We start from the raw sequence: 131,204 nt of genomic DNA, 5'->3' as shown, positions 1-131,204 counted from the left end.
ACTTAAGCTTCCTGAGCCCTTTTCATTATCTGTTTAATGAACGGAAGAAACGCTATCATGTACCTTTAGGACCTTCCTCACGTCTCGTGCATTGTTGGTTCTCAGTAAGTTTCTGTAGCCTGAATGAATAGGTCCTTCCTCTAGCTCTCTAAAAGGCAATGGTTGCGCTGCCGGAATAAGTCTTTACTGATGACATTTTAGGCAGTATCTTAAGGGCTTTCTCATACTGGGAAGGCAGACTGTGGGAGGGGAAGGAAAGGAGAGTTTGGGGTGGTAGCCCCACTCCAGTTGGAGTGAAAAGCTCCTCTGTGCAGCAGGAGCAGCCCCGGTGACCACCTTGCTCCCCTGCCAACATCTGGGCGCCTGCGTATCTATCAGCCAGAGGTCTTCAGAGCTCCCAGGTCCAGACATTCTTTGCCGGAAAAGCGGGGGCCCTCGTGAGGGAGAGTCCCATTCCCCTTGGCCCAGTTCCTGCCTCCTCTCCCCCGGTGCTCTGACAAATGGCCCTGTCTGGTTGTTTCAAGTAATACTGATCAAAGCATTTTATGAGAAGTGCTGTTTATGCCCAGCTACACAATGATTATGCATATCATCAAACACACCAGAGTAACATGGTGATAAAGCTGATTTTGGTTGCATTATGAAACTGAGGTCGTGTTTTCTCAGTCTTTATAATGTATATGGCACAAATTTGTTTAAAAAATTAGGTAGTAGGTTATTCTCACAATTCTTTCCTTGGGGGAGAAGCAAGGCAGGGATGGGGTTAAAATATGCTTTTTTCATTAAAAAATATTGCTACAATACACAAAATATGGAAAATAAAGAAAACTCCCATACTTACATCATTCAGTTGCTGTTAATATGTTTCAGTGGGTTTTTAAAACACTTTTTAAATGAGCTTTTTAAAAATTTTTTCTTTAATTTTTTCAATGTTTATTTATTTTTGAGAGAGAGAGAGTGAGAGACAGAGCGCAAGCCGGGGAGGGGCAGTGACAGGGAGACACAGAATTCGAAGCAGGCTCTAGGCTCTGAGCTGTTAGCACAGAGCCCTACGCTGGGGCTCGAACTCAAGAACCATGAGGTCATGACCTGAGCCAAAGTCGGATGCCTAACTGACTGAGCCACTCAGGAACCCCTCAATGTACTTTTTACAACGTTGTAGTCATGGTAACATTTCTGATTTTAAAAATTTGGCCTCCTCCAGAAAAAAAAAGGGGGTGCCTGAGTGGCTCAGTCAGTTAAGCTGCCAACTCTTGATCTCGGCTCTGGTCATGATCTCATGGCTTGTGGGTGCAAGTCCTGCGTCTCTCTCAAAATAAATAAAAATTTGGCCTCCTCCAGAAAAAAAAAGGGGGGTGCCTGAGTGGCTCAGTCAGTTAAGCTGCCAACTCTTGATCTCGGCTCTGGTCATGATCTCATGGCTTGTGGGTTCAAGTCCTGCGTCTCTCTCAAAATAAATAAAAATTTGGCCTCCTCAGTGCCTAGCAGTGATATTCACTCATCAAACATTTCCCAAATGCCTACTCTGTGCCTGGCAGTGGGGCACAAAAATGAATTACACAGGGTCCTTGCTAGGATATTGTTCCATCTCCTCTCACAGTATCTTCAGCTTGTTTATGTATCTGCTAAATGGTCCTATTCATAGAGGGTGGGGACTCTGGGAAGGAGAGCACACTGATGGATTAAAGGCAGGTAGGGGAATGTATGTGGTAATAGCAAGGAACAGCAAAGAGCCTGGTGTGGCCAGAGAAATAGGTGCTCCGGTCAGCACTTGCTAAGTGAAGGACTTATCCCAGCATGCAGTGCACACACTTAAGTTTAGTCCTTGGAGTTCAAAGTGGCTCTCAAATCACAACTCCTTCTGCCTCCTTTATTCCAGGTTTTAAAAAATGTTATCTGTGCAGATGTTATCCTCTTCAAAATAAAACCAGTTTTTTAAGAACTCATTCCTCCCACCGTCCTCTATCCTTGCTTTCCATTTCACTGAGAACCTGTCTATGACCTTGAGTTTTCCTCTTCTGGGTCACTTACATGGGTCTCTTCTTGGTCTCATTTCCCCAGTGCCTAGAATTGTACCTGGTTTAATTCAGTGTTCAATCAAAATCTCTTGAATGAGTGAATGAATGTCCCTTTGTGAGTTTCATCAATCCTTTTGACATCCCCCCCTTCCTTTAGCTTTTCCATCTGTCATACCCATGCCAGTTTTATTTACTTGTTTTTTAAAATTTTATTTATTTTTGAGAGAGACAGAGACAGACAGAATGTGAGCGGGGGAGGGGCAGAGAGAAAGGAGAGAGAAAATCCCAAGCAGACTCCCTGCTGTTAGCGCAGAGCCTGATGTGGGGCTGGAGCAGGTGAACCCGTGAGCTCATGACCTGAGCTGAAACCAAGAGTCAGGCGCTTAACTGACTGAGCCACCCAGGCACCCCCAGTTTCATTTACTTGTGTGGTGTGTGTGTGTGTGTGTGTGTGTGTGTGTGTGTGTGTGTTAACCCACATGAGTTACTGTCAGTTTTTCATTTACTCTGTTCCTTTCCCTGGGAGAGGTGCCAGGTGCTACCTCCCAGGGGTGTCTCATTACACACCAGCCTCCTTTGGACTTTAAGAGGCTGGAGATCTTTTAGGGAAGGAGGGAGAGAATGTCTGCCTGCCTACCTACCACTCAAAAAAGCAAGCTGATCCAGCCAAAACTCTCATGCCTTGGACCTTCCCCAACTTCACCCCAAGATTCCATCTGAGGATGAATCTAGATACCATTTGCATGTCACCAATAGGAATGAGAAGCTGCAAGTCAAGCAAGAAGTAAATAAGGGTTCCAATTTGAGAATAGAACAAGCAAGATTTGTGCCTTCTAGTCAAATCCAGATTTCCAACCACGTGGTGACACCTTCATCATACCACACCAAAATGCCTTTATGAGGCTATTATAGAGAAACAGGATAAAAACCCTGAACTAGGGGTGAGGAGACCTGGGCTCTCCTTCTGATGATTTGATATCCTACACATTGTACACACTCTTGGACTCTTTTTTTTTTTAATTTTTTAACATTTATTTATTTTTGAGACAGAGAGAGACAGAGCATGAACGGGGGAGGGGCAGAGAGAGAGGGAGACACAGAATCGGAAGCAGGCTCCAGGCTCTGGGCCATCAGCCCAGAGCCTGACGCGGGGCTTGAACTCACGGACCGCAAGATCGTGACCTGAGCTGAAGTCGGACGCTCAACCGATTGAGCCACCCAGGCGCCCCAACACACTCTTGGACTCTTTAGGTCTCATTTCCTCATCTGTAAAAGGGTGGGTTGGATTAGATGATTTCCAAAAGTCATTCAGATGTCAAATCCCAGTCCAACATTGTAACTCCAAGGGAAAGGCTGCCACATGACATTCAATTCCTCCAACAATGAGTGTTTTGCAAACTAGTGTCACCACCCCCCCCCCCAATCCCACAACACTGCCCTGTCACAGGGACCTAGATTTTATACAGGCTGGTGGAGGTGGTGCCTGGAAGGAAACAGATCACCTCATTCAAGGGAGCTCAGCCCTGGGAAAAGCTGATGGCCCTGCCCAAATTCTCAGGAGACTGAAATGCATCAGAACGCCCACTTAATGTGTACTGAGAACCACAGCTGCCAAGCAGAGAATATTGCTCTGTTCCCACTCTACCCTTTCCACCCTACACTATACCCTGTCCCCCCATCACCCTTTCCAGGATGCTGCTCTTAGAAACCAGGGTAAGATCAGAAGGCTGTTGGGCAAGGTGAATGTCTCCATGATAGCATAGGCCCTCTGGTACTCTAGAGTCTTGCCCTCCTGGGCCTCTGTTCCCCACACCCCAGTGCCAGGGACACACTGGCCAAGATCCTTTGAAAATGCTCTTTCTCCATGCTCCAAGCTGTCATTCCTATTCTCCAGTTACCCAGGCTCACATGAAGGTATGGAGATGGCTTTGGGACGGGTCTCTTGTAGGTGCTCATGTATCATAAATGAGACTGGAGGGGCTGATTTCCTGGGCAGTGTATGACCTCTTGGGTTGGGAAGGGAGTGGCACACCTCCTCCAGGGCCTGGAGTCAGCTTCAGGCCACAGGCCTTTCTTTAGAATCATTTGGTCTTTGCCATCCCCTCTGTAACCAGACCTAGTTTGCAACCAACTTATCTTTATCTTCCAGTGCAAATATTCTAGTAGCCTTCTTCCCAGATATCCACTCCAGGGGGTCCTTGGCAAAAGTCAGGGCTTGAAAAATGTGCAGAGGATGAAGTTGGTGACTCATGTCAAAGCCGAGGCTCTATCCATCAAGTCGCTGTACTCAAGGGCTAAACATTTATTGAGAACCTACTATATGCAACCCCCCGGGGCCATGATAAATGTGCAGATGAATGAGGAAGGGGTAGTTCTTGCATCCCAGGAATGCAGTTTCTAATTGTGATCTGGGGTGAACGTAAAGGATTCTATTCCAAAGCAGACTGAAATAAGTGAGATCTCTAAAGTACAAGCAGTGTCCATGGGAACTGGATGGAGAGAGATCAATTCACACTGTGTGTGTGAGAGAGGGAGGGGTGGGGGAGGGGAAAAGGGAGAAAGGAAGAAGAGAAGGGACGAGAGAAAGAGAAAAAATACGACTAAGATGGGTACTGGGAAGAATTTTTCTAGAAGATGGGCTTTGTGTTGGGTCTTAGATCTCCCACAGGCTGCAGTAACATGGGCAGAGGAGGCAGCTTGAGTGAGAAGCCAGGGCGAGGGTGCTCAGAATCTCATTAGCAATCAGGCCAGTGTGGGGGTGTAGAGAGAAGCCAGGCAGGTGAATCAGGACCTTGATGCCAGGGGAGGGTCTAGCTTGCTTCTGGGAGCAGTGGGGGAGCTGCTGGAAGCTTCTGACAGAGCACAGGCAGGAAGAGATGACCAAAGTTTGCAGTGAGAACTGACCGTGGGAGGTAGAGATGAGGCCATTGTGGTTCCTCCCTTCTTTGGCCACCGCCTGCTGCTAGGCCGGGCACTCAGTGTGGGGATAGAAAGAGGAGGATTGCTTCCAGCAGTGGGAACTCCCTATCTTAGCACAGGCTGAGCATAAGGCCCCTAAAGGCCTGTGGGAGAGATTCAGAGGAGGAAGTGGCCTGATTTGGGGGCGTGGGGTGGCTGTAGGAAACTCAGAAGGTCCCGAGGCAGGAGGAGATGGTGGACATGGGCAGGGGGAATGGAAAGGAAACACATTCTGGAACATGGTGAAGAAGTCTTTTCAACTCAGCCAAAGCAAAAGAATAGCCTTCACCCCCTACAAAATCAGGCTCATTTCTGGCTTTGAAAATCTTGCTTTTTTAAAAGTTTATTTATTTATTCTGAGAGAGAGAGAACAATCACAAGTGGGGGAGGGGCAGAGAGAGGAGAAGGAGAGAATCCCAAGCAGGATCCGCACTGTCAGCAAAGAACCTGACATGGGGCTGGAACCCTCGAACCTTGAGATTATGACCTGCGCTGAAGTCAGATGTTCAACAGACTGAGCCACCCAGGCGACCCTGAAAATCTTTTTTAAGGAAGTGCAGATGAATTTTTCTTCTAAGTGCAATAAAAACTCAGTGAAATTAAGAACACAATTGCCTGGGGGGCGCCTGGGTGGCTCGGTCGGTTAAGCTCAGGTCACGATCTCGCGGTCCATGAGTTCGAGCCCCGCGTCAGGCTCTGGGCTGATGGCTCAGAGCCTGGAGCCTGCTTCCGATTCTGTGTCTCCCTCTCTCTCTGCCCCTCCCCCGTTCATGCTCTGTCTCTCTCTGTCCCAAAAATAAATAAACGTTAAAAAATTAAAAAAAAAAAAAAAGAACACAATTGCCTGGGTGTTCAATCCACTGAGAGAGAATTATTATTTGATTGAATTATAAGAAAAAGAGGTAAATGACCACAGACAAGTTAATATCAGAATATTAGTCATAAAAACACCTACTATGGATACCGCAAGCAGATGACTCAGCCTGGGGCCCATTTGAAGGGTGTGGGAGAAGCAACCCCACCTAAAAGTTTGCTCCACCCTATTAATGTTTTTAGAGTCCTTAAGTTCTGAAGAACTTCTGGTGTCCTCCTCTATAATGTATAAAAGAGAAAAATTACACATATGCTACAATTTAACTTCATCCTCTGATTGCAAATTTTTTACTTCATTGGAACTGATTTTGTGTGTGTATGTGTGTGTGCATGCATGCACTTTTCTTTTTACCTGCTTTGCTGATTCCTTAACCAGGACCGCCCTTACTAGCCTGTCACCATATCCAACAGCCTACCATTATAAAGACATTTGGGGGGGGCTCTTGAAAATGTTTATATTTTAAGGGTTCCCTATTGAAAATGAGAAGATGGAACATTACAAGGCAGCAGAATGGAGGTGGGAAGAGCCAGGCTGGGGAGGTAGCCTGCCTGGCTGTGAGACTCTGAACAATTTTCTCAGTCCCTCTGGGCCTCAGTTTCTTCATCTATAAGATAAGGATGGGGGTGCCTGGGTGGCTCAGTTGGTTAAGCGTCCGACTTCGGCTCAGCTCATGATCTCACAGTCTGTGAGTTCGAGCCCCATGTCAGGCTCTGTGCTGACAGCTCAGAGCCTGGAGCCTGCTTCAGAGTGTCTCCCTCTCTCTCTGCCCCTCCCCCGCTCATCTTCTGTCTTTCTCTGTCTCTCAAAACTGAATAAATGTTAAAAAAAATTTAAAAAAATATATAAGGAGGAACCAAAGAATAGTAGTATCCCTCAGGGTTGTCCTGAGGGTGAAATGAATCGATACACAGAGAGTAGCTTCAGAAGGGTATCTGGTCTGTGGTGAGGCTCTAGAAGTGTTGATAGGTTATCTCATTTACCTTCACAACAGTCCAGTCGAGGATCATTGTCCTCGTTGTGGTTAGATGAGGCCCAGAGTGAGGCTCAGAGAGGGTAGATAACCTGCTTTAGGATACACAGCTTGGAAGTAGCAGGATTAGCTGACAGTCAAAGCCAAGGTGATTTGACTCCAAAGACCCAGCTCTCCCTCTTATTGTGGTGCATGGTTCTCTGAGTGGGGAATTGCCTTAGCCTTACGTTTTTTTTCTTTAAATGTAACTCACCTTTTTGATAACCAGTAGTACACAACTCAAAAGAAATAAAAGGGTGTACAGTGAAAAAGAAATTTCCCTTTCTCCCTCCTCTTCACTCAGCCTTCCTCTCCAGAGCCAACAGCTGTTACCAATTTCTTGTATGTCTTTCCAGAGTGAGCCTTAGACTGAGCTGCTCACTGCTTAACACACACTTATTTACCAGAGTAATGTAATTCCCTGAGTGCCTCATATGCACCGGGGACTTTTTTCTGGGCTACTGCTGCCTTCAGAGGGCTCACTGGCTTGAGTCTAGAAGTTATTTATGGAGGAACTTGCTGTACTGAGTGCTGCACCCAGTATTTTTCCCTCTCTGGCCATCTTTTTCCCCAGTACAACCAACATCCTGAGCACAGGAAAAGGCCGAAAGAAGTGCACAAAAAAACTCTTCTCTAACTTGGCTTTGCACAGACTCTGGCAAGCGAGGAGCACTCTGGTGTCAGAAGCCAACCAGAGGACTCTGGGGGGTGCTGGACAAATGTGACATCTCTCTGGGACCAGCTTCCTCCTCTGTGAAACTCCTGACCCTTCCAGCTCATTAATCGTTTTGCCCGAAGGACTCTTGAGAAGGGTCATTTTCTGTGAAGCCTGTTGCTTCTGGTCTCACTTCCAGCCCAAAAGGGCCAGCTACTCCACGGGTGACTGAGAATGGCCAAGAGGGCTGGAATGCCTTTTCCCTACTTTCCCACCATTGTTCTGTAGATGATAATAATGTCAAATACCTTTTTTCCCCATGCTTCTGCCAGTTTATAACTGGGTCAGCCACAGCACTGCTTACTATAATGTAATTATAAAATATGTTTATAGATGCGCCTGGATTGCTCAGTCATTTAAGCGTCTGACTTGGGCTCAGGTCATGATCTTGCCATTTGTGATTTCCAGCCCTGCGTCGGGCTCTGTGCTGACAGCTCGGAGCCTGGAACCTGCTTCGGATTCTGTGTGTGTGTCTCTTTCTGCCCCTCCCCTGCTCACACTCTGACTCTCTCTGTCTTTCAATAATAAAATAAACGTTAAAAATAAATTTAAAAATTAAAAAATATATATGCTTGTAACCTTTGAGGTATAATTACATAAATGCAGAAGTTATGGGTGTTGGTGACTTCAGAAAATGGTTCCAATCATGACATGTGAATCCCTGTTCTCTCTTTCCAAATAGTAAGTATATGGCTAAGGGAGAGTGAGCATTAAGTAGGGAAGTCACCATTTTGGAAGCAACTATTATTATTCCCATTTCATAGACAGAGGCTCAGAGAGGTCAGGATGCTGGCCTAAGGTCACACAGCAGGCCAGTGGCAGAAGCAGGATCCTAGTCTGATTGGCACCAAAGCTCCACTTCTTTCCAATGCACCAGGCACCTCACAAAAAGGCCTGGGACTATGTTCTGCATTTTGAGAAATTCATTTTCTGGTGAGCTGAATATTCCAGATAGCTGAATTGTCAGGTCAGGTTAAGGTTAGGAAAGGAAAGGGGAAGGTAGAGATGGAGGTTCTCCAAGCCTAGGATTCTTTCCCCATCAAAATTCCATGAGCCTCTCCTTTTCAGTGGGTTGTAAGCTCCTCCCATCATGACACAGTCAGGACACAGTCTCCCATCACGATTAGGGGTAAAGGGGAGTCACATCTGCATTCTAATCCCTGCCTCTTTGTTTCTAGGTAGGTATACACTGTGGTTTTAGTTTGCATTTTCCAGGTGGCTAATGCAATTCAACATCATATAGGTGTTTAATAATTGTTAGTGCCTTTCTTTACTCTGTCATATCTCTTATTCTTCTGTATCTTTGCACCCTTATCCCCTTTTCCAGGACCTGGCAAAGTGCAACCCCAAAAGATGCCAGAGTCTTGGGGCCCCAGATTTCTCTGTGTTGGCAGTTCTCTGCTTTGGGGAGTCAGTAGTCCTACGTTGTCTGTCTTCTGCCTACCTCCCAGCTCATCTTTCAGCTTTCCATCTCCTTCTACATGACTCTCCAGCCAGACTGGCAGGTTCAGATCCTCTCCAAGCCTCTGAGCATTTGCAGATACAATTCCCTCTGCCTTGGACACTATGTTCCCTTCCCACCACCATACTTTACCTGGCTAACTCTTAGGTATCAATCAAGTCCCACATCATATCTCACTTCCTCCAGGAAGCCCTGCATGATGCTTTCCCTCACCCCCACCCACCAGTTTGGGTTAGTTGCCCCTTATTTGTGGCTAAGCAACATCCTGTACTTCCCCTCCTAGCACTTATCACACTGTGTTGCAATTGCCTGCTTCTCTTGCCCCTTCCTCATCCCTTTGAGATGAGACTTTTTGTATCCCATGAGCCTTGAGCATCTGTGATATTTATTGAATGGTCTGGCCCAGATGCCTTTAAACGAACAAAAATCTAACCTTCTGGGCCAGCTATACTAGAATCAAGGATTTCGAGCCATCATCCTCCATTTCCCACACCAATCCTCCTGTTTGACAAGGTATTGAGAAAACGAACACTTCTTGAGGATTTACTGTATGCCAAGCACCAAGACAGGCCCTTTACATGTAAAGCCATTTTCACAGTTAGAAGGCTGGAAGCTCCACGTCTAGATAGCACTTTGAAACTCAAAGGCTCTGATGTGCAGTCATGCAACGAACAAGGAGAAAGGAGTGATACCACAACACTTTCCATCTTGTTAGTGGCAAAGAGATGTTAGTAGAGGGGGACCCCCACATAGCACCAGGCTCTGAGTCCCTGAATCTTCAGTGCCTCGCATATGGCAGCAGCACAGACAAGATTTGTCAAACAAATGAATGAACGGTTGAAGAGAGAACGCAGAAAGAGCAGATTGGAAGCCTAGGAAACCCATCTTTCTTTCCAGATCTGACCTAAAATATTCCCCCCACTTCCTCCATGTGTTGATACACAAAACTGGACGCTGAAGTATTTTTGTCTTGGGCAGCTGTCCACAGTGCCGGCCAAGGCTGATCCTTGCGATTTCTGCTCAGTCTCTATTGACTAAAAATGGCTACACCTAGTCACAAGGGAAGCTGAGAGATTGCTGGTTGTGAACCCAGGAGGAAAAGAGACAGATTTGGGGTAAACAGCTAACAGTCTCTGCCACAGGACAGAAGGATCATCCTGGCTCTGCCAGTGTCACTGGCTGGCCATGAGTTATCACAGGATCACTGGATGCTCACTCTGGAAAGGCCCTCGGGGATAATTTAATTCCACCCCCTAATTTTACTAATGGGACACTAAGGCCTAGTGAGAGAAGTATTTCCTTCACTGTCAGAGTTGTTTGGTGCTAGGGTCATGCTGTTTTGCTTAATCAGTCAGTGCTTTATCTGCAAAGGGGATCTTTTTAAATTTTAGTTTAGTTTTAGTTTAAGTTTATTTATTTTGAGAGCGAGGGCACGAGCAGGGGAGGGGCAGGGAGAGAGGGAGAGAGAATCCCAAGCAGGCTCTGCACTGTTAGCTAGGAGCCTGATGTGTGGCTCGAACTTAGGAACTGCAAGATCATTACCTGAGCCAAAACCAAGAGTCAGACGTTTAACCTACTGAGCTACTCAGGTGCCCCATTATTATTACTATTATCATTATTATTGTTTATTTATTTATTTTGAGAGAGAGAGAGACAGAGAGCGTAAGCAGGGGAGGGACAGAGAGAGACACACAGAATCCGAAGCAGGCTCCAGGCTCTGAGCTGACAGCACAGAGCCTGATGAGGGATTTGAACCCACCAAGTGGAAGATCATAACCTGAGCCAAAGTTGGACGCTCAACAGACTGAGCCACCCAGGCACTCCTATTATTTTTTTTTTAAGTAGTTTTTACTCCCAGCGAGGAACGTGGAGCCCAACGCAGGGATTGAACTTATGACCCTGAGATCAAGACATGAGCTGAGATCAAGAATTGGAAAGTTGGATGCTTAAATAACTGAACCACCCAAGCGCCCTTGAAAGGTGGGTCTTTAAACAAGAGAACCTTCTCATCTCCTTCCTGAAAGCACTGTGAAGTTTACATTTCAACGATAAAGAAAAAAGCATTAAAAGCAATACAAATTAAGATGTTGATGAAATAATGATTATTACAATGGGAGTAAATGATTCTTTAGTTACTTGGAAGGCTCTTACGTGTCCTGTGGTCCTTAAGAGTCTTCATTATTAGGAACATCAGCTACCCCACAAACACACACACACATAATACTGCAAAATCCTTTAGCTGACCATGTGTATGAGGGGTGAAACTACCACACTGGATAAAATACCAAGTACTAATTGTGTAAATTTGTGCAATTATTTCACCTTTGAGCTTTAGTTCTTTCACCAATAAAATGGAAATGATAATATCTACCTCTCAGGTTTGTTGTGGGGATTAAACAAGAAATGAAAACCACTTGATGTAATATTTGGCACCTAGTTGGGACCCAATAAACGTTAAGTTTCTGTTGTTATATAACTGCAATTCTTTCTGTGAACACCCAGGGGACCATTACATAATGATTGATATAATCACTCTCGAAAGGGGCACTTTCAACATTTAATCAACTAATAGGATGTTTTCTTAATATGTGCAATCGCTGAACTAGGTACCTAATATCCATTGAGAAAAAGATAAGCAACTCTACCCAAGGGAGACTGAACCCTAAACAGAAAGTAACAGCACTATATGACAAGCTTAGGGGACAGAATGGGTGGGGGGGGGGCAGGGGGGGTCTAGGAAGTCTGCTTACCTGAGTGATGGAGGACTTTCTTGAGGAGATTATATGCTTCATGGGGAAGGAGTAGGAGCTGTCAGATAGAAGCGAAACAGGTAGGGGAGGACACAGACGTGTAAGGAAGCACATTTTCTAAAATGAGGGAGCTATTTCAGTACTGCTGGAACAGTAAAATAAATAAATAAAAAGCTTTAGCAAAAGAGAAGGGACAGGTGATTGACAGCAGTGGGTTTCTGATTGATTTTATCTTGCCGGAGATGGGGAGCCACTGGAGAATTGGGGGCAGGGAGATAATGTGAATGGGGTAAATGGAAGAAGTGGGAAAATTACACCGCAGGTAACTATTCGTGACTACGAAAGAGAACGCTGGCTGGCTCAAGGCCACACCCACCTTCCTTCAGTTTTTCAAATAGTTACCCAGGACCTGCAGAGAACCAGGCTCAATTCCAGGAGTTGGAAATCAGGACTGGAAAGGTCTGGAAAGGACTGGAAAGGTCTCTGTTCTCATGGAAGAGACTGATACTAGATAAACAAGTAAACAAGCAAGGAAGTATCAGATAAGAGCCTCTTGGAAAATCAAACCAGGTGATAAAAGAGTCCCGAGGGGCTGTTCCTACCTGCCCCCTCACTTCTGAATCTTCGCCAAGCCTTCTCTAGATCTAAGTTTGGTTTCCCAAGGAGGCTTTGCTCTTAGAAAAAAAAAGTCTCTATGGTAAATAATTAACTCAGCTCTCTGTGCGCTTCCAATAAGCCTGCGTGGAGATAGCTAGTCTTCTCCAGGGCCCGGTCAGTTTGTAATCCTTGCTTCGGGGCCACCCACTTCTGGTACAAATCTCAAGTGTAAGGCTAGGGGAAGGTCACAGCAACCTTGCGACCTTTCCTGATCATTGTTCCCATGGCAACGTATGACGTCCCCTCTCAGCAGGCCCCCTCCTTTATATATATATATATATATATATACACATATATATGTGTATATGTATATGTGTGTGTATATATATATATATATATGTATATATATATATATCCTTTATAAGAGAAACCGTTTGATAGCATGGTTGAAATTGTGTATTCCTGTCCTCTGAAAAGTGCAAACTTTTAAAATACTCCCGCTGCTCCTGGCAGGAGCTCCCCCCACGTCCCTGCCCCGCCCCAGTTCCCCTCTCTAGAGGGCTGGTCGGGGAATCCCCATCGCTGCCTTCCCTACTGCCCGAGCTGGAGGTTGGCTTGTCACCACCAGGGCTCTATGTATGTCAGGGCTCCCAGGAGCCAAAGGGATGTGGGCTAAGAACAAAAAAGCAAACATTGTTATAGGTAGCTGGGAGAGATCAGGAACTGAGAAAGTTGATTTCTCAGTGTGCATGGCCATGGTCTTCCCCCTTTTGACACATTTACTCGTGAAGGTTCCCCCCCCCAAAAAAAATGTGTGTATGTGTATGTGTGTATACACATGCATATGTATGTATGTACATGTATACATATGTATGTATATATGTGCATATATATGTGTGTATGTGTGTGTGTATATATATATATATATATATATATATATATATATATATATAAAATGAAAGCTGAGACACAGGAATGTTCTCTGTGTTTTAGGGAAATTTAGTGAAAGCCCCAGGAGGGCCTTTCTGATTTTGCCCAGCTTCTCTGGACTGTTTGACTGTTGGAAAGTCATAGTTTGCCCTTTGGGAACTTTAGCAGTCAGTGATGACTAAATTAGGGCCCCTACTCACAGGAGTTTTTAATTCTACTTGGGAGGAAGAAGACGCTAATAAAAACCTTCTTTTCCTTTTCTTTCTTCTTCTTCTTCTTCTTCTTCTTCTTCTTCTTCTTCTTCTTCTTCTTCTTCTTCTTCTTCTTCTTTTTTTTTTTTTTTAGCAGTTTACACTTTAGGTGCTTGCACATTCCTAATGTCATTAAAATGATAAACTCAGAGCCCAAAGGAAATTTAGAGATCAACTGGGAGGGGCAGGGGAGTGGCAAATACCTGGCCTAATACCAGCCACTTCCTCAGCTCCTGCCCCTGGTAGACATTGCTAATTGATCATTCATTCATTCATTCATTATTGAACACTTACTTATTGGACATCGTCCATGTTCCATATGTTAGGAATACAGAAGGAAATCAGACAGACTTGCTTGCTACTCTCATGGACCTCCAAGGGGGAGACAGACATTAAATAAATAATTACACGCATGAAGAGTGTTTCGAATAGGCAGAGTATGGGGGCAGACAAGGGCATCACATAGGCATCACCTGGAAATAACCTAGGGGTGGAGAGGGGTCAGGAAAGGCCTTTCTGAGGAAGTAATGTTTAAGTTGAGGTCTAGAGGATGAGGAAACTGAGTCTCTTGGAGGGTGAAAAAAGCAGTACATACTGGAATGAAGAGGACATGGGTCAGCGCCTGCTCCATGGCTAAATGAGAGGGTATGGATACTAAATGGGGGGTAGTTGTTTAGAGAGAAACAGAGGTTGCTCTAGCCAGGCATTGGAAGAAGGACTGGAGAGGACTGGAAGGTCAGATTGAGCAAAGGTCCGATTTATTGTTTATCCGCCCCCTTCCTGGGGAATTATGTCCTCACAGGCTATTAAAAAAAAAAAAAGCTATAAATTATGGGCTATCTACTAAGTAGTGGCAATTCTTATGAAGTCTTCCATCTTCCTTGTGAGATAAGTATTATTTTTCCAGTTTTACAGATTAGAAAAAAAAGGGTTGGGAGGACTAGAGAGACATTTGCTTGCTAAAGTTGGCCATCAAGTAGACAACAGAGCTAGTATTTGAGCAGCTACACTTTCCACACTCCTCACTGCCATAAAATCCCCAGACCGGGGCATGCTCTAAAAGCAATCAAATAAAACTTGGAAAGCAACAGAAGAAATTTAATTCCAAAATATTGCTGGGAGAAAAGGGTCGGCAGAGATGCTCCAGGTGACTGACTAAACATCATGAGGCAGAAGAATGCGAGGAAGAAACCGAGTCCTGGTGGAGGGTGTGGGGGGGGGGGGCGAGAAGGGGGGAGTGGGGCGTAGGAGGGGTAGGAATGGGAAGCCGTGACAAGTGACCGGGAGGGCGTCCTGGGCTGCTTCAGGACTGCGCTGCTGCGGGGAGTTGCCCAGCTCTAACCACTACCCGGCCCTGCCCGGTTAATCATTTCCTGACCTTCCTTCCCCCTTTCGCCCTGCCCGCAGGATTGCCACATCAGCCCCCACCCCCACCCCGCCCCCGCTCGCCTCCTGGCCCTGCAGCTCCTTGGCCGGGTTTTACAAGAAGCTCCAACTTTGAGGCAATATTTGTAATAGCCCCGGACGTCCTCAAGGCCATTCCCCAGAGAGATCGCAGGCTAGCTCGGGTGTAATGACTGCCCAAGCGGCCGGTTGAGGATTGCCCTGGCCCCTTTTTCTACAGAGCGGTCTGAGAGCTAGGGATCCAGTCCTCGCAAGGATTAACCAATTCCCCCAGGCCAAAAAGGGTATGGTAACGGCAGCTAGCAGAGCGGTGCGAGGTTTAAATGAGATATTGTGTGTCAAGTGCCTGGCTAGTAGGTGTCTAACGAAAAAAGTAGTAGGATCTAACCAATGTTAGATCCCTTCCCTTTTTATCACATAGTAATTGAGACCTCGCACGCAGCAAACCCAGGTTACATCTCGCTTAAACCCACACTGGGGGGTTAGGGATGAAAGTCCAACCACGTGTTCCAGGCAAAGCAGATGGTGAGTCACAGTGACAAGATCTGAAGCCAGGTTCGTGGGCGCCCCCGCGGTCCCAGCCACACAGCACCCAGGTGACTGGCTAAAGGCCACGTGTTCAGAACCTGGAACCAGGTCAATATCGAACCTGTCGCAGGGAGCATAACACTAAATCGGGACTGTTCTGGGATGTATGCAGCCCGCTGGGCCACCGGGAGCCAGTACCTAAACCTCTCTGCGCTTGTGTCTTCGTGTGTAAAATGGGAGCTCCGGTCCCCGTCTGCCCAGGTGGTTTTTATTTTCTTCACACTTTTCTGAGTAGCCAGATGTTCTACCACAGAGTAGTCAGACCACCACACAACACGCCGGATCAGTCTTCTCTGTGAGCACTCGCTCCTCCGCGGTAAACGCAGCGGACCTGCCCGGCGTGTGGGGGCTTGGCGCCCCACCCTTACCGGTAAGAGGGGGAAGCCACAGCCGCTCCGCGCTGCAAAGTTGGGAAGTCACTCGCGAACGCAGCGGGATTCTCAGCGCCACCCGCCCGCGCGCTTTGGAACCCCACCCGGAGCGAGAGGACGGGGGCGGGGCCGGGTCTGGGGGCGGGGCCTGACTAGGGGCGGGGCGGGGCCGGCCTGGGAAGACGGAAGCCCTGAGCCTATGGGTGGCGGTAGAACCCGGATCGCGGAATTCCACGTTCTTGGGAGCGGGGCTTCTGGAGACGGCGGGTGGGAAAACCCGGCGCCCGGAAGCCTTTGCTTTCTTTGACGCAAGGGCTCGGGACGCAGCCGCCGTCGGCCGAGCGCCCGGCGAGGAGCGACCCCAGACGGAGCCTTCGCAGCCGCGCCGTCCCCCGCCCCGTCTCCCAGTCTCCGAGCCTTAGTCTTCCTCGCCGCCCTCCTCGTGGCAATGGAGTGTCCACACCTCAGCTCAAGCGTCTGCATCACTCCGGACTCAGCCAAGTTCCCCAACGGCTCCCCGTCGTCTTGGTGTTGCAGCGGTGAGTGCGGCCCCGGGGCGGCCCTGCCGCGCACCCGAGGCCCCGGTCTCGCCCGGCCTGCCGTCTAGGGGCCGCGGGCGGCCGGCGCGCGGACCCAGGGTGGGGTGAGGGCGAGCCGGGCCCGGCGGCTGGGGAGGGGTACTCGGTGAGGCGGGCTCGGGCGGGCGCCGCGGGTGGAGCGGCGGCGGCTCCTTTGTTTCCCGCGGCCCGACGGCCCGGCCCGCTGAGGAGAGGCCCGAGAGGGGCGGGAGCCCGCGGGGGCCACGAGCGCGTGGGGGCAGCGGCGGGCGGGGGCCCGGGCCCGCGCGGCTCGCCCCCCGCCCCGCCCTGCCTGGGGGGCTGTACTCACCCGTGTCGCCGGGTCCGGGGCTGTGGGGGCGGGTGTCCGGCCCCCACGCGGCGGCCGCACGTGTGGTGGGGCCCGGGTTGCGTCCCTCCTCAACCGCACGAGAAAAGCGCCGCTCGCCGGGCGCAGCTTTGTCTGGGCTGCGGGGCGCGCAGGGGCCCTTCGCCGCTTCCTCCGCCCGGCTTCCTTTCGCTTCCCGGCAGGCTCGGGCAACTCGATCCACGCCAGGTGGGAGCCCTCAGCCCCGAGAGGCGCTCGGAACTCGGGCGGCGGAGGTTGGAGTCTTTCATCAAACGTGAAGGGTGAAGTTTGAAGACAGGCTGCGGGCTAAAAAGCTCCGGAGGCTGAGCCAGCAGCTGGTTTGGAAGGGCGGCTCGAGTTGCCTTTCATATCTTTTGGGTTGTCTGAAATTGCGTTAGGATTCCCGAATTCATGTGCTGTAGGACCGTTATTAGGTTTATGTACTGCTTCTGCGTTACTTAAGCATCTTAACTCCTTCTGTTGGGCTCTTTGGAAGCCCCAGTGCCCTCTTATTGTCTGCTCTAGCGACTTAGGATCGCACCAGCCACACTGCTTTGATTACTTCCTGGTAGGGCCCTGGTGCCGCCGCTAGAGTCTTTGTTTATTAGCTTTGAGATGATCAATGGTAGCTTGAGGTGTAGTGTAAAATTTGAATTGTGCATTTCAAAACCCTTAAGTTCATTTGAAGAAATATAGGAAAATGGCAATGGTACAGTTTGGATGTGTGACATTTGTCATTGTGGTTTGGAGCTGGGAAGGTAGTTGAGAGAACGCTTTAACACTTTTGACAGGTTACCTCTTAAATGGTGATTACGTCCTTGGAGAAAAACATAGGCAACGCCACAAAGAAAAAGGTACTCTAGGGTAAGGACTAGAAATAACTGCGGTTTCTTGGAGCTTTCAGAGGTTTGATGCTTTTTCGTGCCTTTGTAAAGTCAGATGATCTTTTTCTGCATGAAGCCTTTAAAGATTAACTGGTTAAATTGGTTTTACAGTGCAGTATTGCAGTTTTTTTTATGAAGGTGCAGAAACTTGTACAAATTAGCTTTCACCTACAAATTTCTCTTCCACAGTGAATGTTGAGTATGGAGAAATAAATACCGTGTAGCAAATCGTTTTACAAATTGGTTGGGGTGCATTAGCTATAATTGTAGCTATAGCTGTCGTGCTATAACCTAACTTTTAATCCTCCCCCCCCACACCCGCCCCAGAGATTTGAAAAACAAAGGACCAAAGTAAACACTAGGAAAAGCTTATCACTTGAGGAATGGGACTCTTGTTCATCTGTAGTAAACTTCAGGGGTACAAAGTGGACAGCACACTTCTGGTTTTTTTCTAGGTAAAATCACATCAGATTTAAAGATGGCCTCGCTGGGCATATGCATCTAAAAAAGAGGGACGCCTGGGTGGCTCAGTTGTTGAAGTGTCTGACTCTTGGTTCCAGCTCAGGTCATGAACGGTTCATGGGATCAAGCCCTGTGTTGGCCTCTGTGCTGACAGCACGAAGCCTGCTTGGGATTCTCACTCTCTCTCACTCTGTCACTCTCACTTTCTGTCACTCTCTCACTCTCTCTGCTCCAGTCACCCATCCCTGCCCCCCCTCCCCTGTGCTTGTGGGCGTGCTCTCTATATCTCAAAATAAATAAAAATAAATAAACATTAAAAAAATTATAAAGGGGAAAGAGCTTATGCAAGTGGCAGATAGCCTGTTGTGAGTCAGTCTTGGCCTTTGTCAGTCAGGGAGTCCACTTGACTGTGGAAATAAGTGCAGAAAAATGAGTATCTCTTGAGGAACTGAAGTTAAAATGGGGCATAACTAACAGACTTGTGCTGATAACAAGAACAAAGTATTATGTGTAGCCTTAAAGATGGGGTGATTTCTCTCCCAGGAGGAGGATGGCGGTCTTTGCATCTTGAAACAAAATTTGTCTCTGACATTGCTTCACAAGGGTGGTTCTAGTCACATGCTTGGATTTCTAGAATCAATAAAGCTAGATTCACAACTTTATGTTTTTTTTCCTTCTGTTCATGTTTTGTGAATTGAACCCGTTTCGTATGGGCCTCCCATTTTAACCTGTTGTCATCCATTTGTTGATATAATCTTCTGTTACTGTATTGAGCTTGATCTTGTTCTTGCCTGCCTGTTTCAGTGATTAAATGATTAGTAAATCTGTGAGTCCTTAACTAATTCATCATCTTGGAGTGTTATGTATTCTGGTATTTATTCTCTAACTCTTGAATTTATTTTCTTTCTTTCTTTTTTTTTTTTGGTAGGGGACCAAAAGGGTAGCCAGTGTGTTGAATAATGCTGTGACTGAGTATTGAGTCCGATTACATTCTTATTAAGGAGGGGAAAAAAAAATCCCTGTTTTGGCACTGGGACAATAAAAGTAATGCCCTCGCCTTGTTTTCTTTGGGAGCTTGCAATTACACCACAGTGAAACAGCCTTAAGGCAGCCAAGCAAATTGCAAAAGGCCAACATCCTAGGCTCTGTTAGCTAGCAGTACATCCTTGGACAAGTAGTTCTTTTTCTTTTGAGCATCACTTTGATTATTTCATCTGTAAAAAAAAAAAAAAAAGGGAGGTAATACTTCACATCTACTTCACAGGTTGCTGCTAGGATGAACAAGATAATTTTTCGTGAAAGTGTTGGGAAACTCCTGTACACTAGGCAAGTAATAGGTGGTATTACAGCCAGAACATCTTTATAAATAGGACTCTGCATACTTAAATATCTAAAGCCCCTTAAATAGGGCCTAGGACAGACTGGCTTTATGCTGAATTACGCTTTGCAAGGAGATATCTTACCCAACAAGATTAGGGTGTGTAAGAAGTAATTATATTTCAGCATTAACTTGAGCTTCTTATTTATGGAATAAGGCACTGTATGTTAGGTTATATAATTGTATACTACAGTGGTTCTCAAACTTTTTCTTCTTGGGACCCCTATATACTTAAAAACTACTGAAACCTCAGCTTTTGTATGGCTTGTATCTATTGATATTTGCTGTACTAGATATTAAAACAAAATTTAAATATATTTTAGTAAGTCATTTACAAATAACAGTAATAAACCCATTACCTGTTAATAGAAACAATAGTTTACATAAAATAACTGTACTTTTCAAAACAAAGATTTAATAAGGAGAGTGGCATTATTTTACATTTCTGCAGCTCTTATTATTGTCTAGCTTAATAGGAGACAGCTACATTTTCGTATCTGCTTCTGCATTCAGTCTCTTGAGATACCACACATCATGTAGCCTCTGGAAAACTCACTGTATGCTTGTGAGAGAATGAGGGTAAACAATAAAAGTAACATCTTATTATTATTTATGAAAATGGTTTGACTTCACTATACCCCTGACAGGGTTTTGGAAACTCTCAGGGGTCCAGGACCACACTTTGAGAATGCACTAGTAATATAACTTTACTAACCGTGAAGGACAATTGCTCTAATAAAAAGCTTTAAAATATTAGATAAATCCTTAAGGCTAGCCACATTTATGTCTTTGTGGAGACTTACAGGGTTTTTCAAATATATTTGCTGGGAACGGATCCAGTTCTGTTGGGGTCCAGTTGTCCTGTCCTCTCAAAAAAGTTACAGTCTAATCTAGTAGGTGAGAGACAGGAAGCTAACAGGTTAGAAGATAAATCCATGTTGTGGTTTAAGGTAAGTGTTGAAAATAGCAATTTCCTAATAAGGTAAAGGCTGATTTATGTCTAATCTTTGCTAAGGGCATTTCATTTTAAGTGAAAAAGTTTTAAATAAAAACTAGGACATTCTCTCAAGATCTTTGTTACGTGCACATACCAGATGTTATTTTCAGAAGCTGGAGGCTTGGGCATTTCTTACTTTTGTGGGTAAAATGACTGAACCAGTGGTAAAATACAGGATAGAAAACACAAATTGTTTAAAAAGGTGTCCTAAACACAACTGTTTTAATAACTAAAGCCAAAGAATAAGCATTTGGGCCTCAGGCGTTTGGATTAAATAAAATAGCCATTTAAATTGGAGATATTTTAATAGCGTAGTCATGAGAATTTTCCCTGATTAATTCTTCAAAGAGCTGAGAATACCTGTTTAAGTTTCCAGTACACAGTTGCCCTCACATTATTCTACCCAAGAAAACTAAGTGTAAATGAAGTAAGTGTTCTCCAGTTGGGGGTGGACATTAGAGATACCCCCACCTGTTTTGAAGATCCGTTTAGTAAGAATAGGCACTAATTATCGAGTCCTTGACAGTGGTAATAAATTTGTGATTTTTAGTAAAGCTTGTGATAAATGTGAGAAATTACCTTGATCTGGTGATGGGTTATCTTGTGTCATATTTCTCTTACAACCTTCATCTAAAGAAGACTCTTGGATGCCCAGTAGACTAAATTTTCTAGATAGGATCAGTCATTTGTTCATCCTTGAGTCGAATGTATTTTCTGCTTTTGGTAACACTGTTTGAAGTACTTATTAGGTGCTTAGCATGTATATAAGACACTCAGTAAATATTTGCTTAATGAATGAAGGAATTTCTTCAACTTAAGATCATGGCTGGAATGGCCTTAAACTTTATGTTGAAAATAAATGCAGAGTGAACTTCTCCCCAGAATGCTTTCACCAGACCTCACTCCCAATATTTTAGTTTGTAAGGTATACTTTGTCTGGATTAGAGCAAATGGCCTTCTGCAATGTTGTTGGCACAATGAATTTGTATTCTTTTGGCATTCTGTGTTTATAGATGGGCATGTGTACATTTTAGTGTCAGTGTGGTTGGGGCAGTTAAAAATCAGTGGACAGGTGATGCTTTTCACATTAATTCTAGAGGCTAACATTTGAATTTTATATACTTCTCTGGAGAACTTAAACTTTGTTGGTAATATTTGTAAGCTTAAGTCAAATGTAATTGTCTTTCTAGTTTTTCTAGCAGGATTGCCCCTCACCCCCAGAACCTTAAACCAGCCTTAGCAAAGTCTCTAAATAATTGGTAGTAGATGTGAAATACCTAGAATCTAGAGTGTGCTTTGTGTATTTGCTTGGAGAGGCTGCAGTCTGGGCATTGAGCCTAACGTTTTGCTGTTGTGAAGTTTTGACACATTGATCAGAAGTTATTTTCTAAATAGTATTCTTAGTAGTATACAAAGAATATCCTTCATGTCCAAAGCAGAAGAAAGGATAGGGTTAAGAGGAGAATGTGAACTCTTTGTTTCGGTTTCCCGTTATTCATTTATTCTCAAAATAATTCCTTTTCATCATTATTTGCTTTTACAGCATTAGCCTTAGGCCTTTATAACATCCTACTTTTTAAATCATTTTAATATATGCAATTTTCTTCTTTACTGGAATTTAATAGATTCATTTTTGGATTGTTGAAACTAGATTTAGAAATACTTACGTTTGTAGTATTTGTAGCTCAGTAAGCAGGAGAGTAAGTAGTTTAGTTTGAGCTCAGTGAGTAATTTAAATTCCTGTTTTGAAAATTTAATTGAGTCTCTCTTCTATCAGGGAGTAATTTACATGTACATTTCCCCCAACTTTGTTTTTTTCTTTCTTTTAGAGTTTTTCTCTCTTTCTTGAGCTATTTTATATATTTTTTCTTTTTTTTAAATATTTTTGAGAGACAGGGACAGAGCGTGAGCAGGGGAGGCGCAGAGAGAGAGAGAGAGAGAGAGAGAGAGAGAGACCGACCCATAATCTGAAGCAGGCTCCAGGCTCCAAGTTCTCAGCACAGAACCCCACATGGTGGCTTGACCCCACAAATGACGAGATTATGACCTGAGCTGAAGTCTGATGCTTAACTGACTGAGCCACCCAGGCACCCCTATTTTTCTCCTTCTTTAAAAAAAAAATATTAGGGGCGCCTGGGTGGCGCAGTCGGTTGGGCGTCCGACTTCAGCCAGGTCACGATCTCGCGGTCCGTGAGTTCGAGCCCCGCGTCAGGCTCTGGGCTGATGGCTCAGAGCCTGGAGCCTGTTTCCGATTCTGTGTCTCCCTCTCTCTCTGCGCCTCCCCCGTTCATGCTCTGTCTCTCTCTGTCCCAAAAATAAATAAACGTTGAAAAAAAAAATTAAAAAAAAAAATATTATCCTTCGATTAACTGCAGTTTCCCACCTCCCTCCTTATGGGTTTGGTGTTCAGCCTAGGCATTGGAATAGAGTTGGGTAGGTAGTTTATCAGTGCTTGAAGTGGAAAATATATACGGTTTAATATATTTTAGTGTTTCATGTTTATTCATAGCTCCTTTAGACATGAGAGCAATTGCATTCTGGGTGTTTTAATAGAGCTTTCCTGGACAGATGGCTTAGAAGGAAGTACTTAGATTCTCAGCAGGGGCTAGTACTTTTTGGATGGTATATTTGTGATGAAGCTTACCTTGATTGACAGTTTAGAATGGTGAGAATAGCATTGATATTAGTAACAGCTTGTTCATCTTACCTAGAATTATTTTGTGCCAAGACCTCTCAAGATGCTCTGTGATTCATAGTAAGTCTAAATTGAGAATGTAGGTAAGAGTAGGTGTCTTTTAGATTGAAAGAAAATTTACCTAAAACTTGTTCATTGCAGTTGTATCCTGGAATCTTTTGGGGTTTGAATGCTTTTTAATATAGAAACTTGTATGTAGAGATCATCTTTTAGCTGCTGTGAGTCTGCAGATGTTAGTATCTATAGTAATTCCAGATGTTTTCTCATCTATTAGTTTTACTGAGTAGGAGGAGAATGGAGAACAACATAAAGTAACTTCAAAGAAGATTGCTAGCGTTTAATCCTGACTAATTTAATTAACTGCCCATCCTTGTAGTTTTTCCTGTTTTATGGATTGTGAAACTGAGACAAAGATTAAGAGAGTTGCTTAAGATGCTTGGGGGTATTAGAGATAGCCCAAAGCTTAGATTCAAATACCATTCAAACCATACTTTCAGCTTGCCTTTTAAAAAGCAGGGTCTTTATTTTGTCATCCAGTAACTTAGTGCTTAATAATTTAAAGGATTTAAAGTGTTTGGAAACATACTGGAAATAATTCCTTTGAAGATTTTTGGCAGAAATATGTTTTAAATTCCACATTTTGAAAATAATTGATTTTAAAATTCTGTATTTGATTAGCCTTTCCTCTCCCTGCTTATTGATTAAAGTGCAGACAAGTTGGAACAAGATTGGTAATGTGGTTGGAAGAAACTGCTGTTTTTGAATGTCATAACTTCATTACAGTTCAGATCTAATTTTTTTTGTTGTCTGAAATTCATATTACTTTAGTTCAGATATAATAAATCAGCCCTCTCAACATAGCAGTGGATAAAATGCAGTTAGCCTTTGGTTATTTTTAAAATGCGCTTCTGTTCTTCCAGCACCTAGGTGGCTGGGTGAGCATCTGACTTCAGCTCAGATCATGATCTCACATTGTGTTCGTGAATTTGAGCCCCACATTGGGCTCATTGGCTCACTGCTGTCAGCTCAGAGCCCACTTCAAATTCTGGTCTCTCTTTCTTTGCCCCTCCTCTGCTTGTGCTGTCTCAAAAATAAAAATAAAACATTAAGAAAAAATAAATGTGCTTCTGCTTTTGAAGTTGTCCTTCTCATTTTTAATTTTTTTTTAATGTTTATTTTTAAGAGACAGAGAGAGCACAAGTGGGGAAGGAGCGGAGAGAGAGGGAGACAGAATCCACAGCAGGCTCCAGGCTCTGAGCTGTCAGTGCAGAGCCTGACATGGGGCTCGAACTCATGAACTGCAAGATCATGACCTGAGCTGAAGTCGGCGGTTAACCACCTGAGCCACCCAGGTGCTCCAAGTCCCTTCTCATTTTTAAATTTTGTTTCTGGTAGAGGAGATTCTTCTTGGAGGTGGTTTTCATATGGGGTAGGGGAGATAGGGAATTCTTAAGATATGAAATTTTGCTTTTGTTTTTGGTAGCTCAGAGGTTTTTTGAATTTTTGCTTTTAGGCCAGTGTACTTTGTAGATTCCACTTAGTTATAGTCTAAGATTTTCCAGTTGTATTTCTTATAAAGGTTAATTATAGTTTTTAGACTACAAAGATTAAAACAGATTTCCCTCTCTTAAGTATTGAAAAGTATGTATGCGTGTTATTTACAGATGTATAAAATGCAGATGAACTTAGGCCATTTCAGATTTTGAAAACTATTGTTGAAATTAAACTTAGACATTGAAGTTTATAGTTGTCTTAGTGTTTGTGTTAGCTAAATGCTTCATGATTAATAAATACAAGGTGGGAATTCAAAGTTTATTTTTACAATATGAACTAGCTTGGGGGCGCCTGGGTGGCGCAGTCGGTTAAGCGTCCGACTTCAGCCAGGTCACGATCTCGCAGTCCGTGAGTTCGAGCCCCGCGTCAGGCTCTGGGCTGATGGCTCGGAGCCTGGAGCCTGTTTCCGATTCTGTGTCTCCCTCTCTCTCTGCCCCTCCCCCATTCATGCTCTGTCTCTCTCTGTCCCAAAAATAAAAAAAAAATAAAAAATAAAAAACGTTGAACAATATGAACTAGCTTGTATCTTTGGAAAGATATAACCAGCTGGTTTTTATGTGAAGACTTTGTACTGTGCTTTAGGATTGAATAGTTCTATCAGTGGGCCGTTTTCCATCTTGAGTAGACATTCAGTCCTGATATTTTTTCTAGTTAGGTTTTTTTTTTTTTAATTTTTTTTTAACGTTTATTTATTTTTGAGACAGAGAGAGACAGAGCATGAATGGGGGAGGGTCAGAGAGAGGGAGACACAGAATCCGAAACAGGCTCCGGGCTCTGAGCTGTCAGCACAGGGGCCCGATGCGGGGCTCGAACTCACGGACCGCGAGATCGTGACCTGAGCCGAAGTCGGCGCTCAACCGACTGAGCCACCCAGGCGCCCCTCTAGTTAGGTTTAAGACAGCCTTGTAAACATCTGTTTGCCTGTTTATCCTTGACCTACCCTGAAGACTCGTCATTTTATAGACTGTTCTTGTACTATCTCATCATCAGAAAGAGCAGGCTGGTGATTAACTGTCATATTCCTACAGGTTTAATTTAACTGCTTGTAAGATAGTACACTTATTGTATAATAATAGATTATTGTTCATTCCTTTGTTTTGAACATTTGTTGCACAATATTAGGATGGTAATGTTTTGATCAAAGTTTTTGAAGATCATACTGAAATTTCAAGGAAACAGTTTTTGCTCTAGAATGTTTTGGAAAAATTGGTAGATAACATGTTAGAGAAATGCTTTAATGTAATATTTCTTAAAAAAAGAACTTCTATTTAAAACTTAGAGTTAGTTGCTGGCGTGGCTGGGTGGCTCAGTCGGTTAAGTGTCTGACTGGCTCAGGTCATGATCTCACAGTTCATGGGTTTGAGCCCTGCGTCAGGCTCTGTGCTAACAGCTCAGAGCCTGGAGCCTGCTTTGGATTCTGTGTTTCCTACTCTCTGCCCCTACCCCCCTCACAGTCTGTCTGTTTCTCTCTCAAAAATAAATAAACATCCATCAATCCATCTGTCAATCATTCTTAGAGTTCTTGGGTCCAGTACTTAGGTTATTGATTGATGATCTTTTAATTTTAATGCCACACTGTTAAACATCCTTTGATTTATTTGAGATTAAATCTAGCTTCCACTTAAATTATTTTGAATGTTAGGGGAGCCTGGGTGGCTCAGTTGGTTGAGCCTCCAACTTCTGCACAGGTCATGATGTCATGGTTTGAGAGTTTGAGCCCCGTGTTGGGCTCTGTGCTGACAGCTCAGAGCCTGGAGCCTGCTTCAGACTCTGTGCCTCCCTCTCTCTCTTCCCCCTCCAGCTTGTGCTCTGTCTGTCTCAAAAATAATAAATAAATATTAAAAAATTTAAAAAAAAGTTATTTTGAATGTTAATTGTGAGATGCATTAACATTGGAGAAATTGCTCTGCCCCGACTAAGGACTCAAGTTTTACCTTATGGGTATGCAGTAGTTGCCAGACGTCAGCATTCATGACATGAGAGTTTAACTTGAGAGCTTTACTACATCAGTTACATTCAGTTATTTTAAGTGTTTTGTTTGTTTGTAGTCTTTTTAGAGCCTCATTTAAAAACATTTTTTAGGCTTTTGTGGGTTTTTCTTCTTTGAACAACTAATAGATATTTTGGGGAAATGTGGGTCAGATTTTAGATTTGTGTCTACTATTTTTTATAAAATTCCAACACTTGTTTTTTGTTAAACAATTAGAACAGCTGTTGGAGTTTGCAGGTGCCTATTTTCTGTAATATTTGGTATCTAGCCCCTTAGGCAGAATATAACCATGTGCCCATTTTATAGTTTTTCTTTCCATTTTTTCCATAAATAGTCACACTGATTTTTGGAGAATGAAGAGATTCCCAGCATACCAGTAAATACAAGTGTGGTGTTCCCCACCCCCACCTCTTTGTGCTTTACTGTTTTCCTTTATTATGTAACCACAGAAAACTAGGAAGAGAATTATACAGTGCAGATATTAAACCTGTTCTGTCAGTAAAGTCTTTGACAATGGGAGGTTCTTGAACTTCTTACTTATTTTATTTATTTATAAATATAAATTATAAATATTCATATATGTACACACATATATATATGAGTCTTGTATTGCATATACTTGCTGTTTTGAAATAATAGTTGTGTGGTGTTTATATTTATGACCTGATTGTTTTCTTTTGAAGATCTCACTACCATTGGATTTGCTTACTCAGTTTATTGGCAAAAGCATGGAATAGATTAGATCTTGCTATGTGAAATAAATGGAAAAATTGGATGTCAGAATTATTCTTTTTTTTTTTTTAATGTTTATTTATTTTTGAGAGAGAGAGACAGAGCACAAGCGGGGGAGGGCAGAGAGAGAGGGAGACATGGAATCTGAAGCACACTCCAGGCTCTGAGCTGTCAGCACAGAGCCCGATGCGGGGCTCGAACTCACAAACTGTGAGATCATGACCTGAGCCGAAGTCAGACACTTAACCGACTGAGCCACCCAGGTGCCCCATCAGAATTATTCTTAAGTGATGCATGGCTTTTGTTTTCATTCTGCATAATCTGCTTCATAGGGGAAGTTATTTTTGAAACGATATAAATATAAACTCTTGGTAATTTTTCTGTAGTTATTTGTATCTGGTCTTCCAAAGGCAAAAGTGGCCCATTTTGACTCTAGATTTGGTAATCTGCTTTGGCTTTAGTAGTTTTAATCCTCCTCCCCACTACCCTTTCCCCTCATTTGGAGGTAGGGGCACAGTTCCAGCAGTTAGCTGAAGGCTGGTAGGGTAGATATAGCATACATAATAGCTTCATTAGGTTTTTCACCAAAATAGGTCTGAAGAAGTCAGAGTTTGTGATAGAATGACTAATAACAATTTTATTTAATGCATTACTGTTTGGGGGCTTATATAGTTTCACATACATTGTTTCCATATGCTGTTTGCATTTGATGTTGAAAACTGATTACAGAAATTTCCAAATAGATTAAAATGCTTGAGCATTTAATCTCAGGTGAGGGGACCAGCCTTATGGATCAGAATTTGCCTCTATGTGGGAAGTCAGCAAGACCAGATGCCCTCTCTTTTCTAGCTCTGTAGGTAACTGGATCTGCTAACCTATAGATGACACGTTTTGGCCAGTTTTGAAATTATATTCTCTAATAAAGAACACATACAATTAGCTCTGCAAATTCTACTTGTAGTATATAGGGAATTCACTGTGTGCCTAACACACCTCATATGATAAGTTGCTATTGTAAATTTTATGTCATGTAAGAGATTTTTAAAAAATTTTAATTCCAGTATAGTTAACATACAGTTTTATATTAGTTTCAAGTGTACGGTATAGTGATTCAGCAATTCCATACATCACTAAGTGCCGTGTAATAATGAAAAAATGGTTTGGGCAGTTACATGAATTGATAGGACTTTATCAATTTACCTTTTAAAGATTAATTCATGTTTTCAAAAAGTAATACATGTACATAATTAAGTCATAGTAGCCAAAGGTTTAAAACACAGCAGCAATTTCCCTCCCCTCTGCCCTCAATTTTACTGCCATAGACAACCACTTTAAGGCCCATTTAGTTTTCTCTCTCATGCAGGTAAATACCTGTATATTTCTAAGTAATACATTGTTATTTCTTAATTTATTGCTTTTAGGCTTTATCTCTTGACATCTTGCTCTGGTAAATGGGGACACTAGTGTTTCTTCCACCCTCCTTTCTGCCCATTTTTGCATTTCTCAATATAGTTAGAGTACAAGTTTTGGTTAATATGGAGATTACTTTTTCTTTCTTGTCCAGAATTTTATTTTTCCTTGAGTTAATAATTGCCTTTCTTAAAAAATTTGCCTTCTACAAAATTTCTCCCAGATTTACTTCTAAATTTGTCAAATGTCTATGAATATTGTTTTTCAAGCACTTAAGCAGACAGTCTCTTAGTATTATTATTATTTTTTTTTTTCTGAAGACCTCTTTTCCAGGGCCTTCTTGCTCCTATTTGAACAGATTGTTCTCTAGGCCTACTGTGCACTTTTTATCCTATTTTATCCTATTATTCCCTTGCTGTTCTCTTGTCACTGAGATCTCCCATTTCCTGGATCCCATTTCTTTTTTTTTCTTGGTTTATTAGACTTTTGTTGGAGTACGTCATACAGCCCCCTCCTCATAGAAGGCAGATTTTTGACCCCATGCAAGCCTGACACTTTTATTCCATCTTCATACTTGATTGCTTGACTGACTATAGAATATTAGTTAGAAAAGATTTTTCTCTGAGAAATAGAAAAGTGTTGTTTCTTTGTTTTTAGGCTTCCAGTGTTGCTGTTGAGAAACCTGATACCTTTCTGATTATTAAGACTTCACATAGTGTATATCCTTTTATTCTTTTTTCTGGATGCTTTTAGGATATTCTTTTTATCCTTAGTGTTCTGAAATCTCAAAGTGTGATATGTGTTGGTATGGGTAGTTTTTCTTTTATTGTGATGGGTACTGAAGGGGCCTTTCAGTTTCCATGTGTGATAGCATACTTATCTTCCCATACTCACATCTCTCAATTTGTTCTTTTTTCTTTCTGGAACTCCTATTAATTGAATGTTAGTTGTCCTGGATAGAACTTGCAATTTTCTTATCTTTTTATTTCTTTGCCCTTTGGCTCCAGTTCCTGAAATATTTCCTTAATTTTTTCTTCTATCCTTTTTATTGAATTTTGATAATCATATTTTTAATTTTCAAGAGCTTTTTCTTGTTTTTCTGACCATTGCCTCTTCATATATCCTATTGCTTTTTTGCAGTATCTTCTATTACTCCAGAGTTTTAGAATTTGTTTTAAAGTTCTTCTGTGCTTCTGTGCTACAACATTATTTGTTTCCTCTGGATTCCTCTTGTTCGTTTGTTCTTCCTTCCTTCTTTTCTTCCTTTCTTCCTTCCTTCTTTTCTTTTCTTTTCTTTTCTTTTCTTTTCTTTTCTTTTCTTTTCTTTTCTTTTCTTTTCTTTTTTCTCTTCTCTTCTTTTCTTTTCTTTTCTAAGTAATTTCTGTGCCTAACATGGGGCTTGAACTCATGACCCTGAGGTCCAGAGTTGCATGCTCTACCGCCTGAGCCAGCCAGGTGTTCCTTTCTTTTAAAAGGATTCAGACGAGGGGTTTTTTCAAGGATTTGTTTAATCTTTGTCTGTCTGTCTTCATACAAGAGTGAGGTACTAAAAAGCTTCGTGAGTTGATGGGGCTTGTTTATATTTGGCTTTGCTATGAGGTAAGGGGAACTTTTTTCATTGAAGGTGACACTGAAGATGTCTGTATGAGAACTTTTTTTAAGCTCTATTCAATTTTTCAGTTTTCCAGTTTTCCCAGGCTATACACCTGGCCACGAATGTTCTGACATCAGGGTGTAGGAAGTTTCATGATTCAGTTGTTCCTTACAGCCCTTAGATCCATTGTTTTCAATCCTGTCCTTCTCCTGCTGTCTGCTGTGCCTAGTGTCCCTGAGCCCAGGGCCACCTCCTGTCTGCATTCTTTTCTGCTGGCAGTTAGGTTGTAGCTTCCTTTGCACCACTAAGATTCTTTTTTTTTTTTTTTTTTTTTTTTTTAAACGTTTTTTTATTTATTTTTGGGACAGAGAGAGACAAAGCATGAACCGGGGAGGGGCAGAGAGAAAGGGAGACACAGAATCGGAAACAGGCTCCAGGCTCCGAGCCATCAGCCCAGAGCCTGACGCGGGGCTCGAACTCACGGACCGCGAGATTGTGACCTGGCTGAAGTCGGACGCTTAACCGACTGCGCCACCCAGGCGCCCCTGCACCACTAAGATTCTTAAAGCTCCTCTAACTTCTTCCTGACTTCCAAAAACATGTTGAAATCTTTTGTGTGCTTTGGTTGCCTCACATGTTCTCTTTATCCTTGTAAATTATTGTCAATTTAATTCCTTTATTGTCATTTTAGTGGGATGTTAGGAACAGGAGATTAGAGAGAAGTTGGTCTGCCATGTTTAATTTGGTGTCTATTTTTAAATGAAATATTTTAAATATGTTTTTAGGGCAAGATCTTTGTCCTATCAAAAATGGATCTTACTAATTATCATTCAGATAGTTAAATCACTGAGACTGAACTTTTGCCTTACTCTATTTGAGTAAAAATTCAAACTCAGATTTACCTTCTCTGATGGACAGAGCAAGATATTGTTTCTATTAGAGTCAGCAGAAAAACTAGGTAGACCAGAGGGGTTTTTTGACTCTGCTTAGGAAACCAAATCACAAGCCAGACTTTGAATATGTAAAATAAAGCTTTGGACTACTACATTTAATATGTTGGAATATTTTTACTGGATTAGTTCATCATCAATATAGTGGAGTTAATGCTGGGTTCATAAAACTCTTTGGCTCTGTGCATTGGTAATTTAGCCTTGTTCCTTGTGTTTTGGTATTTTAAAAAAAGTGTGTTCTTTTTAAATTAATTAACTTTTTAAAAGTTTATTTATTTATTTTGAGAGAGAGAGAGAATGAGCGGGGGAGCAGCAGAGAGAGAGTGGGGAGGACAGAGGATGTGAAGCCAGCGGACTCCTTGCTGACAGCAGAGAGCACAATGTGGGGGGCTCGAACCCACAAACTATGAGATCATGACCTGAGCCGAAGTCGGATGCCTAACTGACTGAACCATCTAGGTGCCCCAAAAAGTGTGTCCTGAATTGGAAGTAAAGAATAAAATTTTTTTTAATCTCCAAAAACTTGTATTTTGATATAATTCCACACTTAAAGACACATTGCTAAGAATGGTACAAAGAACTCCCATGTACTTTTTTTCCCCCAAGGTTTTATTTAAATTCCAGTTAGTTAACATACAGTGTAATACTGGTTTCAGGTTTAGAATTTAATGATTCCACACTTTCAAACAACACGAAGTGCTCTTTACAACAAGTGCCCTCCTTAATCCCCATCACTTATTTAACCCATTCCCTCCCCTCTTTGGTAACCATCAGTTCTCTATGGTTAAGAGTGTTTGCCTAGACTCACCAATCATTAACATTTTACCCCATTTGTGTTATTTATGTATGCACCCTCTGTTTGTATATTTCCCCCCTGAGTAATTTGCAGATAAAATGCTTCTTTGTCAATAAATACTTTAGTTTGTGTTTTTTCTAAGAACAAGGAGTTTCTTTTCAGTAAGTGTAGGATATTGGTGAAAACAGGACATTAATACTGATAGAATATTAATGGTATGCACATTCCATATTCAGATTTCTCCAGTTGTCCCAGTAATGTCCCTTATGTATGTCCTTTACAGCACTTTTCCTTTGTGTTACACCTACCTAGCTACCTCAGATCTAATCCAGGATCATGCATTTCATTTTGTTGTCATAACTCTTTAGTTTTCTTTAATCTGGAACCGTTTGTTGGCTTTTATCTTTCAGATCATGGTATTTTTAAAGAATACAGGCCAATTATTTTATAAAATGTACTTCAATTTGAGTTTTTCTGATATTTTCTCATGATTAGATTCAGGTCATGCACTTTTTTCATAGGACTACTACAAAAGTAATGTGTCTTCTCAGGACATCCTATCAAGAGGTATATGATGTTGGTTTGTCTCATTTTTGGTAATGTTAACTTCCAGTATTAAGGTAATATTTACAACGTTATTCCACTGTAAAGTTACTATTTTTCCTTTTGCTATTAGTATCTTTTTTGGAGGTCCTTTAGAATTTGTGTGTATATACTGTTCCAAGCTTTCACCCAATAATTTAGCATCCATTGATGATTCTTGACTGAATCACTTATTAGTAGGATGGTTGTGAGATGTTGAATTTTTTTTTTACGATGTTGAATTTTTAATTTGTATTTCTTCTAAATATATTAGTATTCTGTAAAGAAGAGCTTTCCTTTCTCTCCCACCTATTTATTTATTCATTTATTGTATTAGTATGGACTCATAGATTTTTTAAATTTTATTCTGTGATACTGTTATAATTTGAGGCTCATATTAGCATATATTTGACGAGTGGGGGAAACTTAAGCTATAGTTTTGACATGTCCCTATTGTTCTTTGAGCTCTTTCTTACTTTCTGACACAGCAGGATACTCCAGTCTCGTCTTATACTCAGCCTTCCCCAGCCTTGGAGTCAGCCATTTTTCCAAGTATTATTCTGTTTAGTGGGAGTGATGTTTGTAAACTAGGACACCTCAGCAAATAAGAGCTAAGAAATATAAATAAATGCACATGTTTATGTGTGTGTGTGTGTGTGTGTGTGTGTGTATGTGTGTGAGTTCATATTAATCCTTATAATTCCAATTCAACAACACAGGTCTGGTCTTGCCCAGTATTTCCCTTCAACAGCCTTTTCATATTTGCAATTCTCTTCTCTGACATTGAAAATCTGGTTCTCATTTTCCTCAGTATATGTACTTATTTGTTCTGTGTGCCATAATCAGAGAAAGTAGTTCCAGAACTGCTAACCCATACCATTATAAAGAAAACCCCTTTTAACTAGAGTTCAGTATTTGTTTATAGTTATGTTTGTCTGTATACTGACAATATATAAAGTATTATGCTCAAAAGCTACTTAGGTTACTTTCTGTCTTTTAATAAACTTATTTATTTGATTTACATTTGGGTTCATTTGCATTTGATTCCCATTTTGGATTTTTTTCACTTTATCTTTAAAAGCTGATTTTTATTTTACTTTTTGAGTGTATAAAACATTAGCATGGTTCCAAAAGTTAAAGCTATACTGGTTGGGGGGGGGGGGTGCGTGGGTAGCTCAGTTGGGTAAGTGGTTGACTCTTGGTTTTGGCTCAGGTCATGATCTCGCGGTTCATGGGTTCAAGCCCCATGTAGGGCTCTGCACTGGCAGCACAGACTGCACTGGACTTTGCTTCTTTTATTTAACAGTATACCCTGTATATCATTTTATGTTTGTAAGAATTTTGTTTAATGTTTGCTTATTTTTGATAGAGTGAGCGAGCACAAGCTGGGAAGGGCAGAGAGAGAGAAGGAGACACAGAATCTGAAGCAGGCTTTAGGCTCTGAGCTGTCAATATAGAGCCTGATATGGCGCTCAGACTCATGAGCTATGAGATCATGACCTGAGCTGAAGTCGGATGCTCAACAGACTGAGCCACCCAGGCGCCCCTCCGTATTATTTTTTAACAGCTTCATAGTACTCCATCTTTGGATGGGTCACAGTGAATTCAACAATTCTCCTGTGTTTTGGCTCCTATGTTTAGGTTGTTTCCAATGTTTTACAATTACAAATAATGTTTCAATTAATAACCTTGTACGGATATGCTTTTGTATCAAGCGTATTGGAAATTTTAACTTTTTAGTTGTGTGAGCAGTAATGTGTAAGTCATTTTATAATTATACCTCAACCTATTTGCCTGCCTGCTCATGTCTTCCCATCTGCTTTGGCCTTACAAATGTATTTAAGGCTGTTGAAGGGAAATACTGTGTTGTAATTATTTTTCTGTTTGAGAAACCTTGAAATCAGAGAGCTCTAAGTGGCCTTGGAAACATTTTTAGTCAGTACATAATAGCTAATCATATGTGTTTTGGGCCCAGTTCATTTTAAGCAGTTGACTGCTCCTTGTGCATGCTAATCAATGCTATTTTACCACCTGAGTATGCAGACTGAACTGTTTCTGGGACTTCTTTCTTTCTTTTAATTTGTGTTAGGTTCCTTCAAGTTGTACTGCTGACTGGCTGCTCCCTGGGGTTATAGAATTGCATTGGATGAGACAGAAGTGGATATTTGGGCATCTGTTTTCTCTGATGGTCTCAGAGCATTAGTCAATATTATAAACTGCAGATTTTCAAAGGAATGGCTTCTTGGATTCCCAGATAATGCTGCTGGCCCTCTCAGGTGGCTGAGGACTTCCAGTCTTTTGTTCCAATACGTGGGCATTGCAGCAGAAGGAAGACTTCTTCCTACATTAGTAGATAACCATGTAAAACATTGGCTAGTACAGTTTCCCATCACAGGGACCATGAATGAATTATACATGTGTTGAGGTAATGATTCCTCAGCCTAAGGGTAGCTGTAACCTCCCAATAGATCACTTTTGGTTAGGAGAAGCCTTTTGAGTTTATGTGCATGTGCCATACAGATGTTGATCATTTTCTGTGCATGTCCTGACATGGAAAAGGTTGGAAAAGTAGGTTAGAGCACAGTCTCAAAATTAGCGTCAAAGAGCCAAAGACTTGGCTTTTTTTTTTTAATGTTTGTTTAGTTTTGAGACAGAGAGCGAGGGAGAGAGAACTTGAGCTGGGGAAGGGCAAAGAGAGGGGGACAGAGGATCCGAAGTGGGCTCTGTGTTGACAGCAGAGAGCCTGATGCAGGGCTTCAAACTCATGAACTGTGAGATCATGAACTGAACTGAAACCAAGAGTTGGACGCTTAACTGACTGAGCCACCCAGGCGCCCCAAGGACACTGCTTCTTAAAGAGAATCTGGTAATAAGGTGGATAAAGAGGAATTAAATTTCAGCCTACTGGTTCATAAAAGTAGGCTGAACACCATATATTTAATTTGGTGTGATTTAAAATCATTCCTATTTTCTTCTTTGCTAAAAAGAAATTTGCTAAAAAAGAATTGGAAACTTAAAAAATATTTATGTTTACCCAAAGAAAATGAAAACACTAATTCAAAAAAGATAGATATACCCCCGTGTTTATTGCATTGTTATTTAGAGTGGCCAAAATAAGGAAGCAACTCAAGTGTGGACTGATAGATGAATGGATAAAAAAGATGTTTTATACACACACACACACACACACACACACACACACACACACACACACACAGGAATATTACTCAGCCATCAAAAATAATGAGATCTTGGCATTTGCAGCAACATGATGGACCTAGAAGGTATAATGCTAAGTGAAATAAGTCAGAAAGACAAGTACCATATGATTTCACTTCTATGTGGAATCTAAAAAGCAAAACAAACAAGCAAAGCAGAAACAGACCCCATAAACAGAGAACAGATTAGTGGTTGCCAGAGGGGAGGGGTGGAGAGACAGGGAAATGGGTGAAAGGGAGTGGGAGGTACAGGTTTCTAGTTACGGAATGTTGAAGTCATGGGGATGAAAGGTAAAGCATAGCGCATGTACAATGGTATTGTAATAGTGTTGTATGATGACAGATGGTAGCTATACTTGTGGTGATATAGAGTTGTCGAATCACTGTTGTATACCTTAAACTAATGTAACATTGTGTGTCAACTATACTTCATTAAAAATAAATAAATTAAAAAAATTTTTTAATGACTTGGCTTAGTGCATTGTATTGGATATTGGAATACCCAAGGTATATTTTGCTTGATTAGATTGGTGAGCCATCATATAATCACTGTTCTAAATACCTTTGAGTTGAGTGTATTTCAGTGTGGTTTTGACACTTAAGTCGTTTCTGTACTTAAATATTTTATCTGTGTCATTTTATTAAGTTATTTAAACCTCTTTGCACATCTCTCAAAATGTACATCTAAAATGCATTTGCTTTCTAAATACAGTATATTTCTTTTACATTGGATATATAAAATTTAATGATTCTGACATTAAGGTGGTTATCGTACTTCAATTTTGAAATAAACTTCTTAAAATTGACTATTTTACCTCTTTCATTTGATGTTTTGAATATTATAATTTTAGGTCAGATATAGGAGGGGTTTCTGAGGGATTTTTGCTGACTTTAATGTGACTTATGTATTTGAATTTTTTTATGAAAAAGAATTGTCAGCTGCAATTCCTTTTAGTGAGTGTAAACTAAGGTAAAAAATTCTGAGAATTGGTACTCATGGTATATGTGGACATATGTTAACTGTATTATATATAATAGCAGCCACCAGAATTAACCCCTGGCAGCCATTTTATTCTTTTTAATACATTTTTGAGGGAAATAAACTGACAGTCACTGGTGCTGTCTCTTTGTTAGGTCCTTTGCTGTGCACTTTGTATCTTTTGTCTTAGGAAATCTTTACCATAGCCATGTGAGGTGGTGTTTGTCCTTTATTCCAGATGAAGAAGCTAGCTCTGGAACCAGCCTCTTAAGGTCACAGAATAAAACAATGGTAAAGCTAGAAGGTAAACGTAAAACTGTTGGTTATGAAGCCCATGCTTGCTTCATTATGTCACATGGCCTCTTAACATGTTTATTTTGAGTCTGTAGAGTAACAGCTACCTTCCTATAAGGGTTAACCTAATCATTTGGTGTATTTTTTGTATTAAAGAAGGAAGATTTCTTTTGGCAGCGTTGAGTCAAGGGCAGATGATCAAGGCCTCTGCCTCGTTCAACCAAAATGATATAGAAAAGAGTTCTGGCCATTGTGCCCGTCCTTTTCCTGTTCCTTCTTCTAGGCTGGCCATCCAGCAATTTTCTCAGAAATCCAAGAGAAAAGTGTGAGTACTTCCTCAGAAATCTTGGCATTCTAGATAGGATGGGGGGACTCTTGATCCCGGCTAGAAAGGCTTGGGATCATACATTGCTGAGTAAGATAGGGATCAAGTCAGGCTGGCTGAGGAGTATGTTAGAACTCTTAGAGCAAAGATAGAATTGGAAACAGAGATAGAGTATTCATTCATAACTATACAGTTTTTCCAATCGAACCTTCTGTAAAATCTGAGGTTACCCAGAATGCTTATTAAAGAGCATATTCCTGGGGATGCCCGGCTGGCTCAGTTGGTTAAGCTTCCCATCTTGGCTTCAGCTCAGGTCATGATCTCATGGTTGGTGAGTTTGAGCTCTGCTTTGGTCCCAGCACAGAACCTGTTTGGGACCTTCTCTTTCCCTCTCTGTCTGCCCTCCCCTGCTTGCTTGCTCACTCTCTCTCTCAAAATAAATAGATAAACTTAAAAAAAAATAATCCAGAGAGACCAAAAAAAAAAAAAAAAAAAAAAGAAGAAGGATAAGCTCGTGGGGCACCTGGGCGGCTCAATCAGCTAAGCCTCCAACTTCGGCTCGGGTCATGATCTCACAGTTCGTGGCTTCGAGCCCTGCGTTGGGTTCTGTGCTGGCAGCTGGAGCCTGTGCCCTGGTTCAGATTCTGTATCTGCCTCTCTCTCTGCCCCACCCCTGCTCATGCTCTGTCTCGCTCTCTCTCAAAAATAAGTAAACATTTAAAAAGAACAAAAAAAAAAAAAAAAAGAAAGTTGGATCCTTAACTGACCAAGCTACCCAGGTGCCCCGAGGCTTTGTAGTTTTAAAGGAGAGAAAAGGAATTCTTGAAAGTGCCCATAACACTTCCATAAGAATCTTTATTCAGAATTTGGGGTTGCTGTGGGAATAGTGTTTTTGAAATTTGAAGTTTGTTTTTATAATATAGGGCAACATTAGAAGTGATTTTTGTGCTCAAATAAGAGTTAGGTTGTCATATGGTAGTGACAGCACATCTGGATTTGAGTTATTAAAATATTGAGAGGATATAGAAAGAGCCAGTCCCAGAGATGATGGCAGTTTAGTTGATGATAGACCACCATGTCTTTACTCTCTTACTACCTCTATTGCAGAGAGGATAGTCTAGCCCTTATATAATTTTGATTCGTATGGGTAGAACCTTTTGAAGGTTCCCATCCTCGCTTCTCTTAAACAATGTCAATCATTTCAGTGAGTTTGGTAGGTGTGAGTGATGGATGCTATATCACTGATAGCTCTCTTTCTAGATGTGGTTTTCTGGTTGTCTACTGCTGCATATCAAAGCTACATGTTAATAGCTTAAAGCAACCATTTTATGTTGCTTATGATTTTGTGTGAATCAGGAATTCAGGAGGAACTTGGCTTGTGTTACATCTTATGGAGTACCTAGGGCTGGACCCGTCTTCTTCCAAGATGGCTTCTTAATTCACATGTCTGGTGCTTCTGTGCTCCATAGTCTCTCTTCCTTTCCCAACCCCTGATCCCATGGTATCATATTCTCCAATATCTCTCGATGTGGCATGGGTTTCTCATAGTATGTTGGTCTCAGGATGATCAGACTCCTTAGATGGTGGCTGGCTTTTCCAAGAGTAAGCATTCCAAGTAATATCAAGAGTAAGCTGTCAGTTTCTTAAGGTCTGGACTTATAAATGGATACAGAGTCTCTTCTCTTATATTCAGTTGATCAGGGCAGTTACAGAGCCTGCCAAATTCAAAGAATGAGGACATAGACCTACCTCTCGATGGAAGGAATGTGAAAGTATTTGTGGCTATCTTTAATCTATCACAGGGCCATTAAACAGGAGAGAAGGATTATGAGAAATACTGAACCGTGACTTTACCAGAAAACAATTTACTTATTTAATGATTCAGGAGAGATTAATGGATTGCTAGCCTTGAATAAGAATGGGAGTGAGCAGGAGAGAGCTGCCAGAAGGAGGAAGGTAGAAAAGGTTCTTATGGGGCAAAGTGGAAAGGCGACCAAGGTACGCTTTGCTTCATAATTGCTTTTCCTGCCTTGGCCCTGAACTCTTTGTTCTGTGATCTTGGCCTTGAGTCCCTCCCTGCCACTTCTTTCCCCTTTGGATTTGGTGCTCATGCTTGGTGGTCATCGTTGTCACCATCATCATCTTCTCCTCCTCCTCTGCACCCTCCTTGCTCCCTCCTCGCTCCCTCCTCCTCCCCTCCCTCTAGTATTTGGACCTCTGCCTAGTCTCCCAGACTCTGCATTGACTTACTTCTTTGGCCCTTGGCACCTCCCGTTGCTTTTTAAGAGAACTCTCCTATTTCTCTGTTCCTTGGGAACCCGATGCCCACTCCCAGAATGAACAGCATTGGGTGATGGGGTGCGACAGACAATGATTTTGGCTGTGTTCAAACTGCTCTGGCACCTTTGGCGTTTGATTAGTATAGCTGGATTTCTTCTTTTCTGGACTACATTGTGGCCCAGTTCCTGCTGTCTTTATGTGACTTTACCAACTCTTTTCCCCCAGTGATTTCAGAGGATTCGAGTTGAAGATAGAGACTTCAGAATTTGTAGCATAGAATAGGCTTGTGAACATATGGTTCAAATAATATTTATGGTATAAAGAAGATTATATGCCTTGCTCTTAAATATCTAAAAATACATTAGTTAGAGGGTAAGCTGGTTTAGTCCTAGAATATTGTTCTACTTATATTTACTGGAATACTCATAGAATTTTTATGATAATACTGCTCTGTTCTTCAGTTTCACAGGGAATAACACTTTTACTATTGACACTTTTGTGTAATGTGTATGTGTGTGTGTTTTGAATAACACCTGCAAAAATTTTGTTTTCACTGATTATATTTTTACAAACCCGTAAGTTGTAGTCTTGGATTTTGATATAATTTACCACTCATGCTTAATAATTTAGAATTAAGTCTGTTTCATTAGGACAACTTCATATTATCAGCATCTTTAAATTTAAGCCATTTAAAAATTTTACTATACAAGTAGTAATGGTTTCTGAAAAAAATTCAAACACTGTAGTAGAAAATAGGCCCATGTGGCTCCAATCCTCCATCCCATTTGTTTTACATAACCACTAACAGTTATATACTATATATCTTTTCAGACTTTAAAAATTCCGTAAACAGGTATATAATATACACACAGAAACACATAGTATAAAATCTTTCTAAAAATATGACAACCTTCTGGACTTACTGCCTTATAGCCATCCGTGCCTTCAAACAGAGTTTGATTTCCAGTTCTGTCACTTACTAACTTAGCAAGTTACATAACTTGTCTATGCCTTAGTTTGCTTATCTGTACAAAGAATAATATATTCCTTATTGGATTTTAGAGGATTAGATTAAGTAATATTCATAAAGTGGTTGCCATGGTGCCTGATACATAGTATGTCCTAGATAAATATGAATTAGATAAAAGTGAACTTGCTTTTTTTATTTTATTTTTTTAACATTTATTTATTTTTGAGACAGAGAGAGAGCATGAACAGGGGAGGGTCAGAGAAAGAGGGAGACACAGAATCTGAAACAGGCTCCAGGCTCTGAGCTGTCAGCACAGAGCCCGACGCGGGGCTCGGACCCACGGACCATGAGATCATGACCTGAGCTGAAGTCGGATGCCTAACCGACTGAGCCACGCAGGCGCCCCTGAACTTGCTTTTTAAAAAACCCGTATTGTGGATGTTTTCTTATGGCCTGGTAATATTTTTAGAGTGCTACACTTAAAAAATTTTGTGTGTGTTTGGGGGGAGTAGTGTTCTGAGTTTTACTGTCATAGCAGCGTGTTTGTCTGTAACAGTTTTATACAGTGATTCCATACACTTACACTTCCTACCCCTTACTGTTGAAGTGAGTTGCTGTTACTGATGGGCGATGTGGTGGGAATGTGTTTGCCTCTCAAGTGGTGGGAGGCAGGAAAAAAAGCTGAAAACCATTGGTTTAGAATTTTATACTACATTAGCAATTAATCCTTGTGTTAGGCCTTCAGATTAGGTGGAGAGTAGAGTTGGGAGACTTCTGCCTATATGGGAAGATGACATTATTGTTTCATTTTTTTCCTTATATTCTTTGACTAATTTTATGATTAGAGAGGACATGCCTATCGCCTAGTCTTCTTTTTACAATGAAGAAATAGACCCAGAATAGTAGTGATGGTCTCAAAAATTTTTTTTTAAGTAGGCTCCATTCCCAGCACTGAGCCCAATGAGGGTCTTGAATTTATGACCCTGAGATCAAGAGTCAGACACATAACTGATTGAGCCACCCAGACACTCCTGATATTCTCAGTTCTGGTTCTAGTAATGGTAGAACCAGGACTAGAATCTTGGTCATTGGATCCTCACCTTTCTGAATTCTTAAGAAGGTAAAGAGCCTCACTTTGAGTTGAAGCAACTAGTGAGTAATGGATGCACTATAGGTGGCTTGCCTGTCAGTGCTGTATGCTTGAACTATTTTGTGGGTAGAAACAGTGACTAAGTTGTATCATAAGCATTGGTGCATGATGTTTTATTAAAAACATTTTTAGAATTTCATGAGAGTTGTTGATAGGCTTTGAATATCAAATGTCCTGTATATTATTAGGTTCTAGGTAGTGACTACTAAGGATATTGGATATCAGTGGTTATGTGGAAAGAACGTTGTATTCAATGTGGATGCCATCTTGTCTTGTGAACGAACTCCTTGTCTTCGGAACACAAGCTGAAAACATTTGTGTGTAAATGACCCTTTAAGCACAAAATGGGCCCCTAGTTTTCTGCCTTTCTTTATCTCTTGATAAAGGAGCACACTACCATTCCTTTTGCAAAAGTAGTTAAGAAATAAAATCATTTTGGTCATAGATCACTTGGATGCCTTCCCTCTGCCTGTGTGCCCTATTAGTTCTCACCTCCTGGTTTCCAGGAGAGTTAAAACTTTGGGGCTTTTAGGAAGAAGATCTGGCATGAGCATGTTTTAGAGGCTGCTGCTCCTTCACCCCTCTCAGCATATGTGTTACAGCTTCTACCTTCTGGAGACTGGCTCTAGCCAGGAGAAGATCAAGACTCTCTACCTCCAAAAAGGCCCTTTTGCCAAACTGTAGAGTTTGTGGCTGAGGTGAGAACAGGGCCAGAGGAAGGTTGTGATGCCATAGTTGAAGGAGGAGAGTAGAGGGAGCCTAGTTAGTACCAACCTCTGAGCTGAGATGCCCAAGCTTAGCTTACAGTTGGAAGAATCCAAATAAATTGGAGAGATTGGTGAAAGAAAGAGTAACTTTGAGGACATTTTATAATCTGAGTAAAGGCAAAGCTCCATTTATGAGATCCAGTGACTCTGTCGGGGCCAAGTGTAACTGAGAAATACACCACCTGACTTCCTTGCCTTGATATCACCTTTAAGTATAATTAGGTGTAATAAAAAGAGCTCTAATAAGTTCTTAGATTTATCTTTTTGAACTTCTACAAGTTTCTATCCTTATAACTGTTTCTGTCAAGTTCTAGCATTTAAGATTTAAAAAAAATAAAACCTCTTCAGTTTAATATTTTTATTTTTCACTGAATAGATAGTATGAATATTCATAGCTTAAAAACATTTTTATTGACTCTGTGTGGTTGTGTTTTTAAAAAAAACATATATATATGTATATATATGGTCTACCCTTGATCAACACAGGTTTGAACTATGTGGGTCTACTTATATGTGGATTTTTTCAGTAAATATAGTGTAGTACTGTAAATGTGCTTTCTCTTATGATTTTCTTAATATTTTCTTTAGCTTACTCTTATATAGCATACAAAATATATGTTAATGGACTGTTTATGTTATCACTAACACTTACAGTCAACTGTAGGCTATTAGTAGTTAAGTTTTTGGGGAGTCAAAAGTTATATATGGATTTTTGACTGTGTAGGGTTGGGACCCAAAACCTCCCTGCATTGTTCAAGGGTCAACTGTATATTATTTCAGTTACGTTATGGTTCATCTAGCATTTTATAGAAGAGCCTGGGAAACTTCTAATACTGTTTCCATGGACAATATGTTCATCCTACAGATAAACTTTTGAAACTCATCTGCCTATAAACTGAGACTACCTTTTATAAGATAGTGCCCCTTAAGGTGATAAAATAAATAATTTTAAAATTATTTGTAGTGTTCTTTTATTCATGCTACGTCTTGTTCTCAACAACAATTGAAAGTTAGTTTAATGTACCCCTACAGTGGGGTACATTAAAGGTTCCTTGTTTGGGAGTGCCTGGGTGACTCAGTCAGTTAAATGTCCGTCTTCGGCTCACGCTATGATCTCATGGCTTGTGAGTTTGAACCCCATGTTGAGCTCTGCTGACAGCTCAGAGCCTGGAGCCTGCTTTGGATTCTGTGTCTCCTCTCTCTGCTCCTCCCCTGCTCATGCTGTCTCTCTCTTTCTCTTTGTCTTTGTCTCTCTCAAAAAGAAAAGAACATACAATTTTTTTTAAAAAAGGTTTTTAATTTGGATAAGGTATGTATAAATGGTGACTGTTCCCCAACACACTGCAATAAGTGGCTTCAGAATGTCTCATCATACCCTATTCTCTATAGTTTTTTAGCTTTCAAATGTTTTTTTGCTGTTAAAGTATTAAGCCCTCAGAAAGCACTGTCATTTAAATAGCCAAGACCAACCTTCTTACTGTAAATATTCATGTTAGAAGAAGTCAGGTTTCTTAACTTAGGAAGTGAAGTCTTTTTTGAGTTTTATTCAAAGGCACAGTCACTTTTTGCAGTATTTCTGAAAGTCAATACTGTATTTTCTTTTATTCTCTTTCTTCATCCCTGTGTAACATACCTGTTTACCTACGTATTTATTTTATTGAGGTACAATTCACATAACAAAATGAACCATTTTAAAGTGAAAAATTCAGTGGCATTTAGTACATCTACAGCCATGACCTCTATCTAGTTCTGAGACATTTTCATCATCTCAAAATAAACTCTATACCCATTAAGTAGTTACTCCCATTTCTTTCTGCCCTAGCCTCAGGGTACTATTTTAAAATTTGTTATTGAGAAATTAAAAAGCTAATAAAACTTTTTGAGTTAATTGAGATGCTATAACACAAGATGTAGAATATGTTGTTCTAAATTCAACAGCATGCAGAAATGCATTTAATATGCTGACAGTGGAGAAATTAGTTTATAAAGTTGTATGTGCTGTGTGTATAGTTCCAACTATAAGGAGGAAAAAGGAATACTTCATAGAAAACACACCAAAGTGATAGTGATATTACTCTAGATTTTTTTCTCATTTAAAAGAGGAAAAAAAGTTTCCATAATTAAAATGAAAACAAACTCTAGATAGTTAAAAACTTGGGCCTAAACTTACTGTTGTAATATAATTACTTGTTTCAGGTTAATACTAAACTTCAACAGCTCCCCCCACTCCCGATTGAGTTATATGTTTCTTAGTATTTAATAAGAGAAAAAGATTTGCTGGAGGAACAAAGTTATAGTATTCATGGTTTTTCAGTCCTCCAGTTATATCTCAAACCATGAATACCTGTTTTGAGTAAGCTGTGTTCTAATTTATTTTCCTTTAAAAAATAAATACTTTAGAACTTTCTTTTCAAACTATAAAAACATCATATTCCTGTTGATATAAATCAAATTCCATGGGGGTGTACAAATGAAAAGCTAACACTCTCCCCTCAAATATAGTCTTCTCATGTACCTGCCTATAATAATTGCTGTTAGTAGTTTGGCTAGAATTCTTCATGGCCTTTTGGTCATGTGGCTTACATGCCACGTATAATAAAATTGTACCCAATCAAGTAAAAACCTCAAATGCCTTCAGGATGGCCCTGGCAGTTACTGTAAAGGTGTGAATGCATTAAGGAAAGGTAGGAACCTTGCCTGCTGGAAGGAAATTTTACCACACAAAGCTTTCATATTCAAGAAGGGTTAGAGCCCTGTGCTGGCCAGACAAGCAGAATCCCTTGGGCAGTGTATCACTGTGCTTTCCTATTCCTTGCCCACCTCTTCCCTCCCATACAAATATAGAATGAATGTATGTCAGAGATTTATTTAACTCATTAATGAAGGAAATAGCAGTATGATAAAGCTGATTCTAAGAGCATTTGAGGAATTGAGTGCATGTAGATATTGAAGAAAGAACATTGAAATAAATTGCTAAACTTGATGTAAAATTGGTTAATGTCCTATATAGTAGTAAAACCATTACTTTTGGAGTGTGCTGGACAGATACATCTCAAAAATCTACCTGTTTACCTCTAACTTCATAGAATTTGGGTCCTAATCAACAATAAACAGTAGTCAAACAGTAGTACTATAATTAAATATCTTTGGGAGGACCTCTTAATGCTTCATTACATGTTGAAAGGGCCAGTGGTTCTTGATTAACCTCATTTCAAGTTTTGGTCAGTTTTTCTTACCAGCCAGAAAGGCCTGTTGTAATGTGTAAGGCAAGAATAGTACAGTAAGGACCAGGATTTGGAAGAGCTTAAACTAGGAAATTTGAACTTTCAGCAGATGTTTATTGAGTACACACTGTGTGTCAGGCAATGGATTTATTATACTCCTGAGTGTGGTTGTGCCATGGTGCCCCTCCCATACCCCTAGGAGGTGGACTTACGGTTCTCAAGGGGTTGTATTACGGGGTCACCTGAGAAGCTACTTTTCTCAAAATACACATGTTCTTTGTCCTCTTTCCCCACCCCAACGTAGATATCTTTGCCTGAGTAAAACATAGGAGTTTTGAATAGCTTTCCGCGTGACTTTTGTGTCTCTTCTTTTTGAAAACCATTGTTATATTTATTGGGCTTTTTAAAAAAAAATTGAATAGGTAAACAGTAGGCAAAATTATAAGCAGTATTTTAAAAGTTTTCATGCTTTTCTTGCCTGTCCCATCCTTATAATACTTAAACTAAAATAATGTCCTGATTTACCCTCAGCAAGAATTATATGCAGTTGTCCTATTTAGAATTGAATTTCATGCAACCAAGACATTCATCTGGGAAGAGCTGGGTTTAGTCTTCCTAATTGTATCTTTAGGCTTTGTCTCTAAGTAAACTGAAAGAATTGTCATTTATATTAGTATATAATCTGCCTGGCAAAGACATGTGATTAAAAAATTAGACTTAAAAAATGTTTTTAAGAGAAAATAGACTGTCATTAGCTTGTTGGAGACTGGTAAAAGTAAATGTATATGTTCTTAACTTGTGATTGAACTGTTTGAGTCAACAATTAAAATGAGCAGCTGCTGTGGACATGCATTTCAGTTCTTTTCAGTGTAACTTTAATTAGGCAGCCATTCTGTGTACATGCACTCACAAAGCAAGGATTTAGGATTTCAGTACACCTAAGCAGCCATGGAATTTATAACTTAATCACAGGATATGATATTACAGATTAGGGGAGAAACTGGGAAATAACATGATACAATTGGTATATTGTGTATTTTTCTTTTTATTAGTGTGCCGGTCCAACAAAAGCCCCTGGGTCTGTTTGACTTGTTCAAGTGTCCACTGTGGAAGGTAGGTGACATACTTATTACCTCACTACCCTACGTGATTTTTTCAATTTGCCTTTAAGCTTTATGTCAAAGTTTTATTGATTTGGATTATCAACACCATTGCTTAATCATAGTCTGTAATTTCTCTGTATGGCTTCCCTCTCCTAATACAGTCTATTTGCTCAGTGGTAAAACTGAGGAAAATCTAGGGGGAAAAACCTTTGTATTGATACTCAGAAGAATTAATTTGATCAGATAATCTAGTAATATTTGATTAAAAAGATGAAATGAGAGAACTTCGAAATCTTTAAATAAAAGTTTACCTTATGGTTGTTTCTTAAACCTTTTAATAGGGTAAATTCAAGCATACACAAAAGTAGAGAGATAATATAATTGAACCCCATTACTTTCATCACCCAATTTCAACAGCTGTCAATACGTTGCCTGTCTTATTTCTTCTATTCCCTATACCATGCCCGGCTTTACTAACTTTTGAATCAAATTCCAGTTATCACATCATTCTTCTGAAAATAAAATAACAAAATGTTTACAGATAAAGAGTTCCCTTTATTACAGATAAAGGATCCCCTTGAAAATGATCTCACTGTGGAGTTCATTATTAATTGGTGTCTAAGATGTACCAACTGTTTCATTGTTCCATTAATACATTTTTTGTTTTACAAAAAACTCCCACCCCCACCTCCCCAATTCTGGTTCAAGCCTAGCTTTTCCTCCCCATTCTTGGCTTCAAAACGATGTTACTTAAATACTTTGATAACTCTTTTCTTCAAACTCAAATAAATACCAACCTTTGTGTTCTTTTACCTTGGCAGTAGCACATTTATTCCTATTGCTCTTTTAACTCAGAAAATCCACTTTGAATTTACTTAGAATGGGAAATCATACTGTCACACAGGTGGAAATATACTTTGTATTTATTAGGACTATTTCCCCATTGTTATTTTTAAATCTTCATTGCATGAAGAAAGCATCTATGTTCAGTTCACTTTTGATTTTTTACATTTTGAGTCGTGGAATTGAGTATTTTTTCCATGTACACTTAAAAGTACGTTTGGAAAATGTTAACTGCATATCTTAATTGTGGCTGTTGTGGTTTTGAAATCTCTAGGATTTGGGGAACCTGAAAATACTTTGTACAGATAACATTTTTTTTAAAAAAAGAAGAAAAGTACAAGCACTTAAATTCTGCACTTGAAGAGACAGATTCCTCTCCTAGATTTTGAGAGGTGAGAATTATAATGCACTAAAATTTATGTAGTTCTGTTCTCCAGTTGTCTCATAGTGCTCTACGACCTAAATCTTGAAGGTCATATGCCAGCAAAAAGACCTAGCAAACTCGCAAAAATTGGAGAGATTAATATTATTAATAGCAAGCAACAAACAATTCTCTTAAGTAGGTTTTGGAAAAACAAAATGAAAAATTTCTAGACTCTGCAGGTAGTCTGTTTCTAATTGCAAGCAGTCTTAAATTTAGAAATTTTACATAGTTTCAGAGAAATATGATTAAATAGATTAAACAGATAATGACAGTAGCTTGTGTTTGGTTCTTCATTTTACATAGCTGATTGGTTAATTTTCTTTCATGTAATCCTGGGTATTGATTGCCAAGGGTTCTGATTTTCAGTAATTTTAGGCCAGTTGTCTGCAGAAAGTCTTAAATTGAATATTCCTTCAACTAGAAAACATAGTTTGTCAGTAGCATATTTGATTTATGTAATTTAGTTGGCCTTCACGACATCATCCTGTTTATTTTTCAAATTTTTGTGATTGTTAGAAGTCTGTAATATATACATTGATGCTTTTCCTTCTTAGACCAAATTGTCCAGTTAAAATCTAATCTAAATGAGGGAAATACTTGTTTTTATGTTATTCATCTTATACGTAACTGTTAACTTCTGAATGATATATTTGAATATTACCCAAAACATTGCTAATCTTAATGTCAGCAGTAATACACTTCCTACTTTTCAGTGATGTTTTACAGTAACCATTGAAACCTCTAGTACATTGAAAGACTATAGTGTGGTGGCTAAGTGAAGTATACGTACTATGTACAGATGACCAGTTTTCAAAGACTTAAAGTAATGCCTTATTATTATCATCATTCAGTACTGCTTTTTCTTTGATTTGGAAGGTGCTCATTATAAATAGTAGTTGTGTTTCTCATAGGACAGTATAAATTATATAAGCATAGGAAATTGAGGTAATTAGATGTTGAACCTATATGATGCCTTGGAATTTAAATATTGGGTGTTTCTTGACCTATGCAACGTATGTGCGTAATATGACCACTTTCTAAGCACAGAGGTTAAGTAACTCATCTAAGTTCACGATGTCTAGCATGTGACAAGGTTACTTTTGAAGCCAGGAAGTCTAGTTTTTGAGCTTATACTCTTAATCTATATTTTATTTTAAAATTGCTTTATACCTTTGTGGACAAAGGACTCATATACACACAAGTTTTGGTTTTGTTTACTATGATGAAAAAAGCAGGGGAAAAAATACATCAAAGTTTAAGGTGAGGTTGTAGTGCCTCTGATGCTTCCAGCTTTCCTAGGGTAGAGGCTGGACCTGAAGTTCATCCTCCCTATTTACCCCAACTGTCCTACTTTCCCCAAGGTGAGTGTTGCTCCTAGTATAATTGAGATGCCTTATGACAAAATGTTACTTTAATTCTCTGAGTATGTTTATTTTGGTACCATTTAAACAACATTTGTTTTGACTGAGTTTTCAATTAGGCCTTGCCTCCTATAAATCGACTACTGTCTAGGGACTGGGAAATTTTGTTTTATAAGGTCTTCACAGTACTGGTCAGTTACAACATAGTACAGTATTTAGGTGGAGGTTGAGAGGAATTTGGGTGTACACCATACGCATTATTTCAGTTTCATTCTGCCTTCTGTAATACATTGATTTATTAAATCTGAGTTGGAAAGTATTAGGAGATTTTTATGAATATAGCTGACCTTTGATTGTCCATGTAAAGAAATAAGTTTATGTAGGTTTAAGATGATTTGTACTTTCTGTTGTTTCCAAACAAACGTGTTTCCATATGAGTGGAACTAATTATTTAGGCATTCGAATACAAGATCTGAAGCCATATTGATGAGAAAGAGACAGAAGATGATCTTGTTTCCATATCTGACTTTCACCTTTTATATTAAGCAGCAGTCCAGGCATAACCTATGGTCCTTTGGGAAGTGGTTGAGTGATTTAGTTTACAGAGTTCACCTTTGAGAACAACCTGAGTTGGGGGTTAGCAGTCTGAGAAAAGCTTAAAAAAAGAAAAAAGCTACAGCAAAAGCCTTAGCAGAGGGGTTGATAAGTGATAATGTCAATGGTATTGAAACTGATTTGCATAGATGATGCTTTTCCTTGCCTCACCCTAATCTGTGTATAATTAAAAGTTGACTGTCATGTTTGATTGTAAAAAAGCATATTTTAAGCACTCAGCTTAATAAATCACTATCCAATTGAATGCTTTTATAGGACTGAGTACTCTTAAAAGGAGGAATTCTTTCTCATTCTAGTTTGATTATCATCTGATTTTATTGTCATCTGCTACTATTTTAACTTCCAAAGTAATATTTGGATTAAAATAAATTTTTATTTGGTTTTTATAAGGTATGTGAATGGCCATGCAAAAAAACATTATGAAGATGCACAAGTACCCTTAGCTAATCATAAGAAATCAGAAAAGCAAGATAAACCTCAGCACACAGTGTGTATGGATTGCAGTAGCTACAGTACATACTGGTAAGTATTAGTATTTTCTGGAAATGATATTCCTTAGTGTGCAAACGTTGTCTCATTTTCCTTGCTCTCACCTCTTCCCCGTCAATCTCTAAACCAGTGCTGCTGCCATTACCTCCTTTTTGATCTGTTAGGACTCATAGGGGATTGGAGCCATTGGGAATGCCTGGCCTTATTCATTCAGTTTTTACTCTGCATTGTTCCCTTCAACTTCTGGGCTTCTTTCTCTTTCCCACCCCCTCTGTTCCTTGTTCATCTCAGTAAACTGCAGGGCAATGAAAAGCATTTGTTTGTGGTTCTTTATAATTCTTTTTCTTGTTTTGTTTTTTATTGAAGAATATTATGATACAAACTTCTCTTAAAAACAAACAAACCAAAAAAAAAAAAAACAAAAAAAAAAAAAAACCAAGCGTATGCTTTTACTGTCTGGGTAACATTTTGTTATGTAATCTTAAAAATGTAACTTCTTTTTAAAAAAACTGTTCTGACACTCTGTCTTCTTCCAGCACAGATCCATTCTCTTCTCCTCCTCTGTAGATAAATGTTAAGGATTTCATGTGTAGCCTTTCAGGCTGTTTGTTTTGTTTTGTTTTGTTTTGTTTTGTTTTGTTTTGTAAATATCACATCCTTTAAAATATTAGAGTCCCTGTTCTCTCTTTGTAATATAGTATACATATATGTTTCATATAAATGGCAATGAAAGAAGTATCAATTTTTGTGACTACTTAAAACTAGGTTATTTAGTTTACAGTAACGTTTAACAATTCATATCCATTTGTTATACTCAGAAGGTCACTGTTTTTGCAGTTTTAACTTCAGTGTTAAGCAAATGTTTTTCGTTGACTAGTAAATTATGATGATGAATTCTTTACTTGTTTTAATCAGTTTACTCTCAATTCAAAAGGTTTTTGACATTGAAGGGGGGAAAAAAGCCATTTGAAGGATCCCTTTGGAGGTTTTTTTTTTTGGCCATACAGCCCTTGAATGTCACATGAAAGCAGTACTGGGCGCGGATGGGGATTTAAAGTCTAAATACCACTTTTGATTCACACTCTACTGAAGTTTTGTGCTAATCTTTTCTATATCATCTTTAGTTGGTTATTGTATTGTAGAAAAATGTCCATTAAAAGGAGGAAAGAATGGCTTCCCGTCTTTAAAATTTTTACAGGTTGAACATTATTAAATTGTGGCTATTGAATAAATACCTTAAGATTTAGTCATTTAGACTACTACTGTTTCGGTGGAAGATGTCCAGACCTGGAAGAGAGAGAAGCTGGAGGTAGATAAAAATAAAAAGTTTCAATAAAAATGAAAATCTTGCCGAGATTTTGACACATGGTCTAGTGCTCAGTTTATTGTTATTTGCTGTTGTAAAACACTGCTTCCTATGAAAGTTAAGCATTAGCCAGGCTTTTAAAGTGTTCTCATTAGTTTTTCCTCTTTTCCTTCAGGACACTTAGATACTAGAATGAGGTAGCTACCTAATTGACAGAACCATATTTCTTTAAGACTATTTCTTTTAGTGAGTGGAAATTAAGATCATTCTTTAGGTATAATCTCACAATCATTGTTGTGAGTCAGATCACTCTATACATACCAGATATTGAAAACACACATTTTTCTTCATTTTCATTTAGCAGTGTGCATGAAATGTTAAATTGGGAAGTTTGGAAATACAATTCAATCTCTGTGTGCTATGTAAAAAGTTTGCAGTGGGTTTTCTTGCAGCTGGTAAGATTATGAGGAAACAGTAACTCTGAGGAAATTTAAAAAATTATCATAATGGAGTGGAATTAATATTCATAGGTCTATTTAAAAATATGTTGTATACTTCAGTGTCTTTATTTGTAAAAATACATTTGAGACTTTATGAATTTTGAAGGAATGCCTTTATTAACCAGAATTGCAATTTGATTTGTTTTATGTTGGTATAATATGCTAAAGTACGTGTGGTTTCATGGCTGAATTGGAATTAAATGGCAGATGTTTAAAAAAAATTTTTTTTTTAATGTTTTTTACTTTTGAGAGAGAGAGAGACACGAGTGTGAGTTGAGGAGGGGCAGAGAGAGAGAGGGAGACACAGAATCTGAAGCAGGCTCCAGGCTCTGTACTGTCAGCACAGAGCCCAACACAGGGCTTGAACTCACGAACCATGAGATCATGACCTGAGCTGAAGTCGGACACTTAACTGACTGAGCCACCCAGCTGCCCCTTAAATGGCAGATCTTGGGGAATATACACCATGGCAGAGCCTTCTTGGCCAATTGCCAGTCTTTTGTGTGAAGTTATACAGAGCTGCAAGTGTATGGACACTCAGAGCTTCTGCAACGTAGGACGGGAACTGCATCTGGTCACATTACTGTATCATTTGGGGGTTTAAAAACAAAATGCCAGGGACTCACCCTGTAGCAGGATTACACTGATGCCTTAAAAGAAATCTGTGATAGTTGCAAGCTGAGAAAGCTGTACTCTAAATTAAGTTTCCTCATACCTCAGTGTGATTAAGAAAGAAATGAAAAAGGATTTCTTCTTTCTGTATGAATGTGTGTGTGTTATTTTCTAGTACACTTCAGTAATTTCACTTCAGTTTATAAATTTTCCTTGTCCATAAGTTTCTTGTGGTTAGACTCAATGATTTGCTTCGTTGGTAAAATATTGGTGCATTAGTTTTAACTTTATTGTTATTACTGTGGTCAAAATCTTTTTACTTTAGTTAATGTTAAAGCTCCTTTTCCATGTGCTCTGTACTCTAAAGAAGTTGAAACATGCTCTTGAGAAACATGCCATATCTTTATTTCCCCTTTCCAAGAGTCCCTGCCCTGTCTTATCTTTGCATATCCTTCAGTGAAGTTAACCACTGAACTCTCCCCAGTCCCTCCTCCCAGCTTCTATTGTAGCTAGATGTAATCGCTCCTAAACTCATAGTTCTTGGGATACTTGTAATTTCCTGCTGTGCATTAGGTTATTTGTAAATGTCCTTGGTGACTGCAGGAACCATATGTCAGATCATCTCTTCCGCACTACTCAGTGTCCTGTACAGAGAGGGCAGTATATGTTTGGAGGTTTGTATTTTGTTACGTATCTTCCAAAAATGGGGAAGGTTACATCACATCTATAATATCGTGTCCTTTGGTCATTTTGGAGGACTGAATAGCCATGGAAAATCTTTCTCCAAGACGACCTAAACCATGGCAAGTGTGAGCTATTTTATTTACCTCCCAAGAAGGACACCTTGCTATAGCTCCCTTCACTTCTCACATAAACAGGACATCCGGAAGAAGTTCATATCATCCAAACAGAACAACATAAAATGGGTCACTGTTTCTAAAGAGGGAAAGCGAGGGGCACCTGGGTGGCGCAGTCGGTTAAGCGTCCAACTTCAGCCAGGTCACGATCTTGCGGTCCGTGAGTTCGAGCCCCGCATCAGGCTCTGGGCTGATGGCTCAGAGCCTGGAGCCTGTTTCCGATTCTGTGTCTCCCTCTCTCTCTGCCCCTCCCCCGTTCATGCTCTGTCTCTCTCTGTCCCAAAATAAATAAAAAACGTTGAAAAAAAAATTTTTTTTAAATAAAAAAAAAACATAAAGAGGGAAAGCGACACCAAAAGGAGTAATTTTGATTTGACACAGACCTACTCATTTAGGAGATCAGTCAGCTAAACTGAGCTTTGAAGTCAAGTGAAGATTTCTATAAAAATGAAAATCTCCCCAAAAATGAAAATCACTCCCACAAGGGCTAGTGTTCACTTTTATTATTTAAGTAATTTATTTTTTCCTCACACCCCATCTTCTCTCTCCAGTCAGTAAAAATGGAATTGTATGTGGTATATGTTCTTTTATCACAAAGAAACTAAGATTAAAATTAGGAACTTTGATTTCTTATGTAGATATTTGGAGTTAATAGTTTTTAAATACTGAACAAATAGCTTTTGACATCTGACATAGTCTTGCCGATTCCGATCCTTATCAACAGTAACTGAATTTCTGAGGATACAAAAATATAAAAGGAATATTAAAACTAAATTACTAGAATTTTTCTTTTCTGGCAGGTAATGTTTTAAGGCACTCTTTCACACAAGGAAATAATTATGAAATGTTAAGCAATTCATTTGTTTAGAAAAAAGACTTGTATTTCAGATTTTAAACACCTGTAACAAATAGTTTTAACTAAAACTAGTAAAAATAAAGCTCTTATTTGTGGACTTAAATTGATACCGAATTGTTCTCAAAGAAAATTGTGATTGACTATTAAAAAGGGGAACATCTTTTGACTATCTTTATAAACAATTTTAGTACAATTTTTCAGTGATGTAAAGATTAGAGAACAGGAAGAGTTTTGTTTATTTAAAAACAGCATTTTGAAGTTTATTTATTTATTTTAATATGAAATACATTGTCAAATTGGTTTCCATACAACACCCAGTGCTCATCCCAACAGGTCCCCTCCTCAGTACCCCTCACTCACCCTCCCCTCCCTCCCACCCCCCATCAACCCTCAGATTGTTCTCAGGTTTTAAGAGTCTCTGATGGTTTGGCTCCCTCCCTCTCTAACCTTTTTTTTTTTTCCCTTCCCCTCCCCCATGGTCTTCTGTTAAGTTTCTCAGGATCCACATAGGAGTGAAAACATACGGTATCTGTCTTTCTCTTTATGGCTTATTTCAGTTAGCATAACACTCTCCAATTCCATCCATGTTGCTACAAAAGGCCGTATTTCATTCTTTCTCATTGCTGTGTAGTATTCCATTGTGTATATAATCATTTTGAAGTTTAAAAAGAACTTTTTTAATAGAGGTGTTCTGAAAACATAAAGGGCTCTTTCCTAATAAGCTAGTACTTGTTTGCTTTAACAAAGGATATAGATTTTCTCTGCAGGTATTGTTCTAATTTTCCAAAATTGGCCTATTCGATGGCAATACATTAGAATTTAATAAAAGAATTTAAAAATAAGCTTGCTATGTAAATGAGTTCTTTTGAGTTTTAACTTTTCTTGGTTTGAAAAGATGAAGTCACTGGATTACAAGCTTTTTTTTTTTTTTTTCTGTATCCATATCTAGTATTTATAATAAAACCAGAGATCAAATTTGCCTCCAAATATAACAATACTATACAAGGGAATGAAAAGGAATTTAAAATTTATTGCTGGATCCCCTACTGCCCTTTTTGAGGGATACTTTTTGCATAGAAGTTTTTGTTTTATTTTGAGGGGATTTTTTGGTATTAGTATTATACTCAACTTACCATTTAAAGATCACTTTGTAGGGGCACTTGGGTGGCTCAGTCGATTAACCATCCAACTCTTGATTTCAGCTCAGTTCATGATCTCACACTTCATGAGTCTGAGCTCCTTAGCAGGCTCTGCGTTGACAGTTGCCTGCTTGAGATTCTCTCTCCCTCTCTCTCTCTGCCCCCTCCGCTGCTCGTACATGCGCGCTCTCTTTCTCTAAAAATAAATAGCATTAAAAAAGATCACTTTGTAGCTGTAGGTTAAAAGATTGTTTCTTTACCGTCGCATAAAAAATCAGGTTCATTTGTATGATGGTTGCTTCTTGTTTCCGATTGGTGGAGAGTCGTTTGGCTTGGGAGTATTTTCTTAGTTCTTCAAGGATGCGATACGGATCTTTGTAACTTTAATAGCACTTAATAGGAATGGAAAAACAACCTTAGAGTTTTAAAGTTAAGAAAGAGAAATTTTTCTCTGTTTTGGGTGTAATATGTGTGCCATAAAATATGGTAGCATTTGAGCAATTAAAAGTGGCTAGTACGGGGGCACCTGGATGGCTCAGTACGTTAAGAGTTCAACTTCAGCTCAGGTCGCGATCTCATGGCTCATGAGTTTGAGCACCGCCTTGGGCTCTGTGCGGACAGCTCAGAGCCTGGAGCCTGCTTCAGATTCTGTGTCTCCCTCTCTCTCTGCCCCTTTCCTGCTCTGTCTCTCTGTCTCTGTGTCTCTGTCTCAAGAATAAACATTAAAAAATATATAAAAATTAAAAGTGACTAGTACAGGGCACCTGGGTGGCTCAGTGGGTTAAGTGTCCAACTTTTGATTTTGACTCAGGTCTTGATCTCACATTTTGTGAGATAGAGCCCCACATCAAGCTTTATGCTGACAGTACAGAGCCTGCTTAGGATTCTCTCACTTTCCTTCTGCTCCTCCCCTGCTCTCACGCATGTGTGCATTCTCTCTCTCAAAAATAAATAAACTTGGGGCGCCTGGGTGGCTCAGTCGGTTAAGCGGCCGACTTCAGCTCAGGTCATGATCTCGCGGTCCGTGAGTTCGAGCCCCGCGTCAGGCTCTGTGCTGACCGCTCAGAGCCTGGAGCCTGTTTCAGATTCTGTGTCTCCCTCTCTCTGACCCTTCCCCGTTCATGCTCTGTCTCTCTCTGTCTCAAAAATAAATAAACGTTAAAAAAAAATTTTTTTTTAAATAAATAAACTTAAAAAAAAGTAGCCAGTGGGACTGAGGAATGTTTTGTTTTATTTTAATTAATATAATTTTAAATCACCACATGTGGCTGGCAGCTATTATCTTGGACAGTTCAGCCTCAAACTATTACAATTTAACATTGATATATTTTAATGTTATAAATCTTTCAAAGCATTTAGACAAAAATCTGACAGAAACTCCAAAAAGAAAATAAGTCAGTTTCACAAATTAAAATAGTTGCAGATAATTAAAACTTAAAGCAAATATAACCCAGCAAGATGTACCAAAAAGAAAAATTATATAATTAATTTCATGTGAAGTCTGCAGACATATTCATTATTTGTATTAACGTATTTCATAAAGAACCCCCAGTTATTATATCATTACAAGCAAAAATACATTTATAAATAGCCATTTCTGAATTTAAAAATCCTAATAACATTGAAACAAAAGGAACTTATTAAAATGTCACAGTCTTCTAAAAACTAAAAAAAAGGAAGCATCATGTACTAAAGCCATTTCCATTAAATCAGAGACAAGACAGAAATACCTTTTATAATCATTTACATGCGGGGTGCCGGGGTAGCTCAGTCCTTTGAACATCCGAGTTCAGCTCAGCTCATGATCTCGCAGTTCTGTGAGTTCAAACCCCACTTGGACTCACCTGCTGTCACCTCAGAGCTCTGTCCTTGTCTCTCTCTGCCCCTCCCCCTCTCATTCTCTCTCTCTCTCTCTCTCTCTCTCTCTCTCTCACACACACACACACACACAAATTTTAAAAACCGTTAAAAAATGAAAAAAAAAAAAAAAAAAAAAAAGATCAGGGTACCTGAGTGCCTCAGTCGGTTTATCATCCAACTTCAGCTCAGGTCATGATCTTAAGATTCCTGAGTTCAAGCCCCATGTTGGACTCCTGTGCTGATGGCTCAGAGCCTGGAGCCTGCTTCGGATTCTGTGTCTCCCTCTCTCTCTGCACTGTACCCCCCCTCCCCCACTGCCTGTGTGCGCGTGCTCTCTCTCTCTCTCTCTCTCAAAAATAAATAAATATTTAAAAATCACTTACATGATTGTCAGTATTATTTAGCATTGTTTTGGCAGTTCTAGCCTTTGAAGTAAGACAGTAAGTAAATGAGATAATTAGTATTAATATTGGAAAACGGGAAAAATTTGTTTTCAAATTACATAATAGAATGCCCAGAAAATTCACAGAAACTTTAGTAGAAAACAACTAGAATTAGTTAAGAAATTTTGAAATGGTGATATATCATATACAAATAATAATAGCTTCATTAGCAGTTATCAATCAAAAATGGAAATACCCAGGGACAGCTGGGTGACTCAGTTAGTTTTGGCTCAGGTCATGATCTCATGGTTCGTAGGTTCAAGCCCCGCAGCCAGCTCTGCACTGGCAGTGTGGAGCCTTCTTGTCTCTCCTTCTCTCTCTGTCCCTCCCCCATTTGTGCTGTCTCTGTCTCTCTCAAAATAAACTTTAAAAAAAAAAAAAAAGGAAATAAAGAAACAAACAAAAAAAACCCCAGCGTAATGGCAAAAACTATAAACTATATGTAGGAATAAACGTATTAAAGACACAAAGCAAAGACATAGATCCTTTGTGAATAAAATTCCGTGTTATAAGCAGTGCTTTCCTCCCCAAATTTTTACCTTCAAAATTTTTACTTGAGAGTCTAATTTGCATAATGATTTTCAAACATAATGTGAACAGGAGTGTCTGGGTGCCTCAGTTGTTTGAGTGTCTGACTTTGGCTCAGGTCATGATCTCACGTGAGTTTGAGCCCTGCATTGGGCTCTGTGCTGACAGCTGAGAGCCTGGATGGAGCCTGCTTCAGATCTCAGATCCTCTGTCTCCACACCCCCACACCCCCTCCCCCCCCTTCCCTTGCTCATGCTCGCTCTCTCTCTCTCTCTCTTTCTCTCTCTCTCTCTCTTTCTCAAAAATAAATAAACATTAAAAAATAAAAACATAATGTGAACAGCATCCAGAAAAAATCACAAGAACAGATGTGTTGCTCTTATTCAGTAAATATCCATTGAGAACCTACTCTGTGCTAGGAACCTAGTTTTTTTAGTGCCAGCAGTCACCAAAATAATGCCCTTGAGGGGATGAAAGAAAATATAGGACTTCTATTAAATGTTTTTATTGGGGTTCCTGGGTGGCTCAGTTGATCATCAGACTCTTGATTTTGGCTCAGGTCATGATCTCACAGTTTGTGGATTTGAGCCCTGAGTTGAGCTCCGTGTTGATGGGCTCTCTCCCTCTCTCTCTGCCCCTTCCTCATTCATTTGCATGTTCTCTCTTTCTCTCTCAAAAATAAATAAACTTTTTAAAAAAAGTTTATTAAAAAAAAAAGCTCTGGCCAGCATTTCATATACCTGCTGCTGGTAGTCTTTAGATTAAGTGGTCATGTGTCATGAACTGTACACAGAATGTCTTGAATCAGAGCTTCGTGTGTGGAGTCCTCACCCTTGTTCACCTTTAGCATTTTGCAGTTTATTGCAGTCTGCTTAGTTACATGGATTTACTTAGTTTTTCCAAGTCAACCCTCATCACATGATACACTATTTAAATGATTTTTACCAAATGGGGCACCTGGCTGGCTCAGTTGGTAGAGCATGCAACTCTTGATCTCAGGATTGTGAGTTCGAGCCCCACATTGCGTGTGGAGGCTACTTACAATAAAAAAATAATACAAGAGATTTTTTACCAAATGAGCCCTGCAAGATAATAATGCAAATACTAGTGAACAAGAAAAGGGAAAGCTAACAGACTTTCCCACTCTGAGCTCATCAAACACAAGAGAAGATAAAAATATTGGCTATCTAATAAAAACACAGACTAATCAGATCCAATAAGTTTGGACAGAAAGCTTAAGCTATAAGAAGTATGAATTTGTATCTATTATCATTAATGTCAAATCTCACCCTGTGTATATTATGCTTTGAGATATTAGTTTAATCATAGTGTGAAGATATCATGAATAACAGGACATTTTCAAATAGTTTATTTTACCTCCAGCTTATTTTAAGATGTTTCTTTTTTATATTATGCACATTAATTTAGATTTACTTACATATATGTGATTTCTTAATACAAACGTATAAATATATTGGGGGTAGTTTTGTGGTTTACTTTTTAACTTGATTAGGTGCCTGATGAAACTAATTTGGAGATTTCTTCTTAACAGATGAGGGTTTTGCCTTTTAGAATTAGAGGGGGCATGTAGTGCAGGAGTGAAAATAGGGAAGAAAGAAGTGTTTCTAAAGTTAGAATTGGGGCGCCTGGGTGGCTCAGTCGGTTAAGTGTCCGACTTCGGCTCAGGTCATGATCTCGCGGTTCGTGAGTTCAGGCCCCGCGTCGGGCTCTGTGCTGACAGCTCAGACCCTGGAGCCTGTTTCAGATTCTGTGTCTCCCTCTCTCTCTCTCTGACCCTCCCCCGTTCATGGCTCTGTCTCTCTCTGTCTCAAAAATAAATAAACGTTAAAATAAAAAAAGAATTTTTTTTTAAGTTAGAATTAAAAAAAAAAAAGCTAGGGAAAGAAAGCACATACGGAGATGACCAAAAGTGAGGAATATTTTTGTCATTAAACAAGTGAATGGTCCTACATGGAAGATATTAAAGAAAGGTAAGGGAGTTGATATATATGGGATGAAAGCTTAAATCTAAATGCAAAGCATGTAATACTGAAGTGAAAGGGAAGATTGGGAGGGAAAGGTGAGAGAGAAGAGAATGAAGGTAAGGCTAACATTGTGGGACCATCAAATACTATAGCTTAATTTGGCTGTAGTTATCTGTAGATTTGAAAGTCACTGTATAAGGGGGTGGGTGGGGTGGAAAAGATCGTACCAGAGGAAATAACCAAAGTAGAGAATAGAATGTTAGTTGAAATAGAGGAGAAAAAAGATTGATCTGGGGGAGATTTTATAAACAGAAAAGTAGAAAGGATTAGATATGATTAGATGTTAGAAATTAGAAATAAATGAAAATCTAAAAGTATACACATAAGGAATCAATGTAATCAAGAAATTGGGCAGTTTTATTTTGCTCTTTATTAGAGTAAGCAGAATGTGAAATAAACCTCTGATTTTATCCATTTTTTACCTCCCTAATTATATAGTAGTATAAATAACATATTTTTTATGAAAATTTAGCTGCTACTTGTATATTCTTTCAGTGCAAGGTAGTAAAGTTAATTATTATCTTAACATCAGTGTACATGTAATTCCATACTATATGCTTAATTTCTTTATTAACTATTGGCTTAAAGTAATTTGAAACTATTTAGAGATCATTTTTGGCTGAGGGAATTTGGATTTGAGAAGAGTCTTTACGTAGCCAAGATGATAGTGTGGTTTGTCTCAAGGTGTTAGAAATAAAGATACCAATCCCCTTCCTGCCTTGTTTTTTTATATCCTATTTCTTTATCTAACATCACTAATATGTTGCCTGATATGATTTCTAAGTGTTATTTTTTATCTTTAATGCTCAAGTTACTTACATTTTCTTAAAAAGTTCCTTTTTCTAAATACAAAAGTGGACCTTTTCCTTATCTGACAAATAGTCTATTAGAAGTAGAACTCATAGCCATCTTTGTACTTTCTTGGAAGTTCTTCTCTAAGCCTGAAATAGTCATGTGATGCTTTGATGAATTAAAAAAAAAAAAAAAAAAAAAAAAAGAAGTAGAGCTTATCTTTACTTGAAAAATCACCTAAAATCACTAAATAAGAACTTTCTTAATTGTAAATTTAATAACCTAAAAATTGGTCGTGTAATATTGGTGGTTCTTGACTTGTGTTGTTACATACTTGAAGTCCTATGTGTATGAGGAGATGCTGAACCCTGGCCCTCTTCGAGAGAAGTACTAATCAAGTTAGTTACCTGAACTCTGACCAGCTTCCTCCTTTCACAGTTTCTCAGTGACAGCAGTATAGAAAGAAGAAAAAGAGGAATACAACTCTTTATAGTATTATTTCAACTACATTTTGTGAGCCAGGTGTATGCTCACCTTATGACATTTAACCATATTTTATAACATTTATTTCAAAATGGGAAAAGCATTCCGAGTTTCAGAGGACCAATCTACAAGCTTTTGAAACCCATCTTACAAGTTAAGTACTTTTTTGTACTTCTTTTTCTGACATAATCTTCTTGAAGGGAAAACCAAGGAGAGTGGCTGTTTTTTTTTTGTTTTTGTTTTTGTTTTTTTTAGGTGTTTGAGGTAAGTATAATTCTGACCGATTGGCTTCAACACAGTTGTAAACCAGAAGAGATGTTTAAATTTTATTTTTTTTAATATATTTTTTCATGTGTATTTATTTTTGAGAGAGAGAGAGAGCACACAGGCAGGGAAGGAGCAGGGGTGGGGGATGGCGGAGAGAGGATCCAAAGTGGGCTCTGCGCTGACACTGTAGAGCCTGATGCAGGGCTTGAACCCACAAACTTTGAGATCATGACCTGACTGCTTAACAGACTGAGCTGCCCAGGCGCCTCCAGAAGAGATGTTTAGAACTTGTTTACTTTTTTTTGTTTTAAGCTTATTTATTTGGGGGGAGAGGAGTAGAGAGAGGAAGAGAAGAATCCCAAGCAGGCTCCGCACTGTCAGTGCAGAGCCCAACACAGGGCTGGAACTCACAAACCATGAGATCATGACCTGAACCAAGATCAAGAGTTAGATGCTTAACTGACTGAGCCACCCAGGCACCCCAGAACTTGTTTACTTTAAATCCTTCTGTTTGCCTTGGGACTTTTTAATACCAATATTAGTGGGATAGTTTCCAGTTTGAAAGCAGTGTCTTCAGCTAGGACTAAGGCAACCAGACAACATTTAAATTCTCATTTATATCCTACTTTTGCTACTTGTTATCTTTTGACCTCTGGGTCAGGGAGGAAGAAGAAATCAAAAGGAGTTGGGGCAGGTAGAGAAGACTGTGCTGTGAGGCAGCTCTTGGTTACACAGAGGAAGGAAACTAACAATTATTGATCTCTGCCACATGCCAGGCACTCTTAGAAGTTTTGACCTATAGAAGTAGGTGCTTTCCTTTCAAAATGTCGTCATCGTCATCATCATCATCATCATCATCATCATCAAATAATAGTGGTAAATTATTTCAGTTATCAAACCATGTGGTAAATTCAGAGAGTATAAAAATTATAATCTTGGGGCGCCTGGGTGGTGCAGTCGGTTAAGCGTCCGACTTCAGCCAGGTCATGATCTCGCGGTCCGTGAGTTCGAGCCCCGCGTCAGGCTCTGGGCTGATGGCTCAGAGCCTGGAGCCTGTTTCCGATTCTGTGTCTCCCTCTCTCTCTGCCCCTCCCCCGTTCATGCTCTGTCTCTGTCTGTCCCAAAAATAAATAAAAAAAACGTTGAAAAAAAAATTTAAAAAAAAAAAAAATTATAATCTTAAAGATAAGTGTCCTTAGTGACTGTAAGAAAACCTAAAATTGGCTCTTGAGAAATAGGGACAGTTGTGAAAACATTAAAAAAAGTTTCAAACCAGTGAAAACAACACCAGACAAAACAAAAATGATTTCTTATAGTTCAATAAAGTTAAATTTGTTACCCCTTTATGATATTGGGTAGTAATATAGAGTATTAGAGTGGGTAATGTCCTAGATACCCTTTAGATTAGCAGTGCTACCACCAGAAATAATACAAGTCATACATGTAATTTAAACTTTCCTAATAATCACATTAAAGCAGAAGAAATAGGTGAATTGATTTTAATTGTATATTTTATGTAACCCACTTGTTCAAATAATGTGTCAACATGTAATCACCATAAAATTAGAGATCGTTTGTATTCTTATTTTTACATGAAACCTTCCAAATCCAGTGTATATCTTACACTTACAGCACATCTCCATTCAGATGCTAAATTTTCATTAGAAATGCTTGACTTCTATAAAAATTGCAGTTAAAAAAAGTAGATTCTAGGGGTGCCTGTGGCTCAGTTGGTTGAGTGTCCATCTTCAGCTCAGGTTATAATCTCACAGTTCATGAGTCCGAGCCCGCATCCGACTCTGTGCAGACAGCTCAGAACCTGGAGCCTGCTTCGGATTCTGTCTCCCTCTCTCTCTGCCCCTCCCCCACTTGTGCTCTGTCTCTTTCTCTCTCAAAAATAAACATTAAAAAATTTTTTTGAAAACCAATTTCATAAATTGGTGATGATGCATAGCATTTGCACATATATACTGAACAATTTTAATAACCACATCCATGATACAGTCTCCTTCAGAACACAAATATTTTCAATATGTATCATACAGTGTAATAAATACAAGGGAATTTTAGTAAATTTTTTATAGTAAAAAAATTTTTTTTAAGTTTACTGTTTTGAGAGAGACCGAGTGTGAGTGGGGTAGGGGCAGATAGAGAGGGGAGAGAGAATCCCAAGCAGGCTCTGCACCATCACTGCAGAGCCTGATGCGAGGCTCAAACCCACGAACCATGAGATCATGACCTGAGCCAAGATCAAGAAAAGGATGCTTAACCAACTGAGCCACCCAGGTGCCCCATAAATTCAGATTTTTGATCTCACATAGCTGGCCCATTGTCTGTCTTGATAGAAACTTTTTCCTATCTACAGTCGTTTGAGACAAAACATACCCACAGTATTAATTGGTCAGTATCTCTTGTGAAACTCATGTAAAGCTAAAAATAAAAGTACTTGCAATTTTTCAGATGTTGAATTGATTGACTTTAATTGTTAGAAAAGTCCTTTTTTCACTGACACTTGCTTGGTGGGTCAGTTTAAGATCTTTTACATTTTGGAGGTGCCTGGGTGGCTCAATTGGTTAAGCGTCCAACTCTTGATTTTGGCTCAGGTCATGATCCCAGGATTGTGGAATTGAGCCCTACATCAGGTTCTGTGCCACGCGTGGAGTCTGCTTAAGATTATTTCTCTCTTAGAAAAAAAAAAAAACTTTCACATTTTGTAAAATCTCTTTTTAATCTTTTCCTCGAATTTTAAATCCTAATTCCCTTAATGAAATGACAATTTTTTTTTATCTCTTCTTCTAAAAATGGTTTTCTTTCTTGAGCAAGAATCTAGGCCATTTTATAGTTGGCCAAAATTATAAGCTCAGATCCTTTACTAATCATTGAGACATTTTTTTGTTGTATAATTCTATTTCATGAACTGCTTTAAGTTTTGTCTGTTGAGAGGCAACTTCTTATTAAATGAATATGCATTTGCTGAAGGTGACTCTTAATATTGTCTACTCCATTATCTTGAAACCTTTTTTAATATAACATTCATTTTGCTCTGCTGTAACAAATTGTAATTGCCATCCTTTGTAAAATTTGTGACATAACTTCTCTACTTGATACTGCCTCATTAGTGTGCCTTCATGTGAAAGTTAAAATTTTTTTCATAATTTTTAAGCTAGAAAAAAATTTTTATTGTAGTTAAAATAAGTATTTCAACTTAACTATCAATTACTGTTTACATAACAGTAACTCTGCTGTCTGTATAAAATATTCACATAAACATTGCAGTGCTGCATTGTTGCATAGAAAAATAACGAACTCAACCATTCTGTTGACATAAACCAGATTGGTAATATGCTAATGCGTAATACTAGAAATGACACATGCACCCATCATGTGATGTAATAATAAAAATGAAACATAGTTTTACCAAAACCATAAAATTGTGTTTAGTGGAAAAGTATTTTGTAAAAATACTTTAAATTTTTTTTTCAACGTTTTTTTATTTATTTTTGGGACAGAGAGAGACAGAGCATGAACGGGGGAGGGGCAGAGAGAGGGGGGGACACAGAATCGGAAACAGGCTCCAGGCTCCGAGCCATCAGCCCAGAGCCTGACGCGGGGCTCGAACCCACGGACTGCGAGATCGTGACCTGGCTGAAGTCGGACGCCCAACCGACTGCGCCACCCAGGCGCCCCTGTAAAAATACTTTAGATGTTAAGTGAAATTTTGTATCAGTTAGAATTTTTTAAAAATTAAAATTCAATTATTCAGTTGCATCAGTCACATTAGCACAGCTGTAGAGTCTTGAGCAACTTATTTAATTTTTTTTAATGTTTATTTTTGAGAGAAAGAGAGACAGTACGAGCAGGGGGGAGGCAGAAAAGGGGAGACAAAATCTGAAGAAGGCTTCAGGTTCTGAGCCATCAGCATAGAACCCGACACGGGGCTCGAACTCACCAACTGGGAGATCATGACCTGAGCTGAAGTCGCATGCTTAACGGACTGAGCCACCCAGGCACCCGGCACCTTACTTACTTTAATGATGAAAGTTCAGAGAGATGAAGCAACTATATCCAGTTAAGCCAGATTTATTTAGAATGGAGCAAAAGCATAAGTAAATCTATATTTCAGTATATGAAAGTGTTACTTTAACAAATGTTATTTTATATTCTAGGCTAAAGCCATATTACACCAAAAAGAATTACTTTAATAAGAAAAAAAACCCAGTTATTTAGTTTAACTGGACATAGTTTGTTTAAACAGAACAACAACTTTTTTGTAGAGGTTAGAGTTTCCAGTTAGATATTATTAGATATTATGGCTTAGGGTAAATATATGAAAAGTGATCTAAATTTACTCTTAGACGTTGCTCCCCAGTTGAACACTAGCATTTAACATTGTTTTTGTTTTGAATACTGAGTATTTTATTTGTAATACATGCATAAATTTATGTAAACATAAAATGAAAATGTAAGGAAGAATGTAGCAGTGCAATTTGATTCTTCAGTCAATGCTTAAGCTTCATGGAGGAACCAAGTGATTTAAGCCCAGATTCACAGAGTAGACCTTAACCCTCTTAACCTTTATGCTGAGAAGAAGCAAGGAATTAAACCTTTTCACTAATTTAACTTTTTATGTTTTTATCATAAAACTGATAAAGAATTATTCTCCTGCCATTGCTGGTTCTTTGGTCATAGAAAAACACTCCAGGATGTAAAAGGTAGCTTTTGCTGTTTGTGTACTGTTAGGAAACTTGGAGAATACATTAGAGACTCATGATTGACAGCATAGGTAGTCAGTTAATGGGGGAAGGGGTGTTAAATAGTTACATATATATTATTATTTTAGAGTTTTCAAAAGCATCACTTGAAATTTTAACTTCTGTAAAAGACACAAGCCATGCTTTTGTGTGTGTAATCTTTTTTTTTTCATTACTCTCCCCCTTTTCTTCTCATTTTATTATAGACTGATTACAGACATGTAAGAAATATTTTTTGGATTCTGCTGAAATGACCTAATTTTTACTAGTTGCTATGCATTCAAAGTTTAATTTGCTCAGAATGGCAGCATTATTGTCATTATTCTTTGGTAGTTAAAATAGTGGTTTTATACAAAGCTGCTATTCAAAAGAACATATTGGTACTAGCTTGTAAGGTTTTTTGTTGTTGTTAAAATTGGCTTTATTCCAGGAAAAAAATTAAATGCTAATGTACAAGGTAATGTCTATTACATATGAGTCCTTGTAATTGCTTACTGACTTGCTACAAACACACACAATATCTGTTTTGTTTCTTAATTTTTAACAGTGTTGATTTTTTTTTGAGAGAGAAAGTGCATGTGGGGGAGGGGCAGAAGAGAGGGAAGGAGAAAATCCCAAGCAGGTTCCATACTCAGTGTGGAGCCCAACGTGGGGCTCGAACTCATGACTATGAGATCATGACCTGAGCTGAAATAGATAGAGAGTTGGATGTTCAACTAGCTAAGCCACCCAGGTGCCCCTCACAGTATCAGTTTTAAAGAACACCTTAACATCTTTCTTCAAAGCAGTTATCAGTTTCCTAAAAGGTGTAGCTGCTGTTTATTTTTGTTTTTAGCACCTCAGAATGAAGATTCTTCTCAACCATCTGAATTCAGTTTATTTTAGTTAAATTGTTTTAAATGTGTATCTTTTAGTTTAGTTTTTTTGTTTTTAATTTATCCCTACCTTTTCCCTATTCTTCACTTAAATCTTTCCTCCCTGCAAATTCCCATTATTTTGAGTTGGGAAATATCACCTGAAAGCTTTAGGCTTGAGGCTATGTGAATCGACTTGGTGCTTTTTATTTTCTGTGTATTATGCACCACTAAAAAGAATGTAACACCTGTAGCAGCTTATTTTGTTTTTGAAGGAGAAATTGAAGAGCTTTTGAGTAAAAATGTGAAAAGAAGCTAGTGATCATTGCCTGCATGGCTTTTTTTAAAAGGCTTTTAAAAAACATTCCATTGTGGATTCCAAGTTCTCTTTAAACTTACCACTGACAGTAACTGCCTGCAGAGCCATGTGATCATCTTGGCAGCAGCCAGGCCTTTTAGTGATTTCATTGCTGTGGTTTCCTCAAGCTCTTTACACACATTGATTAATATTTTTCTTGCAGTTATCGCTGTGATGATTTTGTGGTTAATGACACCAAGCTGGGACTGGTACAGAAAGTCAGAGAACACTTACAGAACTTGGAAAAGTAAGTAATAGGCTTTGGGAAAGGAAGGGAGATAGAATGGGGTTGAGGGGTTGTTTAGAATTTTTGAGTGGGATTTTTCTTAATGAGTTCCATAACTTCCATCATGTTTTTAGTGTGATTGAAATGTTAGTGAAGTAAACTTTGGGTTTACTTTGGATATCTGAGACTGTGCCCATAGTTAATGGTCATAACTGAGCATTTATTTCATTTAATATTTATCATAAGTTATAGCCAAGAGTCCATGAGCCTTTTTTTAAGTTATTACCCATCAGTGTACGTATGTATGTCCACACACACATATATACATATATACATATATACATACACACAATGGAGTATTACTCGGCAGTCAAAAAGAATGAAATCTTGCCATTTGCAACTACGTGGATGGAACTGGAGGATATTATGCTAAGCAAAATTAGTCAGAGAAAGGCAAATATCATATGACTTCACTCATATGAGGACTTTAAGACACAGAACAGTTGAACATAAGGGAAGGGAAGCAAAAATAATATAAAAACAGGGAGGGGGACAAAACAGAAGAGACTCATAAATGTGGAGAACAAACGGTTACTGGAGGGATTGTGGGAGGGAGGATGGGCTAGATGGGTAAGGGGCATCAAGGAATCTACTCCTGAAATCATTGTTGCACTATATGCTAACTAATTTGGATGTAAATTTTAAAAAATAAAATTAAAAAAAAAGTTATTACCCATCAATTTATAAGCTACTCAATTTATTTGCAAGGGGAATTTTGGAGGTGTAAGGAAAGGACATAAAATGATAGAAAATCGTTATAGAGTTACCTTTGGTATTCGAAAATCCTTGTCAAATGTTTTATGAGGTCTTCTTAGAAGCACTAAAATTTATGCATTATTTTTAAGGGAAATTAGGTTTGTTATATTATTGTCCCTTTGCACCTGTATGATAGCACAAGATCTTATTTTCTTCTTTTCCTCTTTTTTTTTTATTTTTTTTAACGTTTATTTATTTTTGAGAGACAAAGAGAGGGACAGAGCACGAGCAGGTGAAGGACAGAGAGAGAGGGAGACACAGAATCCAAAGCAAGCTCCAGGCTCTGAGCTGTCAGCACAGAGCACGATGCGGGGCTCGATCTCACGGACAGTGAGACCATGACCTGAGCCGAAGTCGGATGCTCAACCAGCTGAGCCACCCAGGCGCCCCTCTTCTTTTCCTCTTTTGTGAGGGGCTGTGTCACTTGAAATTACAGTAACTTGTGAAATGCTTTGCCATCATAAAGAAATTACAGTACTTATGTGAATAGAATTTTTTAGCTCTAGCAAGATAGGTTGTTATTCAGATAAAACTCCCTGAATCCAAAATTGAAGCAATAAACAGAAATTAAACAGTGATGGCTTTGAAGCTGTACAAATAGAAATGGCTCTGGAATGGCTTCTGATGCTAGTGAAATTTGTACAAATCACCCCTAGTCATCAGGTACCATTTATTTTATTTTGACAGTTGATATTAAAAGCTGTTGTATGAACATACCAGAACTAGGTGTCCCTTAGGAAACTTAAATGTAAAGGCAATACAATATTTTTAAATCATATAATGAGAGAAAATAGCCTGAGGTCTTTGAGTAAAACACGGTATAGTTTTCATTAACTGAAGTCTTTATGCATGTCTTACTGACTAAATAGATTATAAAGCTAATAAGGGAAGAATTGATTTCTTTAAAATCTCAACTAGTTAAAATACTTGGAGTTTAAGTACTCTTTGGCCCCTCTCATTTCAAGGGCTTCCTCCCTTCTTGTAATCTGAAGAGAGCAACAGAAGCCCCGTCTAGGATTCGAGGCGGAAGTACAGGCTGTGTAGTATGTGTGTGTCAGTGTCTTTTTTACTGTCTGTTTTTGTTTTAATAGCTCCGCTTTCACGGCTGACAGGCACAGGAAAAGAAAACTTTTGGAAAATTCGTCACTAAACACCAAGTTATTAAAAGTAAATGTAAGTAATTAAAATTTATGCAAATGTAGGAATTGGTTTAGACCTAGTCACTGTTTTTGTTACATCTCTAACACTAATGTTGGTCCTTATGAACTTTCATAAATGTATGCCTTGGATTTGGAATATTTTACGAAATGTTTGCCACTTGTACTAATGATTCTTGATGTGACTGAATACCCCAGTGAGTCCATCTGTCAGTGCCTTCCTTCCATCAGGATTACTACTGTGTTCCTCTCCTTTAGCAAGTGTTCATTCTGAAAGCCTAGTCATGTATTTTATTACTCTTTTCCTGAAGATCCCAAAGTTCTTTGCTTCCTTCTGTTAAAGGTCCTAAGTGCAAATTCTATGGGTCTGAGGTTTTGGTAAGTTTTGTTTCTTAGGACTTCATTAATAAAAGTCTATCATGAAAGAATATGCTTCCTCATTCTGGTAACCATCTGTTACCAGATGTATGAGCCATGAATACATTAAAAAAATGTAACGGTCGCTAAATACTTACAAATACATCAGTAATTTTGCCCTACACCTGCCTCTCTGCTGTCATGCTAGTTATGTTTAGACGTGCACTTAATTGAAGTGTTATGATTTTGTGCGATAAAGAGCTTAAAGTGTTCCCTGGCCATCTGAGTTATGGGCAGAGAGATTTTGTGTTGGATTGGTAGATTCACTCCTCAGGTGTAATATTTAGATGTCATGGTGCATTTGTAGAGTTAATCAGAAAACACAGCCTTGGTCTTTAAGGGAAATTCAGGTAGCGTTTTAAAGACTGATAGCCTGTTGCTAGGAATACATGTATTGGTCTTTTAAGCATGGCTTAAAGTTAAAAGTTTGGGGACAGATTTATTTGAGGTGTATATGTTTATATTTTTCAATTTGTAGTAGTTTTAATAAAATCTTGTCAAAGCATTCAGTCTTAAAACTTTATTTCATTTAAGGATCTTCCTGGTTTTTATATCGTGTACTCCATGGTATTTATTAATGCTGATTTCCATATAAGCTTCCACGGGGTACTTCCATTGAGAACAATCCCAGGATCAAAAGTAGGCTTTTAAAAATATCTGGATACTTAGAGAGTAGAACGAGAGTTTGAAATATTCATTGGACAAAAAAGGACCAATTCCAAATTGGTTTGATGCTAGAGTTTCACATATAGGCCTTTGCTTTGATGTCTGACACAGCCTTCTCTTGGTATTGCTGATGGCCTTTTCTTATCCCATTTTACAGGGAAGCACCACTGGCATTTGTGCCACAGGCCTTCGGAATTTGGGGAATACCTGTTTCATGAATGCCATCCTTCAGTCACTCAGGTAATGTTCAGATCAGAGTTAGTTTCTAGCAAAACGGTTAGGAGCAAAGGCTCAGGCTTCAGATTTTATCTCTGCCACTAAGTCTAGTCATGTGGCATGTTATCTCATTTCCCTGTGCCTTAGTTTCCTCATCAGTAAAATTGAGGTTAATAGTTCTGCCTCATAGGATGGTTGGGAAGATTAAATAATATAATTTATATAAAGTGTTTAGAACAGTGTCTAGCAGTAAGTAACTGTTAGTTGTCATTATTTATATACTGTTGCTTCTTGAATGAACTAGAGCAGAGGTCAGAAAACTTTTTCAGTAAATGGCCAGATAGTAAATACTTTAGTCTTTGCATCCCACACACAGTGTCTCATATCTTCTTCTCTTCCCCCTCTCTTCTACCCCAACCCTTTATTTTTTTTTTTTTTAATTTTTTTTTCAACGTTTTTTATTTATTTTTGGGACAGAGAGAGACAGAGCATGAACGGGGGAGGGGCAGAGAGAGAGGGAGACGCAGAATCGGAAACAGGCTCCAGGCTCCGAGCCATCAGCCCAGAGCCTGACGCGGGGCTCGAACTCACGGACCGCGAGATCGTGACCTGGCTGAAGTCAGACACTTAACCGACTGCACCACCCAGGCGCCCCATACCCCAACCCTTTATAAACATCTCTTTAAAAATGTAAAAGCTTGGTGGGGAGCCTGGATCGTTCAGTCTGTTAACCATCAGACTTCAGCTGAAGTCATGATCTCACAGTTCATGAGTTTGAGCCCTGCATCAGGCTCTATGCTGACGGCTCAGAGCTTGGAGCCTGTTTCAGATTTGTGTCTCCCTCTCTCTCTGCTCCTCCCCGCCATTTCCTCCCTTCCTCCCTGGCTGCCTCCTTTACTCACTCTCTCTCTCTCTCTCTCTCTCTCTCTCTCTCTCAAAAATAAATAAACATTAAATAAAATTTTTTTAAATGTAAAAGGTCACTGGCCCAGGATCAGATTTGGCCTGTGGGCTGTAGTATGCAGACCCCAGGATTATAGGGAACCTTGTTCAGAGTTGAATCTGATTATAGTTGAGTCTTTTTTTTTTTTTCTAAGAGAGAGTGCATGAGCAGGAGAGAGGGGCAGAGGGAAAGAGACAGAATCCTAAGCTCAATCCCATGACCCTGGGATCATGACCCGAACTGAAATCAAGAGTTGGAGGCTCAACCAGCTGAGCCACCTAGGGGAGTCTTATGTTATTTATTTATTTAATTAATTATTTAACTTTTTTTTTTTTTTTTTACATTTATTCATTTTTTGAGAGACACTGTGAGCGGAGGAGGGGCAGAGAGAGAGAGAGAGAGAGAGACAGAGAGAATCGGTAGCAGGCTCCAGGCTCTGAGCTTGTTAGCACAGAGTTGGACGTGGGGCTTGAACTCACCAGCTGTGTGATCATGATCTGAGCTGCAGTTGGACGCTTAACCAACTGAGCCACCCAGATGCCCCTATTTATTTATTTATTTTTGAGAGAAAAGGAGACCAAACACGAGCGGGGGAGGGGCAGAGAGAGAAGGAGACAGAATCTGAAACAGGCTCTGAGCTGTCAGCACAGAGCCCAATGCAGGGCTTGAACTCACGGACCGCAAGATCATGCCCTGAGCCAAAGTCAGATGCCTAACCAACTGGGCCATCCAGGTACCCTGCCCCCCCATTAGTTGAGTCTTAAATATGATCATAAGATCAGATGTTTAGAAGATCTTTAAAGTGTAAGATAAGTAGTAAAAATAAAATACCCAACAAGGTTGACCTCAGTTATATAGAAGAAATTATTTTGAAAGCCATATACTTGTAGATTTTAATGCGCCATCAAAGGCCAGAATAAATTATCTTCCTAAGGCCACCTTGTTAATAAGGAACAGAAATCATACTTGGTCCCACCTTAAAGATACTATCTCTTGACTTCTCTAGTTTTTTTCAAACAAGAAACTCAAATCACTGCAGAATTCTCCTTATTACTCTGTACTGTATATCTAAACAATATGGTTGGTTTCATGGTTTGTTTTTATTTGAGGAAATTATTGAATACCTGGAAACAGGCACCCCCCCCCCAAAAAAAATGGTGACAACCTTTGGGGGAGGGGAATTGAGGATATAATGAAACATTTTTTAAAGTTTTATTTATATGAGTAATGTCTGCACCCAACATGGGCTTGAACTCACAGCCCTGAGATTAAGAGTCACATGCTGTTCCAACTGAGCCAGCCAGGCACCCCAGAAGTGAGGAATTTTTTTTTAAAGAGATTTTGCTTTAAGCTCTTTGTTCATTTCTACAAAGTCATCTGTTAATACTGTTTTCTTAGAGTAAATGAAGAAACTTAATGAGGAAACTCAAAGCAATTTCTTGAGAAAGTGAAATCACAGTTTCAAAATTCACATGTGGGTTTTATACAACTTTCTTTACAGTCCTAGTAAATTCTTTTTTTTCTTTTCTTTTTTTTTTTTAAATAATTTTCTTCCCTTCCTTTTAAAATAGTAACATTGAGCAGTTTTGCTGTTATTTCAAAGAACTGCCCGCTGTGGAGTTAAGGAATGGGAAAACAGCAGGAAGGCGAACATACCACACCAGGAGCCAAGGGGATAACAATGTGTGAGTTCTAAGAATATGTCCTTTCTGGCTTTGAGCTACAAAACAAGTGACTCTTACTGGTGATTTCCATTTCATTATGTGAGTTAATAGGCACATACATTTTAAAACACTCTTCTAAAAATTGTGTTTAAGTATGTAGCTGGTAATCTTAATAATTGTTGGAATTCTTTTATTTCTGTTTACCTAATGGGAGGATAAATTTAGCTCTCTACTTATTAAGTCTTTGTGGATTTGAGCTCTCAAATTGATATCTATATATGAAACACAGTTCTAGGTTTAGACCAGCATGAATATCATTAGCCTTTGTGAGTTGATTTGTCTTATAATAGTAGATAAGCCTCTTTTGGCTAATGAAATTAATTTGTAGTCCTCACATTAATTATGGGGCAATGCAATCAATTTTTAGTTGACACGGAGAAGGGAAAATTGACAAATGATTATTGAGAACCGATATGTATGCAAATTCAGTGCAGCTGTGTTCTATTTGGGGTTCAGATAATCTCTATTATCTATTATCAGTGGGCACATTTTTTCATATTTTAACATTACTGAAATAAGGCTATGATTTATAATTGGTATATATTTTAACGTAATATTCTTTCTGCCTGCCCATTCCTGCTCCCACACACCCCATCCCCACACATTCTGAAAAACCATTTTACGATCTGACATTATTCTGCTTAAGAGGCTCAGGGAAATTACGATAGAACATGTTAGAATAGTGTACAGTTTGCATAGAGCCAAAATACCAGGGAACTTTAGAGCCAGGCATTGGAGTAGGGAGTAGTCATACCACTATAAGTGATGTCTTAAGAGTTTACTTTGCTAGCAGCATATAGAATGAACTGGAAAAATGCCTGCATTCAAGGAGACTTCACACTTTATAGTATTTGGGTTGGAGGGGATAGCAGTGAAATAAGGAGGAAAAAATACATTTTCAGAAAAATTAAGGACGTATGAGTAGTACTTGATGCATTAGTGTCATTTAGGGTTTAGTTATAAATTGCAGAAATTATCTCTGGCCATCTTAGGCAGAAAAAGAATTTATTCAAAGTCTGTTGGTAAGCTATTACTGGATGGGTGGAAAATCAGGTCTGGCATCTAGACATCCAGAACCATAGCCACAATCACCCCATGGAACTATCCCATAAGGATATTACTGTCCTCTAACACACTTCCCATTGTGACACCAGAGTTCCTGTTGCCAGCACTGCTGGAGTTGAGTGCTGGGTGAATGCTGCGGTTTCTGCTATTATTGCTGCCTCTGTACTCCAGGTGATGTTCTTTGTCACCAGAAGGAATTTGCCACTGCCCCAGCTTCTTCGCCTCACTAACTTCTGCTTCAAATAGGCAGGACCCAGGCCATGTACCTGAGTGCTGGCTGCAAGGTGGTTTGAGAAAGCAAGTATCTGGGCTTTCCAACTTCCATAGTGGGAAGCAGGCTCTGACTCTTACCCAGACTCTTAACGTGGGGAATTCCTCAAATACAGGAAGAAGGTTCAGGTACTAGGAAGCAAAAAATATGGTTTGTGAGCACACTACTGGATGACAAAGGTTGAGCTATTAGTGAGATTCTCTGAGAAACCATTCAGGTATCTGTGAGGATGGTAGGTGTATTGACAGACACAGGTATTGAAGCTGTTTGGTGATGTTTCAGTTTAACTGGTTATTGGAGGTGTTTCATTCTAGCTACCTGCATAGGAAAACAAAATTAATAGTGACTTAAACAACCATTGTTTATTTTCTCGTGTAAAAGTTAGAGATTATCCCTCTAGGGCTGTTTGACACCATCATCGTGCTCCTTGTAGCTTTCTGTTCCACCAACCCTAGGGTAGGGCTGTCATCCACATAGTTCAGAGTGGTGCTGGATTGCCACCATTTTGTCCTTCCAGCTAGAAGGAAGAAGGAAGGGATTAATGGCGACTACTCTTTCTCTTTAAGGAAATTTCTCAGAAGTTGAACACACTCAAAGTTTTTTATTCCAGGAGTTCTTACACCAAGCAAAAGTTCGAAGTTCTGTTCCTATGAGAGAAGAGAATGGTTATTGGGTGGTAGTAGGGAGAGTATAGAGAGCAGCTTTAGTGTACATTGGGTTTGAAGTGACAAAGGACATTCAGAAGAAAATTCCCCTTGGAAACTGGAAAAACCTGACTGAAATGTGGTCATGAGAGAATCTGGCTTTTAGATTTGGATTTGGGAGTCATGGTGTAGAGCTGAGTGTTGAAGCTTTGTGGTCAGATGAATTGTCTCAGACAGAAATGAGCCGATTCTCACACACTGAGGTCTGGGAAGTGCTCCTTGTAAGTGGTAAGAAGGAAAACTACAGGAAATGGAGAAAGAGATTCTGTTACTTAAAAACTTAAAAAGTTTTTTAAAAATGTACATTTTGAAGTAATTTGTAACTTCTCTATTGCTTTATTGTACAAGTATGCCATTACTCTGGCACACTCCATGTTCGTTGTGGGGTTAAAAAAACCTAGTTTTGTCTATAATTGCTGCTCTTTATGTGGGTTTTTGAGATGCTCTTACTTAACTGTCAGAATTAGGTTAGAAGAAACCAAACCCTTTTTATGTTTTCATTTTTTTTAATATATTTATTTTTTTAAATTTACATCCAAGTTAAGCATATATGTTTTCACTTTTATTATGAGTTGTAGCCAGTTGGACATTATGCATTGAAATAGTAGCCTCTCACTTTCTTCTTTTCCAGGTCTTTGGTCGAAGAGTTTAGAAAGACACTCTGTGCTTTATGGCAAGGTAGCCAGACTGCATTTAGCCCAGAGTCCTTATTTTACGTTGTTTGGAAGATCATGCCAAATTTTAGGTAAGTATTACTTAATGAAGCATATTTTAAAAATCAATATTAGTCTTCATACTATTCCTGGAACAATTTCCTATGAAGCGGTGGTATTCTAAATAATAAAGACTGGCTTTGTTTTGTTTTGTTATTAAAATGAGAAGAACAAGAGTTGGATCATTTGACTAGACAAATGTGTATGTTTAAATAATATATAGACATTAAAAATGACTTTAACAAAGGGTAAAGGGTAAGGGCAGTGCCTGGGTGGCTAATTCCGTTAAGTGTGTGACTCTTGGTTTTGGCTCAAGTCATGATCTCACGGTTCACGAGATCAAGCCCTGGGTCGGGCTCTGCACTAACATGACATTGACACCTTGACACCACAGAGCCTGCTTGGGATTCTCTTTCTCCCTCTCTCTCTCTGCCCCTCCCCTGCTGGTGCACACATGTTCTCATGCACTCTTTTTCACACACACACACACAGGGAGTAGGATATTTTGTTCTGAAAACAAAGCCCTTATAAATAACTTAGGTACTCTAGGAAAACATACTGGACAAAATTTCCTTGATTCTTTCAAAAAAAAAATTTTTTTTTAATTTAAATTTTTGTTAACCAACATACAGTGAAGTATTGGCTTTGGAGTAGAAGTCAGTGATTCATCACTTACATACAGCACTCAGTATTCCTCACAGCAGGTGCCCTCCTTAGTACCCATCACCCATCTAGCCTGTCTCCCACCCTCCTCCATCAACCCATAGTTTGTTCACTATCACTAAGAGTCTTTTGTGGTTTGTTTCCCTCTCTTCTCTTACTGCCTCCCTCCCATATGTTCATCTGCTTTGTTTCTTAAATTCTAAATATGAGTGAAATCATATGGTATTTGTCCTTCTCTGATTAATTTATTTCACTTAGCATAACACATTGTAGCTCCATCCACATCATTGCAAATGGTAAGATTTCATTCTTTTTGGTGGCTGAATCCATTGTATATATTGTATACATACAATACATTGTGTGTGTGTGTGTGTATATATATTTATTATATATTATAATGTGTATATATATATATATTATATATTATAATATATATATATATACCACATCTTTTAAGAAAATTTTTAAATGTTTATTTGTTTTTGAGAGAGAGAGAGAAAGAGAGAGCGAGAGTGCTCAAGTAGGGGAGGGGCAGAGAGAGGGAGACACAGAATCCGAAGCAGGCTCCAGGCTCCAAGCTGATAGCACAGAGCCTGATGCGGGGCTCAGATTTAGTAACCGTGAGATTATGACCTGAGCTGAAGCTGGGCCCTTAACTAACTGAGCCACCCAGACGCCCCATAGCACATCTTCTTTATCCATTCATCAGTCAGTGGACATTTGGGCTCTCTCCATAATTTGACTATTATTGATAATGCTGTATAAACATTGGGGTGCACGTACCCCTTTGAATCTGTGTTTTTGTATCCTTTGAGTAAATACCTAATAATGCAATTACTGAATCACATGGAAGTTCTATTTTTAGTTTCTTTTTTTTAATGTTATTTATTTATTTAATTGTATTTTTTATTTTTTTAAATTTACATCCAAATTAGTTAGCATATAGTGCAACAGTGATTTCAGGAGTAGATTCCTCAGTGCTCCTTACTCATTTAGCCCCTCCCCCTTCCCACAACCCCTCCAGTAATCCTCAGTGTGTTCTCCATATTTATGAGTCTCTTCTGTTTTGCCCTCCTCCCTGTTTTTATATTATTTTTGTTTCCCTTCTCTTATGTTCATCTGTTTTGTCTCTTAAAGTCCTCATATGAGTGAAGTCATATGATTTTTGTCTTTCTCTGACTAATTTCACTTAGCCTAATACCCTCCGGTTCCATCCACGAACTTGCAAATGGCAAGATTTCATTCTTTTTCATTGCCAAGTAATACTCCCTTAATTATATATATATAATATATATATATATATATTATATATATATATATATTATATATATATATATATATATACATACACACACACACACACACACACACACCCCACATCTTCTTTATCCATTCATCTGTCGATGGACATTTAGGCTCTTTCCATACTTCGGCTGTTGTTGATAGTGCTTCTATAAACATGGGGGTTCATGTGTCCCTTTGAAACAGCACATCCTGTGGATAAATGCCTAGTAGTGCGATTGCTAGGTTGTAGGGTTCTGTTTTTAGTTTGTTGAGGAGCCTTCATACTGTTTTCTAGAGTGGCTGCACCAGTTTGCATTCCCACTAACAGTGCAAGACTGTTCCCCTTTCTCTGCATCCTTGCTAGTAGCTTTTGTCTCTTGTGTTAATTTTAGCCATTCTGACAGGTGTGAGGTGGTATCTTATTGTGGTTTTGATTTATATTTCCCTGATGATGAGTGACGTTGAGCATCTTTTCATGTGTCTGTTAGTCATCTGGATGTCTTCTTTGAAAAAGTGTTCGTATCTTCTTTCCGTTTCTTAACTAAGTTATTTGTTTTTTGGGTGTTGAGTTTGATAAGTTCTTTATAGCTTTTAGGTATTAGATACTTTCAAACTTTTATGAAGAATAATTACCATATACACCATCTTGTTATTTCAACTAAAAGAAAAATTCAAATGCAACTGCAGAAATATGTGTCTTACATTTCACTGTTTGGGCTGGGTTCTAAAGGTGTTAGGAGACTAGTCAAGGCTAGTCCATCGGGATTCAGTTTTCAGAAGGTAACTGGGCCACATCCTAATGTGCCTGTGGAGTCACTGTGTTTTCCTTGCTGTCTCTGGCCTCACTTGAGAAGGGAAACAGCCTTGCTGTCAGAGGAATCTGCCTCTTCTCCTTGGTTAGTCATCTCTGTAGGGATTCAGGTAGTAGCAGGTTTGAGGCACTGCAGGTGTTTGACAACAGTCTTTGCTACCTTCTGCTGATTTCATCCTTCTGAAACGTGTCCGTGCTCTTGCTAGTCAGGATGTGGGCATCTAATGTATATTCCTCTCCTTTAAAAACAAACAAACAAAAAACACAACAGCCTGCTTTAGTAAAAGTTAGCTCTTTTTCTTGCTCTATTGCCTAATAGTAGTTTAGATATATTAGTAATATAAAGAAATGTTTAAAAGGTAATAAACAGAACTGTCATTTGTTACCTTAACTTGAAAAGTCTAGCCTTGAGGACCTGAGGTGATCGACTGTTGTTCCCCCTGGTCTTTGTTTTGAAGGAAATTTTTTTATATATCATGCCATTTAAATCCCCTTCCAGAGGAGATAAATTTTGTAAGGATTTTAAAGTTTCTTTTGTTTTTTTTTTTGATTTTAAAAAATCTTTAATGTTTATGTTTTGAGAGAGCATAAGTGGGGGAGGGGGAGAGTGACGGGGGACAGAGGATCCGAAGCAGGCTCCACACTAATAGAAGTGAGACCAATGTGGGTCTCACAAACTGCGAGATCATGACCTGAGCTGAAGTCGGATGCTCAACCGACTGAGCCACACAGGTGCCCCAGGATTTTAAAGTTTCTTGACTCTAAGTAGGAAAGGTGGAAATGACGGTTTCATTTACCACTAACCAAGTTTGGACTTAATATTAACATTTCTAACACAGTCTCCTAGTTAGACTCTTGGTAGGGACTTAGTCTTTGTGTTTTGTAAACTATATGTTTATAAATACATACATATTTTTATATGTTTTTATATAGCTTATATGTTTTATAAACTATATTAAAATAGTTTCTATTTATTGAATGCCATGTACCCAGTACTTTACGTCTTTTATGTCTGACTTTAATTAAAAAACCCAACAATAAAATTTGTCAAGGTAGGAAGGGTTAGCCCCATTTTAAAAAAGATAAAACTGAGACAGAGGAGGTAAACTTGTTCAGTCTTAAGCATCTAGTAAGTGTAGGACCAGAATTAGAACCCAGGTCTTTGTGGAGTTGGTAAATGATAGATGTGTGAGCAGTAATTTGTCTACATGCCTGAATAAAGCTCACCAACTAACTTTATACTATTCTGCTTGGTCCCCATGGTGACTCAGGTCCTTTATTTTTCTTTCTTTTTTTTTTTTTTTAAGTTTATTTTTTTTATTTTGGGAGAGAAAGAGAGCACGAGTAGGGGAGGAGCCAAAATCAAGGGTTGGATGCTTAACCGACTGAGCCACCTAGGTGCCCCTCAGGTCCTTTATTCTTAATCAGTTTAGAAACAGTATGAAACTTGTATTCAATAGAATTGTACTTTTCTTCTAAGTCTGCCCACATCTCTGCCCTTTGTATAAAGTTTCTGTAGCCTGTGAGCATGATTTTATTTTTAGCTGCTTAATTTTGTACATCCTGTTTGTTCCCTTACCGATGAAAGGAAAGGACTCTTGGAAAAGGTAACCACGTTTCTGTTTATTTAAGGATGGACGGCACCCTAGATCTGAGAGGGGTGGCCCCATTCCCTAGAGAATAAATTGGATTATTTTCTAAAAAAAAAAAAAAAAAAAAAAGTTGAGAAATGGAGTGATTCCTACACATGAACTCTTAGATTTCCTTACTGACTGATGAGAGTAGAATGACTGTGTGTTTTTCTCAGGGCTTTCATTTAGTTCTGCAGTAATTGAGATTGTTCCCCATTGTCTTTTAATCAAAGAATAATTTTCTCTAGGTTAGATCTAGATCTTGAGATTATATCAAGGATAAAGCTTAAGTGTAATGTTACTGTACAACACCCAGGTGTGAGTCAGGGAGGTGTGGGGCTTTCTTCTTAAAGCTGTTACTCCTATTAGGTGTGCAGGGTAAAGTTCCTATAGTGTGCCTATGTAGAAGTGTAGGGAGTCTTGAACTATGTTTTTGTTATATTTATGATCCCCAAATAAATGTTTTAAAAATGTTAGGAAGTGGGGTGCCTGGGTGGCTCAGTCTGTTAAGTGTCTGACTTCGGCTCAGGTCATGATCTCATGGTTCTTGAGTTTGAGCCCTGCATCAGGTTCTCTGCTGTCAGCACAGAGCCTGTTTCAGATCCTCTGTCTCCCTCTTCCCCTGCCCCTCCGTCACTTGTGTGTGCTCGCTCAAAAATAAATAATAAAACATTAAAAAAAAATGTTAGGAAGCCCATTTTCCTGATTAAAACCTATGACAGTGTCTCGGGAATTTGATCCCTTGGAATGAAATAAAAACATGCATCTGGAAGTAGGAACAGCTTTCATTCATTAAATAAATGCAGAAAAGAATACACCGTAAATGTAATCAGCACCTTTGGGTATAGAAACCACCTAAGCTATTCTTTCTTTTTCCCTACTCAGACCAAAAGCCAGCAGGTAAACAATTGCCAAAGTTTGACCTTCTCAACATGCGTATCTACTTACCACACTTCTTACTGCTACCTAGTATGTCCTGCTTTTCCTGTCCTTTTCCTTTTCATAAAAGTACCTTTACGTTTATGTTTTTTAAATAGATAAAATACAAATGGCTCCAAATTTCCAAAGATGAAAAAAGGAATATACAATGAAAGTTTTTTCTTTTACTCTATTTACCAGCCATTCATTTTGTTTTCTGGAAGCAGTCATAGTTACTAGATTTTTTTGTATCCTTTTGGTGATACTCTGTGTATATACAAGTGTGGGGTGTGTGTGTATAATTTTTAACAAATGGTAACAAAATTTTTTTCCTACTCTGAAGTGATTCATATTAGTATCAATAACTTTCTTTCTCTGTTCATTTTATGGCCACATAGTGTTCTACTTTATGGTCGTATCATAATTTATATACAGTCCCCTACCAGTGGTTATATAGACCATTTCTTTTGCTGTTGGAGACAGTGCTGCAGTGGATAGTCTCATACGTGTATGTGCAAGGTTCTAAGAGAGCAGTTGCTGGTTCAAGAGACAATTGCTGGGTCAAAAGATACTGGCTTTGGGGTGCTTGGCTGGCTCAGTTGGTAGAGCATGTGACTCTTGATCTCAGGCTTGTGAGTTTGAGCCCCACATTGGGCATAGAAATTACTTAAAAGAAAGATACTTGCTTTTAATTTTGATAGGCCTTTTTTTTTTTTTTTTAAAACTCCTTGCTTTCCTTAACATGATGTTTGTTGTCTCATTGCCTCTGTATCTTTGTTATGTTTGTCCTATGGGATTTGCTTTATGATGCCCAGTTTCTTCTTTAAGGTCAAGTTTAATGCTACCTCTTCAGGAGAGCCTCTTGATAATTCAGATCAGGTCCTGGTATTTATTCCCTTGCTTCTTATATCATTTTTGTGCGGTCTCTGATTTCAGATAAACTTGACTTAATATGTATTGGCCTTGACTTCTCAAAATTGAGTTTTCTGTAGTTTTGTTTTTATCAGTTCTTGTTGTAATTAATGTTTAAAAATGATGGGTGAATAAAGTACCGAAACATTATTTTTATATTTGCTAGCTAACTTGGCTTTGTAGAGAATATAAAAAATATCTTTGTGGATAATAAATAAGTCTTTGCATGTGAGATCTTAATTTAATGGTAATCTTTCTAGGTATGCTGTTAGCAATTTATAATTAAGTAGTACTATTTCTTCTGAGTAGGAGTTTTGCTTTTGTATGTTTTTGTGTGTTTTGTAAATAAAAACAATCATGTTTGTTATTTTCACTTTTTGGTATTTTAATCTCCGAGAAACTCAGCCATGGTTGATTCCACAAAATGTATAGGAATAGATAATTGTAATTGATTTTGGTATTTCAGATAATTTAGAAAAAATAGTAACAATTATTTTATGAATGTTAAAGTTATTTAAAAAATAAGAACACGACCTAAAATTAGAGTATGTCCTAGGTATTTTAGAAGAAGTTTTCTCTGGAATGATAAAATTTGATTCTGTATAGGCATATTCTGTTCCCTATTGGACTTTGCATTTTATGCATTACGTACTGGTACTGCCAAAACAGAGCATAGTCAGTAATGTACAGGTGTATGTCACGACTGTGTGTGTGTTGGCTTCATACAGGAAGTACTTGCATCTGTTTGTATTCTGTGGTATCTGTTTCATTACTTGGAATGTCTGCTTTTCACACTTAAGCCCAGGTACAAAGTAGCATTTTCTTTTACTATTCTTTATTGGAGCACTTCTTTATTTGTACGATGTGAGTAAATATAGCTTGTCTTGGGGCACCTGGATGGCTCAGTCAGTTGAGCTCCTGACTCTTGATTTTGGTCTCAAGGATCGTGGGTTCAAGCCCCACGTTGGGCTCCATGTTGACAGTGCGTTGCTTGCTTAGGATTCTCTCTCTCTCCCTCTCTCTCTGCCCCTTGCTTGCACTCTCTCTCAAAATAAACTTTAAAAAAAATTTTTAAAAACATAGCTTGTCTTATCGTGCCAAAAATTGTTGTGAAGAAACAGTTGCCCCTGTATTCTTATACGTGGTGCTTCAGCAGTGCCCCTCTTTCTCGTCTCCTTCACTCAGAAGGGATGCTTCATGATCTTTTGGGCTTTTTATATTCGCATTGTGGTCACCAACCATTATTTCTCACAGCATCTTTATGACACAGATTTTCTGTAAGCATTAAGGAGGTAATCTTTATCTAAGGTTACAAACAAATGGAGATAAGGAACAGTATTAAAACTGGAGCCACTGTTTCTTCCCCCTCCGTCTTTACTTTCTTAATTCTGGTCTGTCAGAGAGATACCAGTTGGCTTTTTTTTTTAATGTTTATTTATTTTTGAGAGAGAGAGACAGAGAATGAGCCGGGGAGGGGTACAGAGAGAGGGAGACACAGAATCGGAAGCAGGCTCCAGGCTCTGAGCTGTCAGCACAGTTGACAGCGGGGCTCAAACTCATGAACTGTGGGATCCTGACCTGAGCTGAAGTCAGACATTTAACTGACTGAGCCACCCAGTTTTTTTATAAATCTATTTCCTCACTAATTCACAAGCACTTGTTCGGGTGACGTCACTGAAATGATTTGTATCCAAAACAAACATTGCATCCAATGTGAGGAGTGTTTCCTTTAAACATGATTGCCAACCAAGAGAGACCTAAGTTGAATGCAAAGGAAATTTTGAAGCTCCAGATTGTATAATTGGGAAATAATTGAAAAGCTAACTGAAGTTTGTTGGTTGTAACTTACTAAATAGTATTTTTTAAGACTTTCAGATAAGTCAGTGAAAGTGTTTAAAAATGGAGTTGTAAATGTCTGTTTAGTCAATCAGAAAAATTTCCTAGTCTTAATTTTTTTTTTAATGTTTATTTTTGAGAGAGAGAGGGAGAGAGAGACATGGTGTGAGCCAGGGAGGGGTAGAGAGAGAGGGACACAGAATCCGAAGCAGGCTCCAGGCTCCAAGCTTCCAGCGCAGAGCCCGATGCGGGGCTCGAACTCACAAACTGCGAGATCATGACCTGAGCCAAAGTCGGACACTCAACCAACTGAGCCACCCAGGGGCCCCAAAATTTCCTAGTCTTAGAAGAAAAGAAGCAGAGCCGGTGGGTTTTTTTGTTTTGTTTTGTTTTGTTTTTTTGGTAAAGATCACAAATTGGAACAAAAATATAAGTTATACCTTTATAGAACAGCTGAGTGTTCCATGATCACATGAAGGTTAAAAAAAATGTTCCTGACGGTAAGGGAAGTGTTCGAAAATAATGTGCTTTTATATAAGAAAAGAGAATCGTGGTGTGTTGGGAAGCATTCATGAATGTACATTAGGAAGATTGTTTTTTAAAAAGGAATGGATATGTGTTTGATGAAAGTACAAATCAACATAACTACAAAGTACTGGTTTTCATGACCCATTTGAGAAAAATGATTAGAGATTAGTTTATTTCGGTGAGAGAATAAAACTGTTTTATATGTGATAGAATTTCACATATGATCTGAGATACTAATCTTAACTTTGAGTTATAAAAAAATTGGATGTTATGATGAAAAAGTTTAAAGCACCTCCATAGATATGTAAAAGAACTACCAACTTGGAATACTTTTGACTGAATTTTAACATTTTTGTTTATAGAAGTCTTAGAAGAAATCCTTGAACATATATTGATACTTAGTTGCTAAAGAGATCAGTTAAAGCTATAGTGGTCAAGTGACTTCTGACTTACGTTGCATTGGTTGGGTAGATGTTTTCAATAATTTATGATTTCCAGGAGAAATTTTAGGGAAAGGAGGAAAATATATATTGAGGGAAACTCTGCTTGAAAGAAATTTGTTTGTGGAACCACTGCCTAGAAGAGTGGTGGAAGTTTTGACTCAAGACCAAGCCAGAAAAACTTGTGATTTAAAAGATAAAAAGAACCTCCATGCTAGCAAACTGTAGTCAGAAATGTTTTCTACCCATAGTGTTTTAAAGTACTTTATACGTGTATCACTGCTTGATTATTTTATGTACGTTAACCTCTATAATCTTCAACTGTACCAGCTTCATTTTCTGTCTGCCTTCATTACTGTTCACTTGTCATGGTCTATATTAGTATCAGAATTCCATACAATTTCCTGTCTGAATATAGTACAAGAAGTAAGTTAAGAATATGTTGCTGCTTATATTCAAGTTTTAGGCTAGAGCATAATTGTATATGAGTCAATGCATTTTTTAAAGTATTTATTTAAAAAATGTCTTTTGAATCAGAGATTAGGAACCAAGTATAGACTCTTTAGAAAGTTAAAAAATTAGTATCTTTCAATCTAAAAAAATAGTTTTAAATTCCTTATCTCTTATAACAGTAGTTTAGACCTAGTTTTCTGGTGAGGGCAACATGTAACACTTTTAACATTTGAGCATCTTCTAGAGAGGCCATGTGTGATAGTGGGAAAGCTCGGAGTCCATCTAGGAGAAATGGGTTAGAGTTTGTCCCATCTCTGTAAGTCCTTTGTTATAGAACTTAGGCACGTCATACACCCCTTTTCTTGCCCCCTCAGTTTTTATCTCTAAAGTGAGTTCAGTTGAGATCACTGCAAGCCCAGTTAGCTCTAATGTTCTGTGTTTTCACACTTGTTTTAGGAAAATTGTTCCTCATGGAGAAATTTTAGAAATTCTCCCTGAAGAGAAGTAAAACCTGGGGCAAGTGGGGGGACTGTGCTCTGAGGTGGGACTGCAGCCCTTCGCAATGCTTTGCCTTCCTGAATGTTTGGCTGGGCAGGTGGAGCCTCCCCAGTGACCGTTGTTTCTTTTTGCTTTAGGGGCTATCAGCAACAGGATGCCCATGAATTCATGCGATACCTTTTGGACCACCTGCACCTGGAACTCCAGGGCGGTTTCAATGGCGTTTCCCGCTCAGCAATTCTGCAGGAGAATTCTGCTCTGTCTGGAAGTAACAAATGTTGCATGTAAGATGTAGTTTTCTTCTTTTGTTTTTAGGAGGAGCGCAGACATTTCTGTTGGTGTTACTATTTATTAGCTTTGTAATGGAAGGTGGAGAGTTTTCCTGGATCTTTGGTGAAATTTTTGTGCACTTGAATTTAGTAACAAGTGGGTGAGCATGTGCCTCCTGCTTCCATACCAGAGGCATCCTGTACTTGCTTCTTGGTGTAGTACCGATTGTTTTTGGTATATTTTAAAATATGAAAAAGAACAGAAAATATTTTGTACAATTTAGCATTTAAAAATTCCTTGCCAAATGTATTGAATAATGTTTGGGAGACTTAATTTTCTTTACTAAAATAATTATATTTATTCAGTAGAAACAAAGGCTTAAAATATTTTGAATGTAAATTTTCCTTACATTTGTTCTTGAATGAAATTGAGGCCTTTGTAAGTTCTCAGAATTTTTCTTGCCTCTCAGTAGGAATAAAACAAACCTTTTAGATTGTTTTCCCGGGTACTAAAACCCCAAAATATACATTGAGATTAGAAAGTTTATTTTGCTTGAGGTTGGGATGATTTGCTGTTATTTCAGGCTGATTTTGTTTAAGTGTAGTCTCCTTTTGTTCAAATTTTTTTGAATTGACCTGTGTCAGAAAGGGATTTACAAGACAAATTTTTTGTATTGACCTGTGCAGGAAAGGGATTTACAAGACAAACTCCCTAGAGACAGAAGGAAAAGAGTAAGTAATATATGGGGGTCACTATAGTATTGCCTTGCAGTTCACAAATCTGATTTAATTTGGAGTTAGGGTCCTTATAATGACAGAGCAGCCTCATAGCTAATCTGGCTGTATCAGAGAAGGGCAACCATTTGAATTGCCATGCTTTTCAAAATGTTTGGCTCTCTGGGTCCTACTGGCTATGATTCCAGTTAGAATCCAGTACAGAAAGGGAGGGATCTGTGACCCGGTAGAACTCTTCTTGATGCTAGCACCAAGTCGACAGTAGTATTAAGTGAAAACTTCTGCTTTGTATTTTATGATGGAATTTCATACACTAAGAATATTGAACTGGGCCTTTATCAAGGATAGTCTGTGTGAGGTGAGAGGGTATATGTTTTTATTTTATTTGATGCCCAAGGCACCCTCATGGGAGTCACAATGTGTAATAGTCCTAGGATGATCTTCTAGTAACTGATGAGTTTTCAGCATTAGCTCTATCTTTTCTTGATATTTTAAAGAGTAGTAATTGTAAGTTCCATTAGTGAGTTAGGAACAAAAAGAAGAAAATTATCATTTCAGGATCTAAGCATCCTATTTGCTAAAACTGCAAAAAAGGTCTCCTCTGCACTGTTTACTTGTGTAAACACATCCAGCCCTGCTGAAGGTGGGGATGGTAGAAATAAATGACAGACGTGTTCTTTTTAGTACACAGAAAATCATTACTGCCAATATAAAAGACCCTAGCGGCGTGAGGCTGTCCAAGGAACTAATATTTAAACACTCTTATAACACAGTTATAATAAATGGGAAAGCAGTGTTGAAATTATTTATGAATCTCGTTTTAAATCATTTAATGCCATACACATCACATAGTCAAGACTTGATTAGTATCCTTTTCTCAGTGGAAGAAATAAAGCAGTTTCCATTTTAACTAAGGGTGTCATTGTATGAGAACATCAGTATGAAAAGATCATAGTCCCTTTATTTCAGTAGTTTTTTTGGTGTGTCCTTTATTTATGACATAGATATTCCACCTGAAACCTGAAGTGGCTTTATGTCACATAGTTCCAATGTATCTTCCCTTTTTTAATTTACTAAATCTAGATATCTTATGAAAAACTTAAAAAAAGATGAAGCAACAGTGTATTTCTTTGCCAGTAAGGAACAGAAGCCTTTCTGTGGAAAAGGAAGCAAACGTTTAAAATAATATAATCGCTCAAGTAGGTTTTGTCTGTCTCATCATTGCAGTGGGTTTAATTTTGGAGCAAATCAGAAAGTACGGTTACGTATGTTAGAAGTATTACTGCTTGCAAGTGACAGAAACCACCTAAAATTGCTATAAGCAGAAAAGGAGCATTTACTGAGTTAACTGCATACGTAAGTGCACAAAGGTTAATAATACACAAGTGTTTGTGGTAGGTACTATCAATGATAGCAAATAGTTGAAACCACCCGAAAAGCCATTACATTATATTGGTTAAATTAAGAAAAGGAGCATAGTGTTAAGAGCATCTGCTCACACCAGATCAGCTGTGTGACCCTGGGCCAAGTTGGACCTCAGCTTCCTGGTCTCTGAAGTGGGAATAATTGTATCTACTTCATAGAGTTGTTTTGCAGATGAATTGATTTAATACATGGAAAGTACTTTGAACGTAGTTCAGCATAGATTCAGTGCTCTCTAAGTGTTTGCTAATCCGGCTTTCATGGTGTACTTTCTTGGTGGTTCTTGCGTCTATTACGTGTTCGTACTGTGGCATGCCACACTGCTGTCAAAGAGAGTGAGGTACGTGTTCAAGACATATATTTTGAAAAGAAAAAAAAAAAAAAAAGCAAAATGCAGGTATGAGCCTAATTATTATGCTAGTAGAAAAGCCTTGAAATAATTTGAAGGCTTTCTTTTTGGTAAGCACTTGTCTGAAAGCACTGAATGTGTAGACTCCATTTCATCTGCACACCAGGCCTCTGAGGTAGGTAGATGTTATTCCTGTGGGACATGTGATGAAGCTGAAGCACAAAAAGTTAAGTACTTTAGGGCTATTGGTTTTGGTTTTTTGTTTAATCATTCTCAACGTATACTCTTGATCTCAGCAAGGAAATTACAGTATTATTTTAAGTGAGCTTTTTAAAAGGCTTGTTGACGGTAACATCTAGCCTTCAACTGTGCAGTCATACCTCCATCAGTAATTAGTATGTATTAAATTTCTTTACCTTTTTTTCCTCAGCCTGACAGTTGACCATGTAAAAAATCTAAAACTATCCCTGAGTGAAGTTATTCAAAGTAATTGAGAGAGCTCCATATGAGAGACTTTGCAAAAATTTGAATATAAGGTGGTTTCCCTTTTTTCTGAGGGATATATTTGTGGGTAAAGGGGTCCTCTTGTCCTGAGTATAGGCATGTGCGTGATCTGTTAGTAATGACAAATGTCCAGGGTTAGTGGCTTTTGGAGAAATCAGTGGAATTGGAAGTGGTAGTGGGGGGGAGGGGGGACAGTGGCTTAAACCTTTTATTTGGTAGCTATCTCTATAGCGTTAAAGTTTTTGTATTTCATAATTTAAATAAAATATTTAATAAGATACCTGTTAAATAAATGACATACATAAGGGGAGCTTTGTACATATTTTCCATTTTTTACTGAGGTATTTTCCTCTGTGGTGATTTTCTTTAGAAATGGAGCATCTACGGTTGTCACAGCTATATTCGGAGGTATTCTCCAGAATGAAGTTAACTGCCTCATATGTGGGACAGAATCTAGAAAGTTTGATCCATTCCTAGGTAAGACATACTTGGCATGTGGAGATAAAATAATGTATTAAAATGACCGTAAAGAGATAAATGTACAAATATGCCAGTTTTTGAAATTCTTTTTTGAGTGTGGTATATGCCTTTAACAGCTGTTTTCCTATTTCCTTTTAAGACCTTTCATTAGATATTCCAAGTCAGTTCAGAAATAAGCGCTCTAAGAATCAAGAAAATGGACCGGTTTGTTCATTACGAGGTAAAGATACTTTAATGTTGTAGTTTCCACCTGAATAGACTCATAAACTCCATCTACATGTGCTATGATGTTAATTGCTTTAATGAACTTGTGTTATAACAAAAGTCAAACCTGAATGTCTTTTTCTATCAAACAAAAGAATGTGTGCCAGAGATACTAAATCAGACATAAGGTATTTCTCACCTTTTTCTTTAATACTGATTTAGAATTGAGAGTCTGTGACAGTTTCTGACCTAATGAAATAGAATTCATTTTGTGGATATACCACTAGTATCCATAGAAGGAAAGAACACTCAGCTAAATTTTTTTAAGTTAGGGTGTTATTCTTTTCTGTGACTAAGTTTTAGAAATCTATTGATGCTACATCTGTTGGTTAAGCCTGAGGCCTTGATTTTAAAAGCAGGACTATGAGATTTGGAACAGATTTTTTCTTTGATGAGTGTTAACTACTTCAGTCAAGGCGAAAGACTGATTTCTGACCAGTTACTAAAGTGACTGGTTGTTCTCACTGATCATAAAAAGAAACTAAGATAGGAGAAAGAGGGCCTAGTGTGTGTTCTTTGATTAAGTAACTCTACACTGAAGGCAAATAAGAATTTATACCCTGAACTGTCTGTTCACTGAAAGTAATTCTTTTTTCTTTCAGCTGTTCTAGGGAGCGTTGTCATAAGGATTTTTATATATTTTATATGTTTAGTATTTTATATATTATATATATCCATTTATATATATACACATACATACACACACACACACAAAGTCTTTTCCTACAGAAAATTCTAATTGGTCTATAACTACAATGTCCACTGTGGTGAAGTCATACCACATAGGTGGTTGGTAAAATTAAAAATTCATTTGCTTAGCTGATCAATAACCACATGTGACTAGTGGCTACTGTATTCGCACAGATGGAGAACATTTCCATTATTGCGGGAAGTTCTGGGCAGTACTGCTCTAGAATCAAATTATCCAAGTAGAAAAGAGTAAAACCACCACCACCATCACCTAGTAAAAATAACTGTTGGGGGAGGGGCAGGCTTGTCTGTGTCAGGTACATTGGGCAGCATCTAGTTTTGTTAAAAAAGGAGCAGCATAGGTGCCTGTAGCGCTGTTCCTCAGGTAGTATGTTGAAATCTCTCGGGGTGGCTGTCCAAGACACTGGACTCCTGTAAGACAGGAAAGAAACTGGGTATGAAAACATTTTCTAGATGCTTTCAGTGCCTCACCTTTGCAACAGTATTGATGGTCTCTTTTGAACAGAAGAAATTTAAGCAAATCCTATCTGCTCCTCTTCCCTGTAAAAGACATGGTTACAGGTTTCAAAAATACCACATGGCATGTGAGCACAAGCTAACTTAATCATAAGACAAACATTTGATCATGCAGTGAGAAATTATTAGTTATTGTCGAAGTCTGGTTATCTAAACTGGACATGGCTTCATTTTATAATTCCTTCAATGAGAACAGTAATAATGCTGACATTAGTTAAGAAAAAGCCACAAATGTTCTTTAGTACAAATATGTGAATATATATTTGAACAGTATTTCCTAATGTTTAACAAAACCCAGTAAGTCCAGATGATCTTGGAAGACCCAGAGACCCTGGTTTGTTCAGGCTTCTTACCTTCCTTCTGCACTGTGTGCCCCTATCCTGAATTGGTTGTGTACATGGTTATTATAGTCCCCTCTAGCATTTCACTTACTACCTATTCCAGAATGCTGTAATACTCAAAGACCTTACTCTCTGGAGACTGTCCAGCAGGGGAGAGTGTATGACATAGCTTAAGTGGTTGATTGGTACTATAAACAAGTGGCAAATGGCATCTGCCTTGCTTCCCAAGTGGTATTTTTCTTGGCATAGACTCCCTGAAATCTGATTTGATTGGGATTTAGCTTCAGGGGGCCCAGACCATCCTGAGGGGTTTAGGGTTTGGCTGGAAACAGGTTTCCTGTATTCTCAGCTGGTTTTCCTTTGAATTTTCAGACTTGATTTTTATTTTATTAAAGAGCTTACTGTTGGCTTAAAAAACTAGACGGTAGAGTTGGGTATCTCCTCATTCTTTCTGTTTACCACTGTTATCAATTAAAGGTACTACTTTTCTTGGGACATCCAGAATGTGATGAATTTTAGTCGATATGCATTTCTTTATTAAACAGATGGAGATGTGATTACCTTTCACACGCTTTTACATGCTTTATGCAAGGATTCCTTGTGTGGTTTCTGGAATGTTAATTGATAAGATTAGTTTTCATAGAAAGGAAAAATATGGTGAGAAAGATCCCTGGAATTTGAAGTTATGTAACTGAAAGCATGCATATCATAAGAAGCTAAAATAACCCCAGTTCTAAAATCTCACAAAGATGGCATCAAAAAGGAAGATATTATTATAGACCAAAGAATCCTACATAAAATATTAGCTAATAGAATTTAGTACTGTAGTACAATAACATAAAGAGATCAAGTAGGATTTTTTCCAGCAGTGCAGGACTGATATATTGGGAAGGAAGCATTTCTTCTGGCCATCAAAGTCCTAGGTGGACTAAAAACCAAGTTGACATGAGACAGATTAGCAGGAGAAAACCAAATTTAATATCTTATGTATGGGGAATGCACACAGCCATGAAATTCTGAAGACAAGCAACATGAGGTAAGGAGAGGGGTAGGAGGGTAAGGAGTATTAGCAGAAAGGTGAGAGGAAATGTTTGGAAAATAAAGGTGGTCCTGTTACATAGGGAAGTTTCTTTAGTAAAGATGTATCTCTTGTTCATGGTACAGGCTCGCCTTTCCAATGTAAATTTAGGCAGTTGAGGGAAAGGTTAAGAGCTTTTCCTGAATTTTAACTTAACAGAATGTTCATGCCAAAGTGGCCTGTCTTTGGGGCTGCCTGTCCTGGGCCCCTGCAGTTTCCTCCTCTGAAACTTCCCTCAAGTTTCACACATTAAAATTAAGCCGGTTGATTGTTCTGTCTGGTTGAACCAGTCCTGGTCAGTAGATCAGTTCAGTTAAACTCATTTTGGGGGGCATGATGCAAGTGTGTTCTCAGAGTTAGGCCTTGAACCATAGTTCAAGCAATCAGGTATTAAATAAGAGGCATTTCTGTGGAAACACAAAGAGCAGTTAGTGATTAGATCAAATTTTAAGCTGGTGTCTGAGTTTTGAGGGTAGCCAGTTGAGAAGATTTCTAGATGTCAAGCTTAAAGCGTCTTCAGTGCAGTGGCAGTCTGACAGATTTTCTCTGGTTTGTAGTTTGAATGTCTCTGGTGATCTTTTTGAATGGCCCACAGAGCAAAAGGCATGAAGAGTGCCTGTATATGCTGATGTGTTTATTTCTCTGAGGTTTACATAAATTTATTCATATTTAATTTGGAGAGCTTCAGGGGAAAGGGCAGTTTTAGTTCTCAGATGAACTCAATGTAGAAGGTTGGGACAAAAATTAAAAATGTGGAGAGTTATAGCTAGGCATCGTAGGAAACTAGAAGAAATCAGCATCTAGTCTGGATTATAATGAACAGTATTAGAATCTAATAGGTATGTTACTGAAACCTGTTTAATCACCTTTCGTAGAGAGCCAAATTAATAACTCATTTGTTTGTAAAATCTAGTTTCAAAAAAACGTGGCCTGATCATTTATATAAGTGCAGCAGGAATAGCAATAAAACCTGCTTTGCCTGGAGCTTTTTCTAGGTTGGAGCTTTAACAGCCTCTTGAGACCAGATCCCCAACAAAACATCATCACAACTTCTGCAATACCTATAGATTTGGGTGAATTCCTCTCTTCCCGAGGTCCCCAAAATATCCTGAGGTTCCTGTACTTGTCAGGAATTAACAACATTTACTCACCTGGTAAGGCTGCTGAGAACTCTGTAAGCAAGGTACTAAATTGATATCTCTGAGGGGCTTTATTGGCTCCTTAAAGCTGTCTGGTCATATCTGAATTTATGCATGTATTAAATGTGACATTCCAGTCAAAGCCTTGGTTATATAACCAGTGTTTCCAATTGTGTCCTGTTACAAGGAGAACAGAATTGAACTTGTGCAAATAGTTATAAGAATACTTACTGAGAGTTTCTGAATTCTGGAGGGTTCAGATAGAGAAAAAGATGCAAGTTTCAATTTGTTCCAGTGGTAGTATTCTATCAAATTGCTCTAAGTCATTTAGCTTAAGAGAAAAAGTTGTTTTTTTTTTAATCTAGAAAAACAAAGCATTTTAGAAAGTCAGCAATGTGGTAAATAAAAAGTCATAAAATTTCAAATTACCCTTTTCAGTTCTTTCATTTCCATGTCATTAATTCTTGTTTTGGGTTGAATCCAGTTTTTCTCCTAGTTCAGAAATTCTTACCAGTTTCATGGTAAGAATTCAGTTTTATGATCTTAAGCTTATCAGAAACCTATACTTAGAGTTCTTTATGTGAGTCTCACTGAAGATAAGGCACATCTGCAGTACCATCAGAGTAAAACAGTGACTGTATCAGAGTTCATTACACTGTAGAGGACAAGGAAATTTGGTTATTTCTGTGACACACAACACATAATAACATACTAGGACATCAGAGTGCTAGGGGTTTTATGTAAGATATTTGACAACATTTCCCACATAATTTAACATACCTAATTAGTTTAATTTCTCACAAAAACTTTGAAATATTCTAGGACCACTCTCGAACACCTTACATTGTGGTCAAAAGACTTCATGTTAGAATCACAGATCATTATGAAACAGTAATTATCTATTTAACCAAAGTGACAGTAAAAGATTTCAAAGGCAAATATAGAACCTTACATAGTTGTGAGCAAAATTTAGCTTTTTTAACACTGATTATTTAAGAAAACTGGAGTCTAGTTAAAGACTTGATAAATAAGCATTCAGTGATCATTTCCTCATTTCTAGGCAGATTACCTTTAGAGATTAAAAACAACAACATTTGTTTATAGTTTATGTTTAAGAAAACCTTGGTCTTTTAGCAAAGAGAAAAACTTAAACTTAAGTTTATCCTAATCTTAGCCAGTACCGATCATATATAAAATTCCTTTCCCATAAACCTTCTGAAACCTCTTTTATATTCACTTCTTGTTTTAAGTTTTCCCCTCTTTAAAAAACCAGTCTCCCTTCACGACAAAATTTTTTCCCTCAACAAAAAAATGTATTCCTATCCCTCATACTTTTTTCTACCAAAACCACATATCTTTCTTTCCTTCCATATGGAATTGTTTCTCTTATTGTTTCTAGTAGTCTTAATTACATTTATTAGTTTCTAGTGAAAACTAAGTGGTAAGCAACTATGAAGTTATACAGTATTCTTTAGAATGGCGAATTTGTGAATACATTTCATAATTTCTGAAAACACAGTTTTTCAGTAAAAAACTAGGTTTACTAACAGACTTCTGTTTTAGTTTCTCTATAAGAAGACAAAAATAAGTTAACCTATGTTCAGTACTTACGGTTTTATTTTACTATATTTGGAAATGACCTAGATATTCAATAAATTTCACTTAACCGATCATTTAACTTAGTTTCAGGGATTTGGGAAACTAAAAGTTTACCTACGAATCTTTTTATCTTATTTACATCTGTTTGCTTGTTCTTAACAATTCCCAGAAAACTTCATGAAGTGTTAGACAAAAATCAATTTTTTTTTTTCCTGATAAATTTTCAGAGGTGAACTTACTTGACTTTCAGTAAACACAGGTAGGATGACAGTCTTAACATTTCATGCTAACTCTAAAGACGTGTTTTTTAGTTAAACCAACTTTAAATTAGCTTTTGTACTGAAAATTTCCCAGATCATGCGAATTTGGAAAACATTTGGGTTAGTTTCTGTCTTTCTGAGTTTTGGAATTCCCAGTACTTACAAGTGCTTGGCTTCAAACCAACTAAAAAGAACTCTTTTACAAATTAATTTTGGTGATACCTTCTGGAGATAGAGAAAATATCTTACATTTATAACATATATGAACATACACAGTCAAGAGACAAAATATTATAGCTTTTGTTTTCACTAATAATTTGTGGAGAGGACATTTAAGGCCCAGTTGCCCTTTATTTACAAACTTCCCTAAAGTTTGTATTTCAAAGGAATGGCTTTTAGGTCCTAGAGAAGATGCGGACAGAAAACTTAGATCACAAAGAATCCCAAGTTTTCTCCAAAATGGAAATCTGGAGCATATCTGCCTATTACCAGAGGTGCTGGAATCTGGGCACAAGACATTTTAGCATTATGCATTTTAAAAAGGTCTTTTATTTTTTCTTCAGTCTCAGGTGACTGTGAACTGTGTTTAAAGACATGATGAAATTTATAATTTTAGGGGTGCCTGGGTAGTTGGCTAAATGTCCAACTCTTGATTTTGGCTCAGGTCATAATATCACAGTTTGTGAGATAGAGCCCTGCACTGGGCTCTGTGCTGACAGCGAGAGGAGCCTGCTTGGGTTTCTCTCTCCCCCTCTCCTGCTCACGTTCTCTCAAAGTAAATAAATAAACATTAAAAAAAAATAATATAAAGAAAAAAATTTGTTTAGAGTTTCAGGGCAATTGAGATTTAAAACTTACTATTATTTTTTTTAAGTATAGGACAATTTTGTTCCAGTATCCTGATCTTTTATCATAAATAGCTACTAACATTTTGAGGGGAATAGGCGAGCTTTAGGGATTGGTAAAAATAGCTGGGATTTGACTTGATACTAGAGTTGCATTTCTGGTTTTGGAGAGGTTTGTAAGCCAACTGTTTCTAATTCCCAAAGGACTGGATTACAGTCAGAATATCAAGGGATTGGCTTGCCTTTTTAAATTAACCCCCCTCTCTCCCTTTTTATTTTTTTAACTAAAATGGGAATCAACAGATGTAGTAAAGTCCATATCAATCAATTTAACAAAAGCCTTCTTGTAGCATACATAATTCAGTCTTGGCTTCTGTTAGCCCCTGAATGCTGGTCTTGCGCAGATCATTTGTGTGAGGGTCTGGGAGAAAGTTTGGTCTTCTTTTCTTTGTGAAGGGGGTCTAGGTTACATCTGCAAAGTATATTGCAAAGGAATGTCTCAAGCTAGCAGAGGGTGCTTACAGAGCCCTGGAAGGTAGGAGCAAAGCAAGCCTTATTGCCAGTCTCAAGTGCTTTTGTCAAATTTATTACCTGGCTTTCAGCCTCTACATTAGCAACATGTATTCTTTGAACCCAGAGATTTAGCTGCCTGTAATTCTTGGTAGGAAAAGGGAGGTTAAAACAAGTAGATGAGGCCAGATTTTAAGGGGATTTTACATTGGATGTGGACATTTATTTTTAAGTCTTAGGCCTGATTTCTGTTCAGCTTGTCAAGGGAGTCCCTAAGCCTCGCTGTTCTCTAATAAGACCATTGAGATCTCTCTATACAGTGTCTTTCCTTTAAATATAACCAATTTAAAGACCATCTATGAGTAGGATCTATTAACAGTGACTCCAATTAACCTTTTAATGGCTGAACCAAAGAAGCAAGAAGCATCCAAAAAGGGCATAGATGATACACCCCCCATGATCTAAAAATCTGCTCCCAAAATTAGTCTAAGAAAGCAAAGACATTCATTTCACAGTGTGGTAAGGATGGTAAAAACAGGTTCTCTGGTCTCCCAGGAAAACACAAGATTCCTCCAGTCACAGCCTGCTAATCTGTGACACTGGGCAGGTGCTGATGGACTGGGACTTGCCAGCATCAACAGGCAATGGTGACTGAGATGACAATCACTTTTTTTTTTTTTTTTTTTTGAGAGAGAGAGAGAATCCCAGGAGGGGCAGAGAGAGAGAGAGAAGTGGGGCTCACCCGAAGCAGAGCAGGAGCTTACCCAAAGCACGACTCAAAGTCATGAACTGTGAGATCATAACCTGAGCCAAAGTCAGATGCTTAACGACTGAGCCACCCAGGTGCCCAAGATGACAAAGATTACAAGGGTGTGGGACCTCCCATGACAAACACCCCTGAGAGCTGCCTTGGCCAGAGGGAGAGTCCAAGCCCAGTCTATTCCACTGGCCATGAGGCTACCCTTTTAGGATATAGAATGAGATGAAAGAAAAAATATCTTCTATACATGTTAACAGCTTTGGCTAAACCTTGGGTTTCTTGGAGCCACATGAATACCTAGAAGGGATGTGCTGTAGGTTTGGGGACTGTGTGTTGTATTGCAATGTACCTTGTTGCAAGGAAGTTTGTTTGAGGCTAGTGGGTAAACCTAGTGTCAATCTAACCTGTTCTGTGATCAACTTACCTATCACAAGAGTCTTCTTGAGACAGCACTCTAATAGCTTTTAAGTGCTTGATCTGTGCCCACCAGTTTTGGGGCTTTAGCTTCCAAGATGTCCCTTAGCAACAGTCTTTACCTTATGTGCATATTCAAAGTTCATATGACAAATGACTTAAAACACAAACAGAAAATCCCAACAACTTTTTTTTGGAGGAAATGGATCAGTAACCAAAAGAGGACTCTATCAAATTCAACCAGAGTTGCTTAGCCTAAGGAACTAGGTTCCACCAATATTTTCTACTGCTAATTTAACTTAGCAAGAGAGAGGAGGACTCTCACCACTCTTGGTGTACTGGACTCTGCAGATAGAGATTTTGGGAGGTTGACAGGGTAAGAAATCTTACCTTCTGCCGGATGTATGTCAGATGTCCCAAGGATCTCCGTTGCAGTGGTGTCTGGTGAGTTAAAGTATCCTACTGACTATGTCAGCTGTTGAAGAAGAATTTCCTCTGCCCTTCAAGGTCCTTCTCTCTGGGCAAAGAACCAAAGTGACTCAAGATAGATTAACTGGGTAAAATCAAATTTAGGTATGTACAGGGAATCCACACAGACTTGAAATCCTGAGGACCAACATGAGGCTTTCACAAGCTAAGGAGAGGGGTGGGGGTCTGAGGATCAAAGGGGAGAAGAGATGTTTGTAAAACAAAGATTGTCCTGTTATTTAGGTACATAAGTTTCTTAGTTAAAGAGGAATCTCTTCCTGGTGAACTGGCAGTTGAGGGGGAGGTAGAGCTTTTCCCGAGCCTGCTGAACCTGCTGGGTTTTGTTTGCTTTAACTCAAAATAATGTTCATGTTAAAGTGGCCCATCTTAAAAAAAAAAAAAAAAAAAAAAAAAAAAAAAAAAATTGGGGCACCTGGGTGGCTCAGTCGGTTGTGTCAGACTCTTGATTTTGGCTCAGGTCATGATCCCAGGGTCATGGGATCAAGCCCCATGTTGGACTCTGCACTGAGTGTGGAGCCTGCTTAAGATTCTCTCCCTCCCTCTCTCTCTTCCCCTCTGCCCTTCCCCTCCACTTGCGTTCTCAAAAAAAAAAAAAAAAAAAAATTCAAAGTGGCCTATCTTGGGGCAGCCTGCTCTGGCCAGCTGTCTTAGGCCCCTGCAGATGAAATATTGGAAAATCTAATTTAATGGGGGAAGATAAAAACGCCCAAATAGGTTTTGATACAATTCCAAATAAATCACTGATTAAAGAAGGAAAAAAACCTTTTACTGACTCTTAGTAAGCTAGGAATAAAAATGTTAATTTGATGGAGATTATCAAAAGCTGTCAGTGATCTTCATAGTTAACAGTGAAGCAATAAGGATTTTCCATTACAGTGTGGAAGCAGCCAGGAGTCCTGCCACTGAGGTACAAGGCATTAGACAAGGAAAATAAAAATAAGGACGAGGAAAGACCAAATTGTCAACATTTGCAGATGAACTGGTTAGACGCTGCGAACATTTCAAGAAAATTAGTTGGAAATTATGACAGAATGTTTAATAGCTATCCCTGAAGAGCAGCCCTGGGTAGGAGACTTGTTTTTCTAAAACTGTCAATTTTTTAAAAAACAGGTATTATTTTGATAAGTTCTAAGCATGGAGCTAAAAAGTTTAATAAGGCAGCCAAATTATAAATAGGCAAGGGGTCCCTGGGTGTTTCAGTTGGATTTCGGCTCAAATCATGTTCTCACGATTCAGATAATGGAGATTGAGCTCCGCCCATGTCAGGCACAGAGACTATTTGGGATTCTCTCTCTCCCATTCCCCCACTCAAGAATGAGTTTGTGCTCTCTCAAAATAAATATTTAAAAAGTAGGCAAAAAACCAATTGCTTTACTATACATAGCAGAAGATCCTATTCACAGTAGCAGTAAAATCTTTATTGAAAAATATTTAAGACCTAGATGAAGAACATTATAAAACTTTATACAAGAACAGATTAAAAGTCTTAATAAACAGAGCCATGTCCTATTCTTGGATGGGAAGACCCAATATGAAATGGTAGAGATGTCAGTTATCCCCCAAATTATTCCCTAAGTTTATTCTAATTTGCTCAAAAGTTCTCCTGTAAGCAGAAAAATTCTTAAGAGGTGCTTAAAAAGTTTTTTAAGTGAAGATGAGGAAACAGGTTAGAGATGAGGTAGAAAATGTCCTAGATGTACTAATTTAGCAGGTACTAGTGCAGAAATGCTTATATATGGGAATTTATATAGCGAAGAAAAAATTTTTTTTTAAATTTTTTAACGTTTATTTATTTTTGAGACAGAGAGAGACAGAGCATGAACGGGGGAGGGTCAGAGAGAGGGAGACACAGATTCTGAAACAGGCTCCAGGCTCTGAGCTGAGCTGTCAGCACAGAGCCCGATGCGGGGCTCGAACTCACGGACCGCGAGATCACGACCTGAGCCGAAGTCGACCGCTCAACCGACTGAGCCACCCAGGTGCCCTGCAAAGAAAAAATTTCAAATCAGTGCAGAAAAGAATTTAGTCAATAGATAGTGTGAGTGAAAATTAAAACATTAATTTCATCCCTAATTCCTGTGTTTTCTCAAATTAATACAAGGTTTCAAGATTTAGTATGAGGGGCACCTGGGTGGCTCTGTTGGTTAAGTGTCCAATACATGATTTCAGTTCAGGTCATGATTTCATGGTTGAGTTTGAATCCATTCGGCTCTGTACTGACACCGCGAAGCATGCTTGGGCTTTCTTTCCCTCTCTCTGCCCCTCCCCTGGTCTCTCTCTCAAAATAAATAAAAAAACTTTAAAAATTTAATATGAAAAATAAAACCACAGAACTCTATAGGCAAGCTTTTTTTTGGATCTTGTTGTAAGGGAGAGCTTTCACCAAGGCCAGAACCCATAAAGGAAAATATTCATAAATTTACCTGCGTAATGGTGAAAGACACCATAAACAAAGTGGAAAAGGAGATGACCTGTGAGAAAGAGTACTTGAGTAAAGTATACGAATAGGAAGAGACTTGCAAACAGTTGATTTAACATATGAAAATGCATTGTCTCACATATTCAAGAAAGTGCACATAAAGCAGAATTGTTCAAAATGACAAAGATAGGTAATATTCATTGTTAGTAAAGGTTTTGGAGAGTGGACACTCTCACATATTGGGGTCAATGTAAATTGCTGGTTTGGGAGGACAGTGATCATTTTCAGTGAGCATTTCCTTAAAAAGTAATTTTACTTGTGAATGTGGACAATGAAACCTGTAAAAAGATGTCCTTGAAGCATTCTTTGTTATTGCAGCGATCAGAAACAGTTTTATGTGCCCTCTAGTTTAATAAATTGTGAATTTAATAAATAATGCTATGTAGTAATTAAGAAAGATGTAAAGTTGATCAGTAGCCAGGCCACAGAAAGATAGCTACAGAGTACTATGGAATACTATCTATGGAAGTATGTTTATAGAATGATTCCATTTGTATAAAACAAAAAACATTCAGATGTGCATTAAAATTCTTGAGCAGCATATCCATCTGTTCACAGTGATTTCTTAGGGACAGGCATTCCAGAAGAAAGTGAACTAGGACTTCCTTTTTCATGCTCTTTTATGTTGTTTGGATTTTTTTAACCTATTCTATCACCTTCATAATTATATATTTGCTTTGGGGGAGTAAAAAAAAATGTGGATTAATTTAAACATACTTCCCAATTACTGTTTTGCTAAATTAAATTTATATAGTGCATAAAGGGGATCTAATAACGTCAACAAATCAGTTTTATTCCCTGCTCTCCATAGGGATGTATTTAACAGTTTAAATAATGTGGAAGACTGACACTTGTGAAATATATGCCCTGAAACCTTTGAGAATCTTAGGAGTTTCAAAAACCACCATGGCATATATTTTTTTTTGCTCATGAAATGCAGTAATGTACAAATGAAAAAAGTTTAAGCAGCTTCCTCAGATGGGAGGTGTGAAGGTAAGTAGAGAACAAAGCTTTGCTGAGATGTGAATGCTGGGTAGCTAGTAGACTGTTCACTGGCCATGTGATTCACTTCCACATACAAGCTTTGAGAAGTGAAATTTGTATTCATGCTGCTGCAAAATAGTAAACTGTAGTCATTTCAGGGTCATTCAGACTTTCCAGATAATTAAAACGGCAGGCATCAAATCTGTGAATGTCAGGGGCAGGCTGTGCCTAAGCAGTCTTTTTCTTTGAGAAATAATGACTGTATGCATGTATGTTTCAATAATAAAAGTTGAAGGACATTAAGAAAAGTGTGTATATTCATTGTAGAATTTAGCAAAGATTCAAAAGAATACAAAGGGGAAAATAAGTGACCTTATAATTCTGTCCAGCAGTACCATGGTTAAGAGAATTTTTATTTAAAAACTGAAAGGCAGCAGTTGGAAATTTAGAATTATTGTGGATTGTCACTGTTTTAACCCATAGAAGCCATTACAAATAGGCATTAGTTTTAAGGAGAGCTAAAAAGAAGCTTTTAAAACCCATATGGAGAGGACTATGTGGGTAGTTCTTTACTAATCCAACGAGGGTTTATAATGTTCCTTCTTTATTAAAACTAGAGGCTGCCCACGGACACGACAGTCTTCTGACTTTCTGATGCAGCTGTGACAATAAAGCTGCCTCAATGTCTGAGGGGTATAGCAGCAGGTGTGGGCTGTTGAGCTTGTAGCAAGAAAGAGGTGTGAGAACACAAGATGGCTTTGAGAGACAGTTGGGGCTACCATTTTAAAAACCGAATGTTTGAAAAACCAGATTCAGCTTGTATGGCTTACTAATGAATTGTTTAACGAGCCTTTTCTGTCTTCTGTTGTATTTTGGTTTATCATATATCAGTTATGCATAAATCAGTTATGGGGCCACTTACTTAGGTCACCCTTTAAGTTTAAGCCTTTCAAAAGCAATGGAGCAAAACCTGGTCTTCTGTGCCCCTGTAGCTGTGGCACAGAGGCTAATTGCAAGCAGCTAGGCTGAATGTGGACTTCACCCAACAACGAGCCCAACCAAGGTGGCCTGAGGCATATAAAGGGCATGGGACCAAACTGTGCAGCATACCCACAGCAGGCAAAGTAGGTCATTGCAGCTCCCAGTGCTGAAGGCATATGCGGCTTACCCACAATAGTAGGTCACATGTAACCCACACAAAGGGTACCCCTGGAGGACCTGGTTTTGGTGACCTGAGGGGGGTGTTCTCTCCTACACAAGGCCACCACTTTAAAGACCAGGAGATGTAGATGACCTACCTAATACATAGAAGCAAAAACACAGAGTTATACAACATGAGTAGAGAGAGGAATATGTCCCAAATGAAAGAGCAAGACAAAATCACAGCTAAATGAAATGGTAATAGGCAATATGCCTGATAAAGAATTGAAAGTAGTGGCATAAAAATACTCACTGGACTTAAGAATGGATGAACTCAGAACTTAAAAATATAAAAACCAGTCAGAGGTAAAGAATTCAATAACTGAAATAAAAAATACATTAGAGGCCATCAACAGCAGATTAGAGGATTCAAAAGAATATAGTCATCTGGAAGAGAGGGTAATCAAAAGCAACCAATCTAAATGGGGACGAAAAAAGAAAAAAAAAAGAATAGGTTAAGGGACCTCAGTGACATCATCAAGCATAGGTGACATTCACTTTATAGAGATCTCAGAGGGAGCAAAGAGAGAAGGAAGCAGAAAACTTACTCTAGGGCAGAAGGAAATGACAAGATGTATTCAAAGTACTGAAAGGAAAGAACCCTGCAAACCAAGAATACTCAATCCAGCAAGGTAGTCATTCAGAATAGGAGGAGAGATAAAGAGTTTCCCAGACAAAAGTTAAAGGAATTCATCACCATGAAACAAGACTTTTAAGAAATGTTTAAGGAATTTTTTAAGTGGAAAGAAGAAGCCATAACTAAAAGGAAATTACAAATGGAAAAAATTTCACAGGTAAAAACAAATATATAGTAAATGTAGTAGATTAATCACCTAATGAAGGTTAACACACAAAAGTAGCAAAATAGATTATATCTACAAAAATCAGTCTAGGGATCAATAAAAAAAGATGCAAAATCTATCATGTACATAATATGGAGGGGGAGTAAAAATGTAGTCCTTTTAGAACTTAAGGGACCATCAACTTAATATAGACTGCTAAACACATAAGATGTTATATATGAACCCAAGTGTTACCATAAATAAAAAACCTACAGTAGATACAGATACACAAAAAATAAAGGAATCCAAGCATAACACTAAATAAAGCCATCAAACTACCAGGAAAGAGAGCAAGAGAACAAGAAAGGAACAGAAAAACTACAAAACAACCAGAAAACAGTTCAAAGAATGATGCTTACTTTAAATGTAAATGGACTAGATGTTCCAGTCAAAAGATATAGGGTGATGAAATGGATTTTAAAAAATCCAACTGTGTGCTTCCAAGAGACTCACTTCAGACCTAAAGAAACATACAGACTGAAACTGAAGGAATGCAAACACATATACCATGCAAACAGAAGCAAACAAAACACAACACACACACACACACACACACACACACACACACACACCCGAGGTAGCCACAGTTATATCAGACAAAATAGACTTTAAAACAAAGACTGTAGCATGAGACAAAGAAGGGGACTACATAAAGGGATCGATCCTACATGAAAATACAATTGTAAATATCTGTGTGCCCCAAATAGCATCTCAACACATAAAGCAAATATTAACAGACCTAAAGGGAGTAATTGACAATAGTAATATCAGGGGACTTTAATACCCTACTTACATCAATGAATGGATAGGTTATCTAGACAGCAAATCAATAAAGAAACAATGCTTTTGAATGATACATTGGGCCAGATTGGCCTAACAGGTATATTCAGAGCATTATACTCAAAAACCAGTAAAATACGCATTATTTTCAAGTGCACATGGAACATTCTCCAGGTTAGATGATGGTAGGCCACAAAACAAGTATATTAAAATCATATTAAGTATCTTTTCCAAACATAATGAAACTACAAATTCATTACAAAAAAAATCTTGAAAAAACACAGAACAGATGGAGAAACAACATACTACTAAACAACCATTGGGTCAGTGAAGAAATCAAAGCAGAAATAAAAAAATACATAGACACAAGTGAAAATGACATTAAGGTCCAAAATCTTCAGGACATAGCAAAAGCAGCTTTAAGAGGGAAGGTAATAGTGATGAGGCATACCTCAAGAAACAAAATTCTCAACCTAACTTACACCTAAAGGAGCCCGAAAAGAATAAATGAAGCCCAAAACTAGAACGAAGGAAATAAAAAAAAAAAGTAGATCGCTCAAACTAAGAGCAGGTTCTTTGAAAAGGTAATTGATAAACCTTTAGCCAGACTTATCAAGAAGAAGAGAGGACTCCCAGTAAATAAAATCAGAAATGAAGGAGACACAACAAATACAAAGGATTTAAGAGAATATTATGCAAAGTTATATGCAACAAATTGAAAAACCTAGAAGAAAGGGGTAAATTCCTGGAAACTTACAATCTTTCAAAACTGAACCAGGAAGAAATAGAAAATTTGAACAGATCAATTACTAGTAATATAATTGAATCAACAATTAAAAAGAAAAACTAACACAAGTCCATGACTAGATGACTTAACATATGAATTCTATCAAGCATTTAAAGAAGAGTTAATACCTGTTTTTCTCAAACTATCCCCAAAAATAGAATAGGGAGGAAAACTTCCAAATTGATTCTACAAGGCCAGCATTAACCTGATAACAAAACCAGACAAAGATACAAAAACAAAGATACAAAAAACAAAAACAAAACACCAACTATAGGCCAGTATCTCTGATGAACATAGAACCAAAAATAATAAAGTAGTAGCAAACCAAATTCAACAATACATTAAAAAAAAAAAAAAAAAAAAAAAAAAAAAAACCACTCACCATAATTAAGTAGGATTTATTCCAGGGATGCAAGGGTGGTTTACTACTCGGAAGCCAATCAGTGTGATAGATCACATTAACAAGAGAAAGGACAAAAACCATATGATTATCTCAAAAGATGCAGAAAACGCATTTAACAAAATACAACATCCATTCATGATAAAAACTTTCAACTAAGTAGGTTTAGAGGGAATATACCTCAACGTAATAAAGGTCACATATACAAACCCACAGCTAACATAGTACTCAATAGTGAAAAAGTGAGTACCTTTCCTCTAATATCATGAACAGGACAAGGATATCCACTCACCATTTTTATTCAGTATAGTACTTGAAGTCCTAACTGTAGCAGTTGGACAAGAAAAAGAAAAGGCATTCAAATTGGTAAGGAAGAAGTAAAATTGTCATTATTTGTAGATGACATGAAGCATATATAGAAAACCCTAAAGACTCCACCAAAAAAACTCGTAATGAAGAAGCAGAAAGAAAATCCTGCAGCAAGAAGATACATACCTAGGAATAAATTTAACCAAGTGAAAAATATATACACCGAAAACTGTAAGACATTGATGAAAGAGATGAAACATGATACAAAGAAATGGAATGATATACCATGTTCATGGGTTGGAAGAGTATTGTTAAAATGTCCATACCACCCAAAGCAATCTACAGATTGAATGTAAATCCTATCAAAATACCACTGGTATTTTTTATAGAAGTAGAACAATCCTAAAATTTGTATGAAAGCACAAAAGATTGCCAAAGCCATCATGATAAAGAATAAAACTGGAGGTATCACAATCCCACACTTCAAAATATACTACGAAGCTATACTAATCAAAATAGTGTGGAACTAGCACAAATAGACTTGGAGATAATGGAACAGACTCAAGAGCCCAGAAATAAATTCACAACTATATAGTCAGGTAATCAGCAACAAAGGAGGCAAGAATATACACTGAGGAAAAGACAGTCTTTTCCATAAATAGTGTTGGGAAAATTGGACAGCTACTTGCAAAAAAGCGAAACTGGACCACTTTCTTACACTATACACAAAAATAAACTCTAAATGGATTAAAGACCTAAATGTAAGACCTGAAACCATAAAACTCCTGAAAGAAAATACAGGCAGTTATCTCTTAGACATCACCCTTAGCAACATATTTATGGATAGGTCTCCTCAGGCAAGGGAAACTAAAGCAAAAATATAGTAATAGGACTACACCAAAATAAAAAGGTTCTGTACAGCAAAGGAACCAACAGAACAAGAAGGCAGCCTACTGTATGGGAGGAGATATTTGCAAATGATAAATCCCATAAGCGGTTAATAGCCAATACACACACATACACACACACACACACACACACACACACAACTTGACACCAAAAAAATCCAAGTAAAAAATCAAGATGAATAGACATTTTTTCAAAGAAGACATTCAGATGGCTAGACATGAAAAGATGCTCAACATCACTAATCAAGGAAATGCTAATCAAAACCACAATGCGGTATTACTTCATACCTGTCAGAATGGCTAGCAGCAAACAGAAAAGAAATATCAAATGTTGGCAAAGATGTGGAGAAAAGGGAATCCTAGTGCACTGTAGGCAGGAATGTAAATTGGTGCAACCTACTGGGGTAAACAGCATGGAAATTCCTCAAAAAAAATTAAAAATAGAAATACCATATGATCCAGTAGTTCCACTGCTGGGTATTTATCCAAAGAAAATGAAAACACTAATTCCAAAAGATATATCCACCCCTGTGTTTACTGCAGCATTATTTACAGTAGCCAAGATGTAGAAGCAACCCAAGTATCCATCAGTAGATGAATGGATAAAGAACGTGGGATAGATATATATACATGATGTATATTTGTCATAAAAAAGAATGAGATCTTGCCATTTGGGACAACATAGATGGACTCAATAAGGAAACATTGGCCTTAAATGACACATTAGACCAGATGGACTTAACAGATATGTACAGAACATTTCATCCAAAAGCAAAAGGATGTACATTCTTCTCAAGTGCACATGGAACATTCTCCAAGATAGATCATCTGTTAGGCCACAAAAGAAGTCTTAATAAATTTAAGAGGATTAAAATCATATCAAACATCTTTTCTCACCATAGGAGTATGAAACTGGACATCAATTATGAGAAGAAAACTGGAAAATCCACAAATATTTGGAGATTAAATGACATGCTACTGAACAACCAATAGGTCAAAGAAGAAATTAAAAGAGAAATTTAAAAAATGCCTTATGACAAATGAAACTGGAAACAAAACATACTAAAACTTAAGGGCAAAAGCAGTTCTAGGAGGGAAGTTCATAGTGATAAATACCTACCTTGAGAAACAAGAAAAATCTCGAGTAAACAAAATAACTTTACACTTTAAGGAATGAGAAAAAGAACAAAGCCCCAAGTTAGTAGGAGGAAGGAAATAACAGAGATTGGAGTGGAAATAGATGAGACTTTAGACAACAGAAAAAAAATCAATGAAATAGCTGGTTCTTTGAAAATATAAAATTGACCGACCTTTTGCCAGAGTCATGGAGACAAAGACAGGGCTCAAAATCTGAAAGGAAAGAGGAGACATTACAACTGATACCAGAGAAATGCAAAGGATCCTAAGAGACTATTACGAACAGTTACACACACTGGACAACCTAGAAGAACTGGAAAAATTCCTAGAAACCCACAACCTACCAAGACTGAACTATGAAGAAACAGAAAATGTGAACAGACATTACTAGTAAGGAGATTGAATCAGTAATTGAGAAACTCCCAACAGACAGAAGCCAGGGACTATATACAACTTCAGTGATGAATTCTTTTGAACATTCAGAGAATTCATACCAATCCTTCTCCAACTTTTCCAAACAATAGAAAATGAAAGAACACTTTTTTTTAATGTTTATTTGTTTTTGAGACAGAGCAATAGAGCAAGCAGGAGAGGAGCAGAGAGAGGGAGACAGAATCCTAAGCAGTCTCCATGCCTTCAGCACAGAGCCCAATGTGGGGCTTGAACATTCGAACCATGAGATCATGACCTGAGCTGAAACCCAAAGTCAGATGCTTAAGTGATTGAGCTGCCCTGTCGCGCCAAGGAGAGAACACATTCAAATTAATTTTACAAGGCCATGTTACAATGGACAAGGGCACCATAAGAAAAGCTGATGTTCCTGATTAACATAGGTGCAGAAATCTTCAACAAATCATTAAAAAAGTGAATTCAACAATACTGTTGACCCTGGAATAACATGGGTTTGAACTACACAGGTCCGCTTATATGCGAATTGTTTCAATTAATACAGTATAGTACTATAAACGTATTTTGTCTTCCTTGTGATTATTTTTAAAGCTTATTTATTTTGAGAGACCCAGCATGTGCGTCCAAGTGGGGGAGGGGCAGAGAGAGGGAGAGAGAGAATTCCAAGCAGGCTCCTTCCTGTTAGCACAGAGCCCATCATGGGGCTTGATCCCACAAACCCTAAGATCATGACCTGAGCTGAAATCAAAAGTTGGACACTTAACAAGCCCAGGAGCCCCTTCCTTGTGATTTTTTAAAATAACATTTTCCTTTTTCTTACTTTACTGTAAGAGTATAGTATATAATATATATAAAATACAAAATATGTGTCAATTGTGTTATTAGGATTCTGGTTAACAATAGCCTATCAGTAGTTAAGTTTTAAGGGAGTCAAAAGCCATATATGGATTTTTTTTTAATACATGGATTTTCAGCTGCACAGGGGATCAATGCCCTGAATCTCCGTGTTGTTCAAGGGTCAACTGTACACTAAAGGTTCATATACCATAATCAGGTAGGATTTGTTCCAGGGATGCCGGGAAGGTTTAACATCTGCAAGGCAGTCAGTGTTATACAACACATTACAAAATGAAGGATAACAATTCTATGGTTATCTCAGTAGATGCATAAAAAGCATTTGGCAAAATTCAACGTCCATTTATGATAAAAATTCTTAAAGTGGGTATAGAGGGTACTTTCCTCAACATAGTAAAGGCCATATAGGACAAGCCCACAGCCTAACATAATACTGAATGGTGAAAGCTGCAAGCCTTTCCCCAGAGCGATGAATAAAACAGGGATGTCCACTTTCACCACTTCTATTCAATATAGTATTGAAAATCCTCACCAAAGCAATTAGGCAAGGGAAAAAAAAGGCATCCTATTTCAAAGATGACACAGAATTATATATAGAAAAACCCTTAAGATTCCACCAAAAAGCATATTCAAGTTTTAGCATCAAAATCATCATAGCAAAAATCTATTGCACTTTATACACTAATAATGAACTGTCAGAAAGATACAATAGTCCCTTTACAGTTGCATCAGAAAGAATACCTAAGAATAAATTTAACTGAGGTAAAAGACCTGTACAATGAAAACTGTAAGAATGAAGAAAGAAATTAAAGGACACAAATAAATGGAAAGATATACCATGCCCATGGATTGGGATACTTAATGTTGTTAAAGTGTTCATATTACCCTAAGCAATCCCCAGATTCACTGCAACCCCCATAAAAATTCCAATGGTATTTTTCACAGAAGTAGAACAAATAATCCTAAGATTTGTGTGGAACCACAAAAGACCCCAGATAGCCAAAGAAATCCTGAGAAAGAAGAAGAAGGCAGGAGGCATCACACTCCTTGATTTTTTTTTTTTTTTTTTTTTTTTTTTTTTTTTTTTTTTTTAGGTTTAGTTATTTGTTTTGAGAGACAGATAGTGGGAGAGCAGGAGAATCCCAAGCAGGCTCCACAGTGCCATCATGGAGCCTGATGCGGGGCTCAAACTCACAAACTATGATATCATGACTTGAGCTGAAACCAAGAGTCATATGCTCAACCAACTGAGCCACCCAGGTGCCCCACACTCCTTGCTTTTAAACTAAATTACAAAACTATAGCAGATCAAAACAGTATGGTTTTGGCATAGAAACAGACATATTTATCAGTGGTACAGAATAGAGAATCCAGAAATAAGTCCATACATACATGGTCAGTTTACAACAAAGGAGCCAAGAATATGCAAGGGAAAGGATGGTCTCTTCAATAAATGATGTTGGGAAAACTGGACAGTCACATGCAAAAGAGTGAAAGTGGACTACTTTTTTTAACTCAAAATGGTTTGAAGACTGGAGCCTAGGACCTGAAACCATGAAGATCCTAGAAGAAAACATAGGAGGTAAGTTCCTTGACATAGGTCTTGGCAGTGACTTTTTGAATCTGTCTCCATAAGCAAAGGCAACAAAAGGAAAAATAAGTAAGAGGGATTACTTCAGAGGTGCCCGGGTGGCTCAGATGGTAAAGCATTTGAGTCTCGGTCTTATCTTAGGTCTTCATCTCAGGGTCATGAGTTCAAGCCCTGCATTGGGCTCCACACTGGGCTTGAAGCCTACTTAGAAGAAGAGGAATAACTTCAAACCAAAAAGCTCTGGACAGTAAAGGAAGTAAGATAAGAAGGCAACCTACTGAATGGGAGAAAATGTTTGCAAATAATATTTGCTAAGGGGTTAATATCCAGAATATATAAAGAACTCATATAATTCAATAGCAAAACAACAACAAAACAACCAGTTCCATTTAAAAAATGGGCAGAAGATCCTAATAGACATTTTTCCAAAGATAACATACAGATGGCCAACAGGTATATGAAAAGACGCACTACGTCACTAATTATCAGAGAAATGCAGATGAAAACCACAATGGAAGTATCACCTCACAACTGTCAGAGTGGCTGTTATCAAAAATATAAGAAATAACGTGTCGGCAGAGATGTGGAGTACACTCTGGTCAACATGTGTATTGGTGTAGCCACTATGGAAAACACTATGGAGGTTCCTCATAAAATTAAAGTAGAACTACCAGATGACGCAGCAATTCCACTTCTGGGTATTTTCCCAAAGAAAATGAATATACTAACTTGAAAAGATATAAATGATCCCCATGTTCATTGCAGCATTATTTACAATAATCAAGATATATAAGCAACTGTTACATGAATGGATAAAGACAACATATTTATACAATGGAATATTTCAGCCATAAAGAATGAAATCTTGCTTGCCATTTACAACAACATGGATGGAACTCAAGGGCATTATGCTGAGTTAAACAAGTCAGAGAAAGACAAATACCTTATGATCTCACTTCTATGTGAAATCTAAAAAAACAAAACAAAACAAAACAAAAAAACCAACAACAAAAAATCCAAGCTCATAGATAACAGAAAAGAAATTGGTAGTTACCAGAGGTGAGGGATGGGGGGTGGGCAAAATGGGTGAAGGGGAGCAAAAAGTAGAAACTTGCAGTTAGTAAGTCATTGGGATACAATTTGAGCATGTTGACTACAGTTAATAATACTGTATTGTATGTTTAAAAGTTGCCAAGAGAAATCAGAAGTTCTCACCACAGGAAAAAAAAATTAAACTATGTCACGTATGGTGATGGATATTAATTAGACTTACTGTGGTGATCATTTCACAGTACAAATATTGAATTATGTTGTGCAGCTGAAAATAATATGTGCCAACTATACCTCAAAAAAATCCCACAAAGAATGCATGGTCCCCTTTTCCACACATTGGCCTGTGCACTCCCAGGCTCTTCCTTATACTGTCTCATGGAAGCCAGCATGGACTATGACCTGAAAACTCTTGAGTACAGAGACCAGTGTCCCTTTTCCTTATATAGCTAGGTTTGTGCTTGCTACCCAGCTTTTCAAACATTATATTGTTTAAAGATGCATATATGCATATATGTGATCTAGAGAGGGAAGCAAAAAGACAGTACAGAATTCAGGATAATGGCTATTTCTAGGGGGAAATACGGGGTTTGTGAGTGGGAAGATACAGGAAACTCCTAGCAGGGCTCCCACACATGGCTTTTTAGGTCGTTCACTGCAGAACTCTAGGGGAAGCCGTATATATACATAAAGTCTGGCTCCTCCAGTACTAGAGAGAATCCATTTTTTTACCTGAGGGCTGGGTACAGGCATTCATATTCTTCTCTAGAAAGAATATTATTTCTCTACAGAACAATACATACCTTTCTGATTACAATAGGAGTTGGCAAACTTTTCCTATAAAAGGCCAGATAGTAAATATGTTAGGCATTATTGCACAGAAGTTCTGCATCCCAACTACTTAACTCTGCTGTTAAGTGTACAAGCAGCTACAGATGATATATAAATGAGTGGGTGTGTCTGTGTTCCAAGAAAACTTTATTTACAAAACCAACTAGCTGGATTTGGCGTGGGGCTGCAGTATGCCAAACCCCAGATTACACAGTTAAACCTTTAAAAGAAAAAAAAACAACTATCTGTGGTCTGTCTAGTGGATTCAGAGTAGAGCCTGGAACAAAGGATTCACTGGAGGTATAGTAGGAAGGTCAGTAATGTAGTTTCCTGCAATCCATGTTTTTAAGTAAGTTATGACTGAAAATGTTGGATCTGACTTTGTCCAACTATAATGTAAGACATTGAGAGAAAGTTGCTGCTCAAACTTGGATTTAAGGAAACCATTTTTATCAAAATGATCCAGACTAATTCTTCTTTAAAAACATCAAGCCCAATAACCGTATCACCTGTCGTTAACTGATCACTACCAGATGTCAGACATGATGGCCAGGAACTTCACACATTATTTTCCTCACAACAGTTCTTCAAAGTGGGTTTGTTTGGGGGTTTTTGGTATCCATTTTGCAACCAAGAAAGGCTGACTTTTCCAAGGTCACAAAGCTAATAAAGCTGAGATTTGAGCCATAGTTGTCCAGCTTCAAAGTTCAGTCTGTTTTCTACAGCACACTGTCTCTGTAGAAGGCTTTCTGTTTTAATGTCGCCAAAATCAATTTGGTTTTAGATTGTCTTCGCAGTTTTACTGACTTAGAAGAACTCGATGAGACAGAGTTATATATGTGCCACAAATGCAAAAAGAAACAAAAATCCACTAAAAAGTTTTGGATTCAGAAACTACCCAAGGTAAGCATGGAGTTTCAAATTATGCAATTTTGAGGGGAAAAATGTTTATGATTGATGAGAAGACAAATTATTTTTGTAACTTCAGCCTATGTGATCTATTCTATATTGGTCTCTAGAGTTTTCAGCAAGAGGTAAATAAACCCTTTGAGAATGTATAATTAATGTGTCCTGATCACAATTTCCAGTATGTGGAGAGGATGGTTTCCTATCACACCACTGCTAAGCAGCCAGCTGGGTGTCCTACAATTCAGTGCAACTCTGACACTGTCAAAGCCGGTGATAGTGATCAGATTCCACAGGTTCAGGGCTCAGTCCCCTAAGACTACCTCTGCTTCAGAAGCCCAGCAAATGCAGCTTGTTACTTTATGCTTCTGCCCAACAGGCTAGACATGTATGTGAGGAGATGTATAGGGCAGGGTCCTGAACAGAGGAGCTTCTGCCCTTGTGGAGTTTGGGCCTGGCACAGTAGCACTTTGAAGTGTTCTGGTTCCCCATCTGGAAGCTGTCCAAACTTCTCCTTTAGGATTTTTATGGAGCCTTCCTTACATAGGCATGGCTGATTAAGTCATTGGCTGTTGGCAGTTGTTCAACTTTCAGCCCCTCCGCCCTACCTGAAGAGTTGGGTTGGGGAGACTGAAAGTTCCAATTCTGTAATCACATGGTTGGACCCCTGGCAACCACGCCCGATCCTTTGAGGCAGTCAAAAAGTTACCTTATTGGCATAACAGACACCTATATGGCCATCCCTTTGGAAATTCTAACAGCTTAGGAGCTGTGTGGAAATACATATATAATATATATACTATATAAGTCTAATTAAAAATATAACATTATATAAAGTATATATAATTATTTTAGAAAATACATAGTGTATATATATAACATATATATGTATATTATATATATATGTGTGTATATTAGGTCTTAACCCCCTTTCCATACAGCTCCTAAACCCTTAGCATATATATTTTCTAGTTTTTATTTCCAGTCAGTTAACTACAGTGTTGTATTAATTTCAGGTGTTATATTTATTATAAATCACAATATCATAATAAGGTATGTGGAAGAAAGTACTATCAAGGTTCAAAAAAAAAAAAAAAAAGAACTGATAGGCCACCTAAAATATTACTGAGAGGTATTAGTACCAAGTAGTTAATTTTACTGAAAGGGAAATTAGATGTTTTTGGTTTGTTTTTTTTTTTTTACAGTCTTTGTCCTTATCTCTCATCCAGGTACTATGCTTACATCTGAAACGATTTCACTGGACTGCATATTTAAGAAACAAAGTTGATACCTATGTAGAATTTCCATTGAGAGGCCTAGACATGAAATGCTACTTACTAGAGGTATGGTAAATTAATTACCTTTGCTAGGAGGGTGCTAAGATGGCTTTTCAGTAAAATTAAGTCCTCACATTGATAGGAGCTAGGGTGTCATTGACCTCTGCTCCTAACTCAGTCCTGGATGTCTTCTCCCTTGTTCTATAGCCTGAGAACAGTGGCCCGGAGAGCTGCCTGTATGACCTTGCTGCTGTGGTGGTGCACCATGGTTCTGGGTAAGTGTGTCAGTGGCTTTTCTTATGGTTGGTTTTCGAAAAGCACAGCAAAGGGGCACCTTGGTGGCTCAGTCAGTTAAGCTTCCAACCTCAGCTCAGGTCATGATCTCACAGTTTGTGGGTTCGAGCCCTGCGTCAGGGTGTATGCTGACAGCTCAGAGCCTGGAGCCTGCTTCTGATTCTGTGTCTCCCTTTCTTTCTGCCCCTTCCCCACTCACACTCTCTGTCTCAAAAATAAGTAAACGCTAAAAAAAAAATAAATAAAAAGCACAGCGAAGACCTGCAATTTTGCACCACTCTTGATCATTCTCCGTCAACTCCTTAAAAATGGTTTCAGATACATAACACAGGTGAGGTAGAACTTTCTTTCAGTCGTGGTGTGAAAGAATGTTCTGGAGAGGATGTTGTGAAGGAAGAAGAAAAGGCACATGAAAGCAAAATGGAGAAGGGTTCATTTGAGCTCAGCATTGAGAACCTATTTATCCACAAAATCCTCAGTAGGCTTTACTCCAAAGTTGTTTATTTCCTTTGCCATTTGACTTTTAAATTGGGGGAAAATGGGAAATTATTTAGAGTAACTTACTTCATATCATCTGTTTAAAGATTTGTTTTTTTATTTTATTGAATAATTTTTTTTCTGGTAATTTTGTTATTAGTTTATACTTTCTGATGCCTTGAGAATGGCTATTTTACTTTTAAACATGGACAAACCCCTATCCATGTTGAGTACCCTTTTCCCTCAGAACTTTGTAGACATTGCTCCCTTGACTTCATCATTCCAGGGCCAAGTCCACTACAGGTCTGATTCTCATCTCTTTATAGGCAACCTTTTTTTACTTACTGGAAGGTTGTAGGATCCTCTCTCTTCGGATTTAAGAAATTATAGTAGATGTATTCCTGGCTTAGTAGTTGATAGGGACACTCTTTGGTGTCCTCAGCTCATGGAAATATTGTTTGTTCCACCCCATTCTCTCCCTGTTACTTGTGTGGCAATCCCTCCGTATCTGCAGATACGTTCCAAGACTCCCAAGTGGATGCCTACAGTCATAGTAACAAATCCTATATATACACTATATTTTTTCATGTACATACAAACATACCTATGATAGCTTAATTTATAAACAATTATAATATTACTTATAATTGTGACAGTGTTAGGCTTCTCTTGACCTTTGGACAATATATTAGAAAGCATCACCTCTTGGACCGCAGCTGACTGTGGTAAACTGAACCGTGGAAAGGGAAACTGAGGACAAGGGGTGACTATTATATAGTGAAGTTTCTGGTTCTTTTCCACATTTTAACCGTTGTTTAATGATTTCCATCTCTGTTTCTGAAGACTGCCATGGCCTATTTTTCCAAATCACCAATTTGGATTTCATCTGTACCCAAATTGAAGATGACATTTTTAATACCATGGCAATCCCATTTTTCTGGTAACTCCTTTTCCTAACATACATTTTTGTTTTATGGTTGCGCTTTTTTAAACCATTGGTATTAGAATTTTTAAAGCTCCTAGGTTTTCTGCATTAAATTTGTTAGTGGTTAATTGCTTGTTCTTCCCAGTACTTTTCTTTCATACTATGTCCCCACCACTGCCCCCCAAGGGTTTGATGATTTGGGGCTGTTTAGAATCCTAATAGATGATGAGATTGATCATTATCAATAAATGGTAAGGGTTTCTCTAGCATTTACGAAAAGTGTTCTACCTGAGGCTTTTCTCTCACCTGGGAGGGCTGACTATAGGGCTGACTGTATGGTTGAGTGGGTGGGTCATGCTGAAAGAGAAAAGCCCTTTCCTGGAGGCAGATTACTTTCTTAAGCTCAGGTTTTTTCCAAGGCTGTGATGGAAATCTGTTCCTCACTTTTCCATGTGTCCATAAGCCTTGACCCATGCTTGTTAGGTTGAGCTCCTTGGCCCCTTTGGTATTTCCATTAACCCAGTGCTATGTGAACACTGCTTTTAGGTGATGTAGAACATCCTCAGTTCCTGCTCATTCAATGGCCCTCTTCCCTGTATTTCCAATGCCTGCACATTCATTGTTACTTCCTTGAGTTTTGAGGAACATAAACACATGAGTTTAGTCCGCCATCTTAAACCACAAGTCCCTAGGGCTTATTCTTTATTACAGTATTTATAATTTATTGCATATCTAACAGATTATATGATTGCGCAGATTCTTCTGTTATTTCTGTAGTCCTTTTCTTTCATTTTTTTTACGTTTCCTTATAGGGTCGGTTCTGGACATTACACAGCATATGCAACTCATGAAGGTCGCTGGTTCCATTTCAATGACAGTACTGTAACGCTGACTGATGAAGACACCGTTGTGAAGGCAAAGGCCTACATCCTTTTTTATGTGGAACGCCAGGCCAAAGCTGGATCAGATAAACTTTAATACCTCCTTTAAATCATTATTTGTCAACTATACCGGACAAACATTTCCAGTTTTCCGTAAATACTTGATCCGAGATTTAATTTCATTATGCACTTTTCAATTTCCTATTTTTGGTTTAGTTTTGTCAATGGTAGTGACATATTAAACATGGGCACCAACTAATTTTTTTTTTTAGTTCTACCAGAAAACCTCAGCAGATACTTTGATTTGCTGCTTTAGTTGTAATAATTGTTTTTATATGTAGTTTCAAGAACTTAGTTCTATTTGACTTTTTTTATATTAATGTTTTCAATTCTCACTTTGAGGCACATTTACATCAATGCTTTGTTACTGTCACATGCTGAAAGCAAGATATGTTCCTGATTGCGAAGAGCAGAACTGCCTGCTGCCTTTCACAGCTGTAATGGGAGATCAGGTGGACTCGAAATCCAGGATCATGTGCGCACATCATTTGTGGCCCACAAGATTTCAGTGACTGTCAGTAATCGTTCTTTTCGATTGTAAGAGGTAACTGGGAGAGCATCATTTAGTAGACCAGGTGATTGCCGCTCTTGGTATCTCTCAAGGCTGCTGCTTATCAGCACTGATTAAATAAATTTGTTGGATCACTTGTACCTGTACTGCAAATTCAAGAATTAGTCCTTTGAAGTTTTATTTTGTTTCGGGGTTATTTTTTGCTTGCATGTGTTTTCATGGAGAGAAGAGTACAGAAAAGTCCAGATAAGACCAGATACATTTAGTGTTTAAAAATGTCTGTGACTCAGCTACACGGTATAGATACTGTCAGGTGAGGAGACCACAGCTTGTTTGCCTTTAGAACCAGCATCTAGTTCCCCCACTGTCTGTGGTGCTGGATGGAAGGAACTACCTGTCCACTTTTGCCTTATTTCTTGCTTGGCCATCTCAAGTTGAGATGCTGACCTCCAGAGCTGATTTGACCATCACCTCCACTTCCCAGAAGGAAATTTGAGTCTTTGCTACTTTGGGTTTTAACAACTCCCACTGGCCTATCCTGATAGCAGAGCAAGCTGAAAATATTCTCACTGTGAGCAGAGTTTCTATTCTTGAGTTTGGCAGTCTTGGTTTTAAAACTGTGTTCAAGAAACATAGGTACAGGCTCCATTAAGATTTAACTCAAATTGAAATTTGGAACCAGAATTCCATCTAAGAAAGGTAATTGTGATTTCTGCAAGTGTTCCAGGTTAGTTTGTTGATTTGGGGGTGGGGTGGGGGGCAGTGGCAGCACTGATGAAGGAATCAGAGAAAGGGACTCCCAGAGAGGGTTGCACCTTAGGACTAGGCACTGTTTTCAGGTTCATCTCTCATTCCAGCCTTTATTTTCTTCTCAAGTGTTTACAAGTTACAAGGGGCAGAATGTATTTCCTATTAAGCCAACCTACCAGACTTTTTGGTAATCTTGTTTTTTTCTATTAAAAGAAAAAACTGTCAAGTTTTTAAGTGCATGAATGTAAAATAAAGTCTAACAGCTGTCCTCAGGGTGGATATTTGAAGTTGCAAGAGAAGATGTGGCTCCATTTCAGTATTAGCTAGGTATATCTCCTATTCTCTCAGGGCAAAAATCAGCTGCTCAACACTTTAACATGGCCAGGAGAAAACAGCAATTGTGTCTAAACTTGTACTATCCACTATGGTGGTCACCAGTTATATGTGGTTAAAGTTTAATTAAAATTAAATTTAGGGGCACCTGGGTGGCTCAGAAGGTTAAATGTTCAACTTTGGCTCAGGTCATGATCTCTTGGTTCCTGAGTTCGAGCCCCACATTAGATTCTGTGCTGACAGCTCAGAGCCTGGAGCCTGCTTTGGATTCTGTGTCTCCTCTCTCTCTGCCCCTCCCATTCCCCCCCCCCCCCAAAAATAAACATTATATATTTTTTTCAATTAAATTTCAAACTCAGTTCTTCAGTCACACAAACCACATTCCAAGTGCTCAGCAGCCACATGTGGCATAGGACTGCTGAGGTCTAGGGCAGTTCTCTTAGATAGCAGTGGTCTAAATTTTCACTCCAGAGAAAAAAGCTTTGCCTTTATGTTTAGGTCTGACACCTTAGAAGATAATTAAGAGGGCAACATGTATTTTAAATAGTTTACACTTCTAAATTACATTAGGTTGAACCATAGGAAATTTGTGGTATTTGCCTTTTTGATCTACAAAAGTGAAAGTTTCACATAATTTGACCTAATATATTAATATATTAACACCACATGTACTTGAACTTGGAATGTGCATCTTCTTTGATTTTTGTTCAGTATCTCCTATGAATTCAGGCTCTTTTACTGAGACGGTATATAGCTGTGACTTCTAACATTTGCACTTAGATTATTCCCTCTTAATGGGCAGCTGCTATGACTTCAACAATAAAGCCTTGGGCAGTGTTGATGTTGGTGGAGAAAAACTGTCTTTTCGTACCAAAAGGAACTTAGTGACAGCCAGACTGCTTTGCTGGGGGAAAGTGGTCCTTAGACAGGTAACATCATTGGCTTAAGAGATGGGCACATCTCCTCTTTGAATTTTTGGAGTATTTTTAGTGTTTGATTTTACTTAAGCAGAATGTTTGAATGGTGTTATGAAGGAAGGCTGTTTGGAAAAGTGATTGGATCCATTTGAACTGTGCATTTGAACACCAGTGATGTCAATGTGCCTATTCGTATTTACAGAATTTAACTGTGTAGCCTTATCACACCTATTTTAAAAGCTGATCTTTGTGTGCTCTTCATGGCTTTCCCCTTGTGCCATGTCGTCTGTGTGTGTGTGGCTTCTCGCGCAGAGAGCTTATGCTGAGGCGGTGCCTCATGCTGTCACACCTCTCCCCTGGAACAAGAAAACTTCCTCAGAAGTCCTCCCACACAGGTGGGTGATAGAAACAGTTTGTGGCAACACAAATCTCTCTCCATGGTGGAGAAACCTTTGCTTATCCACTGTATTCTACTCAGTGTCTAGTGATGACAAATGTAATAGAATTAAACCAGTGAAGTGTACAGGCCCTGGTCAAGTGCTAAATGTGTATCTCACCTGGGGAACCTACTCAGCAGCTTGGTTCTGCAGTTGGGGACATCTTTATTTCTTAACAGCCAGACCTCTTTCATGGGTTTAGTGTACATAAGTCTATTTAGATACGCTTCTCCCACTTCGGCCCCCAGCATCCCCTCAACTCCCTCATGTACCCTGTGGCTCAAGTGGCCTCTTCACTCAGGCCCTGAAAAGGCTCGTGAGCAGTCTGTTTCTGCGGCCAGGGCACCGGTCCCAGGGGACTGGGGTGTAGCCCACAGGAACGGGCTGCGGTGCAGGAAGAGGCAGCCACGGGGTGGGTCGTGCTGGAGGCCAAGGTCTCCGCATCGCCTCGCGGGTCTGAGCATGATGGACTCCAGAGCCCCCTGCCCTCCGCCGGTGCTGGTTGTGTCTGATGTGACCGTTTGCCGCGAAAGCCTCGTTTGTGTGATGCGAGAGGATTAACTGTGCAAGTGACTAATTTCATTTATGTTGTAATCACATCCCTTTTCTGCTTCACCAACCTGAACTGTTTTATGGATGAACATATCATTAAATTTCTGGTCTCTTTCCTCTTGGCTATTATTTCTGAGCTCCTTTTGTGGGAGCCAAGGAAGTAATGGTGCACTTGCTCCAGCCATGGGCCTTGTCAGTCAGTCAGCAGTTTGCTTCTCAACCATCCCTATCTGGGGCCGCCAGAGTACAGAGGCCGGGATGGAGTGACTTGCAGGGACAGGTAGTGGCGGGAAGGGACACCCTGGCACCCGCAGTCAGGTGCTGGAGGAGCAGCCCGTGTGCACCAGAGCCAAGTGAGATCACCCTGCCTCTCCTGGCACAGCTCGTCTTATCAAGTGCCGTCTGCTTGCCTCCTTCAGAGCTAGATGCCACCCTGAGGAACTGGCTTTTGGGCTCTGAGCAAAGGATGTTTCTTGGTCACCTTTTAAATAAAGTAAGACAGGCAAATAAAGTGCCACTGTTAAGAAATAAACATTCTGGTTTTCAGTAAGCTCATATATATATATATATATATATATATATATATATATATATACACATACACACATACACACACACACACACACACACACACACGACCCCTCTGCCCCCATGGTCCCTGGAGAATGAAAACACAAGAACCATCCCCCTCTCCCCCGTCCACATCCCTCCTTTTTCCCTCTTACTTATTGGCCTGCTCCTGTCAGTCTTCCACCTTTGGAGACAGAGGTGCCGGAAGCGCACATGGTTTTGCCTCCAGCTCCCATAGGCAGCTGTGCTGGTCAGAGGCTTACAGGCCAACTGGGAGCAGCAGTTGTCAACAGCACCCTGGCGGTCCAGACCCTCCCTGCAGGCGCGCCTGCCTCCATGGGCCCACCCCCTGCTCCGGGATATTCCTCCCCTCCCCCAGGCTCTGAACGTTGGCCCTGCCAGCCTGGAACTGTTCCAGCAGGGCCCCAGGACTCTGTGGACGCCACAACAGACCACAAGGACTTGCCAGTGGCCAACCTTTTAAGAAGTTCAAAGAACCACCTATTTCTAAGAGGTCAGCCCTCTGAAAAGTACTGGTTTGGAAAGGAACTGGGAGGGAAAGTGGAGATCGTAAGGCTTTCTATTAAAACCCAGCCGAGCATACCTTTAGACTGGCTAAGTGCAACCAGAGCCAAAGAGGGGCCGTGGCTGTCAGCTGTATTTGTGAACCATTAAAATGGTGAGTCTGGAATATTAGCTGTGACTAGTGACCCTTTCCTTGAGAAATGCTTCTTTTAGCTGTCTCTTGGTCTATGTTTTTAAGAAAAGTCACCCCTTCCACTTCGCCTTGGCAGTGCTGGGGTAACCAAGCACACGGGACCGCTAAGTCTGGTGTCTCAGAGGTTTCCTTAGCTGAATTATGGTTTGTTTTGTTTGGGGTTTATTTCCCAGAGAGAGTGGTGGGCTCCAGGGAGGGCAGAGAGAAGGGGACAGAGGATCTGAAGTGGGCTCTGTGCCAACAGCAGCGAGCCCAGTGCAGGGCTCGAACCCATAAACTGCGAGATCATGACCTGAGCCAAAGTCAGACAGTCAACCAACTGAGCCGCCCAGGCGCCCCTGCATCATGCTTATTTCAAAGGCAAAGCTGCACCAGGAATGACTAAGCCTTAGTCTGCATTCATCTGCATTATAGCCACACAACTGGACACCTAGTATCCCCTTATGTCCAATTCCAATCAAATGGGAGAATGAACAAAGCTAACTTACTTAGATGGTGTTCCCTGGAGCAGAGAAAAATCTGGTCCATGCCTCATGAGGCAGCATGCGGCCTTTGGCCTCTTCCCCCAAACAAACTAACAGAGGGGCATATAATGCCGGTAATTCACAATAGCAGAATACATACGGTAGGATCTGGGATGGTAGAATCCGGGATGGGAGTGGGAGTGGAGTATTAGAAAATAGATCCACGTACTGAGAAACCTAAATTACGTCAGGAAAGGAGAACTTAAGGGATGATGCCTCCAGGCAGCCTGCCTAGGCTCAGGGGCCCGGTTATGAAGGCATTCACAAAGAGGATGGTGTGTGGCTGGCTTAAAGGGCAAGCTTAGGCTAAAATACTTAGAATTGTTTCAGGCAGTTTTGTGCTAAGAGCTACCTCATCCATCCTGACATTTTGGGAAATACAGACGAGCTACAGCAGGGCTCTTAGCCGGAAAAATAGTAAGATGTAAAGCCAAGTAAACTGAAGCTTAAAAGGTTCCACAAATACACACAGAAGAACCTTGACAGCTAAGCTACTTGAGGGGAAGCTTTGCGAAACAACTCAAGGTAAAAACAGCCAGCTGGGAGGCCAAGGCAGTCCAGTCGCCTGGTGGAGGGTAGCAGGATTTGAAGGTGGTCCAGCCTGGCCTGCAAAACTCACAGGAAAGGGGGCATTACCCATGGCTTCACCTTCCCCCTCTGCACACAGAACTGTCACCCTTAGCTCTCTAGACAACAGGCTGCTTCCTACTAAGTGAAACAGAAGACTCCTATTGATACAGTAGAAAATGAAAACATACAATTTATAATTAGGGTCTCTCCCAGTGAGCGGAGACTGCAGGCCTAGACAGGTGGTCTGGCCATCCACCCTCCAATGAAAGTGCCTTGGGAAGAGCCAAGAGAGCTCTCTGCTAAGCACCACTGTCAGCTAAAAGGGAAAGAAATCCCTTTTAAGGAAGCTATTTAACTTCAATAGCCTGCTTTTCTGCCAGGATTTTCAATTCCTCTGAACATAAGCCGAACCACAGACTGCTACACGTATGTCTGGATCTTGGCTTCCCCCCCGCCCCGTTCTCAGAGCTTCAGCACCAGTTGTTAGCCAAAAATAAACACCATTCCTCAACCATATATGTCCACCAGCCCGGAGCGGGGGAGGAGGAGCAGGAGGTAGGGCAGGTCCCCGGGCTCCGGCCACACACTGTGGCTGCTGCACGCCATGCATCTCACCCAGCTCAACCGGGAGTGCCTGCTGCACCTCTTCTCCTTCCTGGACAAGGACAGCAGGAAGAACCTTGCCAGGACCTGCCCCCAGCTCCAGGACGTGTTTGAGGACCCCACACTCTGGCCCCTGCTGCACTTTCACTCCCTCGTAGAACTCAAGAAGGACAACTTCCTGCTGAGCCCAGCCCTCAGGAGCCTCTCCATCTGCTGGTACTCTAGTCGCGTGCAGGTGTGCAGTATTGAGGACTGGCTCAAGAGCGCCTTCCAGAGGACCATCTGCAGCCGGCATGAGAGTCTGGTCAATGATTTCCTCTTCCAGGTGTGCGACAGGTAGGCCACCTCCTGAGCAGAGCTGGCTTTGGTGGGGTCTGGATTCTAGAGCTCTAGGAGACTTCTGGGAGACAGGGAAGAACCACAAGACCAAGATAGCTCCATTTTGGGGACAATCTAACCAGGCCCAAGGCAGACTGTCCCGGCCTGTCCACAGCACAGTCCCCAGAGGATGATGAGTACAGTCGTGGGGATTCTCCTCCTCTTAGCCTCACAGGTCCCGGAGCTGCTTCTGCCACAAGGAGGAAGCATTCAGGCAGCTGTCTGCCCTGGCAGCCATTAAGACCTCAGGGGCTCTGGCTGGGCCTCTATTTTCAAGGTCAGGCCCTGGGAAAGGTTCTTAAGACTCAGCTATTAGCTTCCGCCTCCACTCTTCCCCTAGCAAACAAACTCCAAGGTTTGTGACATGCAACTAAGGAAGGAGAGCAAGGGTGCTCTGGGTTAGTCCAACCAAGCCAGACTGCGGGGGGAGGAGGGGTGGTGGTATTGAAGAATGGTTTCCTCATTAGAAATTTACTAATCTCACTGTACCCCTAGGGAAGGGTGTTTTGGCCTATTTTTACAAATGAGCAAATCAAAGCTCTGAGAGATCATGTGATTTGCCCATAGCCTAGGATTACTGGATTTTAGGGAAAAAAAAAAAATGCAAGACATCCAGTTAAATTTGAATTTTAGACAAAATTAATTTGTTTAAATGTTTATTCATTTTTTGAGAGAGCAAGCTAGCGAGCATGAATGGGGGAGGGGCAGAGAGAGAAGGAGACACAGAATCCGAAGCAGGATCCAGGCTCTGAGCTGTGAGCACAGAGCCCGAGGTGGGGCTGGAACTCAGGAACCACGAGATCATGACCTGAGCCAGTCGGAAGCTCAGCTGACTGAGCCACCCAGGCTGCCCCTAATTTTCTGATGTAAGTATGTCCCAAATACATCCTGTACTCATCCTTCAAGCCTACCATGGGTAGAGGCTGAGCCACAGGCAACCCTCCGTGGTCTCACCCTCCTGCCTAAGGTAGCCCACACAAGCAGACTTCTGCTGCCAGCCTGTCTCTCAGCCTGTATTTACCAGTCCTGTCCTGACTTTTGAGGAAGAGCACTCTTGGTTGGTAACACACTAGGCTCCGCCAGTTTGCTGCCACCCAGGTTTAAAAGCTGCTGTTTACTGGCAGCATGACAGGAATGAAGGCAAACAGTGTGGCGGCCCCGCCCTGCCTTTTTTTTAAGGCAGCAGGAAGAAAAGCCCATCTTGGCTAGGCCCTGCCGGGATGAGGCCATCTCGATGGGTTTAACAAGGCCCGGAAATCAGACTGGAGTGACATATACTGGAGGGTCACGCCTACTCTCAAGTTGTTCCATTCTTGCTGTAAGAGAGCTGGCAAGGTACGGATGAGGCCCCTCATGGCACCATGTGGGTGCAGCAAGGGGCCCCAGTGACACAAAAAGAACAAAGAGCTTGGTGGTCAGGGTTCCGTGCGGAGTCTCCCAGCTCTGCTCCTGTCCAACCATGGGAGCGCAGCCCAAACATTTACACTCTTTCAACCTACTTTCTTGATCTTTAAAATGGGATAAGTCACCTTTCTCACAGGCTAAGAGGATGAAATGACACAGTAGCACTGGCACACAGTGGATACTAATATCCACCAAATCTGGTTCTTTAGCAATCGGCTCTTGGCAGGGAGAGACGGGAGAACAGGGAAGGATGGCAGGGAAAGAGTCCGCTTTCTCTGTTTTGTTCCTACAAGCAAGATTATTCTAAAGGTTCTTACAACAAAAGGGACCACTCACCATCTTTGTGGCTTAAACACCTAATCATAACAACCACCCTGAAGGTAATAATTTCTCCCACTTGACAGATAAGGAGGACTAGCACAGCTCAGGCATTTGTCCTTGGTCAGAGCGCAAATAAGTTGCAGGCAAGTTACCTGAGCCCTCATTCACACAACAGGGTGTAGACAGAGGATTGGATATGAAGACTGAAGAAGCCATGTGAACTTGGGGAGGTGAAATGGGCTCAGCACCTGAAATGAGGCGGTGCCCAGTCTGCTACAGTCAGGGGGTTAAGGGAGAAGCTTATCGGGAAAGGGAAAGCCCCAGTCTAGACGCCAGCAACTTCTGGCTACAGGGAGCCAAGGCCCCTGCCCACGAGACCAGTCCTTCTTGACTGCAAAGCTGTCTGGTTCTGTGTGCTCCCAGAAAAAGTGAGTTACAGTTGCCTACAAAAGGCCCTAAGGCTCTTTACACCCCCCATCTCAATCTTCACTACAACCCCACCGGTAGGCATTATTCCCTCCCTGCTGTGCCTGCCCCACTTCCCCCAAGAAACTAAAGCTCAGTGAGTGGTTTAGCAAATAAGCCAAATCTAACTTCTGCTCAAGATTCTTCTCAGCAGCAGGTGCTGGTTAGGTTGGGGCAGAGGAGCCTCCAAACTGTGTAGAAGTGGCCCTGACTATACCCACTTCACTCTGGTTCCTGACCTTTTCTAGGCTGGCATCCCAGTGGGCATGCAATAATTGTCTCAGTTAACTGAGCTGAAACCCGGGCTCTAGAACCCAGAGACAGGATTACTGGGAGAAATGTCCCGACCCCAGATTCACGGGTTGAACGTGCCTGTCTCTAAGCCACCCTACAGGAAACCCTTGTTCCCACCTGACCATCCTCCCAGGAGCATCAAGGCCTAAGTTTGAAGCCAGACTCGATTGGTCACCCACCATCTCTTCTGTCACCCCAAAGCAAACGAGTCCGGAGAGAACCCAAGAACATCCAGAGTTGTCCACCTACAGCAGGACCAGGGGCGGCTCACGAGGCTGAAACCCACACAGAGTAGTTTGGTGGAATGGAGAGGCAGAAAGTAGGGGAAATGGGACAGAAGCCTTGGTTTTGATCCTGGCCGCGGCATCGCAGGCCAAGTTCCTTAAACTTGCTGAGTCCCTTTCCCTGTTTCCGTGCCCACAATATGCAGAGAGTCCCAGGGTTGTTAGGGGGCAACCTGGCCTGGGAGCTCCAGGACCGGGCGGGGCCCAGGGCAGACGCAAATCGCGACCCCGCGGGCCCCTCCCGGGGTCACTACGATCTCTCCGCAGGTGCCCCAACCTCGAGTCAGTCACGCTTTCAGGATGCGGCCACGTCACCGACGACTGCCTCGTGCGCCTACTGCGCTGCTGCCAGCACTTGCGTGCGCTGCGCCTGGAGAACTGCGCGCGCGTCACCAACCGCACGCTTGCTGCTGTGGCGACGCACGGGCGCGCGCTGCAGACCCTGCACGTGGACTTTTGCCGCAACGTGAGCGCGGCCGGCCTGCGCCGCCTGAGCGCCGCGTGCCCGCGCCTGGCGCTGCGAGCCGAGCACAGCGCGACGATGATCCCCGACCAGCTCCCCAGGGCGCCCGGCACTGCCCTTCGTAAGCTACTGCCGCGCTAGGCAGACGGCGCCGAGGCACGACACGCGGCCAAGGGCCGCCGGGCGGAAGGAGCAACCTGGTTTCCAACCACAGCCCCTCCACCTCCCAGAACGTTGTCACACCTCTGAAGCTCAGTTTCCCTGTCTGCAAAATTGGGACACTAATGCCTACCTCACATTAATGACGGTTTTACGCACAGGAGTGCAAGATTAACCGGATGCTGGGAAAACACTCGGATAGTTCTCACTAAACACCAGCACATTTCCCGACGCCCTTCTGCCCCAGGTCCTCAACCACACACTGCCTGCAGCAGCGGGACAGGCCTGCACCACGCATGGACTGCAATCCCCTGCGGGGGCCGAAATACCCGCACGGGGAGGCGTGGCCACCGGGAGCTCTCCGGCATCGCGCAAGCGCCCTGGGAACGGGGGTGGGGCGACCTCCGCAGCCGGCCTCTCGTCCCGCACTACGTCTGCGGCTCCGGCTTCCCAGGAGGGTGGCCTCCGTGCAGCGCGAGCGGGCGGGACAAGCGGGGGACCCGGGACTCACAGTCGGAGAGAGCCACCGAACCCGCCACGGCGGCCCTGTCGCCCGCACCTTTGCTTGGTGGCCGGGCGAGCCCGCTTGCCTTTCCCCAGCAGAGACCGCACACATAATTCTAGAAAATGCGCTGGTAGATGTGATTCTTTCATAAATAGCATATCCTTATTTTCTATGGTTATCTTATCACAAAGGCAGAAGAAATCGTTTGAAAAACCCTAAGTAAAGATTTGAAAACAAGAGCAGCAGCCCCGCTTAAGTCTCTTGATAATGAAACCAATTAGAAGCTGATACAAAGTTAGATTTTTACATGCTGGACTTGCTCAACATGGGCACACGCCTTGACTTAACAATTTCAGGGCTTTAGTCACTGATGTCTCACCTTTAGCCACAAAGTATAGGCTCTCGTCCAGGCAGCAGCCTCCGGGTCCCAGGTACACGGTGAAAACTTGGGTTAGCGGAAGGCAGGGAGCCATGGGCGGCGGGCAGGCGACGCTCACGCTCTGGCTCCGCCCACCACCAGCGGTTACCTAGGGCCTTTAGGCACTTGAGGCCAGGTGTTTCTTTTCTGGGAAAGAGGATCTCCATCCCTACTCACGGTTGCCCAATATTGGGGAACCAGCGAGGAAATTCCATTCTCACGGAGCTTACCTTCTAGTAGAAGGGACAGTAATTGGTATATAAAAAGACAATAAAGCTACGGTGGCGGAAGGTGGGGAGGAAGCACCAGGGAAGGGGATATCTGGCAACTGCTGGCGAAGGTTTGGGGAGAGGGAAGCTACTTAAAAGGGGTTGATCAATATAAGCCTGAGTGGCAGCATCTGAAACAAGAAGTGAGGGAGGGGGCCAAGCAGCATCTGGCAGGAAAATATTCCAGGTGGAGGGAATAGCCGGTGCAAGGCTCCAGACCAAGAGCAGAGCCCGTGAGTTAGGGGAGGCCT

General features: G+C 39.6%; 2 protein-coding genes and 1 long non-coding RNA gene across 10 annotated transcripts; all 3 read left to right on the top strand.

Annotated features, from left to right (window-relative positions):
- The first annotated feature begins 15,145 nt into the window (after window positions 1–15,145).
- USP3 (ubiquitin specific peptidase 3) lies at window positions 15,146–123,123 on the top strand. 8 transcript variants are annotated; one of them, XM_058737465.1, is made up of 18 exons: window positions 15,146–15,926; window positions 16,255–16,466; window positions 37,293–37,358; window positions 47,117–47,177; window positions 50,801–50,932; window positions 68,714–68,797; window positions 70,684–70,765; window positions 71,990–72,072; window positions 74,563–74,676; window positions 77,387–77,500; window positions 87,580–87,726; window positions 88,399–88,443; window positions 91,092–91,198; window positions 91,341–91,421; window positions 115,473–115,591; window positions 116,824–116,937; window positions 117,079–117,146; window positions 119,380–123,123. In XM_058737465.1, the coding sequence occupies exons 2-18, from the start codon at window positions 16,376–16,378 to the stop codon at window positions 119,543–119,545; spliced, it is 1,674 nt and encodes a 557-aa protein (XP_058593448.1). In that variant the 5' UTR covers window positions 15,146–15,926; window positions 16,255–16,375; the 3' UTR covers window positions 119,546–123,123. The 8 variants fall into 8 exon arrangements, with proteins under 8 accessions (XP_058593448.1, XP_058593447.1, XP_058593452.1 ...); XM_058737464.1 differs by having other exon boundaries at window positions 16,241–16,466; XM_058737463.1 differs by lacking the exon at window positions 15,146–15,926 and having other exon boundaries at window positions 16,147–16,466.
- Window positions 25,315–26,300, top strand: LOC131516451 (uncharacterized). Its single transcript, XR_009264081.1, has 2 exons — window positions 25,315–25,458; window positions 25,694–26,300. It is a non-coding gene; the product is annotated as an uncharacterized LOC131516451 (long non-coding RNA).
- A 1,412-nt stretch (window positions 123,124–124,535) lies between the features above and the next one.
- Window positions 124,536–130,508, top strand: FBXL22 (F-box and leucine rich repeat protein 22). The gene is made up of 2 exons (XM_058737471.1): window positions 124,536–126,329; window positions 129,407–130,508. The coding sequence occupies exons 1-2, from the start codon at window positions 125,995–125,997 to the stop codon at window positions 129,741–129,743; spliced, it is 672 nt and encodes a 223-aa protein (XP_058593454.1). The 5' UTR covers window positions 124,536–125,994; the 3' UTR covers window positions 129,744–130,508.
- The last annotated feature ends 696 nt before the right edge of the window (window positions 130,509–131,204 follow it).

This window comes from Neofelis nebulosa, chromosome 7 (genome assembly GCF_028018385.1).
Source record: "Neofelis nebulosa isolate mNeoNeb1 chromosome 7, mNeoNeb1.pri, whole genome shotgun sequence".
In the NCBI taxonomy this organism is placed as follows: Eukaryota; Metazoa; Chordata; class Mammalia; order Carnivora; family Felidae; genus Neofelis; species Neofelis nebulosa.
The sequence above is the reverse complement of the archived record's forward strand: the minus strand, read 5'-3'. Positions and strand labels throughout refer to the sequence as shown.

What these genes read in the sequence shown, in the direction of transcription:
- USP3 (XM_058737465.1), top strand. Translation starts at nt 16,376, where the DNA reads ATGGAGTGTCCACACCTCAGCTCAAGCGTCTGCATCACTCCGGACTCA. An exon ending in CCAAGTTATTAAAAGTAAAT is followed by an intron (nt 70,766 to 71,989) that starts GTAAGTAATTAA and finishes CCCATTTTACAG; the next exon opens with GGAAGCACCACTGGCATTTG. An exon ending in GCCATCCTTCAGTCACTCAG is followed by an intron (nt 72,073 to 74,562) that starts GTAATGTTCAGA and finishes CTTTTAAAATAG; the next exon opens with TAACATTGAGCAGTTTTGCT.
- FBXL22 (XM_058737471.1), top strand. Translation starts at nt 125,995, where the DNA reads ATGCATCTCACCCAGCTCAACCGGGAGTGCCTGCTGCACCTCTTCTCC. An exon ending in CTCTTCCAGGTGTGCGACAG is followed by an intron (nt 126,330 to 129,406) that starts GTAGGCCACCTC and finishes ATCTCTCCGCAG; the next exon opens with GTGCCCCAACCTCGAGTCAG.